At 36.5% G+C, this 144179-nt stretch overlaps 2 protein-coding genes and 1 pseudogene across 4 annotated transcripts; 1 reads left to right on the top strand and 2 right to left on the bottom strand.

Moving 5' to 3' along the window:
• The first annotated feature begins 917 nt into the window (after window positions 1-917).
• LOC100715892 (DEP domain-containing protein 1A-like) lies at window positions 918-10489 on the top strand (annotated as a pseudogene).
• A 41619-nt stretch (window positions 10490-52108) lies between these two features.
• Gprasp3 (G protein-coupled receptor associated sorting protein family member 3) lies at window positions 52109-95343 on the bottom strand. Of its 2 annotated transcripts, none has more exons than XM_063246216.1 (3): window positions 95284-95343; window positions 56820-56900; window positions 52109-56024 (listed from the first exon to the last, which is right to left on the bottom strand). In XM_063246216.1, the coding sequence occupies exon 3, from the start codon at window positions 55766-55768 to the stop codon at window positions 54128-54130; it is 1641 nt and encodes a 546-aa protein (XP_063102286.1). In that variant the 5' UTR covers window positions 55769-56024; window positions 56820-56900; window positions 95284-95343; the 3' UTR covers window positions 52109-54127. The 2 variants fall into 2 exon arrangements, with proteins under 2 accessions (XP_063102286.1, XP_003471075.1); XM_003471027.5 differs by lacking the exon at window positions 95284-95343 and adding an exon at window positions 58519-58690.
• On the bottom strand, window positions 90163-95455 carry Gprasp2 (G protein-coupled receptor associated sorting protein 2). 2 transcript variants are annotated; one of them, XM_005004148.3, is made up of 4 exons: window positions 95284-95455; window positions 94035-94105; window positions 93643-93719; window positions 90163-93370 (listed from the first exon to the last, which is right to left on the bottom strand). In XM_005004148.3, exon 4 carries the CDS (start codon window positions 93053-93055, stop codon window positions 90530-90532), a length of 2526 nt encoding a protein of 841 aa, XP_005004205.2. In that variant the 5' UTR covers window positions 93056-93370; window positions 93643-93719; window positions 94035-94105; window positions 95284-95455; the 3' UTR covers window positions 90163-90529. The 2 variants fall into 2 exon arrangements, with proteins under 2 accessions (XP_005004205.2, XP_063102285.1); XM_063246215.1 differs by lacking the exon at window positions 95284-95455 and adding an exon at window positions 94660-95022.
• Window positions 95456-144179: the final 48724 nt, after the last annotated feature.

Genomic DNA, 144179 nt, shown 5'->3' with positions numbered 1-144179 from the left:
GAAGAAAATCTATTCTTTGGGACACAAACTTGAATTGTTCTTCAAATCCCTTGCTTCTTTCTAAAGTTGCCAACATAAAGCAATGACCCAGAAATTCAAAAGAAATAATACTAAAGTTGAATTTGGAGCAAGTGCAATGTTAAATAAAGACTTATAAATCTTTTCCTCTGACAGGAACTGTATTGTACTTACGTTTTAAAGAAACTATGATTGAAAGCATTGAGAACTAACAAAAAAATCACAGTATAGATGCTTTTTACCTTGCAGGACAAAAGCAATGTATTTAGTGTGCGTTGAGGTGGATGTCAAAAGAGGCAAGTAAGAGCAAACAAAGCCCGTTGTGTATGGAAGGAAAGTAAGTCAAGGATTTTTTAATAACCATTGAAGTAAACAAAGAATGATGGTGTATGCTTCTAATCTCAGTACTCTTTGAGGCTAAGACAGAAAAATTTTAAGTTTGAGCCCACTTCAGGGATATGTAGCTAGACTCTATCTTGAAATAAAAAAAAAATTTAAAAGGGATTGAGGGAAGAGCCTGTCCTCCCATGGATAAGAGACCCACATGCTGTGGACCAAATGGACCCGTAAGTGGTCCCAACTAACTCTGAACCCATATTTTCATTGTCCTGGTCACAGCCATCTAGCAACTCTGAATCAGCTCTGTGTTTTGTTTCTTCTGGGCATGAGACATTAGAAGCACTGACCAACTAACTGACCCGATGATCATGGACAAAACCAATGTACAGAGAAAGAAGCTAAGTCAGGGGGTTCAGCAGATCAAGGGTATAGTTACAGACCTCACCATCAGTTCTAGCCCACACAAAAGCCCACAAATATTGTAAACTACAAAAACAGCATGAAATTTTACTCTGAAAGTGACTCTTTAATGGCAGCCTAAGAGTTGGAGAAGAAACCCGATGCAGCACCCAACATATTTCCAGAGAGTGTTTAATCAGACACCATTTCAGGAAGGTGGTTATTGTTTAAGACTGTCTACAGAGCAACCTGACTTGAGGTTTCCAAGGATACCCTCCCACAGTGACTGGGTGGGGAACAGACGTGACATAGCCACCAATCGATTTCAGGCTAGAAATAGACCTCTGAAAAGTTTAAATTCAGGATGGGAAGCTCTCCGCAGCTGGAGAAGCCAGGCCCACCTCATGTGGGTTTCAGAAGTGCCAGGATTGGAAAGTGTTGACATTAATCCAACAGTCTGCCTAAATCTCTGCTCCACTGCCTACACTGAGCAGAAACAAGTAGTTGGATTGATTTCCCCATCTATCAGTATGAACAAGGACACTCCTTGGTTTGGGTGGTTGCCGTGGTCTCGGGTTTGTGAACAGAGGGGACCCTGAAGCAGGGAGAATATCTCTTAAAAATACAGGTCATAAATCTAGGACAAAATTGTGACTTTCTGGATTTGAATACTGCAGATCCGGTAAAGAAATCATTCATTCAAAAATACACAGAAATTTTTTGAACTCAAATTCTTTTTTCTTCATTGGTTTTTGAGGATTTGGGAATTTACTTCTTTTATTCCTTTTTTTTCCTTTTAACAGTATGTTTTCTTTTTTCTTTACATTTTGCTCTGTATTTTTCCTTTTATTGTTCATTCTTTTCTGTTACTTTTCCATTTTACTGAATGGTACCTGAAATAATTTGGGTTTTTCTCCTCTTTGATCTTCCATTAATTAGCTTTTCAAATTTTACTTTTTTTTATTCTCCCATTCTATACCCTCTCTTTACTAGTATAATCATAAAATTAGATAGTTAACTTCATACTATTACTCTTGAGTATTTTTCTATTCTAAATGGAAGTATACTTGCTGTAGTAGTAGACATTTACTTTATGTCAATATTTGGAGGATGACAGTATGCAATATAGCAAATATGGGGGATTTCCTTCTATTTTGTCTTTGAAATACAATATTGTTCTCTTTGTTTTGCCTTATTCAAATATTCTGTTTTTATTGGTTTTATTCTGTTTTGTTTTTGGTTTGATTTTGCTATACCTGATGGAATAGACAACTATTGTGAAGATAACAAAATATACTATGGTAGCTATTTTTGTTTTCCTAGTATCTTGCTGTGAATTTCTGTACCAATTTTGCTGCTTTGTTTTGGTCGGTTTTATTCTGTTTTGTTTTGCTGGATTTTACTATCTTTAAAATAAAAAAAGAATAGACTAATAAACAGATTTCAGTTATATGCTATATCCAAGAAACCCATTTTAAGCAAAATGAAATTCATAGATTAAAATCAAATGACTGAAAACAATATTCCACACAATAGGAGCTGACAAACAAGCAACAACAACTGTTCTATTTTTAGACAAAGTGAACTGCAAGTCAAAACTGATCAAATGAAGCAAACAAGATCACTTCATATTGGCTAAGGAACTAATTCAACAGGAAGAGGTAACAATTATATACATACATGCACTAAACCCTGCACATAAAGATCAGATGAACATAAGCACAATTATAGTGGTGGACATCAATTCACTAATGCCACAATAAATCAAGTAGAAAAAAATGAATATAAGAGTAGAACCAACCTTGCAATGAGCAAATTTAAAAGTTATCTACAGTGTATTCCACCCAACTACATAGCACACATTCATCTCAACCACACATGGAACTTTCTTCAAATCACACCACATAGTAGCCAATAAAATGTTGAACTGAAAGCAACAAAATTGAAATAATCCCATATATATTATAATACTATAGCACAATGAAAGAAGAAATCTGTGGCAAAAGAAACCACAGAAATTATGCAAATGCATGTAAATTTACCAATATTGGCAGTGGAATTTAGGTGATTGAGCAAGAAAGCAGTTTGTCTTCCTTCCTGGTAAGTGCCCTTGGCTTAACTGAGGCAGAGAACCAGTCAGTTTTTCCCAAGAACTGGCTATGGTGGAACTTAGGTGGCTGAGCAAGAAAGCAATTCACCTTCCTTCCTGGTAAGCGACCTGGCGCAAGCCAGGAGGAGATCCAGTCAGCTTCTCTCAGCCTATTGCGCTCGGGCTGAGACTCTAACATGCCCCTGCCATTAGCAACTGGGGGTAGATGTCTGAGCATCTCTTGGGGGAATGACCATATGCAATATAGTAAATATGGGGGATTTCCTTCTATCTTCTGTGTGAAGGCAAGTGTTGTTTTCATTGTTTTGCTTTATTTGTTTCATTGTTTGCTTGATTTATTGTTTGATTGTTTTTCTCTACTCAATATTCTCTTTCTATTGGTTTTATGATGTTCTGTTTTTGGTTTGATTTCATTGTACCTGATTGAATTGACAACTATTGTGAAGATAACTAGATATACTATAGTACCTAGTACTGTTATTCCAGTATCTTGCTGTGAAGTTCTGTACCAATTTCACTGCATTGTCTCAATTAGCTTTGTTCTGTCTTGTTCTGTTGTATTTTACTATCTTCAAAATAAAATTTAAAAAAATATAACCAATATTATCTTGAATATTCAATGATGAATGAAGAAATCAAAGAAGAAATTAGATAATTCCTACAATCAAGTGATTATGCCAGTAAAATATGACAGAACATATGGCAAACAATGAAAACAGTTCTATATAGAAAGTTTATAGCTATGAATGCTCACATTAGAAAAACAGAATTAATTCAAATAAATAAACTAATGACCCATCTTATAGTCTTGAAGAGCAAGAATATTTCAAATACAAATCTTGTACAAGAAAATACATTGTAATAGGGTGAAAATTAATGAATTTGAGGCTACTTCTTTGAAAAAATAAACAAAATAGACAAATCCTTAGCCAATCTTACAAAAAAGGGTCACAAATGTCTCAAAACAATGCATTTAAAAATGAAAAATGTGTCAGGCTTGGTGGTGTACATCTGTAATTTCAGCACTCATGAAGCTGAGGCAGAATTGCTGTGAGTTTGAGGCCATCGTTGGTTACAAAGTGAGTTCAAGGACTGCATGGTGAAACCCTGTCTCAAAAAGGCAAAAAAAAATTCATCTATTAAAAATAAAATTAAAATTAAGGCCAGGGATTTAGCTTAGCAACACAAGAGCCTACCTGGCAAGTGCAAGGTCATAAGCTTGATTGCTGGTACCAAAAAATAAGAAAAATAAATAAAAAATAAAAATGTGAAATCACAACAGACACTCCTGAAACCCATATTATTAGCTACTGCATCAAAAACTTCTACTCCAGTGATTTGGAGTATTTAGAAGAAATGAACAAATTTGCTGATATGTATGAATTACAAAAACTGAACCAAGAAGATATAAACATTTGAATAATACAAAAACAGGCGATGGAATTGAACAGGAAAAAAAACACTTATCAACTAAGAAAAACCCAGGTCCCAATGGGTTCTCTAATGATTTCTACACAAATTTCACAGAGGATCTAATATTAGTACTTATCAAACTCCTTAAAGAAATTGAAAGAGAATGACTATTACCAAATTCATTTATGGAAGCTAGCATTACTATGAGTTTTATAACCAGACAAACATTCACCTAGAAGAGAGAACTACAATCTCTTTAATGAACACAAATACAAAAGTCTTTAACAAGACATGAGCAAACAGAATGCAACAGATAATCAAAAAGATCATATACCATGGCTATGCAGTCTTCATCTCAGGTTGCCAGGATACTTCAATATACACACATCAATAAATGTAGTATATCATATAAATAAAAAAAGGACAAAAATCATATTGTCACCTCAATACAGGTAGAAAAAGCCTTTGAAAAAATGTAACATATATTAAGGATAAAACCCAGAAAAATAGGTCTAGGAAAATTTTATCTAAATTTTAAAAAAAGAGATTTATGACAAACCTTCTGCCAACATCATCTTTTATGGAGAAAACTGAAAACATTTCCTTTAAATTTGGGAACAAGTCAAGTATGTACACTATCACCACTCCTGTTCAATATATGACGTGAAATGTTAGCGAGAGCCATCAAGCAAGAGAAAGAAATTAAAGTTCTTTATACAGAAAAGGAAGAAGTCAAATTATCATTATTTGCAAATGACATAACACTCTAAATAAAAGAGCTCCAAAAATCCACATAATGAATCCTAGAATCAACCTATTTATCCCCAAAATTGAAATTCTTGAAATTTTTGCATGAAGTTCATATTTGTTACTTACAAGCAATTTGAAGAGAACATATTTCATTGTTCCATTATTAATATTTTATTAATAATTTGGACATATCAAAGATGGATCACTAGGCACTTAAGGTCATTAACCAAATTCATGAATGTAGCAGAATACTAAATCAACACACAATAATTTAATATAGGTCCTATACATTAATAATGAACTTAATGGAAAGAAATTAGCAAATGTTACTTTTCACAATACCATGAATAATAATTACTTAAAAATTGACCTAAACAAGGAAGTGAAAAGCCTCTACAACTATAAATACAGTATACTGAAACAGGGGATTGAAGAGGATATAGAAAAATGGAAAATTACCTCCTATTTTTGGATTGGGAGAAATAACATAGTCAAAATGGCCATCTTCCTAAACTTTAAGAAAATCCCAATCAAAATGCCATCATCATCCCTCAAAGAACTGGAAAAAATAATCCTAAAATTCATATTGAGCCAAAAGGGACCAGAATAGCAAAAAAATTCCTGGGTAAGAAGTGAAAAGCAGGAGGAATAACAGTCTCAGTCTTCAAGTTATAAAAGCTACTGTGCTTTAAAAAAGCAGTAACAGTGGCACAAAAAATGTGGAACAATAGAACAGCATAGAGAATGCAGAATCAAGACAGTTACATTCAGCTATCTGGTTTTTGAAAGAAAAATGGTCAGATAACATATGTTGGAGGAAAGATATCGTCTACAAAAAGTGACAGTGTAAAAACTATCCAGATGCAAGAAATTTAACCTAGACCTATTTCTCTCAGTATGTACTAAACTAAAATTAAAATGTATCAAAGATTGAAACATTAAAACAGAAGTATTTAATCTGCTGATAAAGTAGGTAAAATGTGAAGACACCAGTGTCACTGGGAAGGACTTTCTGATCAAAACTCCAATTGCACAAGAAATAGCACCAAGAACCAACAAATGGGATCATATCAAATTAAAAATCTGCATAGAAAGGGAAACATCCACCAGAATGAAAAGACAGCCTATAAAATGGTAAAATTTTGCTATTAATTAAACAGAAGGAATAAAGGAATCTTGAATAAAGGAATCAAAAAATTAGATATTCCAAAACAAAATATTCACAGAAATACTGGGTAAGTGAAATGACTACATGATTCTCAGAAGAATAAGTACAAATGGCTAATAAATACATGAAAAAATATTCAACATCTCTGGCTATTAGAGATATGCTAATAAAAACAACACTAAATCATGTTACACCAGAATGAATAGCTATCACCTAGAAATCAAAAAATATGGGGCTGGGGATTTAGCTCAGCCGAATAAGTGCCTGCCTTGCAAGCAGGCAGTCGTGAGTTTGATCCCTGGTACCGATAAAAAGGAAAAAGACCAAAAAAAAAAAAAAAAAAAAAAAAAAGAACCAAAAAATAACAATTAGGGCTAAGGAAGAAAAGCAACCCTTTTTCATTGTAGGTGGGAATGTGAACTTGTGTAACTACTATGGAAATTCTTCCAAAAACTGAAACTCGAAATTATATTTGATCCAGCTGTTTCAGTTATAAGCACCTTCTCAAAAGGTGAAAGATATCACTTTATAGTGATATATGCATACCCATGTTTATTGCAGCACAATTCATAACAGCTGAATCTTGAACACAGCCCATATGCCCACCAACAAATGAATGGACATAAACATTTATTTATACACAGTGACATGCTATTCTGCAGTAAAGAGAAATCTGAGGCATTTCTTTGAGGAAAACGTCTGCATGTTGAGAGCATAATGTTAAGTCAAATAAATCAGATACGTAAGCTTAAATATCAAGTTACTTCCACGGAATAGAGTAGATCAGTGAGAGCAAGCAGATTGAGAATTTAAGTGTGAGACTGGTCCTGGTTTGTTGCTGGACAGAATTTCAAAGTTTAAAATGTCAGAATAAAAGTGATGAACTCTGGGATAGAAGGAAGGATTGGAGAATTGGAGAAAGATGAATGAGAGTGAACACACAGACCCAATGGTAATTGGTAAACCATTCTCTTTTTCATATTTTGACTTCCCTGAAGTCAATTAATGTTAATATTACCATGATTAATGTGATGCCTTGAGATAAAGAAGGAAGATGGTAAAGGAAATAATTCTTTATTAAAATAAGTGAACAAATATAAACTAATCACCTACCCAATATGATGGACAATTTACAGTTGCAGATAGGGATAGGGGAAGGTCAAGAAGTGGGTGCTTTAAAACTTGAGGAAACTGGGTAACCAATCCTGAAAGCAAGCTTTATCTATTATGACAGGTATGACCACTCTCTTTTTTTCTGTTTGCACGTTCAAATGTCTACTAGGCATGTTTCAATAAGAGAAAAAAGAGAAAAAAACTGTTTTGAATTTTAGCAGTTTGTTTTGTGCAGTGGTCTGTACTGGAACTCATAGAGGGTGGAGATAAAAGAGCTGAGACGGCTCCAGCAACACACCACACCCACACCCACTTACACACTCAGTGAGCAACATGCCCCCAACTTGCTTTTTGTTCAGTAGAAGGAAGGCTGATAGAATAGTTTTAAGGAGAAGCATACAATGAAATCTATCTATCTATCTATCTATCTATCTATCTATCTATCTATCTATCTATCTATCTGCACTTCAAATGCAAAGTGTAAGAACCTGGAGGAATAGAAGTATGAGTTAGAAGACAGAACTTGGCTCCCTTTTCTGTGATTTAGGGATGCAGTTAGTTGTTGGCATGGAGAGCATACATTCAATATTCCATTGCTTTTTTTTCTCCAGAAAAATAAGGAAAAAACCAACACAAAAATCCCCACCAAAAATTGAAGAAAGAGTTCAGAACACAGAATAAAAACTACCTTTGGGGCTGCGTCCCTAGTGGTCCCCAGAGCCTCCATGCACGCCGCTGTGTGCTGACAGCCCATAGAGAGTTGTGGGTGGCCTCCTGGACCCTACCGGACCACCAAGCTATGGAATGAAGTTACCACATCTTTCTGAGCAGGAATGCCCCTCAGAAAACACAGGCAACACTTAAAAAATATGGCAACTGCATCATAGCAGGGGAAGCTGTGGATTAGCTTTATAACCTAATAAGAAATAATAGCAACTTTGTTCCTGAAGTTACAAGGTGACAGACTATTCAACTACTGAGAAAATTTTGTAAAAATCCTGTAATTGAAGATATCAAAGGCAGATGGGGATCAGAAAATCTCGATGACAATAGTCAGCTATTCAGGTTTCCTGCAACTTCTCCAATTAGCACACTTCCATGAAGCCATCCAGAGTTCAGAAAAAAACAGCATTGACAGTTTTTCCAAAGACAAAGAGAATGTTTTTAAATTACAAAACTTGTCTTGTAGAACTGCCAAGAAGTATGGCTTATATTTCTTTCAGGAAAGTACAGCGAAAGTAAATCATGAGATCAGAGGAGATCAAGAAAACTCAGGAGATTATAGAGAAATAAGCCAGGAGGATGTCAAAGAAGTTTGGAGATATTATCCTAATTGACCTGCAAACCATTTTATGTGCACCATTCCTAGAAGATCTCATAAATACAAACCATGTAATTCCTCAATATATAATGTACAACATGGCCAACACAAGTAAGCATGGAGTAGTTATACTACAAGACAAATCAGAAGAACTTCCTCACTGGGTAATATCTGCCATGAAGTGCCTAGCAAATTGGCCAGGAGGTAATGATGTGAGTAATCCAATTTATGTTGGATTTGAGTGAGATGTATTCTGAACAGTTGCTGATTATTTTCTCTACTTACATGTGAATGTTATGAATTATTTGTGAACATTTTGGTTGTGTGTGGCTTTATCATAGTTTCAGATAGATCCAGTGGGATTCATAAAATCCAAGATGATCTGCATCCTTCAGAAACCCTTCACTTAACCAGTTCACATTCCTTCAAGTCCACTGAGTGTCTTCTTCTCAGTCTGCTCCATGGAGACAAAAGCAAAGAAGAATCAGATTCTCCAGAGAGACTCCAGGTAAGTGATCAAGAATTTCAAGAAGAATGCGCTAAGAAAATACAGCTAGTTAACTTAAGAAGCAGAAGAGTCAGAGCTAATGACATAATGGGAGAAAGTTGTCACAGTCTGATAAGCTTGAGTAGCTTGCATGTTCTGTCCTCTAACATCAAACCGAGGTGCTCTGCTTTGGAGGGAATTGTAGACACACCAGGCTATTCCTGTAAAAAGATGTGAAGTGCCTTCCATTGGTTTGTTCTGAATACAGAAAAACACAAGACTGAACAATGTTTAGAATCAAAGCCCTAACCGGAGTCCCTGTTGGATCTGCATTCAGAGGGAAGTGCTCACAAGCCACTCTGCAGTGGTGGCTTCAAGAGAACTTCTGCTTTGACTGTCAAAGACCAAGAAGAGTCTTGTCCTGGGGAGTGAAGGCCCAAACAGCTTTGCAGGTCCCAAAGTCTACTTTAAAGAATCAGTTCAAGACAGAATAGCTATGTCAATACACCAGTGGTGGAAGTTGTCATGAAACCAAACCCTGCACACAGCAGCACAAGTGTGCAAAGACTATGGAAAGTAAACTCAGGGAGGACTGCATCACAATCAATAAAAGACTGTGCAAAAGTACCATAGAACTCCCAGAAAACTCTTTACCTCCAGCTTCTATACTGACTGGCAAACAAAGCTTGCTTCAGCCCCACCTGGAGAGAGTTGCAGTCAGCACACTACAGTTATGCTGTTTGCTGCTTTCCCCACCAAACCGTAGAAAGATACAGCTTCTAATGTGCATGATTTCTTGAATGAGTGAAAATGTCCACATGCCCAAACTCCAGGACGCCATGGGTACAAGGGTGCTGATGATACACACTTTTTCTCGGTGTGTGCTGTGCTGTGCAGAAGAAGTGAACATGGATGAGTTGCTTGCTGCAAGATTAGTTTCTTTCCTAATGGATCATCAGCAGGAAATTCTTCAGGTGCCCTCTTACTTACAGGCCTCAGTGGACAAACAACTAGACTACTTACAAAAGGGCAACACTAAAAGTCCTGGGGATGGGCTCATTGTTCCTCTGCTGACTTTCTTTTACTGTAAACAGATCAGTGCTCAGGAGTTTGATAAGCAGAAGGTTTCTACCTCTGAAGCTACCATTGCAGAACTTCTGGAGAATATTGTTAAAAGCAAGAGTTTACCTCTGTAGCAAAAATGAAAAAAAGAAAAATAAAAACTAAAGCAGTTTCAGAAGGAGTATACCCTGATATATCAGAAGAGATTCCCCACTACAGAGTGAAGCAGCAGTTCTTGGGGACAAATCTACCATCAAGCAACCCATGCTGATTCTAAGAAAATCAAAATTTCATAGTCTAAGATACTAATTTAATTAAAAACTATCTGACACTTGTGAAACTCTAATACATGAAGCCATAACTCAGATTCCAGCTCCAGAAAGGAAGTCTGTTATTAACAAGTTCTCTTTAAATAAACATCCTGTGTGAAGAGATAGCAAACAGGGGACTGCTAAGAAGCTCCTGATCTCAACTGAGGATGTGACAGTAGGCGATGCCAAATATTTTAACCCACAACTATCTGGGAAAACTATCATAGTGGTACTGGAACTTTATTTACTTAAATGTCAAAAACTAAGCTGTGATCATCAAGAATAACCTAATTCTGTTCTGCTCATGTGCTTATGGCTACTAGCTGAAGAGCTAGTTGTTTAGGGTTTTTTTTTTTTTCATTTAAAGAAAAAAGAAAGAAAAACAAGACAAAACAAAAATGGATAGAAGTAATACAAAAATTTCAAAGGAAAATATTAACATTAAGAAATTACTAGTTGATAAGTTTTGTGTTCTCCTCTTAGAAATAGTTGTTCAGCTTACAAAATCAAAACATAAAGAGTAGACACTCAAACATTGACAGTCAAAAAAATTCTGTTCAGTGATCTAATGGAAACTTAGTAATATGATTATCTGTCTTACACACTACACATACATAAGTAGCCCTTTCCTTCTCTTTCCTTTTTACAATAGCTATTATGTATTTTGGATTGTATTACTCTTTCAATTTTTATTATTTTTTACACTAGAGATACAATATGATATTTACAAATGTGAAATTTATTTCACTTATGAGGATAGTCTCAAGCTACTTCCATTTACCTACAAAAGCCTCAAGATTATCTTTTTATATTCAATTGTATAAAAATACCACATCTTTTTCATTCATTCTGCAGTTGATGAGCGTTTTGGTTGTTTTCAAGATTTAGCTACTAAAAATTGTGCTTCTATAAACATGGGTATATATATATATATATATATATATATATATATATATCACTGTGGCATGATCTTTTCAATTTTGGGGGGGGGGAAACACCCAGAAGGGGAATAGTTGGCTTGAATGGAACTTCTAATCCTAGTTTGTTGAGGAATATTCTTATTGGTTTACACAGTGGCTGCACCAGTCTACATTCCCACCAAGAGTGGAGAAGCATTCCTTTCCCCTACAGCCTTATCAACATTTGTTATCAGTTGATTTCTTGATGGCAGCCATTATTTCTGGGGTGAGATGAAATCTCAATGCTGTTTTAATTTGCATTTCTCAAATGATCAGTAATGGTGAACATTTCTTCATGTATTTATTTGCCATTTTTATATCTTCGTCTATAAAATAGGTATTCATCTCAGATGCCCAAATTGAAAATGGTCTTTGAAGTTGGGGGACTTGATATTTTTCAATACTTTATATAAGTCCTTTGTCTGAGGGATTGTCAGCTATAATTCTTTCCCATTCTGTAGGTTTTCTTTTCACTTTGTTGGTGATTTCTTTTGAAGTGCAAAAAATCTATACTAAGATGTGATCCCACTTGTTGTTTCTTTAAAGTATTTCCGATATGGTTTGCATTTTTAAAAAATTTTATTTAAGGAGAAAAAGAAAAAAACAGAAAAAGGGTACAAGTAATACAGAATTTCAAAAAAATAAGCAATAGGAAATCTAGTTAATAGATTACATATTGTCATCTTAGAAATAGTTGTTCAAGTTACAAAATTAAAGCATATAAAGTGGACATTCAAGCCGTGAGACTGCAAACAGTTCTGTTCAATGATCCAACAAAAACTCAGTAATATGGTTATTTATCATATACGCTTAAATATACATGCGGTAATATTCTTTAGAGCACTTTCTTTTCCTTTCTTTTTTACAATGACAGTTACACATTTTGGATTTTATTACTCCCACAGTTCTTATTACTTCTTTTCTTGGAAGAGAATAAAACCAAATGTGACATACAGAACAGAGTCAGTCAAATCAAAAGGATATAATAGTACATGATGTAAAAACAGAATACACGGTGATCAACAATAGTTACCATAATGCCTCTTGCTATCTTAAAAAGAATTGCCTATATCATCAGGTATAATAAAATTGAACAAAACAGTAAAGAGCAAAACCAATAAAACCAAAACATTGGAGACATTACAGGACTTCAAAAGAAGATAATAGTCAAACTAGAATGGGCATCATAGTGAATCTTATTGTCTTCAAAGTTGTTGCCTATACTCTCAAACTTGGTACTAGAAAGCAAAACAAAATAGAGTAAAATCAGTCAAAACAAGATGGTGAGAGCAATACAGGTTTTCAAATCAAGTTAATAGGAAATCAAAGTGGGTTACTATAATGTATCCTGCTATTTTTTATTTATTTTTACCTTAATTAAAAAGATAAAAATAAAAAATAAATAATAAAAAGGAGATTGAGATAAAAGAGGACATAACAACAAAACAGCACTGATCAGAACATAATAATTTAAGCAACATAGTGTTTCACCACAAGATATCCTGACATAAAAGTAGTTACCATAGTGTCTCTTTCCTTGAAATATTTGAGTATAACTTCGTTTACAGTAACACCAAACATATCAAGACAATGTAAAGCCATTCAAGGGGATCAAAGTATTACAGGGTATTTAGAACCAATTAACAATTAAGTTTTTGTTTATATTACATTTTATTAATGAATTCTCTGCCTACCCCTATGTCTCCAAGTTTTTGACCTGTCTTGTCTTCCAATAGATTCAGTGTTTCTGTTTTAATATTTAGAGCTTTCATCCATTTTGACTTTAGTTTACTGCATGGAGATAAACATGAGTCTACTTTCTGTCTTCAGCCTGTAGAATGTCAATTTTTCCGATACCATTTATTAAAGAAGCTATCCTTTTTTCAGGAAACATATTTAGCCCCTTTTCCAAATATCAGGTGAATGAGTCTCTTTGTAGTTGTGTTTGCATCTTATAATCTGTTCCATTGATTTTCAGGTCTATTTCTTTGCCAGTACCATGCTAATTTTATCACTGTGGCTTTGTAGTATAATTTCAAGTCAAGAATTGAGATGCCTCCTACTTTGCCTTTGTTACCCAGAATTGCCCTTACTATTCTAGGTTTTTTCTGTTTCCAAATGTATTTTAGGAGTGTTTTCTGTAAGGTATTTTAATGGTATTTTAATTGGGATGACATTAAATCTGTATAACAGTTTTTGGAATACGGCCATTTTCACAATGTTGGCTCTCCTAACCATGAGCAAGGAATAGCCTTCCATTTTCTAGTATCTTCTTCAATCTCTTTTTTAAGAGTAGTATAATTTTCAGCATACAGATCTTTTACATATTTGATTAGGTTGATTTCTAAGTATTTCATTTTTTAGGTGCTATTGTGAAAGGCAACATTTCCATAATTTCTTTCTCAGTGAGTTTTTCGTCTGTGTACAGAAATGCTATTGATTTTTGAGTGTTGACTTTGTATCCAGCTACAATGCTGAATTTTTTTATTACCTCTTGTAGTCTTTTAATGGAGTTTTTGTGTCTTTATATAAAGTATCATGTTATCTACAAATAATGATAATTTTAGTTCTTCCTGTCTTATCTTTATCCCTCTGGCTAATAGTGTCAGAACTATATTGAAAATATGTGGTGATAATGGGCATCCTTGTCTTGTTCCTGATTTTAGAATAAAAGCTTTCATTTCTTGACCATTTAGTATAATGTTGGCTGTTGGTTTGTCATAGATGGCCTTCATAAGACTGAGGTAGACACCATGTAGTCTGAGTTTCTGCAGGGTTTTTATCATGAACATATGTTGGACTTTATCAAAAGCTTTTTCTGCATCTATTGAGATGACTATGTGGTTTTTGTTTTTGGCTCTGTTGATGTGGTGTAGTACATTTATTGATTTGCATATGTTAAAGCATCCCTGCATTCCTGGAATGAATCCCACTTGGTCATGATGTATAAACTTCTTGATGATTTGCTGCATTCTATTTGCCAGTATTTTATTGAGAATCTTTGCATCAATGTTCATTAGTGAGATTGGTCTATATTTGTCCTTTTTTGGCTGGGTCTTTCTCTGGTTTTGGTATCAGAGTAATACTTGCCTCCAGGAATGATTTAGGGAGGCTTGCTTCCTTTTCAGTTACATTGAAGATTTTTAGGAGTATTGGCATCAAATCCTCTCTAAAATTCTTGTAGAATTCAGCCGTGAATCCATCAGGACCTGGACTTTTCTGTGTTGGTAAATTTTTAATCACGTTTTCAATTTCAGTAGCTGATATAAGGTTATTCAAAATTGTTAAATCTTCTGGATTGAGCTTTGGTAGTGCATATGTTTCTAGAAATCTGTCCATTTCCTCTGTGTTTTCCTCCCTATAGGAGTAGAGATTTTCAAAGTAGGTATTCATGGTCTTTTGAATTTCCATGGGATCTGTAGTGATTCAGATATTATGCATGGGATAATTTCAATCCCTTTGCATTTACCTAAGAATTTTTATGGTCTAATTTTATGGAGTAATATATGGTCTATTTTGGAGAATGTTCCATGTGCAGCTGAGAAGAACGTATATTCTGATGTGGTTGGGTGGAATACTCTGTAAACATCTTCTAAGTACATTTGCTCATAGGTATGATTCAGTTCTATTTCTTTGCTGACTTTTTATCTAGTTGATCTAGCTCTCTGTGAAAGTGGGGCATTAAGGTCTCCTATTACATGTATGTTCTTGTGTGTTTGGTTTTTCATGTCCATTAATATTTGTCTTATAAAGTTTTGTGCTGCTGTGTTTGGTGCATATATATTTATAATTGTTCTTATCCTTGAAGTTTTCCACTAACAAGTATGTAGTGACTTTTCTTATTTATTTTAAATATTTCGGATTTAAAGTTGACATTGTATGCAAACAGAATAACTACTTCTGCTTTTTCCTGAATTCCTGTTTCATGGAGTACTGTTTTCCATCCTTTGGCTTTTATTCTATGAGTTTCCTTTTGAGTCGTATATTTCTTGTATACAGAATTATTTCTTGTGGGGTCCTTTTTTTGATCCATTCTGTACCTGTTTCTTTTGATAGGTGAATTCAGGCAATTTACATTGGTGGATATAACTGACATGTACTGGCTCAACTTTGTCATGTTATGCGCCTGTTGTTTGTTTTATGCTTTTCCCCATTGTTTAATAGCTTGCCCTGCTTGGTGATGTCTTTCTGTTGTTTTTCTGGAGATTGTGGTCATTTTTGTCTCTACCTAGTATGTCTTTCAATATTCTTTCTAGGGTTGGTTTGGTGAGCATGAATTTCTTCAGTTGTTCTTTGTTATTAAAGTATCTTGTTTCTACATTAAATTTGAAAGATGGGTTTTCTGGTACATCAGTCTGGGCTGAAAGTTGTTTTCTTTCAGGGCCTGGAATATTGCACTCCAGGCTTGTCTTAACTTCAGGGTTTGGTCTGAAAAGTCTGATATGATTCTGAAGCACTTGCCTTAAAAGGTGAGTTGTGTCTTTTCTCTAACACCTTTTAGTATTCTGTTTTTATTTTGTATGTCTGAGATTCTAATTATTATATGTCTGGGTATAGATTTATGTTGGCTGTGAATGTTTGGCATTCTATATGCTTCACTTATCTGTGTATCAGATTCCCCCAAATTTCCCATATTTGGGGAATTTTCTGCTATTACTTCTGTGAATGTTTGGGAAATTTTCTGCTATTACTTCTGTGAACAGTTTACCTATATCATTTGTATTGACTCCTGCATCTTCACTGATGCCTATTAGTATAATATTGTTTCTCTTGGCATCATCCTGAAGCTGCTGTATTGTCATTTCATACTGTTGTGTTGTTTTTTAAAAGTTCTACTCTTTCCTGATTGGTGCCTGTGATCCTGTCCTCAAGGTCCAAAATTCTATCCTCAGCTTCATTTAAATGGTTTTCCAGCTTTCAATAGAGTTTTTTCTTTCTTGATTATCTCTTTGAATTTGTTTTATAATTTCTGCTTGTTTTCTATATTGTTCGTTCAAGGTTTCAATCAATTTGCCATGTTGCTGTATTTTTTAAATCTATTTCTTCTCTGGCTTCTTTATTAAGGCTTTTATTTCTATCTTTATGTTGGAATCTATTTCTAATTTGATTTCCTCTACAGACTTTTATGACTGTGGAACAGTTCTAGATGCCCAGGATCCTGTTATCCCAATCAGTTCTCTGTATTAAGGCTGTTACATTGGCACTGGTGCTTCTTTTAGCTCTGGAGGGGATTTAGATACTTAGCCAGCTTTGAGACTCATTGCCCTGAGTACATTTTACAGTGTTTAAGAAATGCCAAGATGATGACACAAGGACTTTCATTTTTCATTGAAAAAACAGCCAAGTATAAATGTCTTTCCTAGATTCCCATGTGATTGATTTGGTACACTTATGAAATAAATTGGTCTTCTTTTTTGTATGTAAAGTATAAAGAAATACATATGTAATAGACTCTGCTTAATAACTATCTTGATTTTCAATATAATTTTATTTACTATTGACATACAGAGTGACAGTGTCCCATTTGATATTATTTTTATTCAAAATTTAGACAGCGAACAATGAATGGCAAATGTGCCTTTAAAAAAACTACTTTTGGAAGATGAAGGACAGTAAATCATAAGAAACAATAGGAACAAGCACCATGTAGCCAGGAAAGCAGAGATATCATGCATCACAGACCTGCCAGTAACAGTGAAGCTGGGGGAGGGGGAGAGGGGAGAAGAGGAGGAATAAATAATAGAAGATAGAAAAAAATTAATAAGTACATTTAGAATAATGTGTTGAAAGTAAAGAAACTCCAGGAAGTGAGTGGACTTATTTAGCTCTTTTTCTCTTTATTTTTTTTTATATTATGAGACTGATTTCTATTATTGATTTGATTTTCTAGTGGTATTTTTGTTCTTTTTCTTGTTTTTAATCTTTTGATAGTACCACTTTTATCTGTTCTTGTTGTCATTGATATGGCACTGGATTTTGTCTTGTGACTTCATATGCAAGTCTGAATATCCAGCAAGTGTAAAAGCGTTTGTGTGTGTGCATGCATGCGTGTGTGTGTATGTGTGTGTGCTACTATAGATTGAATTCAGGGCCTTCCAACTGAGCAACATCCACTCTTTTTAATTTTTATTTTATTATTTATATTCACTTATTTATTGTTTTATTTTATTAGTACATTTTTTCAGCACACATAGTTTGCAATCAACTTGAGGAATAGTAAGATGTGAATACTATATCTTGTTCTTTTTAAATCCCCTTTCTTTCCCTTGTGCCTCACTCATCCTACAGTTTCTCTACTTGAATTTTCATTCTTGTTGATATTATTCATCTTAGCTCCTGTTGTGATATACGTTTACTTTGAGATTATAGGTTCCTGTAAATGGCATATTTACATTTTTCTTATTTCCCCCTTATATTTTCATCACCCTTTACCCTTAATTCTTTGGTGCTCTGCTTTATTTCAAGAAATCCATCTTCCTGATCCCCTTTATCCATCTTTTATCAGTCTTTTTGTATTATGCCTCAATTAAGTGGGAGATATCAAGTAATATTTAACCTTATTAGACATAAGGTTATCTCACTCAACATTATACTTTCCAGATGCATCTATTTTTTAATGCATGTTCCAAATTAGTCATTTTTTTAGAGCTGAGTAGAATTCTATTATATACTGATACCATGTTTTCTTTATCCAGTCATTTGTTGATAAGTATACAGCCCACTTCCAGGATTTACTTACTATGAATTGTGCTGCTATAAATATTGGTATGCATGTATTTCTGCACTGTGGTGCCTTAAGCTCTCTGGGGAAGATACCTGGAAGGAGGATCACTGGGTCATAGGAAATTTCTAATTTCAGCTCTTTGAGAAATCTCCATGTTGATTTGCATAATGGTTATAATAGTTTACATGGATACCAAAAATGAAAGAGCATTCCTTTTTCATCACAGTCTTGCCAGTATTTGTTGATGTTTGATTTTTTAAGTGCTAGCTAAATACTCTTTCTGGAGTAAGATGAAACTACTCTTTCTGGAGTAAGATGAAACTAAGAGTTATTTTAATCTGCATTTCTGTAATGGCCAGGGGTGTTGAACTTTGTTTTATATATTTGTTCACCTGTTTGTATTTTATCCTCTAAAAATATCTTTCATAGCTCTTATCTATTTTTTGACAGAGTCTTTAATTTTAAATGATTTATTTTTTGAGTACTTTGTATATTCTAGATATTAGTAATCAAAGATACAGTTACAAAAACTTTTTCCCATTCTGTAGGTTGTCTGTTCACTTTATTGATTATTTTTTACTGTACAAAAGATTTTAGTCTAATATAATCCCATTTATTGATTATTGCTGTTGTTTCTTGTGCAACTGAGGTTCTGTTCAGAAAATCCTTTCCCACAGTTATGTCTACAGCAGTTTTACCTATTGTATCTTCCTCTATGTGTAATGTTTTTGCTTTCATGTTTAGATCTTTGATCCTTTGATTTTTAATTTATCGCATGATGAGAGATAAGAGTCCAGTTTCAACCTTCTGTAAACAAATAACCAGTTTTTCCAGCACCACCTACTCAATAGGCTATGTTTTTTGGACCATAAATTTTTAGCTCCTTTGTCAAAGATCAAAGAGCCAAATGTGTCTAGGATTTTTATATCCTCTATTCTGTTACCTTGATCCAAATATCTGTTTTTGTTTCAATATCATGCTGTTTTTACTACTATTTGTTTTGTCATATACCTTGAAGTCAAGTATTTGTATACCTCCAGTTTTGCTGTTCTTGCCCAACATTGCTTTTGCTATGCTGGGTCTCTTCTTGCTCTATATGAACTTTATAATTTGTTTCTTTAGTTCTGTAAAATATGCTGTCAATATTTTGATTGGGATCTCATTTAATCTGTTTAAAGGTTTTTGGAGTATGGCCATTTGACAGTGTTCGTCCTACAGACAAAGGAGCAGTGAGCATCTGTCCATTATGTGATGTTCTTTTCAATCTCCTTTTTAAGAGTACTTTAGTTTTCATTGTCGACAGCTCTTATTCTCTTGGACTATGTTAATTCCTAGGTATTTCATTTTTATTGAAACTATTGTGAATGGTATTGTTTTCTTAATTTCCGTCTCATTAAGCCTTCTTTAATTGGTATATATGGGGAGCAACTGAAGCTGAATATCAGTCACATGTGTGGGGCTACAGCAAGGCCAGCCCTGACACCATGGAGCCCCCTAGGTGAGCCAGGTGAACAAGTTACAGAAACAAGAATACGAGGCACCAAAGGCAAGCTAGGTGAACAAATTGTTAGGCAGAGTGGTTTCACCTGATATTAAACTGTTGAGTTTATGAATAAACATACCGTAGTCATTGGGTAGCTTTTTTTTCTCCACCAAGAGATAAGTTTCCACCTGACCTCATCTTTCTACATCTTCACTCTTGCCTTCATGATCCTTTCCTTTGGAGTTTTTGAGAGCTGTGCTGGACCTGGCATTTTGAGACCTGAACAGAGACCCAAGGTACAGGGAAACCCATCATAAGCAGGTAATAGAACATCTCTAGTTGTACACAAAATAATGAAGAAGAGAAGTGTATTGATATCATCAGTATTGATCCAAGTGTGTTGATATCATCTATGCTGGTCCCATTGATATCATAAATATTGATTCCATCAGCTAAGGTAAAACATGAGACAAACAGTTCTCCAGCATGACAACTATATATAGAAATGCTTCCTGTATTATTGAAAGTAAAAGATTGAGATGTAAAAATTTCTCAACTTGCAGAATTTCTCATCTGTGTACAAGAGACATGTCCCTGGTTCCCAGAACAAGGAACTGTGAACCCTCAGATATGGAGAGATGTAGGGCAATAATTTCATGCCCAACATACTGCTGAGGGGCCTGAGTGTATTTCCATATTGATCTTTTCTTTGTGGACCTTGATCAGGGAGTGTCTTGATGATCGATTGTATGCCTGTTGAGATGAGCACAGAGAATTTGGCTTACAACATCTTACTTAAAACTAAGCCCCAAGCAGAAAAAGGATAGAGAAATAATGTACCCATCCCATAGAGTTTGAATTCTCTAGCTTTGCTCAGATAATCAAGGAGGTGTAGAGGGTAAAGAAGACCTTTCCCCACTAGAGAAGTGCTTTGCTGCTACTTCCATTTCAGGGCTGCTCAAAGTAAAACTAGTAGTTGTGTGAGTTTCATAATTTCTGTCAGTATTAAGTATTTTCTCACGAGCTGGTTAAGCACACATTCATATATCTTTTCATTTATTTATTTATTTATTGGAACTGTGAATTGAACCCAGGATCTCATGGATAGTTATAGATGAGAAGAAAAGTTTAGTGTGGAATCTGATTCTATTGATGTACTTTCTGTTGAATTGATGGGCTAGTATTGAGAGTATTCAGAGCATGTATGTGTGGGCAAGAGCAAGATAAGGGAGAGGTTTCATTTTTGACCTAGGGAAGTTATGTGGTTCTCATAACCTGATGATATGGAGGATAATAAGCTACATAAGATGTGGATGAACCAAAGGCTTAGGATAGGGTGGATTGAAGGCTAATATTAAGGGAGATAGGAATGACTGTGAGAGAGTTAAGGAAAATTAGAAACTTGAAAGGAGGAGTTTATGTTATTGGAAAAAGAATAAGGTGAAGAAACTAAATAGGGCGCTGAGGTAAGGGAGAGAGCCTAGATGTCTATTAGATTAGAGCCAATGAAAGAAAAAATACAGAAATTAAAAATCTGATAAACACAGAAAACTGTAAAAGAACATAGCAAAATCTCACATTACTTATATATAAGAAACATACAAAAACTAAAATTTAAGATATCTGATGGTAACGCAGATTAAATATTCCATTGGACATTGCATATGTGGTTCTTAAGAGGCTTCTTTGCTAGGGTCTAAATGCTCACACCTCAATAACTCCTCTTATCCTTCCACTACAATTGTGAAATTAACTCAGACTCAAGACAATTTTCTGCCAGACTGCAGACATTTTTGCAGAGTTTGATTCAGTCCATGTTTTTGGATTAGCAATTCTTGCTCTTTCATTTTCTGGGTGTGATATTGGAATTGAAAAATTGATTAACCAGGATGAAATTGTCCACTGACTCAGTAGTATTATTATGAAATCAAATCACCTATAGTAGCAAAAAGCTAATCAATTACAGTGCTATGTCTCAAGAAAAGTTGAGAACTATACCATGAGACCTAATTTGGGCCCTGTCTTTAACCTAGAAAAAAAGTTCACAGTTATAGTGAAAGTGTCATAACAACACAAGTACTGACCCACAGTTAATATTCACTTCATGTGATAGCCATGTCTCTTCTAATGGTGAAAAACAGTATTCAACAGTAATTTTAATGAATCAATTATCTAAAAGCTCAGAGGTTTAAGGAAAGAAAAAATAGTTTTTTAAAAAAATTCTGTTATATGGAATGGGAAAGAGGATATAGGAGAGACACAAAGGAACTTAATGGTGGTAGAGGTATGTGATATATTTAGATGGGGATAATAGGAAAATTTGAGTTCAAAATTGGTAATGAAAAATGAGGATGAGAAAAAATTCAATGCCTAATATAGACATTAAATAAAAGTTAAAAGGGCTAAACAAAAGTGGAGAGAAGAAAGAGAAAAATATCAAAAGAATAAGAAAGCCAAAAAAGTCAGGCAAAAAGATATAAATAACAGTAGAAGGGGTTAAAAGGATGCAAAGTGAATTCCCTTACCCTCCATAAATCCTAATGGAATAAAAAGGCAAGAGAAGCGCACACACACACACACACACACACACACACACACATATACATAGTTATAAAAGAGAAAAGGAGCAAATGGTGGAATAAAAATGGGAGGGGGATGAATAGGAGGAAAATAAAAAATAAAATAAAAATGATAAAAGAAAATTTTGTTTTGTTTTGGCTGTGTAACTTTTCCGCAGCCTAGGATTAAGAAACAGAACTCAAGCCAGGAAATATTTTTGTTTATCCTGGGAGTTTAAACTGGTAGCCTGCCCCAAGAACAGTGCTGAATGCAGACATTTGCATACAGTGAGAAAAAGGTACCAATGTGCCTTTCTAGTCTGTATAAAACAGGCTAAATCTGGCCTCCAATTTTGGGGGCTGCTGTGGGACCCAGGCTCAAACACCGAGTGTTTCCTTACAATGGTGTTCTCCTTGCTCTCCTTCCATGAATGTGGTGGCCAGTGCTCTTCTGAGGTCACTCACCAATTGCTCACTGAAGAAGGCCATTCTGGACACAGTAACTAATATTTTCCTTGTGGTTCCAACTGCCACTGATTCTCCCAATCCTGACACTGTTCTTTGGTTTTTTCCATGAATGAAAGTTTTAGTTTCACAGTATCTGCCAGAGGGTGGCTGGCTAGGAACCATTTGGTGATGCAGTTTGCAGAGTATCACCTCTCTCTATTTCTACTGTATCATTTGAACCTTTTTCCCTGTCTTTTGTCAGCTTCTGCTTGGTTCCTGGATAACCTTGTCTCACTTTGATAACTCTCTATGTTACTGTTTACCAGTAACATAGACCTTTTATCCTGGAAATCCTTTATTCTGAGGAAGTTGAGTTGCTGGCACTCACTGCTCCACCATTTTTCTGCCATCCCTCATTACATTCATCCTCATTATATTTATAAGTGGTCCAAGAAATTTTATAAAAAACATTCAGTTAGGCATGGCCTCACATGTCTATAATCCTAGCCACTCAGGACGCTTAGTAAGAAGGAGCATAAGTTAGGGTGCAGCCATTTTGTGGCTTCCGGGTCTCCCAGAATGTTTCCTGTGCAGCTCATAGTTGGCAAAAGTCATGAATCAAGTTGGTCTAGCCAATTAGACACTAGTAAAGTGCTCAGGATTCAGACTTTAGTGTCATGACACAGAAAGATGATTTTTCTCATTTTTCTTACATTGAAACGTGGTCTTATTAAATAGATAAATTGCTAAGCTGGGATGGAACTAGCAAGTCTCCTCCCTCAGCCTCTCAGAATGCTGGGATTATATTGTGCATTATGATATCTGATCAAGTCTATATTTAATAGACAATTTCCTTAATTCATAGGGAAATACACACACAATGTAAAATAGGTATGTTTATGCATCATATATGCAGAGAAAAAAGTGAGAAGAAATGGACACAGAGAAAAAATGGCAAAATAGTAAGTGACAACACCTCAACCTCTCTGATATTTGGAACCCAGACTTTGGAAAGCAACAGCTTCAAGAAGAAACAAAGAGAAAAGTAGTACCCTAGGAGCTAGGAGGGATCTGACAAAATAATCATTAAATGATATAGAGAAATTGGGACAGGGAATATGGCTCAGAAGAAAATCACCTACCTGGCAAGACTGAGGCCATGAGTTCAATTCCTTGTACCAAAAGATATAAAATAAAATAAAATAGGTACAGAGGAATTGAAGAAACAAAACACAGTGCAGAAGACAAGAGGGACGGACTATCTGCCCTTTCTCTGTGGATGGCATGGCTGCCAGCAGCTTGTAGCAGCTTGTAAGACAAAGTGAAAGGAAAAGTTCTTTGGCAAGGAGAAACACTGGAGTGAAACAGACCAAACCATGAGTAGCTGTGATCTGCAAGGAAAGCAAGTCTCTGACCCCAGCATGTCTTTCTACAGGCAGAAACTGATGAGTGAATTGACTATAAATTCCCACCACATTCCTGGAGAGATTGTTAGGTTAGATGCCATTCCAGGGAAGAATCAATTGTGTAAACTTGGGACCCAGATCAATTGTGTAATCTTGGGACCCAGATTGGGAGCCACTTGGCTCCACTCCAGGGATCCCAACAGTTAAACAAAAGACAGCCAAAAGACTGCCATTGAATGAACCAGTACTCAGAGAGCAGCCTGGAATGTGGCGCCCTGAAGAGTTTGTGCTAAAAGATACCAGGTCCCTGCTTCCTGGACCAGAGGCCAGGTTAGGCTGAATTTTACTGGATTTGTAAACTGCAGCCTTGGTTACCTTGTTTTGTCTGCTAATGCTTGCATTCAGCATGGATATGGGGATATGACGGCCTTCTTTATCTACCAGTGTAAGCAGGGATGCACCTTGACTTGGGCACTGCTCAAAAATTATAGATTCTGGAATAAAATAATAAATAAATAACTATTGTCTGTCTTTTATTCCTTATTTGGTGTGTGTGTGTGTGTGTGTGTGTGTGTGTGCATTATGGTTCCTTTTTATTCTTCATTAATTTATAAAGTGTTGGAGGATTTTCTCTTGTCTTTTTAGTTCACTTTTTCTTTCTTTTATCTTCTTTTCTCATTTTTTCTGCCAGCTTTTCCACATTCAGAATGATGCTGGCTGTGGGCTTGTCCTATATGACCATTATTATATTGAACTGTAATCTATTAATTCCTAGTTTCTCTATGTCTTTTATTATGAAGGACATTGAATTATGACTTTATCTGCATCAATTGAGTGGATCACATGTTTATTGGCTTGCATATGTTGATCATTCCTAGTATATCTGGAGTGAAAACAAACTTGATCATAATGTATGATTTTAAAATGTGTTATAAACTTGAGTGTACATCTATGCTCATCAAATGAATTGGTATATATATCTTTGTTGTGTCATTTTCTGGGTTTGGTATCAGGGTTATATTGGCATCATAGAATGATTTTGGAGTGGTTTGAGGAGCACTAGTACTAGCTCTTAAAGTTATTGTAAGATTCAGCACTGAACTAGTTTACTCATAAGCTTTTCTTTGTTAGGATACCTTTGTTTCTGCTAAAATCTTATTGGTAATGCTGTGTGTAGGTTTTTATATGCTTATGTTTCAGTTTTGGTAGGTTAGATGTATCTAAAGATTTAGCCATTTTTTCCTAGCTTTTCCAATGATTTGGAATATAGGTTTCTCAAAGTAGTCCTTAATAGTTCTCTGAATTTTGGTGTTTTTTGTAAAACTTCCAATTAATCTCTAATTGTATTGCTTTTAATCTTCTCTCACTTTCTTTTGGTTACTTTAGCTAAGAGTTATCAATTTTGTTTATCTTTCCAAAGAACCAATTATTTCAATGACTCTGTGTGCATTATTCTTTTACTCTGTCTCATTAATTTTGCTCTGAGCTTTATTAATGATTTTTTATTGGATGTGGATTCTGTCTGCTCTTGTTTTTCTTTCTTTCTTTCTTTTCTTTTCTTTTCTTTTTTTTTTTTTTTGTCTTTTTCATTTTTACCGGTACCGGGGATTGAACTCACGACTGTCTGCTTATAAGGCAGGTGCTTACGTCGCTGAGCTAAATCCCCAGCCCCTTGCTCTTGTTTTTCTAAGACTTTGAAATGCGTTATTTGGTCCTTTATTTGGCAACTCTATGATATTCTTATATGTGCCCTCATAGCTACAAATATCTTTCTTAGAACTGCCTTTGCTCTGAGAGACTCTGATACGTTGTTTTCATTTCATTTAAATTTTCTCAGTGATTTCTTCAGCGACATACTGATAATTTGAAAATTAATTGTTCAATCTCCATGTGTTTGTGGTTTCTGTGGTTTCCCTTTCTGTGCAGTTGTAGTTTCGTTCCATTAAGATCTGATGAAATACAAAAAGTTTTTTTTTCCATGTTTTGTATATGTCAAAGCTTACCTTATTACCTAAAATATGATCTATTTGGAGAATGCTCCATGAGTTGTTAAGAAGAATGTGTACACTATGCTTGTTAGATCTAATGTTCTATAGTCATCTATTAATATATTTGGTCCATGGTGTAGTTTGGTGATAGTGGAACGTTGTTGTCTACCAGCTAAGGGACATTTTCAATTTCCAGACATCACTCACATTTCTTGGGTCTTGACCTTCTTTCTCTATTTTCAAAGCCAGAAGTCATTGAACATGTTCTACTCCAATTTTGAATCTCTCTTTTTTTCATCTAATCTCTCTATCTGGAAAATATTCTACATTTTTATAGATTAAACTGAGCCTATGTGAATAATCCAGGCAAATTACTTCTTAAGGTTCAAACTTTCAAGCAGATCAACACAAAAGTGCCTTTTCTATGTAGTTTAACATTAAAAAAAGATTCAGGGATTGCTTATAGATTTTTAGAAGATATTTTTAAAATTTTTTTATTTTAAAGAGATTAAGACAAAAGAGGACATAACAAAGCAGATCAGAACAGAACAATGTAAGCAACACAGTATTTCACCACAAGACAACCCAATATTAACAGTAACTACCATAATGTCTCTTTCTTTGAAATAGGTGAGCACACCTTCACATACAATAGTATCAAACATAACAAAATAGTATAAAACCATTCAAGAGAATGTAAATATTACAGGACATTCAGAACCAAATAACAGAAAAAGAACAATGGCTACTATATTATCTCATTGTCCATAAAAAATTTGTTTATGCTCTCACACATAATAAAATCCAATAAGGTACAATATGGTAGAACCAATGGAAACAGAAGAATAAATACATGATAGGACTTCAAAGCAAGATGATATTAAATCAGCATTGGCTATTCTAATGTCTTGTTTTCTTCAAAACAGCTGTTCATACCATCACAGATAATAAAATCAAACAAACCAGGATGAAACCATTCATTTCATTTCATGAATGCAAACAATATAAGTCTTTAATGCAATGTAATGGAGAATCATGATTACCATAAAATCTTATGTACTCTTACCATTTTGTACACTAGCGAGACTATAAGGTACATATCCATGCGAATTGGATTTATTTTGATTATGAGTAGGGTCTCAAGTGGCACCCATTTATTTATAAATATCTCAATGTGATGATTCTTTATAGGTGAGTAGTACTCCATTGTATAAAAATACCACAACTTTTTATCCATTCCTCAATTGATGGACACACGTTTTTTCCAGCGTCCGGCTATTTACAAATTGTGCTGCTATAAACATGGGTGCACAAGTATCACTGTGGTGTGACATTTTCAGTTCTTCTGGGAATATGCCTAGAAGTAGAACAGCTGGGTCAAATGGGACTGCCAATCCCAGCTTTTTGAGAAATCTCCAGACTGACCTCCACAGTGGTTGAACCAATCTACACTCCCACCAACAGTGCAGGAGAGTTCCTTGTTCCCCACAGCCTCTCCAGCATTTGTTGTTGGTTTTCTTCATCCTGGCCATTCTTTCTGGAGTGAGATGGAATCTCAGTGTTGTTTTAATTTGCATTCCTCTAAGTACTAATGATGATGAATACTTTTTTATGTATTTATTTCCCATTTGTATTTCTTCATCTGAGAACTGTGCATTCATCTCAGATGCCCATTTTTGGTTGGGTTTTTGAATTTTGAGGGTCTGATTTTTTTTAATTCTTTATATGTTTTAGACAGAAGCCCTTTGTCTGAGGGACACTAAGTTCACTAAGAATTTTTTCCCAGTTTCTGGGTTTTCTTTTCACTTTCCTGGAGATTTCTTCAGACATGAGGAAACTTTTTAGTAAGATGTGATCCCAGTTATTGATTCTGGGAAATATTTCCCATGTGGTTTGATTCCTGTTCATGAATTCTCTACCTACCCCTATGTCTTCAAGGTTTTCACCTAATTTGTCTCCCAACAGATTTAGTGTTTCTGTTTTAATATTCAGATCTTTGATCCATTTAGATTTTAGTTTAGTACATGGTGATAGGGTGATAGGCATGGGTCTAGTTTTAGTTTTCAGCATATGGAGAGCCAGTTTTTCCAGTACCATTTATTAAAGAGATTGTTGTTCTTCCAGTGAAAATGTTTGGCCCCTTTATCAAAGATAAGGTGTTTGAGTGTGTTGGTAGTTGTGGTTGTATCTTCTAATCTATTCCTTTGATCTTCAGATCTATTTTTATTCCAGTACCATGTTGATTTTATTGCAGTAGCTCTGTAGTATAACTTCAAGTCAGGGATTGGGATGTCTCCTGTCTCGGCTTTGCTGGTTAGATTGCCTTTGCTATTCTAGGTCTCTTCTGGTTCCAGATGAATTTTAGGAGTGATTTCTCTAGATTTATGAGGTATGTTGATGGTATTTTCATTCGGATTGTATTGAATCTGTACAACAATTTTAGGAGAAAGGACATTTTCACAATATTTTTTCTTCATAACCATGAACAAGGAGTGACTTTCCATTTTCTGAGATCCTGTTCAAATTATTCTTTCAAGGTATTATAATTTTCCCTGTATAGGTCTTTTACATCTTTTGTGAGATTAATTCCTAAGTATTTCATTTTTTTCTGGATGTTAGTGTGAAAGATGTGGCTTATCTTATTTCTCTCTCTCTCTCTCTCAAGATTTTGTTGTTAGTGTATAGGAATGCTATTGATTTTTGTGTATTTATTTTGTATTTAGCTACAGTGCTGAATTTATTATATTTAGGAGTCTTTTTTTTTTTTTTTTTTTTTGTCTTTCTTGGGACGGGATCTTGCTACGCAGTTCAGGCTGGCTTTGAGCTCACTTTGTAGACCAGGCTGGTCTTGAACTTGCAACAATCCACCTCAGCCTCCCGAGTGCTGGGATTACAGTCTTGAGTCATCATGCCCGGCTATATTTAGGAGTCATTCAATGGAGTTTTGGGTGTCTTCTATGTAGAGTATCATGTCATCAGCAAATGATAATTTAATTTCTTCTTTTCCTATCTTTACCCCTTTTATTTCTCTCTCTTGTCTAATTGCTCTGGCTACTATTTCCAGTGCTATGTTGAATAGGAGCAATGATAAAGGACATCCTTGTCTTGTGCCTGATTTTAAGGTAAAGGGCTTCACTTTTTGGCCATATGATGCTGGCTGTTGGTATGTCATAGATGGCCTTTATCATATTGAAGTAGAGACTATGTATTAAAAAAATTTTTTTTTGTCTTTTTCCTTTTTATCGGTACTGGGCATCGAACGCACTGACTGCCTGCTTGCAAGGCAGGCACTTATGCCACTGAGCTAAATCCCCAGCCCCGTATTAAAAATTTCTGAGATTTCCAGAAGAACATGATGGATAGATAGCAGCAGCTACAGAGGCTCTCTAGAATCCAGGAATGCTGCGTTAGGAGGAGTCCTAAGCAAGAGGATATACACCCTGCCTACCCAGGAATGAACTAAGCTAAGAGAAACCAACTGGAAATCCAATCCTGGTGCTATAACAGGAACAGATAAAATCTCAGTACAGAAGCTAGAACCCTCACCACTGGAAGCCGTGATGTGAATTTCCTGCTGCCACTGCTGCATCCAAATCTGCAGGGCAGGGAGAGAGATGGGCAAAAGCTCTGAGAGCAGGAATCTGTGAACAGAGTTGAGAGCAGGACTACCAGGGAGCTCTACATCGACTTGCGGTGAGTGAGCGAAACGGGGACCCTTTTATAGAGCAGGAGGCTCCAGCAAAGGACATACTGGGACTGGGCAGACTTGCTGGAACAGGGCGCTGCAGTGACTTCAGTCACATATTCCCCTCTCCAGAGGGATTCGTGGGGAGTGCCTGGCCTGTGTGACGCCACTGACTAAGACCCAGTAGGCTAGCCCAAACCAGGTCCTAGCACCCGGAGATGAACCCTAGCGGTGAAGCCTTCAGTAGGTTGACCTGGAGGGGTGGGTCCAGCAGAGGCTGCCCAGGTCTCTGTCTCCCTAGTACACTGCAGTGGGTGGGAACGCCTAGCCAGCTCAATTCAAACAAACTGTAACTGAAAAAAAGAAAAAAAAAAAAACTGGGCCTCCTACATTCTCCTGTATGGAAGGAACAAAAAGTATGGGAAGACGAAGAAACAAGAAAGGGTCTTTAATCCCCAATCCTGAGAACACTGATCCAGGAAAGGGAAATGCAAAGGAAGACAGAAAAAATGCAATATCAGACATGGCACCAATAGACATAAAGCGATATCTCCAGAGCCTCATAGATGAGTTTAAAATGAAGTATTTAATAAAATAAAGCAAGATATAAGTAGAATAGTTAGAGAAATGCTAAGCACAACCCAAGAAAAAATAGATGGTGGAATGGAAGAACAGAAAAAAAGGGGAGAATTGTTTGATGGAGAAAATAGAGAAAACATAGAATACATTAAGCAGGTTCAAAGAGATTACCAGGAAACTAAAAACTCTATTGAAAGCCAGCATAACAGCTTGAAAGAAACTAAGGATTGGTTTCCTTCTGAGGATTATTTGAATTGGAGGGCAGACTTGTAATATGGGAGCATGAAATGAAAAACTTAAAAACAACAAGAAAACAGAAATAATACAAAGGCTAGAAGATGATAAGAGGATCTATAACCTAAGAATTAAGAACATAAAAGAAGATGTAGGGACACAAACAAATGAACTACAAAAGCTATTCACAGAAATAATCCAAGAGAATTTCCCTAATTTAGCAAAAGGTAAAGATACTCAGATGTATGAGACATACAGGACCCCAGCCACCTACAACCCAAACCAAGCTACAGCCAGGCATATAATAATCAAAATTCCAGAAATCCAATATAAGAACAGAATACTAAAAGCCATCAGAGACAAGAAACAGATCACTTACAAGGGAACACCCATCAGAATTACAGCAGACTTCTCGGCAAAAACCATCAAATCATGAAGAGCATGAGGGGAAATAATTCAAGCTTTGAAAGATAACAACCCGCAGCCAAGATTGATATATCCTGCACAGCTGTCCCTAGAAATTGATGGAAAAACAAGGTGCTTCCAGGATAAAGAGGAACTAGGGGAATTTGCAACCACCAGTTCAATTCTACAGAGAATACTGCAGGATATTCTAAAAAAGGAAAATACCAAGACTTCAGAAACAGTGGCAGAGAGGCCACAATGAATGGAGCAGAAAGTGAAATTAAGAAGACAAACTGACAACAAATGACAGAAAAAGAGCTCAACAGAAATAAGGCAGAGAAGATTGGATGGTAGGAACAGCTGTTTTGGAGAAAACAAGACATCATTATAGCTAGTGCTGATTTGGTATCATCTTGCTTTGACGTCCCATCAAGCTTTTATTATTCTGTCTCCATCAATCTTAACAGGTTGTATCTTATTGGATTTTATTACATGTGATAATATAAACAAAAACTTTTTTATAGACAAGAAGATTATAGACAAACCATTGTACATTTTCTGATAGTTGGTTCTAAATACCCTGTAATGCTGTTGTTCTCTTGGGTGGTTTCACATTGTCTTGATATTTTTGGTGCTACAGTATATGAAGTTATACTCAAAGATTTCAAGGAAAGAGACATTATGGTAACTACTTTTGTGTCAGGATGTCTTGGTGTTGAAACACTATTTTGCTTAAATGGTTATGCTTTGACTTGGGCTGTTTTGTTGTTATGCCCTCTTTTATCTCAGTCTCTTTTTTTAATTATTTACATTTTTATTTTTCTTTTTAATTAAGGGAAAATAAAAAATAGCAGGATGCATTACAGTAATCCACTTTGATTTCCTATTAACTTGATTTGAAACCCTGTATAGCCCTCACCATCTTGCTTTGACTGATTTTCCTCTATTCTGCTTTGCTTGATAGTACCAAGTTTGAAAGTATAGGCAACAACTGTAAAGACAATAAGATTCATTATGATGCCCATTCTGGTTGACTATTATCTTCTTTTAAAGCCCTGTAATGTCTCCAATGTTTTGGTTTTATTCTTTACTGTTTTGTTCAATTTTATTATAATGGATGATATAGGCAATTCTTTTTAAGATAGCAAGAGGCAATATGGTAACCATTGTTGATCACCTAGTATTTTGTTTTTACATTATCTATTATGCTCATCCTTCTGATTTGACTGACTCTGTTCTGATATGTTGCATTTGGTTTTACTCTCTTCAAAAAAAGTAATAAGATCTGTGGGAGTAATAAAACCCAAAATGTGTAATTGTCATTGTACAAAAGAAAGGAAAAGAAAGTGCTCTAAAGAATGTAACCGCATATATATTTAAGTGTATAAGATAGATAACCATATTACTGAGTTTTGTTGGATCATTGAACAAAACTGTTTCCAGTCCCACTGTTTGAAAGTCCACTTTAAAGGCTTCAATTTTGTAACTTGAACAACTATTTCTAAGATAACAGTATGTAATCTATTAACTAGTAGTTTCCTATTGTTTATTTTTTCTGAAATTCTGTATAACTTGTACCCTGTTTCTGTTTTTTTTTTCTTTTTGTCCATAATTTAAAAAAAATTTCTGTAAGATTCTTATCATGTATGAATGTTGGACCTTTTCAAAAGCTTTTTCTGCATCTATAGAAATGATAATGTGATTCTTACTTCTGGCTCTATTGATATGGTGGACTATATTTATTGATTAATGTGTGTTGAACCATCCCTGCATGCATGGCATGAATCCCACTTAGTTGTGGTGTATAATCTTCTTGATGATTTGCTGCATCCTGTCTGCCAACATTTTATTGAGGATTTTGGCATCTGTGTTCATTATGGAGATTGGCCTGTGGTTCTCTTTTTTAGTTGGGTCTTTTTCAGGTTTTGGTACTAGAGTAATATTTGCTTCCAGGAATGACTTTGGAAGAATTGCTTCCCTTTCTCTTTCACTGAAGAGTTTTAGAACTGTTGCCATTAAGTCTTCTTTGTATTTCTTGTAGAATTCTGCAGTGAATCCTTCTGGGCCTGGGCCCTTCTTTGTAGGTAAGGACTTAATTACATTTTCAATTTCATTAATATAAATTGGGTTATTCAGCAGTTTTACATCTTCTTGACCCAGCTTTTGTACTTCATAGTTTCTAGGAATCAGTCCATTTCTTCTGTGTTATCAAACCTATGAGAGGAGAGGTTTTTGAAATAGGTGTTGATGCTCTTCTGCATTTCCACAGAGTCTGTAGTGATTTTGCCTTTTTCAATCCTTATTGCATGAATTTGAGTTTTTTTATCACTTTTTTAAAAATAAGGTTGGCTAGGGCTTATCAATTTTATTTATTCTTTCAAAGAACCAACTCTTTGATTTATTGATTCTTTGGATTGTTTACTTAATCACTCTTGCATTAATTTCTGCTCTGATTTTTATAATTTCCTCCCTTCTTTTGGCTTTGGGCTTGACTTGCTCTTCTTTTTCTAGATTTTTGAGGTGTAACATCAGGTTGTTTATTTGTATTCATTCGCTTTTCCTGATGTGGGAACTCAGTGCAATATATTTTCCTCTGAAGACTGCTTTCATTGAATTCCACAGATTCTGCTAAGTTGTATTTGTAGTTTTGTTTGCCTGCAAATATTGCTTAATTTCATCTTTAATTTCCTCAGTGAACCACTGATTGCTCAAGAGTGTGTTATTCAGTGTGTTTGTGGGGTTTTTGCAGTTTCTTTTGTCATTAATTTCTAGTTTCCTGGTGCTATGATCCGATAACATGCATGAAATAATTTCAATCCTTCTGCATTTACTTAAATTTGTTCCATGGGCTACTACATGATCTATTTCAGAGAATGTCTCATGTACTGCTGAGAAGAATGTGTCTTCTGATGTGTTAAAGTCTCCTGTTATAATTGCTTTATTGTTTATTTGATTTTTCATTTCTGTTAATGCTTGTTTTGTATAGCTGGGTGCTCTGGAATTTGGTGCATATATATTAAGATTGTTATCTCTTTCTCTTGAAGTTTTCCCCTAACTAGTATGTAGTTACCTTCTTTATCTCTTCAGTTCATTCTTGGTTTGAAGTTCACACAGTCTGCAAACATAATAGCTACCCTCGCTTTTTGGGGGGTTTCCTGTTGCATGAAGTATTGTTTTCCATCCTTTCACTTTCAGTCTATTAGTTTCCTTTTGGGTTAGGTGGGTTTCTTGTGGACAGCATATGGTTGAATGTTGTTTCTTGATCCATTCTGCCAGTCTATTTCTTTCAATTGGTGAATTGAAACCATTTACATTAATGGTTTTAATTTTTATATATTGGTTTATTGTTGATATGTTACCTTTCTGCTGTTGTATCTTTATCTTTCCATTCTGTTTAGTTGTCTGCCTTGTTTAGTGTTTTTTCCCTATGTATCTAGAATATCTTTCAGTATTCTTTGCAGGTTGGTTTGGTGATCATAAAGTTCTTCAGCTGTTCTTTGTCATGGAAATATCTTCTTTCTCCATCCATTTTGAAGCACAGTTTTGTAGAGTTCACCAGTCTGGGTTGGAAGTCATTTTCCTTTAGGATCTGAAATACTTCACTCCATGTTCTTCTTGACTTCACTGTTTGTGTTGAGAAGTCTGCTGTGTTCTGACAGGTTTTCCTTTATAGGTGGTCTGTCTTTTCTCTGTAATGGCTTTAGTACTCTGTTCTTATGTTGGGTTTCTGGGATGGTGATTATTGTATGTCTGGGTGTAGTTTTATTTTGGTTATGGCTATTTGTAATTCTACATGCTACACTAATCTGTATGTCAATTTCCAATTTCATGTTTGGGAAATTTTCAGCTACTACTTCTGTAAATAGCCTCCTGATATCATTTGTGTTGTCCCCTTCTTTTTCATTTATCCCTATCAATCTTCTTTTGTTTTTCTTTGCATCATCTGCAGCTGTTGAATTGTTATTTCCTGATTCCTTGTTATTTTTAAAAGATCTTTCCTTTCCTGTTCACTAGCTGCAATCTTGTCTTTGAGGTCTGAAATTCTATCTTCCCTTTCATTGAGGCAGTTTTGGCAACTTTCAATGGAATTTTTGATTTCTTGTATATTTCTTTGGATCTGCTTCATGTATTCTGTTTGTTTCTTATATATTGTTCATCCAGGGATTCTATCTTTTCATTTTGTTCCTCTAATTTTTTAACTGTGTCTTCTTTAGATGTGTTCAGCATCTCTTTCATTACCTTTATCATTTCTTCTTTTACCTGGGTGATTATTTCTAATTTGAATTCCTTTAAATCTTCCCAGAGTTGCTTCTTTTTTTCAGTGGCTATTTTTTCAGGAATTTTAAGTGTATGGCATATATTTTCTTCTATGTATATGACTCTTAGGCTTTCTTGGGATGGGCTGGAGGTTTGAGATTGAATTTTGTTCTTTTGTCTTGTCATTTTCCTATATTTCTGTGTTTCAAATGATGTTCCAAAGCTTCCTGTGCATGTTGGAAATCATCTCCTATGCCCTCAGCCCCTGGGACTTAATAGAGGTTGCTGAGAGTGGTCCAGTCATGCCTACAGGACCTCCCATGCCACCTACGGTGTTCCAGGAAGCTGGGTGGGCTCCTAACCACTGCAGATGATGGTACAACGCCCTCCTTGGGTAAACACCGATTTGCTGGAATTCACTTCACGTGCCCCCAGTTCCCCTGATTGAAGAAGGTCACTGGGCATGGTCAGAATGTTTTCATTACCTCAGAAAGAAACTCTATACCGTTTATACATTATTGCTATACTCAGTGACTTGCTACCACTAATCTTTTCTCTTGATAGATAGATTTACCTGCACTGGCCATTCCAGATACATAGAATTCTATAAAATGTGGAGTTTGTTTTTCTTTTTGCCAGGCTTCTCTCATTTTACATAATATTTTCAAGTTTGACCTAAATTGTAGTTTATATTAGTACTCCATTCCTTTTATTACTGAATAATTCATTATATGGTACATCACATTTTATTTACTGGTTTGTCAGTTGAATCAGTTTGGGCTGTGTGAGAATTTTGGCTATTATAACAAATACTATCATGAATACTTGTACAAATATTTTGTGGATATGATGCTTTAAATTCTCTTGGTATTTTCAATTTGCATGGTAGTTCCAGAATAGCTTTTTTTTTTTTTTTATTTAAAGAAAAGGAAACGAAAAAAAAAATACATGGAGATTAAAAAAAAAGGGTAGAAATAATTCTAAATTACAGACAAACAAAAGGTAAGAAATTGCCAGTTGATAAGTTACAAATTGTCATCTTCGAAATGGCTGTTCAGGTTATAGAATTAAAGTATATAGAATGACATTCAAAAAAAAATGACCCTACAAACCATTCTGCTCTATGGCCGAACAAAAGCTCCGTAATATGATTATCAGTCCCAGTGGACTTGCTTTGAAATCTGTATTTCTTTAAATTGTTTTTTATTTTTTTTAAATGTTCTGTTCTGTTTTGATATGGTTAATCCAGAATAGCTTTTTAAAAGACTGACATTTTTCTACAGTAAGTGCATGATTAAAAATTCCACCAGCAATGTATAGGGTTACAATATCTTCACATCTTCATCAATACTTGTTATCATTTGCTTCTTTATGAATAAACTTGTGGGGGTGAAGTCTCTAAAGTGCCCATTGACATCAGTTATGCTCTTGTTTGACTTTTCTGCAGAAATTGGTCATTCTGATTAATTTAGGCCAGTATAAGATTCTGATGTATTTTGAAAGTTAGGTTAATGCATAATGGCAATTTACATTTTATGCTGTTCTCCAAAAGCAAAGGAAGAGGAACCCTTATCCATGTAAAATAATGTCCTATGTTCACTTCCAAGTGCGGTTCCTGGGACCAGACATTCTTCTTAGATCTCCTTTGGAAAAGGATTTAGACATTCTTCTCAGATATCCTTATGAAAAAGGACTTAGAGAAGAATTCACGCGAAGCTATATCTGACTAATTGTGATTAATGTGGAAAACTTCCAAAAATGAACTTGATAGTTCATAGACCAAAAGTAGGCCTAAAATTTAAAACTCTTATAAGAAAACATAACAGAAAATCTTTGTAACCTTAGATTAGAAAGTACATTTTATAGAATGTGTTTATAACAAAACATGAACTAAACTGACAGAAAAATTATATATATATATATATATATATATATATGTACACTAATATCTCATTTCATAAATGCTTCCCTTCAAACAATTTGATTCATAAAGAAAAGTGTTTGGCAAAATTTTCTTCCATTTGCAAACTGTACATTAAATGATAAACATGATTATGGTCATCTTCCACATATAAACAAAAATGCCGCCATCTTCCCCAAAATCATAAAACAAGTAAGTTCATCTCCTATAATTATTGAGTCACAATGCTTGTTATCATATTTGTGACTACACCCACCTGTGGGGGTAAGAAATGAACACATACATAAATACATACAAGTCAAAAAACTTGAATATGGAATTTATAAAAAATACTTGAATGTGGAATTTATATATATTTAACATATATATCAGTCAAAAAGTTGAATATATATATATATATATATATATATATATATCACTGTAAAATCTATATTACTGCATTGGATATCTAATTGTTAACTCAAGCAAGTATGTGAAGACCTTTGTAATCAACCCATAAATTCTGAAAGTAAACCCATAAATTCTGAAAGACAGGGAAATAAAATATAAAGTAAATACTACAATTTAGTAATGTGCCTGTACATGATGACATGAAGGGTTAGGGTCTTGGGGTCTGAGATCCACCTATTACAGCTCATGGAACTAACTGAGTTATGGAAAGTTTAAGGCAGGGAAAAGTATCCTGGCACTCAATAAAAGAATTTGGGAACAAAGGGCACACAGTTCCTCCATGTTTCTGGAGCTCACTACAATTATTTACTAGGGTAAGTGGCTATTCACTTTTTCTACTTTTCAATAAAGCCTCCAATAAGATGTCTACCTTTTCTTAAACTATGTACAGTGGTACCTCGCTTCATGAACTTCATTCATTCCGCAGTTCTGGGGAAGATTGCAGTGTTTGGGTTAATTTAAGGAAGACAGCTGTGGTAATGTTTGTTGCCAGATGCAGAGTTTGCGAATGGAAGTAAAATTTTGACAACCACTTCACTTTATGAATCGAATTGTTCACAAACAGAAGCATTCATGAACAGAACAATCACTGTATCTTTTAGGTTTACAATCTAGGTGAGATTCCCAGACAGCAGAGCAGTGGAGCTGCAGTGTGCTACATACTCCCCTAGATGGAACAAGTGCAATGTATGAAGCTAGCTAAACAAAAATTAAAAAGAGTACATTCTCTTTGATTCCATTCAAATGAAAATACTATGAACACATCTTCTAATATCATTATCTAAAAGTTTGGATTTCAGCATGTTAGTTTTTGTGAGGGAGAACATAAATTCAGTCCATAGCACTGGCTTTCTGTAGGAAAAGCTCCATTTTGTGTGTTTGAAGACAGTAATATAGTCTGTTCTAAAAGATGACTCTCTCCTTTTAAATTACTAACCTTATATCTCAACCCTTTCGCTAAAATCTATACAAGTATGCACCTTATTTTCAAGAAACTAAAAATCTGCAAACATAAATGGCCATTCATATTTTTTTTATTTTGAAGAGTATAAAATAAACATAACAAAACAGAACAAAGCAGATCAGAAGAAAACAATGTAAGTGACACAGATTTCAAAGCAACAGGAGATCTACAGTGGCTACTGTAATGTCTCTTGTTTTCTTATAAATAATTGTCCATATTTTCACACACAATGAATTCAAATGAAACAAAATAGTATTAAACTGATCAGAACAGACTGATGAAGGCATTATAGGCCTTCAAAAGCAGACAGCAGGACAATCAACAAGGGCTGCCGTGTCTCCTCTTCAAAATAGCTCTCCATACCTTCATGTATATTGAAATTAAATGACACAAAACAGACTAAAACCACTCTGAACAAAGAATGAAAGCATAACTAGATTTCACAGTATAACAATACAGAATCAGTAATGGATACCATAGTGTCTCTTTTTCTTCAAAATAGCTGTTCATTTCCTCATGCATAATGTAATCAATTCTTGTAAACTGTTTAGGAGAGGTTCTATGCATGTATAAGCCTCTACATGTATAACTATCCTTTTTGTATTAGCAGAAAAAACAAAACAGATTACTGAAAAACACAAACAAAAATACAAATACATAACAATAGTAAAGAGCCCAAAACAATGACGATATAGGCCTTCAAAACAAGGTGGGAGGAGCATAACTAAGTTGTTATTTTACATAATGCTCTTCAAGAGTTCCTCAGATCACCATACAATAGCATGTACAATTGTTTCAACTCTAAGAATGTTAACTATTTTGTTCCAAGACCTTATAGAATTTGTAGCACAATCATTTTAGCTATCCTAAGTGTGCTTATATAATTTTAGATATTTTTTCTTTTCCTTTCCTTTTTCTTTTTCCTCCTTTTCTCTGAGATACTATTTTTCTCCTTTGAGAAGATTTTTATACTTTCACTGTATTTAATGAGGATTTTGTATCTTATGTACTCTTACCATTTCTTATACTAGGAAGACAATATGGTATTTACATATGTGAGTTTGATTTATTTCACTTTGATTATGATCTCAAGTTGCATCCATTTACTTATAAATATCTCAAAGTGATCATTCTTTATAGCTAATTAGTATACCATTGCATAAAAATATCACATTCTTTTTTATCCCTTCCTCAGCTGATGGACACTTAGGTTGTTTCCAAGATCTGGCTATTACAAGTTGTGCTACTATAAACATGGATACACATATATCACTGTGATATGATGTTTTTAGTTCTTCTGGAAATATGCCCAGAAGTGGAATAGCTGGGTCAAATGAGACTTCCAATTCCAGCTTTTTGAGGAATCTCCAGACTGACCTCCACATTGCTTGCACTGACCTGCACTCCCACTAACAGTGCAGAACAGTTTCTTTTACAACAAAGCCTCTCCAGCATTGGTTATTGGTGGTTTTCTAGAACCTGGCCATTGTTTCTGGAGTGAAATGGAATCTCAGTGTGGTTTTCTGGTGTTCTTTTTTTTAATATATAAGGTTTTTGGTGTTTTTTTTTTTGTTGTTTTTTTTATTTTTTTTTTTTTTTTTTTGTGGTGCTGGGGATCGAACTCATGACCTCACGCTTGCCAGGCAGGCGCTTATGCCAATGAGCTAAATCCCCAGCTCCTTCAGTGTGGTTTTAATTTGCATTTCTCTAATAACTAATGATGATGAACATTTTTTCATGTATTGATTTGTCATTTGTATTTCTTTATCTGAGAACTGTGCATTCATCTCAGATGACCATTGTTGGATTGGGTCTTTGAATTTCTGGGATCTGATTTTTAAAAATTCTTTATATGTTCTAGACAGAAGTCCTTTTTCTGAGAGACAGCTGACTAATATTTTTTCCAATTTTTGAGTTTTCTTTTCATTATGCTGGAGATTTTTTTAAAAATCGATACCAGGGATCAAACTCACGGCTGCACGTTTGCAAGGCAGATGCTTATGCTGCTGAGCTAAAGCCCCAGCCCAATGCTGGAGATTTCTTTTGACAAGCAAAAAAAAATTTTTTTTAATAAGACATGGTCCCAGTTATTGATTCTGGGAAGTATTTCCCACGCTGTTTGATATTTGTTCATGAATTCTCTACTAACCACTATGTCTCCAAGATTTCTACCTACTTTGTCTTCAAGCAGATTTAGTGTTGTTGTTTTAATATTTAGATTTTTGATCGATTTTGACTTTAATTTAGTACATGGTGATAGGCATGGGTCTAGTTATATTTTTGGGACCTTTATCACAGGTAAAGTGGCTGAGTGTGTTTGTAATTGTGGTTGTATGCTCTAATCTATTCCATTGATTTTGGGTCTCTTTTTATTCCAGTACCATATTGATTTTATTACAGTAGCTTTGTAGTATAACTTCAAGTCAGGGATTGTGATACCTCCTGCCTTGTCTTTGTTGCTCAGAATTGCTTTTACTATTCTAGGTAATTTCTGGTTCCAGATGAATTTTTAGGAATGATTTATCCAGATGTGTTAGGTATGCTAATGTGATTTTCATTGGAATTGCCTTACATCTGTATAACAATTTTGGAAGAATGGTCATTTCCACAATATTTATTCTTCCTCTCCATGAACAAGAGATGTCTTTCCACTCTCTGAGGTTCTCTTCAATTACTTTTTCAGGGTAATATAATTTTCCCTGAATAGATCTTTTACTTTTTTTTAGATTGATTCCTAAATATTTCAGGTTTTTTGGATGTTAGTGTGGAGGGTGTGGCTTATCTTACTTCTCTCTCAGTGATTTTGTTGTTTATGTATAAGAATGCTACTGATTTCTGAGCATTGACTTTGTATCCAGCTACATTGCTGAATTTATTTATTATACCTAGGAGTTTTTCATTGGTTTTGGGGATCTTCTCCATAAAGTATCATGTCATCTGCAAATAATGATAATTGAACTTCCTCTTTTTCTATCCTTACTCCTTTTATTTCTCTCTCTTGTTTAATTGTTCTGGCTAGTATTTCCAGCACTATATTTAATAGGAGTGGTGAAAATGGACATGCTTGTTTTGTTTCTGATTTTGGGGTAAAGGACTTCAGTTTTTAGCCATTCAATGTGATGCTGGCTGCTGGTTTGTCATAGAGGGCTTTTATCATATTCAGGTAAAGAACACCTATTCCAATTTTCTGTAAGGTTCTTATCATGAATAAATATTGGATCTTATCAAAAGCTTTTTCTGCATCTATAGAAATGTTTATGTGATTCTTATTTTTGACTCTATTGATATGGTGGATTACATGTATTGCTTTGTACATGTTGAACCACCCCTGCATTCCTGGCATGAATCCTAGTTGGCTGTCATGTATCATCTTCTTGATGATTTGCTTCATTCTTTTTGCCAATATTTTATTGAAAATTTTTTCATTTATGTTCGTTAGGGAGATTGGCCTGTAGTTCTCTTTTTAGTTGGTTCTTTCTCTGGTTTTGGTATTAGAGTAATATTTGCTTCCAAGAATGAGTTAGGGAGAGTTGCTTCCCTTTCAATTTCATTGGAGAGTTTGAGGAGTGTTGGTATTAAATCTTTGAATCTCTTGTAGAATTCTGCAGTTAATCCATCTGGACCTGGGCTTTTCCTTGTTGGTAAGTATTTAATTACATTTTCGATTTCATTAATTGAGATTGGGTTATTCAGAAGTTTTACATCTCCTAGGTTCAGCTTTGGTAGTTCATGTGTTTCTAGAAATCTGTCCATTCCTTCTGTGTTGTCAAGCCTATGAGTAGAAGTTTTGAAATAGATACTGATGATCTGTATTTAACAAAGAAAAAATATCTGACTCTTGAGATAATAAGTAAGATTCCACGCTCATTGTATATTATCCACAACAGCTAAGTTATGGATTCATCCTAAGTGTCCAGAATTATATAAATAAAATGTCATATATATATATATATATATATATATATATATATTCCATATGAACGATAGTAAGCCTTTACAAAAAAATCCATTCACAAAAACAAAGACAAACATGAAGGAATTTATAGGAACTGGAATAAATCAGACAAATGGAGACAGATAATATATGATCTTACTTATACATACAATATAATACTCAACTTCATACAAACAGAAGACTACAATGGTGCTTCCTAAGGATGAGAGAGGGTAAGATAAACTGGTATATGCTGATCAAAGGGTACAATGTTTCCATTATCCATGATTTAGTAGTGTTGGAGTTCTAATGTACTAGTATACTGACTATAGTTAACCATAATGTATTATTAAAATTTTCTAAGACAGTAGAGCCTTTTGTTCTCATCACAATAAAGGGTATCAATACTTAAATGTGCAACTTGAGAATCTAAAACTTTTAAAGCAGAGTAAGAGTGCTCTTGCTCTATCTTAGGGCCCTTGGATTAGACAAAGATTTCCTAAGAATGATACCAAAAGCACAATCCATAAGGAAATACTGATAGAATGGACTTTGTCAAACAAAACTTTTCTCTGTGAAAGTCACTGTTAACAAAATGAAAAAACAATCTGAATAACAATCATCAAGTATGTGTGATATAGGACTTTTATCCAGAATATTTAAATAACTCTCAAAACTTGATAGAAAAAGCACCTATTACCAAAAAATGGTTTAAATATTTGAACAAACACTTCACCATGAAGATATACAAATGGCAAAGCAGAAAAACACAGGGAAATATATTCAACACACTTTTCATTACAGAAATGAAAATTAAAGCCATAATGAGACACTAGTGTATGTGTATCTATTAGAATAACCAAAATAAATACTGACCATACAAAGTGTTAATAAAAATATTGAGAAAGCAGCACCCTCATACACTGTTTGTGGAAATGTAAAATGATGCAACCATTTTGGAAAAATATTTTAGTTTCTTTAAAAGTTAAATGTACATGTATTGTAAAATCCAGTCATTCTAATCTGAGGTAGTTACACAATAGAAGTAAAAGTTATGTTGATAAAACTTTTGTACGTGAGTACTTCTAGTAACTTTATTGTAATAGGCCTAAATTATTTGGTTGTTTCTAAAACAAACAACCCAAATATCTATCATCTGCTGAATGAATAAACTGTGGTGAAATCATTTAACAGACTATTACTTGCCAATTAAAAAAAAGAAGTTATAGAGATCTTGGAGTTATATCCACAGGACAACTGACTAAAGAACTCAAAGGCCTCAATCATCCATGAAAACATTTTAAATAACAAGTAGAGGCTGGCTAAAATAACTTTAAAGCAGCTCTGGAAATAAATGAAGGTCTACATCAGTCAAGTAAATGTGCAATAAAGAAAACTTCACATTCAAAATGATAGGAAATTGCATGGTATTTTTACCCATCCTTGTTCCACCTCCATTCCAGCACAATGGAGCATAGTCTCGATAGATATACACCAATTCTCAGTTTCTTCATTTGAACTGGAGGAAACAGAGCAAACTTCACTTGTGACATTCTAATGAGTTTGGAGGCTGCCTGAGGGTCGGTTTCACAAAGCTCTGGTCTTGAATGAAAGAAAGCAGGATAGCTCAGATCTCAGGGTGGGAACAATGATAACAAGCAGTGGACTTAAGACTCCTGCAGAGGGACTGTTATTTTTTTTTTTTTTTTGTCTTTTTCCTTTTTATCGGTACCGGGGATCGAACTCACGACTGCCTGCTTCCAAGGCAGGCGCTTATGCCGCTGAGCTAAACCTCCAGCCCCTAGAGGGACTGTTATCCAGAAAAATCTCAGCACCAGATTAAGGATAGAGAAATCAATAAAACAACCAAGGCCCCAAGAAGAAGGTGTGATGAGATTCTTGGAAATTAAGAAGAGTTATTGTAAAATTAAATGCATTTATAACTGGCACATAAAAACATAAGTTATATATATTAGTGGGAAGAAACTAAGACATTTACAAGCAATCATGTACATGGGGAATCTGAAACAAAGCACAAACATGGTGCCAGGCAATATGAGTGCCCTGAAACAAATTGAAATGACCTGAGGTCTTCACTAGAGCTGAATGCAAGCTTCAGAATATGTCTGCTAATTAGTGAAGGCCATTTTGGCATGCAACCAGTTTGCACAGCCTAGGGGTAGGTGACTGTTTTCTGAAATGCCAGTTTTCAGAAAAAAAAAAAATCATGCAATGTAATAGGAAAACATTACTAACGATAGGGCACTGGGTGAGTCAATACCCTTCTACAGACATCAACTGATTACAAAAAAAAAACCTAGGAAATCCTCCCACTATTTTGAAGTCTCATGGGATCATAAAAGCTTGACAAATGCTCTGGGTTGTCAGCCCTGAAGAAATGAAGGATCTGTGTTAAAGCCAAAAATCTTAGTTTTATTATGAATGAAAAGTTTTGAAAGTGAAAATTTTGTTCTATTGTTTACTCATTTGTTGATGAAAGAGACAGGGAGGGGGAGAGGGAGAGCAAGAGGTGCTCTGTTGAGTGTAAGGTACACTATTGTTTCTGACGTTAATGTTATTTATCAGTGTCCATTGATACAAATAAATAAAATGGACTATGGTCCATTTTCTTCTAAAACAATGAGGAAATCACCAGTATCCAGTGCTTGCTGCATAACTTCTGCTTGTATAATAGTGTAGATGATCATCAGAAGGGAGTTGTATTCTACCATTTTAATTCTTAGAGGAAATATGGTTTATTAATCTTTTTCTTTGCTCCTGGTTATTTTCATTTTTTCAATGAATTTATTGATAACACTTGCCTGAGGCAATTGTAAGAGTGGCATTTGCCATTTTGTGATTTTTCAATTTCCAGAATTCTTTTTACATTTTATTTATTTTTATTGCTACACATTTGTAGTACATACAATTACACTCAGTGATACTTGCATATCCATGTTTATAGCAGCACAACTCATAATTGTCCCAGGTTAATTTTAATCACTGTCCTTGGAGAAGTTCTTTTGGAGTCAGAAGGGAAAGTTAATATGAGTGTAAGAAGCAAAAATTCTTCCATTTGGATTTTTGTGCCTACTTTAGATAGCATTGCAGGAGAAAAAACTGAGCCTATTTTGAAAAGTAGCATATAGCTTCTAGCCAACTCTTTGTGCTCACCAAATGATTTCCACATCGTCCACTGATGTCTAAGTTACTTTCTCATCACTGAATATAATACCTGGCACTCATGGTTTAAAGGTAGAGGGGTTAAGTTTGGCTCATGATTTTCTTGCAAAGTTACCTGCCCATAGGAGGACAGCTGTTCACTGCAAGGCAGCCAAAAACCAAAGAGAGAAAGGAGGAACTGTGGACAAGAATACATCTTTCCAGGTCATGTCTTTGATGACTTGCTTTTTTTGACCAGGTCCCATCTTTCAAATACATGAGACTTCTGAGGAACATGTTAGACCTAAACCATAAGAACTAATTGACCAGTAGATATTTAATTGAGCACTCACCAGTGAGATAACGATGGATAAAGATAACATGACAACTGTAACACAAAATGTTTTAAAGGCATGATCTTATCTCTCAAACAGTTTTCTTTAGGGACTGCAGATGAAAACTGGGAAAAGAGATTTATATAAATTCTTAGCACAATGCCTGGCACATGGAAGATATTAGACAAAAATTCATGCACTCCTTTCATTCTTGGATTTTTTCTCTTATCATTACACACTTGATGCTTGGGGAACATAAATTTTTCCCCAGATCCAGTACTGTGGTGAAAAGAATAAGCACATTAATTGGTATTAATACTTTTCATTGATGCTGTGAAAAAATCTATATGTTAATGACACAGCATTGGCACAACATCAGTTAAACTTTAAACCAGTTAGCACCTGGGTCTCAGAAAATTGTCATGTATAAGGGAAAATTCTTTAAATGTTGAGAACATGGCCAAAACCAATACAAAAATTAAGCCCAGAATCAATGCTTACTATAATGAAAGTGACATTTTCAAATCAGTGGATAAAGGAACCTTTAGTTACTTATATTACACACTAAATAAAGCTGTTTTCCATGCTCATAGTATGTTATATAGGACATGTAAAATGATGAAAGTATCATTTAAATTTTCATATCTATATGATATTTAATAGCAAATGCTAAAAACCTTCCATGTGACTATATACACACATTTGAAAAGAAGCTCATATGTACAGTTTGCATTGGTTCATTCGAATTCTGAGATTTTTATAAAAAAGTCAGTAGTAGTAAAGGTACCTGACTATAGAAGGAATTAGTGTCTAGTTTCCAAGTTTGTTTTTAAAGATGTGGAACTGTTTTTATTTGTACATACAACCTCATTCATATAGTTAAAAACCCTTAGTAGTGACTAAGATAGTAGATGGAAGTGAGTCTTATGGTGACTACCAATCAGCTATATCCTTTAATCAGATATACTCAAGCTTATATACAATCATATTGCCTAACCAAAGGAGATACAAAATGTCCATTCTAGAGAAAGAGATCTCTTCCTTAGATACTCATTGTTCCAGTCATATATTATGCCACAGGATAATCCTAGATAGCCATAGACCATTTAGCAACAAATTGCTTCTGTGACTGGTTCATGATAAAAACATAATTATTTTGAAAAAAATTGATAGTTATTAAAGAAAGTTCATTATCTGAATGTAAATTTTTGTGCCTTGCCAGTAATATATTCAGTGGTCATCTGTGATCACCTACTTCCTTTACTAGTTCCTTCAAGTAACATAACAGCTTTCCTCTCCCATTATATACCTTCAGGGTTAATGGCTGTCAGATTTTGGACCCTGATTATGAAGTACACCTTTTCTTCTCAGTTTTCTGGGAGATTACCCTCCTTAACCATCTTGATGAGGCAAGGTGGTGAATTGTTCAAACATCTGCTTTACATAGGCAATTACTGTTAAGTTTTAGATCATATTTACTGCTTCCGTTTAAGATATATTTTTATAATTCCAGTGCTACCTTGGTTCACAACTTTTTGTAATACAAGGTCTCCCTATGTAGTGCACACTGGCCTTGCTTATGTAGCCCAGGTTGGCCTGGAACTTTTGGTGACCCTCCTGCCTCAACCTCCTAAGTGCTGTAATTATAGGTGTGCACCACTACATCCAGCTTGGTTCATGAATTTAATTTTTTCCACAGTTCTGGTCACAAACCGAATTGGATGAGAACCAAATTGAATTATCTCATAAGGTCAACATCAAACCTAAGCACTGAGTTTGATTCATCCGATTCAGTTTGTGACCCAAATCACAGAAAATATTAAGTTCATCAACTGAGGTACTGCTATATCAGATTAATATGGATGCTTGAAATTAAATTTGGTATCTTCTGTAATTCACCCTTGGAAAAGGCCTTCTCACATTTTCCTTATGAGTATGCCCATCTTTTTCTATGACAAATATTTTTTATCAGATATACTCAAGCTTATATTTTATATTTAATTATCTAGGTAGCATGTTTACCAAATACAAATGATACAAGCAAAAACATATTATTAAAGCACTACAGTTCTTAATACAAGCTATAAAGTTTTTTCTAGGTTATTACAGTTTTTCTGTTTTCATATTACTTTTCCAAAAGACCACACTTTAGTAGGCATAGATCTCTTTGATTTAACAAATCTTTTATTTGTGGGTATTTGAATATTTCTGGATTTTCTTATATAGACAATACTGCAATGAACATATTTATATACCTTTCATAATTTTCATGCATTTTCTGTAGGATTAATTTAGTCCTCATTCAAAAGCATGAACGCCAGGGCTGGGAGTGTAGCTTAGTGGCACAGTGCTTTCCTGGATGCGCAAAGTCCTGGGTTTTATCTCCAACTTGGCAAAGAAGAAAAGTATAAACCAAAGTATCAACATTTACCTTTATGTATAATAGATATTGGGAAATGGGAAAAATGGTCAAATAAGAAAGGGAACGAGGAGAGGAAAGAAAAGATAAGGGAAAAAAGAAATAAAACTGGAAGCAATGATTTTATAAATAAAAGAAGGGAAGAGGGGCTGAAGGGAGGAAAGGGGAATGGGAAAAAATAAGCAAGACATACCATGTACAGAACAAATTCCTTATTATGAATATTATCACTATGTCTATCTAAAATGTACCAATAAAATAAAAAGAAAAAATTTACATTTAAATAGCTATTGACAAATGACAGTGAAAATGGATTGTATGAAATTATCTTCTTCTACCTCCAATAGTTTTTAAGATTACCTATAATTTCAAGATTTGACTACACATTAGAACAACCCAGGAAGCTTTGTAAAAATTACCAAGGTTCAAGTTCCTCTCCAGACCAATTAAACCAGCATCTGTTAAAACAGAAGCTTGGGAATTAGCATCTTCCAAAATCTCTCCAAGTGATCCCAATTTGACCAGTGAACCATTATTCCACACCTTCACCAACAATGAAACTTGTTTTAGTAAAGTGTATTTCCAGATTTTTTTCAAGAGACACACTTGCACAAATGACCATTGTATAGTGTAGGAATATGATTTTGGCCAAAAACAAACAGAAAAGGCAAAAGAGTTGAGAATCTCGTCATTGAAATTACAGAGAAAGTATTTGGGATTGGTAGTTGACTACTATTTATTTTGGCCTGTAATGTATGCCATATTTCATCAAAAATAGAATTTACATAAGTTCTCAAGCCATATAATAGAAAGTATTAGATAAAGTCTCCAGTCTTCAGTAAATTATGTGAAATCTTTTGGGTAATGTGAATAGATTTCTCAACTGAAAAAATCTTGGTAGACAATAATATTGTTAGGAATACGTAGAAAGGGAATTCAATCATTAGATACCAGATAATTTTGAAAGACGAATATATATCACACTAATTTTTAATTGAGGAAAACTGTTTCTGAACACAGTCTTAACGTAACCCCAAAGCTAAGCTGCTTTTATTGAAGGTGGTACACAGGACCAATTCAGTCTCCCCTTGAACTTTAGTGTATGGCTTTCCATGGGAATCAGTTTTCACGTGCATTTTTCTTTTGATATGTGTTAAGGAATGCAGTCAATCTCATATTACAGGGCCATATTTTTGGATATACAAAGATTAATTCTTTGCGTTACTAAATGAAAATAGAGCAATACATGAAAGCCACATAATGAAGCATGGGTACCACAGCCCACTCTTTCCAATGCAATTTTACATTACAGTGGTATCCCATTATGAGTAAACAGAATATTGCTTTCATAGTTTGAAGCCAAGCAAATGGAAACACATTATAATTTCCTATATAACTTCCATTCACTTACTGGTAACATTTTGTTCATTTCTGACACATTTTAGAGCTTTCACAAAGGACCTAATTGAGTAAGGAGGAATAGTGGGTGTTTCCCCACCCCACATGGAAGATTAACAATGAGATTAAAAAAAAATTCTACCTATATCTTTTATAATTTGTTTTATTTTGGGTGGCATAACCTGAAAACACCCAAGCTTAGTTTGCTAAAGTTGCGTTCAACATATACAATAAGGAACTGTTTCATTCTGCAAGTTTTTGGAATTCTTTCTTTCAGCAAAACATTGACAATTACTATTTAAAGGGACACAGTGCCTTTAGAAGAGAGGTAGTCAAGAACTGCTTTGAGATCTCCTAACAGTAGACAATATATTGTTTAGCCTAAAAGTAGTCATGTGGAGGATAAGATGATCCCAAACCTCTTACAGAAAAATTTGCATACCACTGAAGTCTTTTATGATTATACTTCTTCAAAGATTATAAAATGGCAAATAACTTTTACCAAAAGAACTTGAAATATATTTTCATAAAAATGTAACTGAAAAACTGCTATTCAATGAAAAGTTTGTTTTATTGCTAACCTCCATTCTGTTTGAGCTGTATTTGTATGTATCTATCACTTGCTAATTTACTGACAGGTTACTTAAGTATGCATCAGTAACACAGTTCAGGAACACCCCTCTGAAATGCAGTGTCAGCATAGCTAAACTTCATTTTTGTTTTTTAAATTTAAGTCACAAATCGCTGTGTCACAACTTTCCTTGTTGTCAGTTGATATAAATTTCCATAAAATATGTATGCAACTTAAAGTGTTGTTATAGATTTTTTTCCCATAAGAGTTGCAAAGATTTAAAATATTGTACTAAATAATGGCAAATATATGAATAGACATTCATGTTCCACAGATTGTGTGGAGATTTATCTTGAAGGTCAGTTCAGCAATATAAATAGAAATTTATAAATACCCATAAGCAAACCAATCCCTGAAATCCAAGAGCTGCCTGAATACTCATAGTTATGCTATGGACTTGTCTGATATAATTTCACAAATTATGAAATAAATAACTCATACACAGCTGTAGAAATGTAAAAGTTGTACAACCACTTTGGAAAAACGTACATAGCATATGATCCAGCTACTTCACTGTTTATCTAGAATAAAAATATACATCCATAGAAAATCTTGTGAATTTAGTGACTTTGCTTGTAATAATCAAATTTTTAACATAAATGTCTATCCAACAGTTGAATGGATAAACTATTAGAAAGTCATATAGTTGACTACCACTTGGCAATAAAAATTACTTGGACTATTGAGATACGATGTGGATTAAACTCGATTACCCTGAAATAAACTAGAGTCCACTCTTCCAAGAGTATATGCTGCATGATTCTTTAATTACAGAAAGTGAAAATGTCCCAGGTCATCAGAAAGCAGAGCAGTAAGTTGCCTGGGGATGGGCATACAGAGAAAAGTGAGAGGGTTTATGACGGGGCATTAAGAAGCTCTCGGGGGTGATACATATGGCCACTATTTTGATTGTGCTTATGGTTTAATACACCTCATAACTTATCAAACTATACTTTATTCGGTTTAAGGTATGCCAGTTGTATTTCCATAAAGCTATTAAGTAGAAAGCACTGAGTCTGGTGTGGTGGTACATCCCTGTGATCCCAGCATGCTGGGAGGTTGAAGTAGATGTGTTATTTGAAATCAGCCCAGACAACTTAGTAACTTAGCGAGACTCTGCCTCAAAAATAGAAACATAAAAAATGGCTGGGAATGTAGCTCAATCCTGAGGTCCTGGGCTCAACCATCAGTACCTCCTCCCCCCAAAAACCTGTAAAATAGCATTTGGATGACATCTGACTCTGTAGATAACAGAATGAGTTTTCTCTGTGGCAATTGTGTAGGACTTTGCACTTACTCATCATGCTAATCTGGGGAAAGTAACCAATAGCTGATTCAGTCTGGGAGATGGTACAACCTTTTTCTTTGAATGAACAAATAATGACACCTTCAATTCAAATCAATATATGATCATTTTACTAATAATTTCAATAAGCTATATTTGTAAGAAAAATTCAAAACAAAATTCAACTTTAAATTACTCTGAATTGTTAACTCATATAGTGGATACAAAATGTGCAAAACAAAATATTATTAAAAACAAAGAATGTGGTAATTTGTGTCATACTAAATTGGAAAGACAACTTGAGAGTTTCTATTTCTACAAAAGAAAAGCTTTATACATACTGCCTTAGTTACTTTTTTGTTGCTAAGACACAATACTCAACACTCACAGCTGTAAGGTGGAAAAATTTATTTTGGCTCAGTTTGTAGAGGTTTCAATCCATAGTCAGCTTGCTTAAAGGCAGGGAAGCACAACAGAGGAGAAATAGTTTACGGCATGGGTGGCAAGAAGCAAGGAAGGAGGGAGATACACCCTTTTAGGCGACACACCCAAGGACCCACCTCCTCAGACCAGACTTCACTTCTCAACATACATTTAGCTATAAACTCATCAACAATATAATCTATTGTAAGTACAGTATCATGCCCCTACAATCTAATCATCTCCCAAAAGCTTTACTTATGAGCATATGAGGCTTTGGAGGTACATTTAGTAAACCATAACATTTACTATATATTTTAAGAGAATATGCAATGAAAGATTACAACATTATATAACAGGAAGAGACGTATTAAGTGTTTCACAACTATTTCACAGAACCATATTTATGACATGGAAAGTTGTTCATGGTATACAAATAGTGTGTAGGGGACAAGTTACAAGTATTTATAGTATAATCATTTTAACTTAATTGAAAATCTCAAAGCATACACTTGATGGTTCCATATATAAAAGACATTTTTCACAGCTCAGATCAGGGATGGTAATTCCTACTGAATCTCAGAACCTCACATATCACACCAAATCCCTAAAATGTTTCCAGGGCTGTAAAGACTTTTCAGGAATCATTATTTTGTATTTTTAGACAGTAGCTTCTCTCCTTGCTTTCCTATTCTATATTAGTGGACCTTCAATTATGGATCCAAATTTCTCCAATTAAGTTTAGTCTGTTTTAGCTAGTACAAATGCAAACTGGGCTTGCCTACTAGTAAAAGATGGAGTTCTTTGGACTTTCATGTGACTCACAAAATAAATCTTAAGGGTCAAAAAAAGTATGATTTTATGAGAAAAAATCAATTACCTTTTAAATTCAGGGTATGAAACAGTATTTAGAACAATTTCAGTTCTTTAAAATAAAAATGATGGATAGAAAAAGGAAGGATATATAATGTTTTACTTCCTTACATGATCCACATCTACATCTTATTTGTTCAACAAAATTTTGGTTACCTAGTATTTCCCAGGTACTGCCAGGAAAAATACATACATCCATGTCAGACTTTTCTCTTGACTTTATCAACTATAGCTAAATGTTTAATGGACAAGTCTATTTGGAGGAAGTTAAGAATTGGAACACTTTGCAGAGACATCATCAACCACAAAATTAAACCATTAGTGCCAACACAGTGTCTCACAAAGAGCACTTAATAAATGTCTTCTCCCTATGCTACCTCCTTTTTCTTCTATAAAATAACTGACACAATGAAGCTGCCTAACAATTTAAGGGTTGAAAATGTAATAAAAATTAAAAAGTAAACAAACATCACATTTTGTCTGAGATTCAGTTATTTCTGTTTTGAATCAGTTCTGATTTATTTGGAACAGAGGAAAAATAGAAATCCCTTACAATAAGCTTTGCTTCCTAAAATGTATTGATAGGGTACACATACACACACGTGCACCACAAGTATAACTATAGGTACTATTATTTTTGTGTTCATATACCTTATTTCTGTAACTAGATTATAAATGCAACGTTTTTTTTTTGCCATTTGAAGTCACAGATATATCTAAGTAGATACTAACAGTAAAGCTAAGCTTACCTATAAACAACTGGTTTACTTTCTTTTTTTCTGACTTTTTTAACTTTTTATCGGTACCAGGGATCGAACTCATGATCGCCTGCTTGCAAGGCAGGTGCTTATGCCACTGAGCTAAATCCCCAGCCCCTAGAATTGGTTTACTTTCTTAAGTAAAATTTTAAATATGCCAGTTTAGACAACATGAAAACCAACGAATACTTTCAGATGTTAATACTGATTTGATATACACAAAAAATGTTCTAGCTCAGAGCTACAGCCTTACAGGTACACTGTTGAAGATATGATTTTTAATGTGTACACTGTAATAAAAGTTAGGCAATGATCTTTGGAAATGTACAGCCTTTCAGAATCTCTTCATTCTTGGCTTGTTTTACATTGTTTCAATAATCCCTTTAACTTCACGGAAAATGGCAGTAAGTGTATTATAACTCAAGTGATCAACAACTACAATTGAGCCCTTTCTTATATGCTCTTTTATGTTAATAAATATGGCCACAGCACTAACAAGATTGGCTTTTGCCTCTTTCTGATTGAAGATGAGTTTTAATGCTGACAATGCCTTCATATTGATCAAATCTCTGGCTGCAGCTGGATTTTCAGACATATTCACAAGTACTTTCAAAACAAGATTTCTGGTTTTACGATTCCCCTCAGACAGCAAATTTAAAAGTTCTGAAAAGTAACTAGCAACAATATAGTGATGGACAGAATCAGTAGTCAACTGCCCAAGTATCTTTAATCCAGTCTGCTGTCCAGGTGAGTTTAAGGGGAAAGACACTGTTTCCTTACACATATGCTTAACATGTAACTCAATCTTGCGTTGTCTTTCATCCACAGAAAGAGGATTCAGAGTAATTACAGTCTTTTTCCTCCTTTCAGGGGAAGGAAAACTGAGCAAGCTTTCAATAAGTGTCACTACACCCACTTCGTTAATGAATTCTTGGGCAAATGGATGAACATTATGGATACCCATTGCAATCTGCGCTATTTTATGAATGAGAGGATCAGTGGTTGACTTAAGTATGCTAACAAGTTTTTCAAATTCCTCAGAATCCAAGTAACATTCCATTTTGCAAGGGCAAGCAAATGGCTTAATACCATTCATTTCCCTGATCCTAATTTGCTGTCTAATTTCATCTATGGTCTGGACGCAAAGGTCAGAACCAAATGGGGACTCAGGAATAGGCTGTGAGCTTGAGCAAGTATTCCTAGAAGGGGAAGCTGCTGCTGCAGAAAAAGAATGGGTACTTCCTTCAGCTGAGGAAACAACAATAAACGAAGAGGGCTTTGTCTCAGCTGGGACCTGGGATCTAAATCCTAACACAGCTGGTGTTACAGCAGGGGCTTTGGGCCAGATAGTGACCTCAGACCAGTCCTTAGGTCTATTTTTTTGATTAATTTCATTCACAGGCAGAGGTCTAACTATCCTGTATACAGGTTTGGGCTCAGGGTCAAAACTAGTCTCATCTCCTTCCCAAAACCAATTCCCTATAACATTGTCTTCCTCTTCATCAACCCCTGACATAGATTTACAACTGGCCCCAGCCTCAGATTTCAACTCCTCAGCACAGACGTGGGCACCAGTATCAGCTTTATTTTCATCTTTAGCACTGGAATGATTACCAGCCGCTTCTCCCTTCCAGAACCAGGAACTGATACTGGCCTCTTCCCCACCCCAGAACCAGGTATCAATACCAGCCTTATCTTTACATGTGGAGCTGGTAACCCCATTCTCAGCCTTGGAACTGAAATCATCTATTGCTTTCACTGGAGCCTTAGGCTCTGGCAGCGCTGCTTCCTTCATCTCATCAAGGACCCTGTTTTTAGATACTACCTTTGTCTCTGCCACTACATCTGTTTTATACCCTGTTTTGGCTTTTGTTTTAGATTGGGTCTTGGCTACTGGTTTGACTGCACTTGTAACTTCCTTCTCTGCTCCAACTTTAGCCTGTACTTTTGCCTTTTTCTCAGTTTTGGCCTGGCCCCTAGCCTTATTCCTTCTCCCAGTCATGGTTAAAGCCCAGTTATATAATCTTGTTCAATCTCGGCCTTGGTTTTCACTGTGTACCAGGTCAGTGTCTTTACTTTTCCAGTGGGTCAGAGATGAGCTCGTTAGTGAGAGTCACTTGTCAGCTGAGCAAGTCACACAGTCCCCTTTCTAATAAAACCTTTCGCAAGGGTATGGCCAGAGTAGAGGCTCACGCAGGCTGCAGGAAGATGATGGCTTCTGGCAATCCAAGATCAGCACAGCTACTATGAAGATAGACCTGAGATGGAAGAAAGAAATGAGTCTCCTCCAACTTCATTTCTTAATGCAGACAGCCACATAGAAGAACATATTAATAGACATCGCTTGTACATTAGAAGTCAATTAGTAGAAAACTCAATTATCTCATTTTATCCCTTGCACATTTTCAACATACCCTCCAATACTACCATTCAGTTCTCTGTATCAAACAGAACAGGCACAGTAGGTAATCTTACTAGAATGGAAGGGTAAGGAGAACCCAGTCCATTTGGGTACACACCACTAGCCACAACAAATCTATCCAGACAAGCTTCATATCCACCTTCACTTATCTGATAGAATTTTATCCTTCTTCCTCACTTCAACTGTTACTAAAACCTACAGCTGACCTACAAGCTGACCTATGGACAAAAATATTGGCAGAATTAGAATTTTCAGTGACAAACTGTTTTGTAATACTTCCCCTAACAAATCAAGTTTTATAATACTTCCCCTAACAAATCAAGTTTTGTAATACTTCCCCTAACAAATCAAGTTTTGTAATACTTCCCCTAACAAATCAAGATTTTGGTTAAATACTTCTCTGATCTCCTTAAGTGTTCCTCATAGTTTTTTTTTTTGTATCTTTTGCCTTGTATCTATGAATTACCTACCAAGCTCACTCCCACCCCATTTAACAATACACAAATGAGAAGGCAAAGGTGTCTGGAAAACTGGAAGATAATGGCTCCAAGATATTATCTTATCTCGCCCACTGGCCAACAGTTATGCCACCCCTAATTAATAGAAGCGCTCATGATTACATCATACCAACCTTGAATCCAAATGAATAGATTTCGTTGTTTCTCAACTAACTTCCAAGTGAACAGCTATCTATAAAAATTTTTCTGGGAACCTAGAGCAGACAAGAGAAGCAGAGAAAAAAAAACAAGAGGCTGAGATGACATAACAGGCTTGATGAGGGTTATACAATGTTAAATGTTTCTCACCTGTCTGATGCTCCCCAATATTTCCCCAGTCACTCCCCTTAAGATCTACAGTGTATATGATTAGACCTCCTCCCAATTCTGAAGTCATTCATTCTCCCATTAGACTTTTACCTCTTTACCTGGACAAATACAAAGTACAGGAATAGGGAATACGAAACTACATTTAGCACGGGGGAAAGTTAACAGGTACTATTATTTCAATATCAATTTTACATGCTCTCCTTCCCCATGCATATCCAGATCACACCTTCTTTACTGCTAATGCCAAACTGCTCACAAGGCACAGGTTCTCAAGCAATGCAATCCTTCCAAACAAAGATTTCTGTGATTGGAGAAAAGCAGTAATCTAGAGAAAAAAATTCAGCAGAAAATCAAGAAAATAGGTTGACAATGGTAAAAAATATCAGGATAATGGATAGATTTCCCAGAATCAAAGTTCAAAATTTTTTGTGAGGGTCTGAAACAATAAAAATTAAGTCCAGGTTCTCTCAAGGCTTCTCCAATAACTGTCAGACACAGAAATTTTCTGGAGGGACTGCTTCGTCATAAAGATGTGAGGATCTCTTAAAACATACAGATTTTCAGAAAAAGAAACTAAAGCAGATTGGCTTCAAATGTTCGAAAATGACAAGAGACTTACTCTCTACTTCAAGGCCCATTTTCACACATCAAAATAAAAAATAAAATTTACTATACTACCAAGAAAGTAGATCGTGAATAAAACAGATTAATATCATGCTATTTGTATAGAAAACCACTGATATGAAAATACTCATCTACGCCATTTGCTTGAACCAGAAAAGGTGTAGAGACTCAAATATATAATACAACAAAACAGTTATGTACTAAAAGCAGTTGACTATTTCATTTTGGTATCCACATAGTCCAAGCTTTACTGTTCATATTTACAACAATTCACCGGACCTGCCGCGCAGATAGGAGAATCTGCCACCAACAGGAGCCTGTGGGGAGGGAGAGTACGCAGGACATAGGGTCCAACTGGCCCCGTTCAGGAATCGGGGCCTGAGTAGCAAAGGTGAGCCACCTTCCACCAGCTGGGCTGGACACGGAGTCTGCACGCCAGTGCCCCCCCCCCCGTTGTTCCCTGGCGGCCTACCCAGATACGCCCCGCCCCCACTGCCGCGCCGCCGTTTCTCCAGCAGTAGGCCCCCACCTGTGCCTGAGCCTCTCCGAGCAGACACTGTGGAGATCGGGACGCGGGGGTCAGAAAAGCCGGCCAGCGGGTAAGCGGTCGCAGCGGCTGGCCCCCACAGGATCCCACAGAGCCTCTCGGCCTCCTCTGGGCTAGGGCCAAACCTGCACCAACACCAACCTCCTCACCACCAGGGGTCCACAGATTCTACGCACCTCTTTGCCGGGCTGGCTACGCCCAGCTCGCCTCCTTCCTGCTCGGATCTGGGGGCCCGCTGTCAGTCTGTCCACAGAGGAAGGCCGCCCCGCATCCCCCGCAATCCCTTTACTCTAAGGGTGCAGAGTGCAGGATTTCTGCCTACCCCTCCTCACCTGTTCGCCACACTCCACTGGCAGCCACACACACGGGTTCCCGCCGCTTTCCTGGTTCCTGCGCCACCAGAATGGCAAAGAACCGTCCGCCTCCCGCGCCTCTGCACCAAACACGGAAGGAGCTGCGCAGGACGCGACGCAGCCAGAACCGCTGGCCGCAAAGGTGTCGGGAAGGGGGGCGGAGGGATACGGCAGGAACCGCTCAACGCCCCTTCTCAGGCCCACCGTAGTTCCGACGAGGTGGGCGGGGCCTGGGCTAGCCTCGGTCTGAGGGGCGGCTCGGTACCCGCCCGCCTCAGTAGTCCCCAGCGCACCCTGACGTGCAGACCACCACTCTGTCTCCCACGCTACGCCACTATACCCTGTGGGGTTGGCGGGCGGCTGTGGGCTGCGAGGATGCGCGAGGAGGGGGCAGCAACATGGGGAGGTTGGCGGCAGCGGATGGATACCAAGCCGCCCCTCTGTGAGGCTGCAACGCCGTCTGCGGTGCGCCGCCCCCTCGTCTCCACTCCCCCTCCTTTCTAGAAGCTGGGGGGGGGGGCGTGTCAAGAGCTGTGGCTTGGCTTGGCTTGGCTTGGCTTGGCGTGGGGTGGGGTGGGGTGGGGGGGTGGCTGCGCAACAGGCAGCCATGGAGGCTCCTCAATGTTTGTCTGTCCCTGCTTTTCCCACCAGGATGGTGAGGAAGGTACTTCTGCTCTTGAAGAAACTGAGATGGGCGCCCCTCAAGGCTGCTTCTCTTTCAGAGGAAGACCTCAGCCCTCGGAAACCAATCACTGGTCTGGGTCCTGGGCTGAGAGTCATTTTTTCTGCCATGCAGACTGTTTCTCAATCCCATGTGGGAACTCATTTGATTACTGTGCTGTCCCCACAGTTGCCCAAGAAAGAAGTCCTTCTCCTTTCAGGACATGCAGGGTGTCAGTCATGTAGTTCTCTTTCTCTGCTGTCCAAGGGCCAAGAGTCAGGCACCAGCTGAGATCTTAGTCATGGCTTCCAACCCAGTCTTTTTTCAGGAAAGGTAACCACATATACTTCTCATGGCGACTCTGAGCTGGTTCTCTATATTCTCCCTATAAGCTTTGCATATTGCTTAATGAATGCATATTCTCCTTTCCCCTAAATGTGTGTAAGGGTTTGCTAGAGTGGGGTAATTTTGATTACACTCTATGTCTCATGAAGGAAGTATTCTTTTTTAGGTCTTTTCCACCACTGTATCCTGTAGGGCGGGAGACAAAGTTGTCAGTAGTTAAAGCAAGGTTGGGGCATTTGGGTAATGAGAGTTCGATAGATAGCATCCTTTAGGAGTTGTATCCCAGTGCTAACCTTGTAGCTTTGATACTTTTAACTCCAGAACTTAGCCCAGATTTACCCACAAAATAAATAAATGGTCTCTGCATGGCTTTTCAATGGAGAAAAGGAGTAAAAGGAGACTGCAGACATTGTGAACTATACCTGAAGTACACTTATGTTAGAAATAGTACTCATATTTCCATGTTAAATTACAGGGCACAATACTGGCACAAACCCAAAGAGTAATGGGTCAGAATACAGGATGCAGAAACAACCCAAAGCACATCCAAGTATTTTGCTTCCACAAAGGGGCCAAAGCATTTACAGGAAGGATATACCCCTTGATAAATGGTGCTGGGAAAATTGGCTATCCACATGCAGACCATGGGATCTAGACTCATATTTATCTCATCATGCACTCAACTAAATTAAAAATGGATCAAATAACTAAATGTTAAAACTAAAACAGTTAACCTGCTGGAAGATAAAATAGATAAACCTCTTAAAGTCAGACTTACGAAAGGACTTTCTGAATAGAACCCTAATTCCATAAGAAATAGTGCCTAGAATTAATAAATAGGATTATATTAAAAAGCATCTGCACAGCAAGGGAGACAACAAACAGAGTGAAGAGACAACCTTACCAAATGAGAAAAAAATTTTGCCACGTATTCCTCAGAATAAGGGCTAATATCTAGAATATTTAAAGAATTCAAAAAATTAGAATTCCCAAAATAAAAGATTCAGTCCAAACATAAGCAAGTGAAATGAAGAAACACTTTCCAAAAGTATAAATGGCATATATATATATATACATATATATATATTCAAATGTTCAATGTTGCTTGCTGTTAGAGAAATGCAAATTTAAACAACATTGTGATTCTATCTTAACCAAGAAAAAATAGTCATCTTCAATAAGTTTAATAAGAGTTGTTAATGAGGCCTGTGGAAAAAGCAAACCTCCGTCATTAATGGGAGTGTAAATTGGTACAACCAGTATGGAGAGTCCTCAAAAAACTAAAAACAGAAATTCCATTTGGCCCAGCTGTTCCACTTCTAAATATTTTCCCAAATGGTTTAAATATATGCTATTGCAATGATACATGCACGCCCATGTTTATAACAGCATAATTCACAATAGTTAAATGCTGAAGCAGCCTGTATATCCATCAATAGGTGAAGAGGTAAAGAAAATATGATATGTTACATAAATTGGAGTACTTTGCAAGAAAAAAAAAAACCTTAAGTCATATGTAGGAAAATAGATGCACCTTGAAATCATACTATTAAGTGAAATAAATCAGACAACCTTAAATATTGCATAATTTCTCTTACATGAAAAACCCAAATATGAAGAGCAAAATAAAAGACAGAGAAGAGAAGGTGATAGATCTTTCCTAAATGGGGAGGGAGTGAAGATGTAGAAGGAGAGGGAGGAATGGGTGGGGAAGGGGTTATAAAAAATAAATTAAGATGTGCTATGTACATGTAGCAACTATCAAAAAGGAATTTGTGGTATATGTTGCAAACATGCACTACTAAAAAAGTATGGAAAACAAAAAGAAAAAAATGATCTCTTTACCTGGTTGTTTGTATTTTGGGGGAAGGTATCTCAATCTGACACACCCATATGTGATTTAGAATATCTGAAACTTGTAAATTGAGCATTCCTTATCCAAAATGCTTGGGACCAGAAATTTTTATGAGGTGTAAAGTATGTAGTGATTATTTAAATAAAAGTATTATTTCCACAAAATATGCATTTCCCCTGATCTCCCTCAAAATATCCCTCTGAGTTTGAATACATTTATCCCATCATTCTTGATATGTTTTTGAAGCAGCTCTGGAGGTCTTTTGTGACTCATATAGAAGATTTGATCTTATGATGAATGATGCGTTGCCTATCATCCAAAAGAAAGGCAGGTCATAAAAGCAGTTACACTATGTCTTCGTGCACATTCTTCACCATGTCTGGCAGAGTACAAACTCTGGTTCTTCTTGGGGTCCTGTCCAATATTGTCTCCCCACATTAATGAATCAATTTGCAATTGATTCACGACATCATAGCAGCCATAAGAATACAACTAAAGACATTCACAGAGGTGGACTTCTAGAAGTACTTCACAAAGTGGCAAGAATGATATAATAATTATTTCCAAAGAAAGGGCAAGTATTATGAGAGGAATCAATGGCAATGTGTCTTTCAGGGTAATGTATTTATAAAGTTTAATTATTCAGTATATTCACAAGTCATACCTTGTCCTGGCTGAGCATGCCTAATTCAAAATACTGAAATTATCCAAACTGAAGCTTACATTTCAAGCATTTCAAACATAAATTTGGATTATTTCATATTAAGGATGTTGAACTGTCAGTCTCTATAAATATTGAAAAATCTGAAAATTTGTAAAATCTGAAACACTTTTGGTCCCAAGCATTTCAGATAAGATACTAATCTATCTGTACAAGGATATTTATTAAAGATAGTATTTATTATAATAGCAATTATAAATAATCTAGATGCCATCAGTAGGGGATTAATTGAAGTGTGGTACATTTATTTTATAAAGTACTGTACTATCCTACCCTACTTTGATATGAGTGAATTAACTTTCCATAAACCAGAATGGAAATACCTTGAGAAACAAATTGAAGATTAAATGCAAATTTTAAATATATATGATGCATTATATAAATACATATAAATATATATATACACATATATAAAATAATTTGTGTTTATATATCCCCCCAAAGCTTCATGTGGTTATGAGGTGGGGCTTTTTGTATGCACCTCAATCTAGAGTTTGTGACTGGTTCATTGTCTAGTGCTTGGATTGGGGATGTGAGTGCTATACCTGCCCTAGGGTGCATAGCCTACATAAAACATAAGGTCGGAAAAAAGGATTTCTCTTTTGCACTTGTTTTAGCTGTCTCCTGCCATCATGAACTGTTGTCCCTCTGCCACACCACCCTGTCTTACAGTCAGCTGATTATGGACTGAAACCTCTACAAATTGTGAGCTCTGTCTTTAACTTTGGGTGTTGGGTATTTTATCCTAGCAATAACTAGGATAATATATATATGTGTGTGTGTGTGTGTGTGTGTGTGTGTGTGTGTGTGTGTGTGTGTGTGTGTATGGGTACATGAGTATATATCTATGTGCCATGTTCAGCACTGCTCTCAAAGTTCCTGGGGAGAAGGACAGTGAGAGGATAGAGAAATAAAGATAGGAGACAATATACAGAAAGCTGAGATCAGGTGGAGCACCCTCTCCAGATGGGAGGAAAGGAACTGCTCAAGCATTACAGAGTGTTTATTTATACATTTGGCAGGATGATGTCATGTGATGCCCCCTTTGTCTATCAAACCCATTGCTTGGGGTGCCTCGTGACTTAGTTTTCTGTGAACTGAAGCAGTTTGTGCACATGGCTTGGCTCAGGCACTCTTTGTTCTCAGAAGGGGTTTGCACTGCCCCTACACATGTGATCAATTTCTAGTTTCAGCCAGTCCCCACATCTCCCCCTTTTCTGCTTTGCAGTTGCAAGTGATTGGTGGTCAGCTGAAATTGGAGAAGTTGTGTTAGTAGGACTCTGCAGATGGTTTTCTTATGTAGTTATAATTTTCTGTTGGATATTCAAGATTAAGTTAAATGAGACCTGTATTAAAATAAAATTCATTGCTTGTTATCCATCAAGGTCAGTCAAGTCTGCTCAGGAATTTCTTTGGAACCAAGAACAGCACCTATCAGTTTTTCTGTCAGTGTCAGCCACTTGAATGAGTTACAGTCATTGCTTGATCAAGTTGCTTTCTATGAAATCTTAGGAGATTTTTCTCTGCTGGTGACTCTTCTTAAGCACTCTACATATTATTGATCACTTTCCTGTGTGGTCCTGCAAACTCCTTGGTCAGAAGACCAGGGATTCACCAAGTTATATGATGTTGCAGCAGAGATTCTCTTATGTCCTGGGTCCTCATTGATATTGGATGGCTAGGGCAAAAATACTGGCTGTCCTTTTAGCCTATATATTTTTATAAATTTTGGTCTTGAATCCTCAGTTATTGGACATCCAGAAGAAAATATTGATAACATCACAATATAATAGAGGCAGTAAATTTAACATTACTACCTTCTATCTACTATCTGAATATCAATCACTTTAGAACACAAAATGGAACCATCATTTTTTAACAGTCATGAATGTTCAAGTATTAAATTCCTATAGAATGTTAGCAAACAGTTACATATTTTACACAGAACATTAGACATCAAACTATGCATAATATCATAGCATGACAATCATGATGACATTTTTGTAAGATACCTGAATTTACATTCAGGCATAAAATACCCCTTTTAGTCAATCATCCCTATCTAATACATAAGAAGCTTTTACCTAATTTGTTGACCTACAGCAAGATGTATAATTCATAAGTTTTTGTTAAAGGCAAATGTATGAATCTGAAAGAAAAGTCTATTACCATAACAATCCTGTTTTGCACTTTGGAATACCCACACATCTGAAGGCATAAGTGTATTTAGTACATTGGAAAAATAATAACAATCAATTGTCATAACTACATGAAAATCTTTGTACTAGAGCATCTTTAAATAAAAAGTCATATTGTGTTGAAAACTGAATATATTTTTGGAACTAAAAATTGAACTCATGACCTTGCACTTGCCAGGCAGGCACTGTGCTGCTGAGCTGGCCTGAAAATGTAATCTTTTCATAATGACCAATGTAAACATACTACAATTTTTTATATATATATATATATATATATATATATATATATATTTAATGATAATATTGGAGTATCTCCTATAAGGCTATTGAGATCTTCGGAGGTTTTCCCATTAATGAACAAGAACTGATTAATATCCCAGGCAGCGAATTTCTTATTCATCAATTGGGGTCCTGTCCAATATTGTCTCCTCACATTAATGAATTTTTGTTTAAATATCTTACTAATTTTGATGATTTATGAAAACCCAATCACAACATTTAACACTACTTTAAAAAGTGAAAGACACTTAAGTCATAATAACAATATATATTACATTTACACAATGAATTATAGCATCATTTTGACCAGCTGGCAACAGGGGTGAAATCTATAATCCAATCCATCTTTTTAAATCTATAACCCAAGTTATATTATGAAAAAATGATCAGAAAATGCAAAGGAAAAAGGAAAAGAGACCAAGAAGCAAGACCTCCCTGCAAATCAGCACCAAGAGCAGGCCACTGAGAGGACAGCCAAACCCCAGCCTTTTCCTGTGAGTCAGTTCCACTAACCAACAGTGGGGAAAGAGAATAAGAAACCACCAAGAAGCAAGCCCTCCATATGAATCAGTGCCATGCACAGGCCACTGGTGGGACAGCCAGACCCTAATCCCTTCCAGTGCATTGGCTAGGAAGTAAGAAGTGCCAACACCCCTCCCCACATAAGAGACCAGCTGATCCAGAGAAACACAGGCTGTGATGATAGCTGTTGAGGTGAAATGCAATTTGATGCTTGTGGCGTTTGGTGTCTCACTGACTTTGTAGGTCTAGGGCCAGTAATTTGATCATCAATTCAGAGGATAACAGTATGCAGTGTGGCATGTATGAGTGATCTCCTTCTGAAGGTGGTAACCATTATTAATTCCCTATTATCTTGTTTTGAAGTCCTGTATCATTTTCATTGTTTTGTCGAGTTGGGTTTATTTTGTTTCGTTTTGTTGGATTCTGTTATATTCAATGGCATGGGAAGCTATTTCAAAGATAGCAAGATATACTTTGATAGCCATTTTGGATTTACTATTGTTTTGTTTTGAATTCCTTTATCACATTCATTGTGTTGTTTTTATTGGTTCTATTATATTCTGTTTTGTTTGAATTTTACTGTGTCTGAAGATATCTATAGCTACTTTGAAAACAAGAGGCATTATGATACCCATTGTTGATTTCATATTGATTGAAGTCCTATGTCACTTACACTGGTTTGTTTTGGTTGGCTTTATTCTATTTTATTTTGCTTGATTTTATTCTCTTTAAAATAAAAATAATAAAAGAAAAAAGGAAAAGAGAAAAACTGTTGAACTCAAACAGAAAACAGTTGTTCACAGATACGACAAACAGACAAAGACTTAAGTACACTGCTTAAAAAACTGGACAAACATCTTATAAAGTCAAAGTGCTCTTAAATATATTGTTGACCAAATTAAATTATAAATTTTTACAATTTTAAAAGTTTGCAAATATAAATAGACTAATCATATTTTGTTGTAGGTCAATTAGCAGAGATCCCTTAAGAATTTGGAAGGAATATAATCTTATACCTATAATTAATATATATTTTTGCATTTTACTTTGCCTTAAGAAAACTAGTCACTTTCATGTCCCTTTCTTTCACATAGCTTTCAGCTCAGTTCTCTCTGTACACTCAGCCAGGTACTCAGACTTTTGATTTCTGTTTTGAGTTACCATCTTCTGGGCATCCTGGGCCAGTTAATTTCAGTGGCCTCAGTTTGTTTTAGTCTCATCCTTGCCCTCTGATGCATTACTGTCAAAGGACTAAGCATCAATTTCTTGAGAAGTGGAATAAACTCCTTCTTCAAGTCGGGGTCCATGATACAACTGGACAACACACTCTGCTGCCTCATAGGTCATTCAGCATTCTCTGTAAAAACACAAGCAAGCGTACCCTCTACTCCAAGTGAGTAGTGGGCTAAGATTGCTCCTAGCTTCTTTTAGTTTATCTGATTGAATTGTCTTTTTTCTGTTGTAGTTCCATCCTTAGTAGGATTTAAAAAGTTGATAGTATATACTGCCAAGTGAAGTCTCTTATGAGATATAAATTTTGTGGGAAATTCTCCCTTGCTTTTGTAACTGAATTTTGAATGTTGGTGAGCATGTTTAACAATTTTTAGACCTTGAGTATTATAAGGAATTTCTGTGGTAAGGGAAATATTAAAAGCTTCATAAAATGAAAGGCATCACTCCTATAGGCTGAGCCTTTGTCAGTCTTAAGTGTAGAAAAAGAAAAAAAAGGCTGTATGACATATATACATGCTTAGGGCTCCCAAAGAACACTTTTGCTTCTGGCTAAAGCTCATGCTTTGGGGCTATGGGTGATCAACCCTCCTGGCAGTGGCTCATCAGCCTGAGGGGAGAACTTTTTACCCTTGGCCTCACCCTTTGGCACCAAGGCTTTGGTAGCAGTAACTGTGAGAGTCAGTGCTCACCTCATTGACAGGGATGGCTCCAACTTCAGTGAACACCTTTAGCAGTAGCATTGCCACTTCTGTAGCCTTGGCTGCCTTGTTGTTTTGTGTTTTGTTTTGTTTTAGGCTGTGGATAAATAACCAGAATGATAGTTGCTGCCAAGGCAGCCGCCTGTACATATGAAGTGCCAATATCTGTACAAACCTGAAACATCTCAGACAGTGTAGTGTGTTTCTTGTGGGCTCATAAAGCCTCTTTACATCATTTATTTACATTTTCAAAAGCCTGCTATTGAACTATTAACATAATGACTCTATTTTATGAAATGTGGAAATCTCAGCCTATGATATAGCAAAAGTTCCCTAAATTGAGATGGTGGTAACTGCCACTTGTGGATAAATTAAGGTTATCAGGATGGCCATTGTTCCACCATCCCGCAGATCAGGACTTGATCTTAAATAGTGCTTGGAGCCAATTCCTTTGTGGTTGTCCTAAGGAGCTTACAACCATGAAGATACTCTCTAATCAAAACCCACAAAAAGAAAGTAAACACAAAAAAATCAATAATACAAAACAGTTTCATATACATTTCCAGTTCTTAAAATTCTGCTTTCTTCATGTCTAACACCTGATAAAAGCAATACATCTCTCTGCCTTTTTATCTCATGAGCTGGTTTTTTTCTTTGGATCTAGTGAGCCTGTTTCTCTCTTTGGCCCCAGTGAGCCCATTTTGCTCAAGAGAGCCTTTTGTCTCTTGCCCCAAGTTTGCACCTGTTTATATCAAAATCAGTACACCTCTGTGTTTAATATTGATGCTGCTAATGCACTTCTCCCCCTTTTTCACGCACAATGAGAAGTGTCCTCTCACCCACTATTCTTACCTCATCCTTGTTCAGGAACCATATGCCACATCCATTGTAGTACCCAAATTCCCCAGGGGGAAGGAGAGTGAGGATGGAAAAATAAATATAAGAAACAATATACAGAAAGCTTATATCAGGTGGAGCTCTCTCTCCAAATGAGAGGAAAGGAAGTGTTCAACCACTGCAGCAAATTTATTTATACATTTGGCAGATTGCTGTCATGTGATGCCCTCTTAGCCTAGCAACCCATTGCTTGGACTGCCTTGGGGCTTGGTGCTGTCTTTGCTGAAGCAGCTTTTTCACATGGCTTGACTCAGGTGCTGTTTGTTCCAATAAGTGGCATGCCTTCTCCCTACCCATGTGATCAATTTCCAGCTTCAACTACACCCCACATGTATGTATATATATTAATGGACGGAATGTGTCTACATCAAAAGGTTAAGCAAGCATCTATGGGGATGAGGGTAGACATTGCAGTAAAGAAATATTTTCTCCTTTGTTCTGTAATCTGTATTATTTATTTTCCAATGTGAGTATATTTATATATGATTAGGACAGTTTTTAGCAGTTTTGATTTGCATGTATGTGGGGTGTTTTCTGAAGAATTCTAATTACCATTATGATAATAAATTTTGCACATGCTGGGAAGCATGGTTTGCTTAGGAGAACAGAAAACAAAATAATGTACTCAAAAACATTTCATTTTTAAGAATCTCATATACATATATTGACTATATCTAAAATAATGTTTTTTTTAAAAAAAAGGTAAAGATTCCCTCTTCCTGGTTTGGTTAAATTGTACTGGAATATAACATATTAAATTGATTTTTAACATACTGAGGTGGACAACAGTGTTGGCCACACCAGTAAGCTTGTATTTATTTATTCTCCCACTGTTGCATTCAGGGTACAAGCACCACTGCTCCAAGAGGTGAGTGCCATCGCTCCACTGCTCACCAACCAGGATTCATAAACTTATCATTAAAGATATAAAGTTCAAGGAAAGGAAGACACACTATTGAACAATTTATTGAAAAGGTAGAAAAAAGAGGAGATAGATTACCCTGGTAAATCAGGGTAGGGGTCTCCAGAAAGATGGAGAACCTTGGGGGCCCCTTGTTCTTTGATGTTTTTATTTGGTGTCAAACAAAACAAATTAAAACCTTTCTGACTAATGAATGAAAACATTATGAGGCTTCAAAGCAATGTAATGGGGAATCATGATTAGCACTAAATCTTATATATTCTTACGATTTCTTACACTAGGGAGACTATACAGTATTTATACATGTGAGTTTGATTGATTTAGCTTATGAGTATAGTCTCACGTTGCATAAATTTATTTATAAGTATCTTAATATGATCATTCTTTATAGCTGAGTAGTACTCCACTGTATGAAAATACCACAACTTTTTTATCCATTCCTCAGCTGATGGGCACTTAGGTTGTGTCCAAGATCTGGCTATTACAAATTGTGCTGCTATAAACATGAGTGCACATATATCACTGTGGTATGATGCTTTCAGTTCTTTTGGGAACATGCCAAGAAGTGGAATAGCTGTGTCAAATGAGATTTCTAATCCCAACTCCGAAGAAACTCCAGACTGACCTCCACAATGGTTATACCAGTCTACATTCCCACCAATAGTGCAGAAGAGTTCCTTTTCCCCCATCGCCTCTCCAGCATCTGTTGTTGACAAAAAACTAGCAAAGAAATATCAAACTGAATCTAATCTGTAAAAAAATGTACTTAATAAATGTTTGCACAATGTTCTACTGAACATCACCAGAATACACATTCTTCTCAGCTACATATGGGACATTCTGTAAAATAGATTATAAACCAGCTAAAAATATGCTTAAATAAATGCAGATGAATGGAAATTATCCCATGCACAGTATATCATCCAGTGCAATGAAACAGGAATTTAATGAAAAAAGAAACTGCAAAATCTACATAAACATATACAAATTAAATAACATCCCCCTAAACAACCAATGAAATTGTTTTACAGATGAAATAAGTGGGAGGAAAAAAGACAATGCTCCATATTATGGAGACAAAGAAAAAAGCAGGGATAGCTTGCCCATCAAGTACAGAATGAATAAGAAAGACAGGGTATTTTCATACAGTGAAAAGCACTCAGCTATAAAGAAAGATAATCTCAAGGCTCTTGTAGGTAAATGCATGCAATTTGGGATCATGCTTATGAGTGAAATGGTTTGGACTCACAGGGTGAACATCATGCTGTCCCCTAAGAATAAAATACTGAAGGATTTAGTGGGATCTCAAATGTACAAAAGATATTGTGAAAGTGAAAGAGGAGGAAATGTCTAAAAAGAGAAGTTGGTACCTTATGTTAATTTCCTAATATCTTGTATTCAGATTCTGAATTACTTTCATTGTTTCGGTTTCTTTGGCTTGATTTTACTGTTTTGTTTGATTTTATTATGTCTGATGGTATGAGAAGCTATTTTGAAGATAATAACAGGCATTATGGTAACCATTATTGATTTCCTATTATATTGTTTTGAAGCTCTGTATCACTTGTACTGTTTTGTTTCAATTAGATTTAGTCTATTACATTTTGGTTGGTTTTTATTCACTTTAAAATAAAAAAATATGTACAACATCATTGTTCATTGGAGATGCAAATTAGAACAAAACTTAAATTCCATCTCATCCAGAAAGAATGACTATCATAAAAAAATCAACCATTAACAAATGCTGGCAGGGCTGTGTTGGGAAACAAACACTTTTCCACCGATTATTGGAGTGTAGATTGGTGCAGCCTCTTTAGAAATCAGTGTGGAGATTCCTTAAAAAATTAGAACTAGAGGTCTCATTCAACCCAGCTATTCCCCTTCTTGATATTTTCCCAGAAGGATGAAAAGCATCGTATTACAGCAATACATGTGAATCCATGTTTAGAGCAGTTTTTAATATACTGGAATACTACTCAGGTATAAAGAAGGATAACTTGAGAGACATTTATAGGTAAATGGATGTAACTTCAAATAAAACACAAGTCAAATAAATCAGACTTCTGTAGAAACATCATATTGTCTCCTTAGTGTAAGGAGCTGAAAGAGTGAGATCTAAAATCTACAATACATATTGAGAAATGGGACAAAACTGCTAAAAAATAAAGAGAAACTGGGATGAGGGAAAAGAAAAGGTAAGGAAAATGAAAAATGAATATATATATATATATATATATATATATATACACAAGATAATTATGATATTTATTCTACTCATTTCTATTATTTCATTGAAAAGAAAGGTTTGTGCTTATATTTGATCAGTTTTTCACATCTGTATCTTGTTACTTGAGCAACTAATTTGAAGACAACAATCTGCAATGTATGAACCATTGTTACTCTCCTACTATCTTGCTTTGAAGTTTTGTATCATTGTATTTTCTCTTTTAAAATAAATTGCATCAATTACATGAAATACAAAAGAAAAAAGGATAAACTTGAGACACATTGTTTCAAGGTCCATCTATTTAGGTATAAATGACTCAAGTTTATTCTTCATTATGGCTGACTACTACTCTATTGCATAAAAAATTCCCACCACATTTTTTATATCCACAAATCAGTTGATGGGCATTTGGGTTGTTTCTAAGATTTACCTATTACAAACTTTGCTGCTATAAATATCAGTGCACATATACCACTGTAACCACATTATTTCAGTTTTTGGAATACTTCCTCAATGGTAGTCTTACTTCTCCCACAGACAGGAGACTCACAGGCAATCTTGTGGGCTGGATAATTGCTATATAAAGTCCTATGCCTGTTTTCTTTGATCTCTAGGTCTCTTATTTCAGATTGGTTTTGGCATCAAGTTGTATGTCATTCCTTTTCTTCTAGTTACTTGTGTTTTTAGTTGATTTTCTCTGAGTAGCTCTAATTTGGCTCTTCTATTTGTTAATGTTGAAACTCTATTGCTAAGGAATATTAATAGGGTTATATATTTGTGTTTGCTAGGTTTTCCTAATGTGAGAACTGATTTGAACAAATTTTCCTCTTGGAAGCTTTTGAAGGGTCCCAGAATTCGCATGCAGGTGTATGATCATTTTCATTAAGTCCCAGAATGTTTTTCTTTCTTCTTTTATTTCTTCTTTGATCCACTGTTTATTTAGGAGAATGCTGCTAATTTTCCTAGAGCTTTCAACTTTTAAAAATATTCTTCTGTCATTGATTACTATTTTCATCGAGCAGTAGACAAATACAATGCATTGGGTAATTTCAACTTTTTTATTCACTTAAGCATGTTTTGTGGAGTAGTATGCTATCTACTTTGGAAAAAGTATCATGTGCTGCTGAATATAATGTATACTCGTTGTGGAGGGGTGGAATATTCTGTATATATGTATTAAGTGTATATGTTGAAGGGTGTGGTTAGGCTCTGAAATTATTTATTAGGTTATTTTTGTTTGCTTTGTCTCTTTGTGAAAGCTGGGTATTAAAATTCCCAACTATGATTGAGCTAGTATTTGTTTGACTTTTAGTTTCGCTGATAATGTTACTTGAAGATAGGTGCTTAAGTGTTCTGTGCATAGATTTTTTTAAATTTAACCTTGAGTATTTCTTTGTCACATCTTCTTGAGGGATTCCATATCTTTGTTGAATAGGTCTTTCAAAATTTGAACTGTTTTGGTTAGCTGTGTTAGTTTTTTACTTGTTTCCCCAAAATTTACCATGGGTATTTTGTGGGTCATTGCTGTAAATTTTGATTTTTTTTTTGTTTCGACTTTTCTATTTGCTTCATCCCTTCAAAGAACTTTTCATAAATTTCTGCTACCTAGGATTTGTTTTCTTCTGCCTTTGTGGCCCCTTGCTCTGTCTAGAAATTGTTGAGATTCAGAGATATTTTGTTTTCATGTTGTCACATTTTCCTTCTTGTATTAATTATATGTGTCCCTCTCTTTTCTTGTCTTCCCATTTTTTGTCAGGGAATTAATGTAGAATGTAGGTTGAGGGCTAGAGAAGTGAGGAGAGTAAATGGTTATATGGAGCTCTTTAGTAGAATAATGTCATTCTATGAATAGTTTTCAGCTTTTTGTTTTTAATTTTGTCACTTAAGTGGTGTTAAGTCTGTCCCTATGTTTTCCCACAACAATTGTTTAATTTTATAACAGTATCCACACTTTCAATTTTACGTTTCTTGCAATTACTTTTATCTGCTTTGTCTATTCTCTCCATGAGAAAGATAACCTAGGCAACTATTAAATCAGAGCCAAAGAAACAACGAATGTGACAAACTAATACACTTATGAAGCTATAAAGAACATAACCCCATGTTGCTAAATAAATCAAGATAAATAAAAACTCAAACCAATTTCTGATGGGAATGTCAATCAGACATTCCAATAAGCCATTGCAAATGTGATTCCCAAGTACTTTCTTGGACTAGTCCCAATCTTCTAAATGAGTAGACATGACTTAAACGAGACAAGTGATATAATTTTAGGAATTTAGGACGGTCAAAACCCTCTAACACAATTCATGATTCCTTGGAAGTTGAAACAAAGCCTGTATTTATTTGGTTTTCAAACAAAGGAAGGGGATCCTGAAGCAAATGTGGAAACTGACCAGGACTTTGGGAGTCAGTTCAAAGAGTTCTCCAAGTACTAAAATTTTACCAATTAAGATGACTGTCTTCTCTCTAAGGTTGGAAGTATTATTGCTCTGGAATAGGAGTGTCAGCAGCCTAGGTCTTTTGTTGTCTCAGACTTCTGAGCACTATGCATATGTTCTATTCCAACACAGCCACAGGTCCCTGTATACAGCAACTTAACTCTGTACATCCCAGTCTCCAACACCTGATGCTCATGAAGTGTCTGCTTTTCTCAAAAGCCTTTTCTGTATTTGTTGAAAACACCACATCGTTTTTGACCTTGACCTTTATTAAGTGATGCATTCCATTTAATGACATCTATCTTGAACCATCCTTGCATCTCTGGGATGAAACCTATATGATGTAACAATATGATAATATGCTGCATTCTATTTGCTAGTATGTTGAGGATATTTGCATCTATGTTCATTAAATAGATTATTATTGTATTTTTTCCTCTGATTTGTGGGCAAGATTGAGACTTCCATCTATAAATAAATTTTGGAGTACTCAACATCTTTCCCTTTCTTTGAAAAGCTTGAGGAGTATTGATGATAAAGCATTTTTAAAATTTTGTACAATTCAGCAGGGAATTCATGAGATCCTGAACATTTTTACTTTGTAAATTCTTTATTTCTCATTCTTTTTCATTGCTTCCATTGGGTTGTTAAGCACATATATGTTTTCGTGGGTTAATTTGGGAGTGTGTACATGTCTAGGAATTTCTCCATTTCATAAACATAGGCTAACGACATAATTTTTTGAAGTAGTTACTGTCTTGTGGATTTCAACAGTGTCCATTGTGTCCACCTTTTTCAGTTATAGTTGCAATGATGTGAGTCTTTTCTCTCTTTTGGCAAGTGTTGGTAAAGGCTTATCAATTTTATTGTCCTTTGGAGCTCTTCAATTCACTGATTTTTAAAGTTATTATTAGTAGTACATTTTAGTATACACAGGGATCACATTCATCCTAGGGAATTTGTACCTGTGCAAAATATACCTTGATTCTTCTTTATTCCCAATCCCCTCCCTTCTCTTCATCCCCTCTTTTCATCCCTATTTACAAAAGCTTTGTTTCAATTTTTCTCCATTTTCCCCTCCTCAATATTCCCTTTCCCATTTGAACATTTTCTCCCTATTTACCAATATCCACCAACCACTTTAGTCCTTATTCTTCCTGTTTCTCACACAAGAGGAATAGTGTGACACTTAAACATGGTTGTCTAATTTATTTCATTTAAACATAAGGTCTCATGGTCTATCCATTTGTGTGGAAACGTTTCAAATTTATCTTTCTCTATAGTAGAATAGTACTCCATTGTATCAACCCTCTCATCTTCTTTATTGCTTCATAGGTGGGGCTGTTTTTGAGCTGTTAAAATTTGTGCTGATATAAACGTGTGTGCATATATTTCTGTGGTATGATGCTTTTTTAATTCTTTTGGAAAGAGCAAAAAGGGGAAAACTGGGACAAATGGAACCTCCAGGTTTAGTTTTTTAAAGAATCTCCACACTGATTCAAACAGTTTATACTTCACCAACAATAGGGAAGGTTCTTTAGCATTTCATAGTGGTTAAACTCTTAATGTCAGCCATTCTTTCTGGAATGAGATGAAGTTTCAGTGTTGTTTTAATTTGTCATTCTGGAATGACTAGTGATATTGAAAATTATTTCATAGATTTATTTGCCATTTATAGCTCTTCATATGAGAAGTGTCTATTCACTTCAGATGCCCATTTTTGGGTTGGGTCTTTAGATTTGGAGAGTCTGTTTTTTTAGTTCCTTATGTATTCTAGGTATTAGTCCTTTGTCTGGGGAAAACCTGGTAAAATTTTTTCCCACTCTGTGGGTAGTCTTTTTGCTCTGTTGGTTGTTTATTTTGCTGTGCAAACTCTTTTATAAAATGAGATCTCATTTGTTGATTCTTTGTCATATTTCCTGAGCAATTGGAATTTTCTTCATGAAGTGTTTGCCTACAGTTATGGATTAAAAACTGATGGTCAATTTAACACCAGCTGAATTTAATCAGCATGGTGCTGAGTGTAAATGTTCCATCTGAGGAAATTTGCCAGCATAAATAGAGATGTGGAGAAGGTGAGTGAGGCATTGTAGGTTTCTCTGTCAGTTTTGACTCGTTGGTTCTCCTGGAGGAGCTCATCACGACTAGTTTCCACAGTGTGAGTTTGACCATTGTCATGGGTGGAGCTTGGGACCTTGTTGGTGAGAGTCTCTGTGGTTCATTTTGTGGGAGCACTGGTCCTTACATCAAGCATTGCTTCCTGGCTCCAGAGGGGAAGACATGTGTCATTTAATCTCCAGGAGAAACTTGTCATGCTGGCTTTCTTGCATATAGTTGACTGTTCTTATCCTCAGAGGCGCTTGGGACCTCTATGTCACTGAGGATGGCTATGGTGCTTTTCAGGACAACCCTGGTCCTTGTTTTGAGTGTGACTTCTTGGCTCCAGTGTAGAACCTTCAACCTACCAGCACAGTCCTTCACCCCACTGGCATAGACTTGCTGGTTTCCACCACTGACCTTTGTGCCTTCCCAGCACAGACCCTTAAAAGAGACTGGTGTGAGTCCTTCTTGTGGGCTCCAGACCGTCAGTTGGACTTGTGGGAGGCATTGTCACAGACTGTAGGCTTTCATCTGGACTCATATAGGACATTGCTGGAGGATCCAGGCCCTTGGCTGAATTCTTGGTCTTTAGTGTTATGGGCAATTTTTCTGACTTTCTTGTCTTTTAACTCTGGAAGAGTATCATAAAGTAATATTATAAATTCTGTGTCCTGATTCTAATTGTTCACCTCACAACCCCTGATTACAACGCATACAAATAAATAGGTTATTACATGCTGTACCTATTCTTTTATCCAGCAGATTTAGTGTTTATGTTCCAATATTTAGATCTTTGATCCATTTTGACCTTATTTTAGGGCATGATGAGAGATATATGTCTAGGCTTAATGTTTGGTATATGCAAAGAGGCTTTCTTCCAGTGAAAGTTTTGTCCCTTTGTCAAAGGTAAGGTGGCTGACCTGTGTTTGGAGTTGTTTCTGCATCTTCTAATATATTGCTTTGATCTTTGGGTCTGTTTAATTGCCAGTAACATGCTTTTTTTTATCATGGTATCTTTTCAAGTCAGGGACTGTGATGCTCTCTGCCATACCTTTGTTGCTTAGAGTTGCTTTTGGTTTTCTAAGATTCTTCTGCTTCCAAATTAATTTTAGAACTTTTTTTTCTCAGTTTTGTGAGGTATGTTAATGGTATTTTGATTGATATTGCATTCAATCTGTACAATAATTTGAGGACTGTGGCCATTTTCACTGTATTAGTTTTTCCTACCCAAGAAAAAGGGATATCCTTGCATTTTCTAACATCTTCTTCAATCTCCTTTGTAAAAGTTTTGTAGTTTTCCATGTAACATTCTATTTCATTAGATTGATTTCTAAGTATTTCACATTTTAGATGCAATTGTGAAAGGGGGTTTCCTCAATTTTGTCTCTGATTTGTTATTTGTGCACAGTAATATGATTGATTTTTGAGTGCTGCCTCTGTTTCTATGCTCCCAATTTTGTTATTAAATTCAGAATTCTTTAGATGGAATTTTTGGAGTCATTTATGAAGAGTATAGTGTTAAACATAAATGATTTCACTTTTTTCCCTATCCTTATCCCTTTTCTTTCCATTTTCTAATTACTGTGACTAATATTTCCAGAACTATATTAAATAGGAATTGTGATAGTGAACAGCTTTTTTTCCTAGAATTTAGAAAGAAAATTTTCATTTTTTTGACCTTTTAGTATGATGGTTGTTGAACTTTTAGTATGATGGCTGTGGTATGTTATAAATGGCTTTTATCATGTTGAAATAAAGACCATCTATTTCAATTTTCTATAGAGTTTTTTAGTTTTAATAATGAACAGGCATTGGACTTTGTCAAATACTTTTTCTGCATCTATTGAGATGACCATGTATCTTTTGTCACTTGTTCCATTTATATAGTTTATTACATTTACTGATATTCATATGTTGAAACACCCTGCATTCCTGGGATGTATCCGATTTTGTCATGCTGTATAGTCTTGATGATTTGCTGCATTTTGTTTGCTAGTATCTTACGGAGGAATTTTACATCTATTTTCATTAGGGAAATTGGCCTGTAATTCTCTTTTGCTTGTATCATTCCCTGGTTTTGATATCAGGGCAATTTTTTTCTTTTTTGCAGTACTGGGGATTGAACTCATGACCTCATGCTTGCCAGGCAGGCACTTACACCACTGAGCTAAATCCCCAGCCCTCAATTCTTGCTTTTAGGAATTACTTTGGAAGTATTCTTTCACTTTCAATTTAATTAACCAATTTCAGGTAGTGCCAATAGATTTTTTCAAATTTTTGTACAATTTAGCACTGAATCCATCAGGACCCCACTTTTCATTCTTGGTGTTTTTAAAAATTACCTCTTCTATTTCATTGACTAATATTGGGTTAGAATAAAAGTTTTACATCTTTGATTCAGCTCTAGTAAATAATACGTATCTATGAAGCTGCCCATTTACTCTGTGTTTTCTATCTTATTTTAATACAGGCTTTTGAAGTAGGTATTGATCTGGATTTCTGCAGGATGGGGGCTGGAGGTTTAACTCAGCGGCATAAGCACCTGCCTTGCAAGCAGGCGGTCATGAGTTCGATCCCCGGTACCGATAAAAAGGAAAAAGACAAAAAAAGAAAGCAGTGGATTTCTGCAGGATGTATTGTGACTTCACTGTTTTCATTCTTAATGGCATGAATTTAAGTGTTTTGTTTTACTTTTTTGTAAGGATGGTTGTCTTGTAGATTTTAATTTTTCGAAGAACCAACTCTAATCATTGTCTTATTTTTTTGAAATTTAATTAAATTAATTTATTCTCTGATCTTTAATTTCTTCCCTTATAAGAGCTTGGGACTTGCCTTGCTTTCTTTTTTGATATGCATGAGGTTCAATATTAGGTTTACTTGACCTCACTCTTTTGTTACTTAGAAATTCACCACTGTAAATTTCCCTCATAGGGTTACTTTCATTATATCCCAAGAGTTTTGGTATGCTGTATTGCATTATCATTTAATTGTATAAAATGCTTAATTTCTTCTTTAATTTAATCTGTGACCCATTGTTTGTTCAGGAGGAATTTCCACCTGCTTATATGGTTTCTGTGGTTTCTTTTTCCATTCATTTTGGAATTCATCACAATTTTGTTAATGCTTATTTGATTTTTCATATCCATTGATATTTGTTTTGTAAGGCTGGCTGCAATGATATTTGTTACATATATATTTATGATTGCTATCTCTTCTTCTATGAGTGTTCCCTTAACAAGTGTATAGTGACTTTCATTTTTCTCTTGAGCAGTCTTGGCTTGAAACTCACTCTTTTTTAAAATACAGTAGCTACTGCTGCTATTTTCCAGTTCCTTTTGTATTGAGTACTGTTTTTTTTACTCTTTTTACTATCAGTCTGTCAATTTATTTTTCAGGCAAATATGTTTCTTGTATGCAAGCACACTGATGCATCTTTTGCCTTGATACATTTTGCCATCATGTTTCTTTTGATGAAATGAGATTCAACATTTACTTCAGTGGCTATGACTGATATGTTTTCACTTACTATTGTCATATAATTTTGCTATTGTTGGTTCCCTTTCTTTCCCCTCTGTTTAATAACATGCCTAGCCTGGTAAATTCTTTCTAATTGTGTTCTTAGAAATTTTGTCTTTGTTATCACTTTCTAGAATATCCTACAGAACACTTTGGAGTGATGGTGCAGTCATGAATATGTTCAAGTATTATCAGGAAAGTTTCTCATTCTTGCCATCACTTTTGAAGGAAAGTTTTCTGGGATACATCAATCTTGGTTGGAAGTTATTTTCTTTTAGGATTTGAAAATACTTCATTCCAACCTCTCCTTGACTAAAATATTTGTGTTAAGAGGTCTGCTGTGATTTCATTGTTCTTTGCTTTATAGTTGATTTGTTTCTTTTCTCTAAAAGCGTTTAATATTCTGTTCTTGTGTTAAATTTCTGGCATCTTGACAATTATATGCCTTTGTGAAGATTCTTATGGTCATGGCTAATTTGGGTTCTATATGCAACACTTACCTATATGTTAAATTCTTTTTTGCATTCTTAGGAAAAAAGAGTTTTTCTGACAATTTTTGCCATTTTTTTCTCCTGCTTTTTCAATTGTCTGTTATTCTTCTTTGCATTATCTAGTAGCTGTTGGAATGATTTTCATGGTTTCTTGCTATTTTTAAGAAATCTTTCTTCTCTTGAGTGCTAACCACAAACCTGATTGCTGGATCTGATATTGTCTCTTTACATTGGTTCATTCTGCTGTGCATACTTTCAATACAGTTTTTTTTTTTAACTTTTTGGACATGTAATTGAGTCTATTTCATAGATGCCATTTCTTTCCTATGTTGGCATTCATGGTTACCATCATTTACCTAAACATCTCTATTTTTAACTGTATCTATTCTAGATTCACTAACCAACTCCTTCATTATAGTTATTATCTCTTTACTTGAGAAATTATTTCAGATCTAGCTTTTTCTATAGCCCCATCACCTGATTTGTTACTTGTAGTGCTACCTTTTCAGAAGATTAGTGTGGTTAGCTTCTGATTTCTTTCACCTTCTTCCCTACTGGACTTGCCCTGAGTGGGCTGGAAGTCTAGGGTTGCATCTTGCTTCTGTGTCCTCTCATTTTATAATGAATTTTTTTCTGTGTTGATGTTTATAAGTTACTTATGGTAGGTAGCTGTATCACTAGTATCTAGACATCTCTAGGAAATCAGTACTTCTCAGAGATATCTTCTAGATGTACCTGCATCTTGGCCTTTGAGTCTGTCCCAAATTCCTACTTTCCCAATTTATTTGGGATGAGAAGTTACTAAGTTGCCCTGTACTCAGTACTATGGTACTGGACTGTATTAATGTTTATGACCCCAGACAGTCTCCATGCTGGCAAAAAAGAACAATGAATCAGAAGAGGTGTGACATCCTGGATAGGGCAGTGCAATTAGCAATATCCATAGCATCAAGAACATCCTAGAAACTGACAAACTTTGGAAGCTATTAATTTGTTACCTTTAACCATAGTAACAAGATCTATAGTTATATAGCAAAATCCAACACAAAACTGGACTTTGCATACAGGGAGTTTCCATTGGTGGAGTGATTTTACCCTGAGGGCTGGATTTAAGTGGAATAAGGGAAAAATAGAGACAAAATAAAAATAAAGATATTACAAACAAGGTTGAAGGACAAAAGAAAATCACCCCAGCTTTGGGAAAATTAAGACAGGAGAGAAAAAAAGAGAAAGCAACAGAATATCAAAGTAAACCAGGAAAACTAAAACTAACATTCACTCTCATGAAAAAAATCACAAAACATAAGAGAAAAAAAAAACAAACAAGCAAACAACAACAAAAATTAAAACCAAAACATCCAAAACATTCTCTGACCACAAACCTAAAGCAACACTCCAGTGTCCACAGTCCTGTGGTACTGTCTAAGTCAGAGGAGCCCTTATCTGTTCTGAGTAACTGCACAAGTCTGCAGTAGGATTAAGGCAGGGTGTGGCACTATTCCAGCAAGCCTATATTAGGGACATGGTGGGGAACCAGTTCTACTCTTTCAGCTCTACAGACTTGTATGTTGACCATGTCTTTCAGCTGTGGGAGCTAGGATCTGAGTCTTCAACCAAAAATACTCTGGATTTCCTTTGCAAAGGAAAAGCCCACCCATGGTTCCTTACTCTGAATGCCTCTACAGCCATCAGTCACCTAGTTGCTCTGGAATTTCAACACTGCAAGCCCTGGGACAAAGACACTCCATGTCTACTCCAAGTCTCACTTCAGTTAGCCCCTTCTGGTTCTTGCAAGCCTCCTCTGTTCCATTCCACTGACACATGCTTTCTCCTTTCTTGTGAAGTTGGGGGAAGGGGGCTTCCTCTTCTCTGCACATTAGTCTATCTCACTTTTGTTGGAATCCTCCTTCCTATCTCTGAGGTTCCAATTAGCTGCTGCATTGTACAGCATTTACCACTCTTTCACTGGCATGTTTTCTCCTTGGAAGCCTCTGAGGTCACTCAGTCTCAACATGTCTTTGCTCCTTCCTATTCGATTTTTTTCACTTTTTTAAAAAAAGTCTCAATGTCACTGATTTCTGCTCTCATCTCTCATCTTTATAATTTTCTCCTTACATTTGATTTGTGGCTAGTTTGTTCTTGTTTCTCAAATGTCTTAAGTTTTCCCACAAAGTTATTTATTTGGGCTCAGTCTGTTTTCCTAACGTGAGCACTGATTTAAATGAAGTTTTCTTTTAGGATTGTTACTATTCTTTCCCAGAAGTTTTCTTGAGTTGTACAGTCATTGTTACTAATTCCCAGAAAATTTTCAATTTTTCTTTGATTTCTTCTGTGACCCATTGGTTGTTCATGAGTATGTTATTAATTTTACAGGAGCTTTTGCCTTTTCAAAACTTTCTTGTCATTGATTTCTCTTTTAATTGCAGTGGTCAGATAGTATGCATGGGGTGATTTCAATTTGTAGACAAGTATGCAATCTATTTTGGAAAAAATTACTACCTGTTACTGAAAACAATGTATACTTTGTTGTAGAGGGGTTCAATACTTTGTATATATCTAGTATATCTACAAGGTGTAGGGTATGGTACAGACTTTAAATTTCTTTTTTGTTTTAGTTGATCTATATCCTTGCAAAAACATGATGCTTAAGTACCCTATGATTGTATTAATGTTTATTTCATCTTTTAATTTCAGCAGCATTTGTTTTATGAAGATATGTACCCCAGAATTTAGTGCATATATGTTCACCAGTGTTATCTTTTCTTATTGGATTAGTGCCTTAGCTAGAATGTAGTGATCTTCTCTGTCTCTTCTCGTATATTTTAACATGAAGTTTACCATGTATGATATTGGAATTGCAATCCATGTTTGTTTTCACATTCCTGGTGCATGAAATGTTACTTTTCATCCTTTAATTTTTAGACTATGAATATCTTTTTGGATTAATTTTCTTGAATAGATTTCTGGGTTTGCTTTTTGAACCATTCTGCCAGTCTGTAGTTTTTGATTGGACAGTTGAGGCTGTTAACATTGAGATATTACTGAGACATGTTGGATTTTTACTCTTATTGCCTCCCTTATCTATTGACATATTTTATTTTTCCAAATATTTTTATTACTGTTTATCTATTGACCTCAATAACTTCCTGTCTTTAGTTGTGTCTAATTCATTGTTGTGTCAAGAATAATCTTATGTGTTTTCTCTTTAGCAAACATAGATCTTTTGAGCTGATCATTTTCATGGAAATACCTTATTGGTCCATATATTTTCAAGGATAGCTTTGCTTGGTATGTTAACCTGAGTGGGAAGTTATTTACTGTTAGGGGTTGAAATACTTCATTCCAAACTCCTATGGCCTACAGAGTTTGTGCTGAGAAGTCTGCTGATTTTAATGTTTGCCTTTATATGTGAATTTATCTCTGCCTTTAAAATTCTGTTCTTTTGCTGGACATATGTGAGTTTAATAAGGATATACCTTGGTGAACTTCTTGCTTTATTGGTCTTTTAGTTGACATCTAGTAGCTGATGAATAGTTTTCTCTTTTTGTTTGATTCTTTTTGGCTTGAGAGCTTAACACAGTTCAGTATTTTTTCCTTAATATAAGAGATTGTGTCTTCATTAGTCATTTGTCCAAAGTATGAATTCAATAATACTATTTTTAATTTCAATTATGTCTGTGTGATATCTTTTTGAGGGTTCCATGTGTTTGTTGAGTCTGTGCTTCAAATTTTGAAATGTTTTGGTTAGCTGCTCCAGGTTTTTATGTATTTTCCCAAAATTTACCATGGCCATATTGAATATAAGTACTGTGAACTTTTGGTTCATTTCATGTTTGAACTCATCTGTTTTCTTCATCCCTTCTAAGAATTTTTGTAATACATTTCTGCTACCTGGTATTTGTTATCTTCTCACTTTGTGAACACTTGCTTTCCCTTTGGAGATTTAGGGAGTCTTGGAGATCTTCTATTTCTGTTTCCAAATTCTCCTATTTATATCTGTATTTATACCTATATAATTTTTCAAATTCTATATGATCCTCTCTTTTTTCTCATTTTGGGGAAGTTACTGCAGGTTGGAGACTAAAGACATGATGAATATTTGTGGTTTATCTGGAGATTTTTAGTATGATCCTGCCTCTTCATGAATAATGTTCAACTTTGTAAGTTAGGTGTGAAGATTTATTTCTTCTATTATTCACTTTAAGTGATATCAAGTCTATCCTTATTGTTCATGAAAATAATTGTTTCTATTTATAATAGCATTCAGATTCAATCTTACAGCATCTCTATATGATAATCTTTGCAGTTATTCTTCCCCCTTTTTCTATCGCTTTGAATGCTGCAATATTATTTGTGGTTGTTCTGCAGTAAGGTAGGTGAGATGTGGCCAGGAGAGAATGGCACTAAGTGTTAGGCACTATGGGGGGAGTTTGAAAGGAAGAATTATGGCCGATGAGAAGAAAATATTGATATGGGTTCTTATTTTATTGGAGTACTTTTAGTTGACTTGAAGGTTTACTATTGAGGGTTTTCAGAGGATATGCTGTGGTGGTAAGGACAAGATATGGGAGAACAGGGTTCATTTTGTGGTTAAGGAAAGGTATGTGGTTATCTGAAGTTGCTGACAGAGAGGACAGTAGGATAGTTAAGATGTGGAAAAGCCACAGGCTTAGGTTGCAAAGGATCAAGGAATTACACTAGGGCAGATAAGCATGTCTGTGAGCAAGATAAGTATGGTGAATTTAAGAACTTGGGAAGAGGAGTTTCTGTGTTTGGAAAAAATAAAGAAACATTTAAATAATATTTTCTCAGGGCTTTGAACAGAGGAAACTATATAAAAAGCTGAGAGGAGATGAAAAAATCAGACATCTATTAAATCATACCCAAGTGACAAATAAACATAAGACTATCAATATACTAAACACATGAAATTATAAAATAACATAGCACCATGTTAGTAAATAAAAGAAATACGAAAAAAATTTAAACCCATGAGATCAATGAGATTAGATATTCCCATGAGACATTACATATATGATTCCTGAGTAGTTTCTTTACCAAACTGTGCTTACACCCCAGTAATTCCTCTGATCCTTCCACTGCAACACTAAAGTTAAATCAGACGCAGGACCTCTTTCTGCCAGGGTGCATGCATTCTTGCAGTCCAATCAAGTCTGAGCCCTTGGGTTTGGTATTCTTGGCTCTCCTTCTTCCCTGGATGTGATGGTGGTTTTGGCAGACAAATTCACTGGCATTCAATTATTCATTGAGTCAGGATTATTCCAATGAAATCAATACAACTACAGCAGTAACAGGCTAATCCACTGCAGTGGAATCTATCAGGTAGTTGAGAAACAGCACACCAAAGGACCCTCTTTTGGATCTCCCTTTAACCCACAGAAGATATTCACAGCTATTATGTAAGCATTATAACAACCCAAGGCTTGCCCCACAGTTAATGGTTCTAAAAATGATGGCTGTGTCTCCCCTGCTGGTGAGAAACAGTATTAAAAGTAGTTTCATAGAATCAGTTATCTAAACACCAAGAGGGTGGGGAACTGGGTAATTCTAGAGAGAAGAGAAAAAGAAAAAGAAAGGAAGAATAATTAAGTCCTCTGCTCTGTGGTATGGGAAGAAGGAAAAAGGAATGGATCAAAGGGACCTATTGATGTTAAGGATACGTGGTATGTATCTAAAAAGGGGTAATGGAATATTATACAAACTTTGTAGTGGGAAATGGGAATGGGTGATTCTATAATTGACATATATTAGACAAAAAAGTTTAAGGGAGACAATTGAAAAGGTGCAGGGGAAAAAAGTAAAACTGACAATGAACAAAACACAGGAGAAAGAGGTCAGGTGAAGAGATATGGGTAAAAGAAGGAAGGAGAGAATTCACCCACTGTCTATTAACAATTGGAAAGAAAAAAAGGTAAGAGTATGCAAAGAACACATACATATTCTCATAAAAGAAAACAAATTTAAAATGGATAAATATGTGGGGAAACATGAACAGAAGGAAAATATTGAAGATTTTAAAAATAAATAAAATAAAAATAACACAATCAAATAAAGAATAAGAAAGAAGACAAATTTATATTATTTTGGACACACGGATTTTTTTCCTCAGACTTGAATTAAGGAGCAGTGCTCAGTCTTAATTCATGCCGGAAACTTAAGGTGGCAATTTGATACAACATGATAAAACCAATGGAGATAGAAGAACAAAAGCTTGATGGGGCTTCAAAACAAGCTGATATTAAATCAGCACTAGCTATTATAGTGTCTTGTTTTCTTCAGAATAACTGTTCATACATGTGTTACGTCCTTTCATCTTAATCTCCCCCCTTTTATATATATATATATTTTTTTAATAAAAAATGTTAAAAAAATTTTTTAAAAGGTGGCAATCTGAGCCCAAAATTGTGCTGTGTATATAGATCTGCTTGTAGTGGGAATAATGTGAGCTATTACCCTGGTAATTCAGGCCATACTTGCTCCTGACTACAGGACTGGAGTCTGTGATCACCAGCCCCTAACTCTCAGTGGAAATCCTCCTGAGAACTTGGCTATGTGAAGCAGCTGTGAAACTGTTCGGGGACTTAGGCTCAAATACCCAACTCTTTCCTGCAATGGCATTCTCCACCTTTTGCTCCATCCTATTGTGTCCTTGGACACTTGTACTAGTCATTCACCAGCTGTTGACTATGCAGAGCCTCTCAGGAAGCAGTGTCTCCCATGATTCCTGTTCTCTCCAACTGCGTAAGATTCACCTGATCCTGTTGCAGGTTTCTGTTTCCCTGTGGGCAGAAAAGTTGCTATTTTCACTTTGGCTCCCAGCTGGCAGCTATTTAGCCACTGTCCTCAGTGCCACTTGGTCTCCCCTCTGCAGCAGTGGTCTATTTCTTCAGGATCACTTACTTTCTTTTCCTCTGTCAGTTCCCTCATGGTTCCTGGGTACCCTACACTCACTTCAATTCTCTCCAAACTATTATTTCCCAGAATCTAGACACTTTGCCCTGGAGAAGTTGTTTTCCTCTCCCCATTTGAAATAGTAAAAAGTTTAGGCTTGGAAGGCAAATTGAGCTGAATCACACTTCCAGAATCCAAGCTTTTTTCTCTATGCTACCTGCCCCTTAACACTAGCTACTAGTTTTTAAGAAGATTTCAATACATGATGTAAAGAAACATGCCAAAAGGAAGGGGCTAAAGATGCTCAGTGATAAACTGCTTCTGTGGCATGTGTGAGGCCCTGAGTTTGATCCTGGGCACAAGGGAAAGAGAAGGAAAGGGGATTGCTAAAATAGTAAAGTAAGGATAAATAAAATAATGGGAAGCACTAGATGCAGGAACTGCTTCCAATAAGGGGCAAGGTTTAAGAATAAGGGTATCAGGAACACCCTCCTTTCTGGCACACAACAGCAGGGATAAGTAATTTCACATCATTAAGCAACTCTGTGTTCCTAAATGTAAGGGAGCTTCTGCAATGAACTGAAATCCAAGAATCCTCTTAAGGTTTGAGAAGGTCAGAATATTGCAATGAACAATCCTATGTGAAAATCTTGAAGTATCTAGGCTCTTTCCCCTTGTATCTATCTCTTTTTTCCCTCCCTAGATCTGCACAAGTTGAGATTAACTATTTGCATCCTTCACCAGGAGGAAACCTAAAGCATATGTGGTTCCTTCAGACTTGAGCCAGTCTCAGCCATCTCTACTGCCTGCATACTATCATTAAGGAAGACAGAAAATAGAGAGTGCCTATAGGATGAGAGAGAATTTTTACCTTCACTCCTGTCTTTCCAGATCCACAGCCATAGGTGTTCACAATCTGTCACTTCACCATTTCCCCTCTCTGGGGTCCTGATGCCAACTCCACTCATATACTCTCTCCAACATAGAGATTGAGAGGTGAATGGGAAACTTAGCAATACAGGGTGAGACGGTTTATTTATTTATTTTTTTGTCTTTTTCCTTTTTATCGGTACCAGGGATCGAACTCACGACTGCCTGCTTTCAAGGCAGGCGCTTATGCTGCTGAGCTAAATCCCCAGCCCCGTGAGACGGTTTATAAGGCAAGAGGGAGTGTAAGTGCTGGAGGCATTGCAAGCACCAGCATCTAATCTCAGCAGCCATCTCCTAGGGATGGCACTGCCTCATACTTACCTCCTTCAATAGCTACCACTGGTTCTCTGCACAAATGTTTCCCTCAGGATAGCTGCCCAATTCTCAAGCTCCTATACAAAAGAGAGACCTGGCTAAGACATTTGGAATTGTCTGAGATTGCATTCTCTTCTACCAAAGAAGGCTAAAATTCTAGTCACCTAAGAAATTGGTTTTCAAGCAAATGTAGCATGTAGGGATATCTACTCACCTGAACATCCTGTCACTCTACCCACCTGTCTCAATTGTCAGGTATGTCTCTCGTCCCTTCTTCCTAGAAAGTAAATGTCTTTCTGCAACCCAAGCAGGTACCTAGTCACATCACCCACCATCAGATTCAGTCTCATATGATGACACAGTGAGCTAGGCTGTAGCAGCAGACTCTTCATGAATGCGATCTGTTGTGAAAAGTATCAATAAATAAAACATTCAAATTAAATTTCTTCCACCAAGATGATCACTGATAAAACTAGTGATCTAAACTTCCACTTTGCCCTACTTCGTCTAAACTTCATAGACTCAGAAGTAAATCACATTGTACCATAGGAAAATGATAAAGTATTTGGAGAAAGTCAACATAAATTACTGGGTATTTCAGGGCAGTGCTGGGGATTACCTTCTACTGATTTATTTTCCATCTGGGTAGTGGCTGATTTTAACTTGTAGATAATTTGTTCAAAAGACTCAGAAATTGTTTGTCCAGTGGTATATATAACATTAAATCTTACAATGTATTCCCCTATAAGATATTCCAGTTTTATATTTAACTCTGCAGGGTTATTCTAACATTTAATTGCCTAAGAATGAAATTTGATATGTTTTTATATTTTCTATTTTGTATGCTGTATAGACATCTCCAACTATTTTCTTTTTGTGTGTATTTTCTTTTTGCATATAATTTTCTTTATTTAAAGAGAAAAAAGGAAATAAAAAAAAGCAGTAAAAGGGTACAAGTAATACAGAATTTCAAGAAAAAAATATACAATAAGAAATCACTAGTTAATAGGTTACATATTGTCTTCTTAGAAACATCCAACTATTTTCTTGATGTTTGTGTTGATAAACTCTTTAACATTCACTTTTAATTTACATGAGTCAGAATTATTCCATTTTCAAAACTTACCGAATCCTAAGATTTAAAAAGATGTAACATTTTTCTTAGGTCTAAAAAGAATCAAATATTTGTATTTCTCAGAAGTTTGGAATCCCTCTTTAACTTTATCCCTGACTTTTGCAATTCTTGAGTGTATGGTATTTTTATTGTGATAAAATACACTGAGCATAAAACTTATAATTTTGTACAATTCAGTGACATTAAGTGACATTTTAAATGTTGTACAATTATTATCCCTATTTCCAGAACTTTGCCATCTAAAAAGGAAATGTTATTTGAATGTAATAATCATGGGAAGATTTGCCATTATAGCATCAACAGACTAATAGAAACTTGTTAATATTTTGAATTTAAAAAGCTGGTTTCTAAAATCTCACTCAATTACAAATTTTCATTTGAAAATTTGATGATTTCATTTCTAAATTATTTTATAATATTTAGTTTATTTATTTATTAACTAGCCTTTCCAGCATGCCCATCCAGAACTTGAGATACATATATGAATATTAAATTTTTATTTCCTCAATGTCCACTTCAAAAAACTTTACTATGCCATGTAAATTTTATTACAAACTGCAGAATATACGAAATTACTCAGACATACTGAAGTTGCATAAAAATTGTAGTTACACACATTTTAAAAATAGGGTCTAATGTTTCATAGATGCCATCTTCTTGATTCACTAAATGTAATACTGCCCATGTTTTCATCTCAATACATAAATCTATATATACATGATTATTTCAATGGCTGCATGATATTTCCATAACTAGGATCATAAAGGAAATCCCATCCCTGAGTCCATTTAATGGGACTCTTTCTTTAACCCTTTATGTGGCACTGGTGAAACACCTATACTTCAAAATATAAAATAGAATTGGCTTGTTCAGCTCCCTTAAACTGATTTCATTCCAACTTTACAAATGTGTCTCCCACTAAACTCCTCCCACCTATTTCAAGCAGAGTGGGTAGCTGTAATATACTGTCTAATTCCATACTTTTCTTCATACCAACACGGCCCACTTCCAAGCAAGACTTGTCTCATCCCACGCTTTGGTGACAAACTTAAGTGGATCCCTCTTCTCTGAAGCATTCCTGAAGTACTACAGTCTACAGTAATGTATCCCTTAAGATCTAAGAATGAGATTTTCTAATGAGAATATGTGTTCATCACACCGATTCCTTGTGGCTCTAAGTGTGCACAATGTATCTACACCTCATTTTTAAAGTGAAGAAGGGTCATTTATGCCTATTTTAGCATTGAACTTTATTGAAAACACAAACTCAAGTAGAGAACAACATGTTTAAACAGTGAATAACAGCATAGCTTATTCAGATGACTCAATTCACTGGAAGCTCAACACTAAAAAAATTCACAATCTGCACAGCAAGACAAACATCAACAAATGTTTTCAGTTCTAATATTCATTTGGCATCCATGAAATGATCCATCTTAAAACAAGAGTTTAACTCTTAAAACAAGAGTTTAACAAGTTAACAGCAGCATTAAAAATGTAAGTTACAACATAAAACCAGACTGTCAACATTAAAGGACTATTCAGGGCTCTTTGGGAACGTAAGGCTGATCAGCAGCAGGTGGTTAACCATATTAACTCTGTTGTCCCACCTCAGGATCATTCTGACTGTCTATTTGGACTTGCAGTTGCTTAGCCAACTCCTCAAACTCATGAAATGCAGAAATAAGTGGCTCAAGACTGAAATCATCATCAATGAAGGCCATTGCCCCACTTCTTATAATATTACTGATATTTTTAAACATTTTAATAACAATCTGAATGTTATCATTTGTCTCTTCTATGTTAAAAAGACCCACGAATATTGACAGAGCTTTGGCACTGAATAGTTTTTTTGCCACCTTAAAATTTTCAGACAAGTTCAACAGCATTTTCAGAACATGAAACTTTGTTCTTGCATTGCCTTTGGTTAACAGGGAAAGAAATCCAGACATATAATTGGCAATCAGTGTGTGATAGTCAGCAGTCATAGTGAGATGTCTAAGCATCATTATTCCAGTCAGCTGCTCAAGGGAATCCACATCATGAGCAAGGGTTTCTTCACAAACTTGGCATATGAATGTCTCAATCATATTTAGATTTGGATATGGTGGAGCCATGTGAACCATGTTTTCCAAGAAACTTGTCCTAACACGGGAGGATGGATAATTCAGCAGTGTTTCAATGAGAGAGACAACGCCTGAATCTCGAATGAAATCTCGGGTAAATTGAGAAGCACTTCTCATACCCATTGCAATTTTAGAGATTTCTTGAATAAAAGGATCCTGAATTTTGTCCATTAATAGAAGGAGTTCTTCGAACTCTCCAGCCCTAATTTTAAGCTCACACTGAATGCAGCTACAGTACCAATTCTCAGGTTCTGCATTCTCCCTGATCCTAAGATGTTCACGAATTTCTTGGACTGACCGGTAGGAAGGATCATATTGAAATGGAAACACAGATGCAAGCTGATCAGGTTCAAACAAAAGTTCTTCCTCTTCCCTTTCTGGGCTAAGTTCCATGTTCTTGTGCTTTGCCTCAACTGCTTCATAAGACCTTTCAGAAATTCTAAAAGAGGTTAGGGGTGGGAAGCCAATCACACGACAAGGACGTTTAAATTGAACAGTGACCTCATCCCAGGACTTGGGCCTGGATGATACATTAGGCTCCTCCTCCACTGAATCTCCAAACCTGCAATTGACCCTGTACACAGGACTAGGATTTAGGTCAAAGCAGGCCTCGTCTCTATCCCAAAACCAGGATCCAAATATTGCCTCTTCTTCAGATTCAGGCCTGGCCTCTTCTCTGGCCAAAGCCCCCAAATTGGACTTTTCTTCAGTCCAGAACAATGATCCACCAATGGCCCCCTCCTCAGGCCCTGACTCAGAATCACAAATTGCTGAAGCTCCAGCCTCCAAACTGGCCTCTTTTTCTGTCCAGAACCAGGACCCAAAAATGACTTCCTCCTCATACCGGGACTCTTGTTCAGCTCTATCACTGTTTTTAACATCTTTCTGGGCCCTGTGTTTCAAGATGCCATTAGGTTCTTCATTGTCTCTGTGCCTGAATCTATTATTGGCCTCTTCTCCAGTCAAAAACCAGGACTCGTTATAGAACTCATCTTCAGACTCGGATTCAAAACTCTCCTCTCTCTTTGTTTTCAGTTTGGACCTGGTATTTTTTTCTTCTCTCACTCTCAGACTGATCAAGTTACTGGTATTTTCACCAGTCCAAAAGCAGAATGGGTTGCCAGCCTCATCCTCAGACCCAGACCAAGAATCCAAATAGGCCTCTTGCTTGGATCTGGGCCTGGACCTGGGGTTAGTCTGATGTTTAGCCCTGTGCCTGGACCTGGTATAGGCTTCTTCCCTGGGCCAGGATCTGATACTAGACTCTTCTCCTGCCCACAGAGAAGACACAGCAGAAGTCTCATCTGCTGACCAAAATCCCGATTCATTAGAGGTTTCCTCTCTGGTTCTGGGCCTGGGATAGCACCAAGAACCTCCGTTAGCCTCCTCCCCTTGTCCAAACCAGTGTTGGATTACTGTCTGGCCGTGAGTGCCAGAAAATGATTCAGTGTCCACACTGACCAGTTCTGTATCCATAGACAAGCCTCTGGATTTAGTAACTGACCCAGAATCAGCACTGACCAGTGGCCAGGTGACAGCATTCAACTGTGATGCTCCATCTAACTGCGACATTTCCTCAGCCCCAAACTCAGTCTGGGACCATGCTAGAGCATCATTCTTAAGCCTTACCCCAGGGATTGCTCTGGCCTCAGTCTTAGGACGTGCACCACCTACTGCCCTCCCATCAGTTTTGGGCCTTGCCCCAGCTACTACTGGGGACTCAATTTTGGGCCTTACTCCAGCTATTGCTGAGACCTCTGTATCTGGTCTTGCCCCAGCCACTACTGGTAACTCAGTTTTGGACCTTGCTCCAGGTGTAGACTTGGACTCAGTTTTGGGCTTTGCTCCAGGAGATAGCTGGACCGGGGGTCTAATCTTGGGTCTGACCACCAAAGGGACTTCATTCTCTCGCTCAACCCCTCCCATACCCAATTCCCCAGCCTTTTTTTCAGGCTTGGCCTGGACACCAGACTCAACTTCTGCCCCAGTCATGGTAAAAGTTAACAGAAGACTCAATTAAGTAGCTGTATAACAATTTCAGTCCTTACAACAGATCAGTCACAGATCTGTACCTTGACACTGTTTTGATGATGCAGGAGATAAAGTGGAGAACACAACTTAAAATCAACCTAGCAGTCACTCAGGCTCCTACTTAAGCACAATCTTAGTCAATAATATATAGATAAAGTGCAGAAGAGGCACAACCAGGCTGGGGAGAGCTGAATGCTTCCTGGCTGGGTGCAGAACTGTTGAGGGTGATGGCCAGCAGCAACTTCTGCACCACCAGAGCTGTCACTGGAAGTGGATCTAGAAAGAACAAAATGGGGAACTCAATTTCTCATCCAGTTGTGTTCCCTCATGCAGAAACTCTCACAGAGAAAATGGTATCAGATGCTAGGTAGAAAAAAACTAAACTATGATAAAGTCACTTTGTCCCTCTTGCATGCTACAAAATAGGTATAGGGACAGTGGAGAAGCTTGTTGACAACAGAGAAGCACAGAAGCTCCAGGACAGGACCCTAATCACCAAAGTGGGTCTCCAGTAATCCACCCAAAAGTGAACTCACACCCATACAAACCTGGACTGGTATGGTGCAATTTTCCACTCCTTTCTTTGTTCAAGTGGTATTAAGCTCCACATTCAACCACAGGGGTCCTACAGATAAACATACAAGAGAGAATCTTGTCTGAAGAGAGAGGCATGCACCCTGGCCCGAGGCAAATCTCTCTCTCAGTTTTAGGGTCAAATCTCTCTAAAGGTTCCTTTCTTCTGCTGTCAGGTCTTCTCCTTTCATGTCCCAACCCACACCTACCTCAAGATTTGTAAAATATCTACAGAAAATGGACAAAGAATGTGGTGGCAATGTGCAAATCTAGCAAAAAGTACAAGTATATGGGGTCCTACACTCACTTAGATCAAAGCCACCTGTTGCTCTTTAGGAGCTGTCCCCTCTGGGCCCCCCCTTCTCACCAGCCTCCAGAGATTTGAGCCCAATCTCTCCTCTTCTTTTGTTTTCTTGAAGAACTGACCAGCCTCAAAGCCTAAGGGCAAACAGATGAAAATGTTTAAGCCAAGTCAGGAAACAGTTATAGCAGCTAAGCCTGGTGGACACAGCAACATCAAAGCAAACAATCTCCCCGTTATCTCCTTCAAAATTTGGGACCTGGTGGCTTAATATTCTCATTTTAAACGGTCCCTGTTGCAGTGTTCCAGAGGGTAAGAAGCCTTTTCTAGACTTCCTCACACTTCCCATTACATCCAGCTCCAATTCTGATGATCCACCACAAGGTGTACCACACACTCACTCCTACCTTGCGCAGCAGCATTGAACAGGGGAAGAGCATAGCATATTCTAGAAAGTATGCTGTAAGATCTTACTCAGCAGTCCTTCATTGCCCACTCCATGAGCCCACCTTTTTAGGTCTCCAATTTGGGGCTCACGAGGTGTTGGGGGGATATGGTAAATACCAGGATCAGCTTCAGAAAGGATAAGATTAGCAGGCACCACTGGAAGCCCCTCTGCTCTGGTCACAGTCACCCCACCTTATGTGTATGTCTATTCAGTGCCTGTTGCCCACCCCCCAACCCTACACACCTCCAAAAATCCAGGCCATTTTCCTGCTCCTTTTTTTTTTCAAGCCTCTCATCTACAGATGCGCACTGTGGCCTGTCAGAATTTACCAGACCTGCCTCGCAGACAGGAGACTCTGCCACCAACAGGAGCCTGTGGGGAGGGAGGAAGAGTACGCAGAACACGGGGTCTAACAGGCCCCATTCGGGAATTGGGAGCTGGCTAGCAAGGGTGAGCCACCTTCAACCAGCTGGGCTGTACACGGTGTCCTCAAGCCAGCTAGCATCTTCCTGGCGGCCTACCTGAATGCCCCAGCACCGACTGCCACACTCCAATTTCTCCCACAGCAGGCCCCCATCTGCTCCAGAGCCTGTCTGAGCAGACACCGTGGAGGGCGGGGCACGGGCGTCCAGAAAGCCGGCAAGCGGGGAAGCAGTCTCAGCCTGGCCCCCACAGAATCCCAGAGCCTCAGAAACTGCGCACCTCTTTCTGGGACCACCTAGGACCCGCTCGCCTCCTGCATGCTCGGCAAACAGGATCTGGGGGGCCCGCTGTCAGTCTGTCCACAGAGGAAGGCCGCCCCGCATCCCCCGCAATCCCTTTACTTTAAGGGCGCAGAGTGCAGGACATCGGGCTACCCCTCCTCACCTGTTCGCCACTCTCCACTGGCAGCCACACACACGGGTTCCCGCCGCTTTCCTGGTTCCTACGCCACCAGAATGGCAAAGAACCGTCCGCCTCCCGCGCCTCTGCACCAAACACGGCAGGAGCTGCGCAGGACGCGACGCAACCAGAACCGCTGGCCGCAAAGGTGTCGGGAAGGGGGGCGGAGGGATACGGCAGGAACCTCTCAACGCCCCCTCTCAGGCCCACCGTAGTTCCGACGAGGTGGGCGGGGCCTGGGCTAGCCTCCGTCTGAGGGGCGGCTCGGTACCCGCCCGCCTCAGTAGTCCCCAGCGCACCCTGACGTGCAGACCACCACTCTGTCTCCCACGCTACGCCACTATACCCTGTGGGGCTGGCGGGCGGCTGTGGGCTGCGAGGATGCGCGAGGAGGGGGCAGCAACATGGGGAGGTTGGCGGCAGCGGATGGATACCAAGCCGCCCCTCTGTGAGGCCGCAACGCAGTCTGCGGTGCGCCGCCCCCTCGTCTCCACTCCCCCTCCTTTCTCGACGCTTGGGGGGGGGCGTGTCAAGAGCTGTGGCTTGGGGGGAGGGTGGGGGGTGGCTGCGCAACAGGCAGCCAAGGAGGCTCCCCAATGTTTGTCTGTCCCTGCTTTTCCCACCAGGATGGTGAGGAAGGTACTTCTGCTCTTGAAGAAACTGAGATGGGCGCCCCTCAAGGCTGCTTCTCTTTCAGAGGAAGACCTCAGCCCTCGGAAACCAATCACTGGTCTGGGTCCTGGGCTGAGAGTCATTTTTTCTGCCATGCAGACTGTTTCTCAATCCCATGTGGGAACTCATTTGATTACTGTGCTGTCCCCACAGTTGCCCAAGAAAGAAGGCCTTCTCTTTTCAGGACATGCAGGGTGTCAGTCATGTAGTCCTCTTTCTCTGCTGTCCAAGGGCCAAGAGTCAGGCACCAGCTGGGATCTTAGTCTTGGCTCCCAATCCACTGTTTTTTGATGTTTCCACTTGCCCTTCTGTGCAGGCTCTCATGATGTTTGGCAGTGTGGAAATGTGAGCGGGACCGGAAGCAGCTTGGATCTCAGCCATGGCCACCTGCCTAGGTTCCGCAGTCAAATTCCCAGGCGAAGGGCTCACAGTACACCCACTTTCTCAAGTCAGAGTTCTGGTTGTTGTTGGCGCAGGCACTCAACACACCCCGCCCGGACGATAAGACCATGTCAGCTTCCGCAATGCTTTACGTCCCTCTCTAAACTAGCCACCCCGTGCGCACCTCGTGCTCACTCCGTATTCACCCGGTGCTGACTCTGTTGCAACCCCTGATTGGCCACAGCTGGATATACTAGCCAGAGCCTGTGTCCCATTCCCGCCCTGCTTCCTCGTGGCAGCCTGTGATTGGTCACGGCCGAATATATAAACCAGAGCCCGCTACCACCTGAAGCGTCTCCTGTCTCATTGGGGGGGCTGTGCCGGTCAATATTTCTCATCTTTTGTTAATATTTTTCATCTTTTGGAAATAACCCTAGACTGTAGAACCTCTGCTTCAGAGGGAGACCAAAAATATAGTGTCCCAGTGAAGCAGCCTGAGGAAATCTAGACAGCCCATTTTGGCTTTAAAAATAGAAATGTAGGAGTCAAATAAGTTGGCAAAGTCAAAGTGTTGCCCAGAAACCTTAGAGGAAAAACAGCTCTGCTCACCCTTCCAGGACTGTAAAGTAGTAAATTTCTGTCATTTTACAACATTTGCAACATATTTGGTCTTCAATATCCACAGTTTGTGGGTCTGTTGATACAACCGAACCTTAATGATAAATATTTGAATTAAAAAGAATATTTAACTTGTATAAACTTTTTTCTGATCTTTATTCCTAAAATTATACAACATAGCAATTATCTACATGGCAGTCTTTCATTAGTTTTTATATGTAATTCAGACTAAATTCTATGCAATTCTGTGTACATATTATGTGCTAGTACTATGCACCTTTTAATAAAGGAGTTAAGCTTCTGCTCATTTTGGTGTCTCAAGGAATTCTTTAAACAGTCTCACATGGATACCATGAGAGGATTTCAATTCATCATAGCAGTAGTAGGCAATCTATGTGTTCACCATCTTTATGCATTTTGTTTTATTGATGTTACTTCATTTCTGTGAAGATCTAGTTTAGTTTGGGATAATCTCTCGCCATTTTAATCATCCTATGTACCATCCCTTCTTTTTTTTGCCAAAAACTAGGGATTTTATATGTTTTCCCATGAGATACATGTTGAACCATGTTACTTTTGCTGAACACTACTGATATTTCCCTGGGTGAAAAGGGAATCAAAAAAGGGGGGAAAGAAAGGAAAGAAAGAAAGAAAGAAAGAAAGAAAGAAAGAAAGAAAGAAAGAAAGAAAGAAAAAAAGAAAGAAAATGGAATCCTCTTCTATATGGATTTTTATATATTTCCACATCATCTTTTATTCAATATCAGATATTTATTATAATATTTAGATGATATAAAGGAAACATTTGGATAGTTCTATACTTTATCTGCACACAAATGGGTATCACCTATCACAGGAAAATGATTTCAACTCTGCTGTTTAAATAGACTTAACAAAAATGATGGATTGTTTTCTTTTTTATTCCACTCTATAATCTCTTGGGTGAATTCCAAGCCTTAGATATGGGAGTCTGGATTCTGATGGTATTTGTGGGGATATGTGGTATGTGTGTAATCTTTTTCCTTTCTCTTATTTTCTCCGCTTTCTTAAAGTCATTACTGTCTTTCATTTGTTTCAAAAAGTTTATATTGAGCATTTACCATGTCCTAAGTAATAGGGACACAGTAGAAACTAAGCAGAAAGACATGCTCATTTTTATGGAGTTTACATCAACTTGTGGTTTCTTCTTTATTCAAACCTGTATCCTAAAAGTTTATAGATATTTGAAAATTATGCCAGCACAAGTTTCTCTGGCAATTTTGAATTTGCTGAATTCTTGAGTTCATGATATTTATTTATACAGAAATGACTACCAAAAGCTGATAGGATTTGCAGTAAGACTGAAATATATGTTGGGTAATTTGTTGTCAATTAATTTAGAAAACATAAGATATACCTGATGAACATTTATTTATGAGAGAAAGACCCTGTCCTAAATATTTTGTGCTCATTAGCTCACAGCAATACTACAAATTATAAATTATTACCAGAATATACCACTACTCCCTCTACATATCAATGAGGAAAAGAGCTCATATAAAGTTAAATGTTGTCTTTAATTTCAGGGACTAATTAAAAGATTGGCATGAGGTACTAATCTATGTCAGAGACAAAGAGGGTACAATAGCCATGATTTCACACCCCACCACCTGCACTAGCAGTTTTGTAACCCTGAATTGCTTCTGAAAACTAACAAACAACCTGTCTTAGTTACTTTTCTCTCATTGCTGAGACAAAATACCCAACATCCAAAGTTAAGAAAGGAAGGGTTTATTTAGCTCACCGTTTGTGAAAATTTCCATAATCTACTGGCTCCAAAGCAGGGTGACACATTACAGAGGGGCAGTATTTCACAGAGGCAGAAGACAGCAAATGCAACAAGTGAGAGTCAAGCCTCTTTCTGTCCCTTATATTTTATTCAGTCTATGGGATTAAGCCAGTGCCAATCCAATCGGTGGACTGATCCAGCAATCATCCACTCTTTTAAACAATTTTTTTGTTTTTTTTCATGTTTATTAAAATGCAACTGTACTTCTACTTCATGGTGATAAGCAGAACCAAAACACATTTACAAGACTATTAAAATATGAAATAGTGATAAATATCACCACAAAATTTACAAGACTCGTATACATAAAGCTAGAAAATATTACAGAGAAATTAAAGTTTTGAAGAATCATTTTTAAGTGGAAACACTTGAAGATAACAATTTTCCAAAAACTGATCTAATAATTTAATTCTAATGAAAATTCCAATTTTTCATTTTTTATTTGACAGGTTTTTCTAAAATTAATGTCAAAATCCAAAAGACTTAGAATCATTAAAATAATTTTGAAAAGGAAGATAAACCTTGGAAGGCTAATATGACTATTTCCAGAATTAATATACAGTTACAATCTTATTTACTTTTTTCAGCTTCTCACCCTGAGACAATACAATGCTTATCCATATGAGTCTGTTTCATTTCACTTATGAATATGAACTTGAAGTGCATCCATCCACTTACTTATAAGTCTCCAGTTTACCTTTTATGGCTAAGTAATACTCCATTGTATAAAAAGACATCTTTTTTATCCATTCTTGGTATTGACATTTGGATTGTTTCCAGTATTTTTCTACTACAAATTGTGCTGCTATAAACATGGCTGTACATATAATCACCCATTCTTAATGCCAGTACCCTTAATGGTAACATTGCACTATGAGTCAATCATACACTCTAGGTTTAGCCACCTCTGAAAAACCTCCATGAGTGCATAAGGCTTGTGGAGAGCATCTAGACACAAACCATAGCACAACTCACAGCATAAAGCTTTTGCATAAAAGTAGTTTTAGGGGCTAATCATTATTAAAGTTTTGCCTCCAAACCCACTGTACCTCCTATACATTTGTGAATTTGCACATTAGCATATCCCTTCTTGTGTGGTTTATGTGATCAATTCTTATTCCTCTTAGTCATTATGGATATGTGTCTCTTTTTGTCTATTTAGCTTAAGTTAGCTTTCTAATGTTTTAATTTGTAATTTCCTGATGTCATATGATATTTAACTTCTAATAAATATGTTCACTTTCTATTTGTATATCTATTATGAGCAGATATCTATTGAAATTATTTGGCCATTTTTAAATTGAATTGGTTTTGTTTTTGTTTTTATATTTTAAGAGTTCATTTTATATTTTGGATACCAGTCTTCTAACATATTTGTATTTTGTAAAGACATATTCTGTTATTAACTGATCTTTTTATTTTTTTAATTGGGTATTTTACAAAGCAGATTTATCTTACATGAAACACAATTTGTCAGTTTTTTCTCTGATGAATCATGTTTTTGGTGTCATATCTAAAAAGATCTCACAAACACAAAGTTACTTAGATCTACTATGTTCTAGGGATTTCATGGTTTTTACCTTTTACATTTTGAGAAAATATTTGTGAGTAAGGTCTATGTGTAAGTTCCTTTTTGTTTTCTGCATGAGATACCCAGTTGTTTAGCTCCATTTGTTAAACAGACTACCCTTTCTCTATTGAAATACAATTGCTTTGTCAAATATCAGTTGACTGTCTGTGGATCCATTTCTGGGCTCTTTCCTGTTGCACTGAGTGCCTGCTGTTCACCAATATCAAACTGTTAATCATGGTAGTTTTATGGTAAGTCTTGATGTCATGTAGTGTCAGTCTTCTGACTTTGTTCTCCTTGAACATGATTTTGGCTTTGAGAAGTCCTTTGCTTCTCTGTGTAAATTTTAAAATTAGTTTACCAATAGCTACAAAATAACTTCAGGTTGTTTGAAGTGAAGTGCGTAGAATCCAGATCAAGTATGAAAGAACAGGTCTCTTTATAACATTGTATTATTGGCCAGGAGCACATAATATCTGTACATTTATTTAGAGTTTTGATTCCTTTCATTGTTTTTTAGTTTTTCTGATACACATCTTGTAGATATTTCATTATTTGTCTAAATAGTTCATATGTTGTTGCTAATATAAATAGAACTGTATTTTTCATTTTAAATTCTTATTTCTCATTGCTAGTATACAATAAAAATTGACTTTTTCATTTTTACTTTTTACCCTGGAGGACTGGTGTACATGTTTATTGCTGCAGAGTTATTTGTTGTTGCTGTTGTTGTTGATTCATTGGGGTTTTCTTTCTTTTTTCCCTATTATCAAACTCAGAAAATTTATTCTTTACCCACATGATACAGTTTCTTATTGATACGGTATTATCATTGAATTTATAAAATGTTTACATTCTACCAAATGGCCCTGAAATATCCTATATGGATATCCTGAAATATCCTATATGGTAATTTTTCTACTGTCCCAGGATCAAAACCTGAGAGACACACTGGATTTAGTGTTTGTACCGCTTTACTATGTTTTAATTTGCAATAATTTTTGACCTTTCTTGACTGCACCCCCTCCATTCTAATATATTTTGTGTATCTTCTCCTAGAAACCTTTGTCTATACTTATACTCAGGAAGGAATTTTTTTCATTTGCTTCTAATAGCTTTATGGTTTAAATTTTATAGTTAGGTCTATGGTTAGTCTCAAATTTTTTTGTGTGTGTTTGTGTATGTGTTTGTACTGTGAGGCAGGAGACAAAGTTCATTTTCCTTTCTCTTAGTTATTCGTTTTTTGTCTCTTTTGAGGCAGGGTTTCACTATATGGTTCAGGCTGGCCTTGAATTCACTTTGTAGCTTAGTCTGGTCCCAAACTCACTATGATGCTCCTGCCTGAGCCACAGGGGTGTGCCACTATTGCAGCTGAAGTTCACCTTCTTTCACATGTATATCTAATAATACAAGCATCATTTTCTGAAAAGACTGAGCAATGTATGGCTTTGATTCCTTCATACAAAATTTTAAAGATTTTACAACTGAGGGTTCATTCTGTTTTTGTTTTGAGACAGGATCTCATTATGTAATTCAGACTGGCCCTGAACTCACTGCATAGCCCAGGGTGCCCTTGAACTTGTGGTGATCCTCCTACCTCAGCCTTCCTAGCAGGTCTATTCTTGTGCTGTTCCACTGATCTATTTGTTGAGCTTTAGGCCAGTATTATACATTCTGAAGTACTACAGCTTCTTGATAAATATTACAGTTAGGTAAATACGCCATTCAAGGGGCTGGGGATTTAGCTCAGCGGCATAAGCACCTGCCTTGGAAGCAGGCAGTCGTGAGTTCGATCCCTGGTACCGATAAAAAGGAAAAAGACAAAAAAAAAAAAAAAAAAAAATACGCCATTCAACATGCTATTATTTTTTTAGTATTAACTGAGGACATTCTCCCCTTCCTTGTTTTTCTTTCCCCCTGGTGGTTCATGTTGTAATCCAGATAAGGCATCACTATTCTGTTCTGTAAAGCATCATTACCCTGACCATTGTTCCAATTTCTGTTTCCTGTGAATTATCCATTTTCTGACCACTGATTGTAAAACACATGGCTCTGAACCGGCTGACCCTTGGTTATAAAACATTTCACAATTATTAATTATTATGCCTGTTTGCATAAGCTCCCTCCCTTTTCTTTGTGGTTTTCCCTTTTGTAAACCCCCCCTGTAGCCTGACATGGTTGCACAGCTCTGCAAATTCCAACGTGGTACCAGCTTAAATAAAACACTTCTTTTCCTTTTTAAAGAAGTCTCACCCCGTTTTTGAAGTACAATATTTTGGGGTGTAACATTTGGGAGCTTGTCCAGGATATCTTGGGACCCCTCTTTAAATTCTTTTTTTCACCGGGAGATCTCAAACTATTAGTACATTTGCTTTGGGTGTGCACATTTGTAACAGCAGATGAGGCCAGTGCTCCTTCTGCTCCAGAGTGGGATGCCCTCCATTTGTAATCTGGGGAAAATTCACCCATTTGGTTTCCTAGGATTTTGATTTGGGGCTTTTTGACAATTTATACTTTGGAGCTTTTTGCCCATTTGCAGTTTGCCTTTTGGGAGCTCCTTTGCCTATTTGACTTTATGTTCAGTGTTTCTGTGTTTTGAGGCAGTCTGCTCATTTGAATCTGTTATTATCTTTGAGGTTTTTATCCATTTGAACTTGTTGAATTTGTTACTAACTTAGGGGCTCATTGCCCATTTGAACTTGTCTGTTACAGGTTCCATGTGGTGTATTGGACTCAAGGGTTATAATAAAAATTGTTTCCCTTTAGGTCACCAGACTGTGGACAGAAAAGCCTTCATGTGTGTGTTCATTGTTTACCTTGTCTTTTGTGGTGCCTTGTCTTGTGTTTTTGTTTTTTAAATTTTATTTAAAGAAAAACTAAACAAAACAGAAAATAGGTAGAAATAATACATACATTCAGAGAAAAAAATAAACAGTTAGAAATCACTAGTTGATGTTTACATAGTGTCATTTTACAAATAGTTATTCAAGATACAAAAATGGAATATGTAAAGTGGGAATTCAAACAGTGAGACTGCAAACAGTTCTGTTCAACTGTCCAACAAAAACTTAGTAACTTGGTTGTCAATCCTATGCACTTAAACATACATGCAGTTATCCATATCTTCGTTTATGTTTAGATTAAACAAACTAAAGCAGGTTAAAATCATTCTGAACAAAGAATAATAGTATTGCTGGATTTCACATCATGACACTCCATGATCAACACTGGGTACTGTAGTGTCTTTTTTAAAAATTTAATTTAAAGAAAGACTGAACAAAACAGAAAATGGGTATAAATAATACATAATTTCAAAGAAAAAAAAATAAGGAATCACTAGTTGATGATTATAGATTATCTTCTTACAAACAGTTATTCAGGATGCAAAAGTGGAGCTTATAAAGTGGGGATGCAAACAGTGAGATTGCAACCAGTTTTGTTCAACTATCCAACAAAAACTTAGAAATATGGTTATCAATCTTATGCACTTAAACATATATGCAGTTATCCATCTCTTCAATTATGTTGAGACTGAATAAACTCAAGCAGGCTAATATCACTCTGAACAAAGAATAATACTATTGCTGGGTTTCACATTATGACACTCCAGGATCAGCACTGAGTATTTTAGTGTCTCTTTTTCTTCAAAGGATCTGTTCGTTTCATCATGTGTCATATGATCAGTTCTCATAAACTATTTATAGATTCTACACATGCATGAGTCTTAACAGGTATTTCTATCCTTTTTATATTAGAGGGAGAAACAAAACAAAGCAAGGCAAAACAAAACATATTCCTATAAACACATGAAACAAAATAAACATATAACACCATTGTACAAATCATTCTACCATAGTTCCTGTGTTGTCTCTTGCTATCTCCAATAGAATTGGCTATATCATCAGACATAGCATAATTGAATATATCAGTACATAACATTAACAAAAACATAACTTTGTATATAGTATAGAACTTCAAAAACCGGCAGTTATCAAACCAGAATCTGTATCATTGAATCTTGCCATCTTCAGTGTAGTTGCCTATACTCTCAGACTTGATACTATTAATCATATCAGTGTTGAATAAAATCTTCTGTGCCTCATTTCTATTATGCTCTTTTTTGCCATCAGTTGTCTGCTTATCTTCTTCATTCTGTTTTCTGCTCTATTCATTGAGGCCTCTCTGCCACTGTTCCTGGAATCCTAGTACTGTGTCTCTCTCTCTAGAATGCCCTGGAGTATTTTCTATAGAGCTAGATTGGTGGTTGCAAATTTCCCAAGTTCCTCTTTGTCTTAGAAGCATCTTGTTTCTCCATTATTTTCTAGAGACAGATTTTTAAGGGTATATCAATCTGGGATGGAGGTTATTTTCTTTCAAGACTTGGAATATTTTGCTCCAGGCTCTTCTTGACTTGATGGTTTGTGTTGAGAAGTCTGCCATTATTCTGGTGGGCCTTCCTCTGTAGGTTACTTGTTTCTTGTCTCTAACAGCTTTTAATATTCTGTTCTTATTTTGAATTTCTTGGATCTTGATTATTATATGCCTGGGTGTAGCTCTGTTTTGGTTGTGGGCGGCTGGAGTTCTGTGTGCCTCATATATCAGAATATTATTTCCTTTTTCTATGTTTGGGACATTTTCCTTGATTATTTCTGTGAATAATCTTTGTAGTTCCTCTGTTTGTATCCCAGCTTCTTCATTTACATTCTTTATTCTCATGTTATAGATCCTTTTGTCAACTTCTAACATTTGTAGTTACTGCTTGTTTCCTTGTTAGTTTTAAAAAGTTTTTCCTTTCATAATCCCACATTGCAAAATTGTCCTCCAGTTTGGATAATCTATCCTTAGTTTCTTTCAAGCTGATTTGCCATCTTTCCATAGAGCTTTTAATTTCCTGGTGATCTCTTTGAATCTGCTTCATGTATTCTATATGTTTTTATATTCTTCACCAAAGGGTTTTCTCCTGTGTTTGAGTTCCTCCCTTCTTCCCTCTGTGTCTGCTTGAGGGGTGCTTAGTATATCTTTTATTAATCTTCTTATATCTTGCTTTATTTGGCTAAATATTTCACTTTTCAACTCATCTATGAGGTCCCGAATATATCTCTTTATGTCCACTGGCACTGTGTCTGATATTGCATGTTTGCTGTTCTCGTACTCCTTTGTATTTACCTGTCCTGGGTCAATGTTCTCAGGGTTGGGACCTGGCGACTTTTTGTTGCTTCCTCTTCCCATCTTTTTTGCTTCTTCCAGGAGGCCCCAGTTTCTTTCTTTGTTGGTTACAATTCTTCTGAAGCACGCTGGCTAGATGACCCTTCACACTGCAGTATGCTAGTGAGTTGCAGACAGGCACAGGGTATGCCGGCCCCTCCCCTCCAGATCAGTCAAGCTGCTGTGGCCTGCACTACTGTATTACTTTGTGCCATCTCCCCCTCCAGACCAGCCAAACCTCTGAGATCCCACCAGGCCAGTGTGGTTAGTGTGCACCACTGCTGCACATGCACATTGACCTCAGATAACCTCTTGGGTCTCAGCTGGGTCATGTGACCCAGTCCTAGCTGACCCCACCAGTCCCATTTGGGAAGGGAACAATTGACTGAAGTCACTGCTGCTCCTTGTACTTGCCAGTCCTGCCCAGTCCCAGAATGTCATCTGCAGGATTCCCCCTATTTATGGAATGGCTCCACTCCCATCACTCACTGCAGGTCGATGTAGGCTCCCCACCAATTCAGCTCTCTGTTTGGGTTGCTGACCCTCAAACTCAATGTAACTGTGCCTCCAGTGAGTCGAAGCGGTGGGACCTTGGACAGCTTGGCAAGTCATGGTGGGACCCTGACAAGTCATGGCAGAACCCCAGCAAGTCACAGCATTAGCCAGTTGCCGTGGGACCTCGGATGGTCAGCAAGTCACCTTAATTTCTTCTTGGGATGAGAGAATTCATCTCCCTCTGTTTGGGCCTCCCCACTTTGTATTATGTTGAATTCTAAGTTGACTAACTCAGGGAGCTTCTGTAGCCAGTTGTTATTTATCTGCCATTTTGCTCCTTCTCCCTGTTTTTGTTTTTGACTGGTTACTAACAACTGTGGGCCAGGTACTGTCATCAGTGTCTTTGTTTCCTTTGACCTTGGACCTTAATCATTTTGGAAACTTCAAGGATCAAGCCTGGGGATACAGAGAACCGGTACATCCTGGGAGACTCTGTATCTTCTGTGATCTTGAATGGCTCACTGGGGTTCCTAACTGGCCCCAGTGGGTAGTTTTGATTCATCCATAGCTCAAGCCATCTGATAATATGTCTTCAGACCCCTGAGTCACCTGAATCATGTCGCATATATTGAGGTTTGGATTAACCTCATTCATGACCCCCCCCCCCTTCTGGTTTAAATGTTTCTTAAGACTCCCAAGTACCAACTTGGCACTATCAAAACCAAAACACCAAAACCTGCACTGAGTCAGGTCCTGTCTGTCAAGAAAAAAAAAAACATGCCCCCGAAAAGACTGGAGAGAAGAGAGGAAAAAAGAGGGTGAGTCTTCCTGCTGTGAAAAGCCATTTTATCTGGGAGTAAAATATGGGGCAAAAGGTTTCAGCTGAGGAGCAAAGGTATTTACAACTGCTCCAAAGCCTGCTTAAATGCTCAGGGGCTTGTGTGCCAAAGAAAGACTTAACAACAATGTTAAAAGAGGTAAACCAAATATAACCCATGGTTTCCTCAAACAGGCACTATAGAGATTGACATTTGCGAAAGAGTTGAGAAAAAAATATTAAAAAGGGCCCATAATGTAAGACAAATCATTTCCCCTGAGATGTTTTCAACTTGGAATCTGGTCAGTTTTAAGTCCCTTAAAGAGCTCACTGTCTGCAGACTCTGATTCAGACACAGAAGGAAGGGAGCTCCCTGCTGAGGTGTCTTCCACCAAAACAAAATCCCTAGAGGGATTATCTCAGCAGGAGCCAGAGCCTTTACAAAAAATATCTCATACAGCTCTATCCAGAAACTTACAGGTAGTATAGGAAGAGGCAGCCTCAAAGGGAACAAATAATACCCTCCCTGATTGCTTCCCAGTTGGAATTTTAACAGATGCTACTGATCAGAAGTATTTTATTCAGAAGCCTTTTAAAATACAACTGTTACAAATCTTAAACTAAATGCAGGATTAGACCTTCTTGCCACTTACAGAGTCACTATTATTGGAGGTGACAAGACCACCCCCAACTCCCACAGGTATTTGGGGACTTGCCCACTTGAAAGAACAGTTGGTCTTGTGCTGGAAATGGCTGACCTAAATTTAAAAGGAATAACTATTGTCCCTAGTGTGATTGATGGTGATTGTAGAGATGAAATACAAGTTCTTGCATGTACTATGGACATCTGGGTTTTTGAACAGGGAGACTATGTGGTGCAGTTGATTTTGTTACCTATAGAGAAGACTTCTTTTGTTATGTATAGACAGCTCAGGAGAGAACAAGACCCTCGGAGCAAAACTACAAAAAAAAGAAATTTATTTTACACAGGGAGTGACTAAAACAGGCCTAAGTGTTTTATAAAAATGAATGTGTAATACCTTGAGGGTCTGATAGATACTGGTGCAGATGTGTCTGTAATTGCATTAGAACAATGGCCTGCCATGTGGTGGAAACAAAGGTCCCCTACATCCCTTATTGGACTGGGGACCCCTAAGGATGTTTTACAGAGTGCCTAACCTTTTCCTTATGAGAGACCAGACCCACAAAGCGGTTTCTTTTTGGCTTATGTGGCACCTATTCCAGTTAACTTGTGGGGAAGAAGTTTATTACAAAAGTGGAAATTAGTGCTGACTAGCAATTCTGATTTTAAAGCTGAACAAACAAGTTCCAATTTGGAAACTGAACCAATAGATCCTAATCCTAAGAAAATGATGATTACAATGGGATATCAAAAAGACAAAGGACTGGGAAAAAACTTACAGGGAATCAAAGAGCCTGTTAGGATTACACCTAAAGATTAAGGGCAAGGTATTGGATATCAGCAGATTTTTTGGGGCTATTGATGCTTCTCCCTGCAAAACAGCTCTGCCTTTATAATGTAAAACAAAGGAGCCTGTTTGGGTAGATCAATGGCCCTTTAAAAAGGAGAAGCTAACTCAATTACACAAATTAGTTAACTAGCAATTACAACAAGGCCATCTAGAAAGCTCAGTTAGCCCTTGGAATAATTCTGTCTTTGTTATTCCAAATAAGTAGGGCAAATGGAGGTTGTTACAGGATTTAAGAGCTGTAAATGCCTGCTTACTTCCTATAGGAGCTCTACAGCCAAGACTGCCATATCCAACTTTAAGTATTAGAGTCTGGCCTCTCATCATGATTGATTTAAAGGACAGTTTTTTAAAACATTCTTATTTTTCCCACAGATAGACCAAGTTTTGCCTTTTCCAGGCTTAATTTAAACTTTAAAAGATCAATATAGCTAATAATGTGGAAGCAAGGTTATGCTTGTGTCTTAACAGGTGAAAGATCCACAAGATATACACAGCATTGGTGGGAGACACAACCAATACTGAGGACAGCCTTAGGTGATAGCTCCACCAACCTGGGCCCAGGGAGAACTGCCAGAAAATTGGTTTTCATACTGTTTATCATGGAGGAGAGGAAGTGCATTCGCACCTTGGGATGAAAAGCTGTGCACGATCCAGATGAAAATCCATCCTCCGATCCCGAATGCCTGAACCATGCTTTCCCTTTATCCTGCCCTGATTGGAATCTTAACATGACTGGAGGTAAGGAGGCTCTCAAGTGGTATTCCTAGTTGTTTTTGGAAGCCCTTAAGGGTGCTGCCAGAAAACCAATTTGTCCAAGGTTTCAGAGGTAAGACAATTGGCTAATGAGTCTCCCCTGGAGTTTCTGGAAAAATTGCAAGAGGCCTATTGCATTAATACACCCATAGATCTGGTAGCACCTGAAAATGCAAGGGCCATTAATATTGCCCCAGTCAGCCCCTGATATTGAGTGAAAATTGCAGAAGCTTGAGGGATTTGAGGGAACGTCCCTTTAGCCAGTTATTAGAGATTGCTCAAAGGGTATTTGACAGCCATGAGGATCAGAAAGATCAAAAGATGACCAAGGTGTTAGACGTGCTAACTGAAAAGGTTACCAAGCCAGATACAAAGTCTCACTTGCCCCTAGATAAAAATCAATGTGCTTATTGCAAAGAGAAGGGACATTGGCAAAAGGACTGTCCCAAGCTCTTCTGTGGGCCTTAGATGAACTGGGCTATAAAGTCTCTGCTAAAAAGGCCCAACTATGCCAAAAACATGTGACCTACTTAGGTTGCCAAGTCCTTGAAGGAAAGTGGGCTCTTTCCTCCCAGTGGGTGCAAGCCATCCAACAGATTCCAGTCCCTGTGACTAAAAAGCAGGTGTGAGAATTTCTAGGAACCATGTGATATTTTAGGCTTTGGATTATTAATTTTGCTGAGATAGCTCAGCCTCTTTATGACTCATTAATGGGAGCCACTCAGGACCCCTTGGACAGATTCTCAGGACCAGGCTTTTAAACAGCTGAAACTAGCCTAAACTAAGGCTCCTGCCTTGGTGCTGCCAGACCGGCAAAAACCTTTTTCCCTCTATGTTGATAAGAGTTGAGGGATAGCAAAAGGAGTATGGACTCAGAGTTTGGGGCCCTTGCAGAGGTCTGTTGCCCATCTTTCAAAGAGGCTTGATAATATACCAGCCGAATGGTCACCTTGTCTATGGGTGAGTGCCTTGGTGACCCTCCTGGTAAAGGAGGCTCAAAAATTGAGTTTTCGACAAAACTCTAATTGTCTCCTCCTATTCACTGGAGACCTTCATCAAAGCTCCGCCAGGCTGGTGGCTGTCCAACTACTGAGTCCATGCACTATCAGGCACTACTTCTGTATCCAACTATCATCAGTTTCAAAGAAACAGCAGCTTTAAATCCTGCTACTCTCCTGCCTAGTTACGACCCCTCCTTGACTCTCCATGACTGTATCTATCATACTTCTCTGATGGAAGCTGTTACATCTATTAAGGTAAGCGGGTCATGGGGACTGTCATTACTATAGACTCTCAGATTTTATGGGAACAAACCTTGGAGCCAGGAACATTGGCCCAATAGGCTGAACTCATTGCCCTCACTGAGACCTTTAAGTTGTCAGAAGGTAAAGAGATAAGTATCTATCCTGATAACTGATACACATTTGCTACTGCCCATGTTCATGGGGCCATTTATCAAGAACGGGGTTTATTGACTTCTGGGGGCTTAAAGATCAAAAATGCTCCCCAAATTTTAGATTTATTGGCTGTCATTTGGATGCTGGGGAAAGTGGATGCCACCATTTGGATGCCAGCTATCATCCACTGTAAAGCCCACGAAGTGGGAGATGATCCTGTTTATACCAGGAAACAATCTGGCAGATGCCACCACCTGAAAAGTGGCCATAAAATCAGTGGGGATTGAGACACCCCTGACATTACTGCTGATCCCACCCACTCTGTCAGAGCCCATTTACACTCAAAAAGGCTTGTATATGGCAGCTCAACTTTAAACAAAGCCTAATATCCCTGGGGGCTGGTACCAACTGCCTGATAAGTGAGTCCTCCTCCCTGAGGCCTTGGGATGAGCGCATCCAACAAGCCCATGGGTCCACTTAACTGGGAGGATCAAAGCTTGCTGCCCTTTTTCCGAGATCATTTCTTTATTCCTCAATTATCAAAGCTTACCCAGTCTGTGAGCCTCAGATGCCCTCAATGTCAACTGGTGAACCCAAAGTGACAACAACAAATAGAAACCGCTCATTACCATGGCACCATGCCTGGAGAGCATTCTGAAGTAGATTTTACACAGATGGGAAAGCCTGGACTTCAAGGGTATAAGTTGTAATTGTTGATAATTTCATTGGAGGGGTTGAAGCCCTTCCTGCTAAGTCTGAGTCAGCCCTGATAATAGTTAAAAAGCTCTCATATGTGATTATTCTCCAATTTGGCCTCCCATTATCCATGGGGTCTGAAAATGGCCTGGCTTTTGTAGCCCAGATAACTCAAAAAATGACCCAAGCCTTGCAGATTGATTGGAAACTCCATTGTGCTCACCAACCTCAAAGTTCAGGACAAGTAGAAAGGATGAACCAGACTTTAAAAATGGTAATAACTAAGATGACCTTGGAAACCTGGTGAGAACTGGGTGAGTCTCCTTCCTTTTGTCCTCTTGCGTGTGCGATGTACCTGCTATGTTGCTAGTATATCTCCTTTCAAGGCTCTATATGGGAGACCCCTTCCACTCATCCCTAAGATTTCTGAAGAAAAACTAGCTGATATAGCTAACCAAGAGCTTATTAAGTTCCTCCAGGCCTTTCAGCCAATTCTGACTTCCATCTACCAGTTATTTAGACAACAACATCCTCTGCCTGCAACCCATTCCAAGGACAAATGCCCTGCAGTGGAACCTGGGACACTAGTCCTCATTAGGAGACATCACCAAGAATCTCTCAAACCATGGTGGGAGGGCCCCAACACTGTGGTCCTCAGCACTACAGCCGCTATCAAAGTTGCTGGGTAAAACCTGCCTGGATCCATCATTCTCACTTTAAGTTGGTCCCAGCCTCCAACTACAATTGACCTGCACATAAGCGGACTGTTATCCCCTCCAGGGACTCCTTAAAGCTTAAGATTGCCAAATGTACCTAATAGTTTTGTTCCTATGGGTACTCCCTTATGGAGACCTCAGAGTCATGTCTCATAATCCTCAATTTGGAACTTGGAAGATAACTAATTTACAATACTGGTGAGATGTTGGCAACCAATGCCACTGTCCATGAGACAATTAAACTAGATTTATGTGCTCTGTTAAATAAGATCCCAGTAACAATTAGACAAAAGAGGGTAGAAATAGGACAGTATGCTATACATCATGTCCAGCAGATTAAAGGAAGACAAACTGGGCCTTGAAAAGACCTAAATAGTCAAAATAAATTACAGTCTATTGGCTGGTATCTCTGCCCTCAGATACAACAACCAGCTACTGACCTTACCCATATTGGAGTATCTAGAGATTATCATACCTGGAGGTGTTCACAGTCCTTAGAGACAGAATACTTTTGTAGATGTTGGGGTGGCAGGATCAATGGGTTTAGAAGTGTCCAGCCTAGTAATTGGAGACCAAAATTATAGGCATCTAAGTGCACTTATAGACCAAGATTTAGCCACTCTCAGTGACTCTGTCTCCAAACTAAAAGATTCCTTGAGTTCCCTGACTGAGATGGTTTTACAAAACTGGCGGGGATTAGACCTCCTGTTTCTAAAAGAGGGAGGTCTTTGTTTGGCTTGAGGAGAAAACTGCTGCCTGTACACCAACCATTCCGGGGTCATCAGACAGAACATGGCAAGCCTTAAAAAGTGATTGCACAATGAGAACAAGCCAGGTAGGCTGAACAAAACTGGTTTGAATGTTGGTTCGCTTTTTCCCCTTGGTTAACAACTTAAATAACAGCAGTCCCAGGGCCTTTGTTAATTCTCCTCATCTGTGTAACTATTGGACCTTGCATTATAAATAAATTGGTAAACTATGTCAAAGACCAAGTTCAAACTGTTAAATTAATGATCCTAAGGACACAAGGCTATGAACAGATACCCCTAACTGAAGCCCCTTTCATGAGTCAATGATTTGACTCACAGATAAAAATCAGTGGGGAATGTTGTAACCTAGGTAAGGTGCCACTATCCTGTTCTATAAAGCATCATTACCCTGACCTTTGTTCCAATTTCTGTTTCCTGTGAATTACCCATTGCTGACCACTGATTGTAAAACACATGGCTCCAAACTGGCTGACACTTGGTTGTAAAACATTTCACAATTATTAACTGCCTGTTTGCATAAGCTCCCTCCCTCTTCTTTGCAGTTTTCCCTTTTTTAAACCCCCCTGTAGCCTGACCTGGTTGCATAGCTCTGCAATTCCAACGTGGGTGTGCCTCTGGTAGCAGCTTAAATAAAGCACTTCTTTTCTTTTTTTAAAGATGTCTCATCCCATTTTTAAAGTACAGCATTTTAGAGTATAACAGTTCAGGTTTTTCATTATGAGTGATTGTCAAAATACCTAAAAAAATTTGTAACTATTAAAACAATCATACAAGTTTTCTTGTTCATTCTGCTAATATGATGAATTACCTTGATTTTCAATCCTTGGCTGAATGTCATATTTCATAATCTTTGTTTATATATCTGTATTATATATTTAGATAAATTAGTTAATAGCTACTTGATGGCCATGGTGGTCATGAGTACTATTCTGAACAACAAAAATACAGAATATGTTATCAAAAATGGACAACAACAAATATCTACAGTGAATGTTTTTTAAAAGAAAATGAACCATGTTACTTCCCATATATGCAAACCTTTTCATGAGTTATCTATAGCTATAGGACATATACATTCTTGTCTATCTTCAGTGTGCTTCTTCATGTTCCTTTCTTATGTCCCTATACCTCTTATCTTCTCTTTTGAATTTATTTTTTCAGTGCTGATGTTTAAACCCAGAGCCCTGTGCATGCTAGGCACATACTTTCCAATTGAGCTACATCTATGTTCATAGCCCTGCAGTGTTTAAATACCCTTGGCTTCATTTTACTGTCTTTCAGGTTAATTTTTTTTAATGCTGTACCACTTTCTTCTACACAACTCATTTTTGTATCTATAAATTTTATTCTAGTCTTTTCTGGTTGTCTTCTAGGTCTCTTTTCCTTTTACCTATTGGGTAAGGAGTTAGCAGAAGTCTTGCCATGAAAACACATACATACACACACATGCATGCATCTCCTAAGTAGAAGTCTTATTAAGCAAGTGTAGTTTGACAATACAGAGTGCAGCTCATCTTTAGCCATGAGAAAGCCAAAACCTGTAGCAAACTTCAATTCTGGATCTGCAAAAGGTGGCTCAAGAGCAATGTAAAATTCCAGAGTATATTTGTCCCCGATAGAGTTGTGTTCAGCTGCTTGGAGATCAGACTATCAGAAACAGGTACTGTCTTCATCTTGACTTCTAACACATTGGAGATCTTTTTCACACTGAGGTTCAACAGGCTTTGCAGCAATTTACTTTCTTTTTCCTTGTATGACTTAGAAGTTCACTGCAACCACATAAAGCAGTTGTGGAAATTTTCTATATAGATTATAATGTAAAGTGAGTTCAAACATTTTATTTCTTCCTTCCCCACATGTGTACCTTTTATTTTCTCATCCTAGTACATTAGTTAGGACTTCACATATAATGTTAAATAGGACTGATGAGAGGGGACATCTGTACCTTGTTCCTGATTTTAGCAGGAAATATCTAACTTCTCAGCCTTATGATGTTAGCTGAAGGAGTCTTTGGCTAGATTTTTTATTTAAATTTTAAAAGCTACCTCTGTCTTAGTCAATTGAGATTGCCATTACAAAATACTGTATACTGGGTGACTGGAATAATAGGTATTTATTCATCATAGCTATAGAAACTGAAAAGTTCACAGATCAAGGTGTTGGCAAGTGTGATTCTGATGAAGTCCTGTCTTATGGTGTGTATATAACCCGATTCTCACACAGCCTTTCCCCAATGTGTGCATATAGGAAAAAGAGGAAGGGGAAGGGGAGAGGGAGATAACTGGTGTGTCTTTTTATGAGGACAGTTTTTATCACACCATAAATATTCCATCCTCTTGACCTCATCTGAACCTAGTTTCTTGTAAAAGATCCCGCTTCCAAATACCATCATTCTGCCACTCACAGATTCAACATGTGAATTTTTATGAGGCACATACTTTCAGACAGTCACACACTATTCTTAGTTTCTGAAATGTTTTTAAATGGGTGTTGAATATTGTCAAATGATTTTTCTGCCTTCATTGATTGGAGCATAACATTTTTCTTCTTTATTCTTTTGCTGTGATGATTATATTAATTGATTTTGGAATGTTGAATCAATCTTGTGCATCTGTAATTCTAGAATGTGTAGTATACAATTACTTTTATTTTTATACTTGATCTGAACAACTAATAATTTATTGACAATTTTTTAAAAATCAATAATTATTTTATTTTATAAGTATATGTTTGTGGTACACAATGAACACATTCATTGTGGTAATTTATACATGTACATGACACATCTTTTTTTAAAATTTTATTTAAGGAGAAAAAAAAGCAGAGAAAGTGTACAAGTTATACAGATTTACAGAAAAAAATAAACAGTAGGAAATCACTAGTTAATGGATTACATATTGTCATGTTAGAAATAATTGTTCAAGTCACAAAATTAAAGCTTGTAAAGTGGACATTTCAACAATGATACTGCAAACAGTTCTGTTCAATGATCCAATAAAACTCAGTGATATCATTTTCTATCTTATACACTTAAATATACATGCAGTTATATCATTTAGAGCACTTTCTTTTCCTCTCTTTTGTACAATGACTATTACACATTTTGGGTTTTATTGCTCCCACGGTTCTTATTACTTTTTTGGAAGAGAGTAAAACCAAATGTGACATAACAGAACAGAGTCAGTCAAATCAAAAGGGTGGACATAATAGATAATATAAAAACATAATACAAGGTGATCAACAATGGTTACCATAATGCCTCCCGCTATTTCTAATAGAATTGCCTATATCATCAGTTATAATAAAATTGAACAAAACAGTAAAGAACAAAACCGACAAAACCAAAACATTGGAGACATTGTAAGTCTTCAAAAGTAGATAAAAGTCATCGAGAATGGGTGTCATAATGAATCTCACTATCTTCACAGCTGTTGCCTAAACTTTCGAACCTGGTACTATCCAGCAAAACAGAATAGGGGGACATCAGTCAAAAACAGATGGTGAGAGTAATACAGGGCTTTAAATCAAGATAATGGAAAGTCAAAGTGGGTTACTATAATATATCCTGCTATTTTTATTTATTTTTCCCTTAATTAAAAGGATAAAAATAAAAAAGTAAATAATGGAGTGGAGATTGAGATAAAAGAGAGCATAACAGCAAAACAGCACAGATCAAAACATAACCATTTAAGCAGAATAGTGTTTCACCACAAGATAATCCTGACATAAAAGTAGTTACCATATTGTCTCTTTCCTTGAAATCCTTGAGTGCAACTTCGTATACTGTAGCATTAAATATATCAAAACAATGTAAAACCATTTAAGAGAATGACAGCATTACAGGGTATTTAGAATCAACTAACAGAAATGAGCAATGGTTTCTGTATAATCTCCTTGTCTTCAAAAATTTTTGCTTATACTATCGTACATAATAAAATCCAATAAGATACAACCTGTTTAGACCAATGGAGACAGAAGAACAAAAGCTTGATGAGACTTCAAAACAAGATGATACTAAATCAGTATTACCTATTAAGACGTCATTTTCTCCAAAATAGCTGTTCCTATCATCCAATCTTCTCTGCCTCATTTCTGTTGAGCTCTTTTTCTGTCATTAGCTGTCAGTTTGTCTTCTTCATTTTGTTCTCTGCTCCATTCATTGTGGCCTCCCCCCCACTATTTCTGGATTCTTTGTATTTTTCTTTTTTTAGGATATCGCAATACTCTCTGTAGAGTTGAATTGGTGGTTGCAAATTCCCCCAGTTCCTCTTTATCCTGGAAGCTCCTTGTTTTTCCATCAATTTCCAGGGACAGTTGTGCAGGATATCTCAGTCTTGGCTGGAGGTTATTATCTTTCAAAGCTTGAATTATTTCCCCCCACGCTCTTTGTGATTTGATGGTTTGTGCAGAGAAATCTGCTGTAATTCTGATGGGTGTTCCCTTGGAAGTGGTCTGTTTCTTGTCTCTGACAGCTTTTAATATTCTGTTCTTGTATTGAATTTCTGGAATTTTTATTATTATATGCCTGGGTATTGTTCTGTTTGGGTTGTAGATGGCTGGGGTCCTGTATGCCTCATACATCTGAGTATCTTTACCTTTTGCTAAATTAGGAAAATTCTCCTGGATTATTTCTGTGAGTAGCTTTTGTAGTTCATTTGTTTGTGTTCCTACTTCTTCTTTTATGTTCTTAATTCTTAAGTTATGGATCCTCTTATCATCTTCTTGTCTTTGTATTATTGCTGTTTGTTTCTTTGTTATTTTTAAGAAGTTTTTCATTTCATTCTCCCATATTACAAATCTGCCCTCCAGTTCAGATAGTCTGTCCTTAGTTTCTTTCAAGCTGTTATGCCAGTTTTTGATAGAGTTTTTAGTTTCCTGGTAGTCCCTTTGAACCTGCTTCACATATTCTATGCTTTCTCTATTTTCTCCATCAAACAATTCTCCCCTCTTTTTCTGTTCTTCCATTCCACCATCCGTTTTTTCTTGGGTGGTGCTTAGCATTTCTCTAACTAGTCTGCTTACTTCTAGCTTCAGGTCATTAATAACTTCATTCCTGAACTGATCTATGAGGCTCTCTAGATGGCGCTTTATGTCTATTGATGCAGTGTCTGCTATTACCTGTGTCTCAGGATTAGGGGCCGAGGAGCCTTTCTTGCTGCTGCCTCTTCCCATATTCTTTGTTCCTTATACATGCAAGCTTATATAGGAGGCCCAGCTTCCCTCCCTATCAGCCACAGCCTGATCGAGTTGCGCCGGTTAGGTGTTCCTGCCCACTGCAGCACACCAGGAAGTTCCAGACCAGGCAGTCTATGCGGGGCCTGCCCCTCCAGGCCACCCTCAGGCTCTGGGATCTGGGTTGGGCTAGCCTACTGGGTCTGCCAGCAGCATCACGTAGGCTACGCACTTCTCACCAATCCCACCTGAGAGGGGGATATGTGGCTGAAGTCGCCACAGCGCCCTGCTCCTGCAAGTCTGCCCAGTCCCAGAATGTCCTCCGGTGGAGTCAAACTGTGGTAGAGTGTCAGTTTCTCTCACTCACCTCACCACAAGTCAGTGCACGCCTCCCTGCCTGTCCTGTTTTCGACTCCGTTCGCAGATTCCCATTCTCAGAGCTTCTGTGTATCTCTCTCCCTGCCAAGCCGATGTAGACGCAGCCGCCGCGTGGCGGGAAACCCAAATCATGGCTTCCAATGGTGCGGGCTCCAGCCTCCACACTGAGACTTTTCTGTTCCTGTTCTAGCACCAGGACTGCATTCCAAGTTGGTTTCTCTGAGCCCAGTTCGTTCCTGGGTCAGCAGAGCATATCTCCACCGGCTTATGTCTCCTTACTCCGCACATTCCTGACTTCTGAGCTGAGTCTTTCAGAGAGCCTCCGTAGCTGCTGTTATATGTCCGCCATGTTCTCCCAGAAGTCACATGACACATCTTAATTCTTTTTATGTCTCATTTTCCTTTCTCTCCTTTTCTTTCACCCTCCTTCCACTTCTTAGTCCCCATCTCCATTTGAAAAAGATCGTCTGATTTCCTATTATCTATCTTTTATTTTCCTCTTTAATTTTTATACTTGATATTTGTCATTTAAGAGAAACCATACAAGGTTATGTGTCTGATTTATTTCACATAATATTATGGTCTCAATGTACATTCATTTTCCTAAAAATGACTCAAATTTATCCTTCTTTCTAGCACATTAGTGCTCCATCAGGTATAAATACCATGTTTTCTTTATCCATTCATGTTGATGAGCATACATGCCACCTCTAAGATTTAGGTAGTATGAATTGTGCTGCTATACACATGCGTATGCATATATTACTGTAATATATCTTTATTTTGTGAAAACATCTAGTTAGGAAAGTAGCCAAGTCAAATGAAACTTATATTTTAATTTTTTTGAGTTTTTCAATTTCTCTGAATTTCTAAGTAGTTGTGTGAGTTTACATTCCCACCAGCAATGTGGAAAGGTTCCTTCTTAACCCTACAGCCTCACCAGCACTTGTAATTATTTGATTCCCTTTTCTACTGACACTCATCAGTAGAAGACATGTATTTTAACCCTTCAACTCTTGAGGAACCTATACTTTGTGAACAGACCTGGGAATTCAGTATATGATTTGGGTTGAACTCTTCATTGATTCTTTATTTTGTAATTATTTATTTATTTTAATGTAATATGAGTCGATATCATTAAAGAAAATATTAAATGCATTCTTGATAATCATTCTTCCTAGAGCAAGATGGAATCTCAGTTTTGTTTTAATTTGCAGTTTTTATTAGCCAGGAATATTGAACATTTTCTCCTGTGTATATTGGCTATTTGTACTTCTGAGAAGTGACTATTCATTTCAGTTAACCATTTTTTAGCTGGGTCTTTTATTTTGGGAGATATAAATTTTTTTTGTGTTTTTCATATATTCTATATACTAATCCTGTGTGCAATTTTTCCCATTCTTTAAGTTGTTGCTTCACTCTGTTGACTGCTTCATTGCTGTGCAGATGCTTTTTATATGATATAATCCCATTTGTTGATTCCTGATGTTATTTCTTCTATAGCTATAGTTCTGTTCAAGAAGTCCTTCTTTATACCTATGATTTTGAGAGTTTCTATTTGTCTTTCAGCAGATTGTTTCTGGTTTAATATTTTGTTATTTGATTTTAGTTTAGTACAAAATGAGGTATATTGACCTAGTTTCAATCTTCTGCATGTGGATAGCCATTTTTTTCAGCACCATTTGCTGAAGAGCCTGTCTTTCCTCCTAGATATGTTTTTGACAATTTCATCAAAGATAAGATTGCTGAATATATCTGGAGTTGTTTGTATGTCCTCTATTCTGTGCCATTGTGTTCATGTGTCTGTTTTTGTGCCAGTACCATGCTGCATGTATCACTGTGGCATTGTAATATAACTTAAAATAGGGGTGATTTGCCTCCCACTTTGCCATTGTTACCCTTGTTTGCTTTTGTTATTCTGGGTCTCTTATTATTCCATGTGAATTTTAATAATTCTTTCTCTAGTTCTTTGAGTAATGCTGTAGGTATATTTAGTACCCTTTCCCCATAAATGACTAGAAATTTTACTAGTGAATACACCTGGCCTATTGCTCTCTCTTTGGAATGATATTAAGCACTACTGCAATTTAATAGTTCCAGGCTTGTATAGATTTCTCCTTGTGCTCATTTTTGTTGATTGTGTCTTTCAAGTAGTTGGCCCACTTTTGTAATTCCAACACTCAGGAGGTTGAGGCAGGAGTATCACCGCAAGTTCAAGACTCTCCTGTACTACAAAGTTAGCCCAAGGTCAACCTGAACTGTGTGCTTATACCCTGTCTCAAAAAGACAAAATAATTGCAATACAAAGATTCAGCTTTTTTGCATTGAGTTTCTCTATTGATGTCTTATTCTCAATGTCATTGAATTTTGCCTTAACTCTTTATTATTTATTTTCTTTTGCTTACTTTGAATTTAATTTTTGTTCTTTGTCTAGTTTCCTAAATATAATCTTGGATTACTGTTTCTAGGTCACCCTTCCTTTCTAATATATTCATTAAGTTCTATAAATTTCTTTTAAAGAACTGTGTTATTGCATGGCGCAATTTTAATGAATTGTATTTGCATATAATTTTCACCTACTTAAACCTTTTCTTGAGAAAACTACTTTATAACAGAGTATGTGCAACTCTTCTCTCATTTCTCCTATAACTTTGTTACCATTCATTTAACATATCTATAAGGCATTATCACCACATATGTCATTGCCAAGTTTATTTTTAATAAACTGTTCATATTTAATTAATGAAAAGTAAAGGACAAAATTTAGTTTTTCTTCAATTATTTCTTGTCTAATATTCTTCCTCTAGGCACACTTAAGTATCAGCCTATACAATTTTTCTTCTCTTTGAAGGATAGCTATTAACATTTTCAGGGCAAGTCTACTGGGAACAAATTCTCTGTTTCTGTTTGTCTAGAAAATATATTTCTCCTTCACTTTGTTTTGTGACAGTGTCTCATTATGTAATGCAGGCTGTCATTGAACTTGCTTATGAAACCCAAGCTAACCTCAAACTGATGGCAATCCTCCCGCCTCAGCCTTCCAAATTCTGGGATTGAAGGCATGTGCCACTACACCCCACTGTTCTTTACTTTAAAAGAGCAATTTCACTGGATACTGAATTCTCCATTGTTGCTTTTTTCTTTGGCATCTAAAACATTCATCCACTTTCTTGTTTGCATGATTTTTGAAGATAAATCTCACTGTACTTCTTATCCCCCCTCCTCTGCAGGTAATGCATTTCTTTTCTCTGGTTTCTTTCAATATTTTATGTCTTTGATATTTTTGAAGTTTGAGTATACTGTGTCTAGATGTAGATGTTTTTCCTTATTCATGTTCTATGTTCCCTAGACCTCAAATTTGGTTACATCATTAATTTGGGAATATAGTCAGGTATTATTATTGCAATTGTTTCTTCATTTTCTGTCTCCTTTATGGTATTTTCATTACATGTATGTGTTTGAACTCTTTGCTATTTTGTTTTACTTGTTTTACATGTTTGTTGTTTTGGAAATTTCTATGGATATTTCTTCAGTATTACTTGATCAGTCTTTTGACAATGTTCACTTTTGTTGTAGTTTATTTTTTAATTTCTGGAATTTTCTTCTGCTCATTTCTTAGAGTTTCCCATTTCTGTGCTTTCATTACTCACCTATTCTTGCATATTGTTCTATTTTTCCATTAGGGACCTTACTATATTAATCATAGTTGTTTTAAACTTCCAGTCTGATAATTTAAAAATCTCAGCAATGTATAAACCTATTTGTGACCTCTGCTCTCTTTATACAGTTTTCTTTGTCTCTTAGTACCCTTTGTATTTTGTTGTTGTTGCGGTTTAAAAACCAGTATGGTGTACTAAGTAAAGGAAAAGAGAGAAATGGGCCTTTTGATTTACTGGTATTTAGGCTGTGTTATGCAATGTAGTGAAATTTTCTTTTGATGTCATTTTTTCTACAATGTTGTCTTTGGTTTTCCTAGAAACTTCTTAAATGAGTCTTCTGATATTTTCAACTTTTCAATTTTAAAATCCCGCTGAGATACAGAAGCTTTATTGATGGGTACAATTATAGATGGAAGGGTGTCATTTTCTAGTCCTATTATTAAGTCTCAGTGAAGTTTTATCTCTGGTTTGTATCATTCATAAGTATTTCTTAATTGTTTTTAATTTTTTTTTTTACCACAGGACATTTAGAGATGCCTAGAGTTGGATACTTCCCTCTAGTATGTGCCTTTACAATATTTCCTAACTTTTTTCCTCCCAGATTGAGCTGGGAATCCTGGGTGTAGCTGGAATTTAAAAATTGTCATTCTTGAGATGGAATAAGACTCTGGAATTTTGTCTTTCTTAAGAATAGTCAGATGTTATAGATCATAATCTGGATATATTGAAATATGGTATATTTTTCTTTCCCTTTGCCAGATCTCAAAGAGGATATTTTGGCTTTTTACCATGAGAACTGAGTGATCAAAAGCACTTTTAAGAAGTTACCTGAATTCCAAATTCTTTTTCTGTTCTACACTGAGCCCCAATTGACTCATCAAAATTAATGTTTAAGTGTTCCTACCAATTTATGGTTCCATTGGATTCTATTCTTGGTAAACTTCTCAAATTTGCCTCTGCATTGAACAATTTAATCAGAATTTATAGTAGTAGTTTGCCTTGCAATGTTAGTTCTCTGATCAGTCATTTATTTTCAGTTTGTTTTTTGTCTTACAGTAAGTTTGAGAATTTCAAATTCTAACATCTTTATATATCACAACTGAAACTAAACTTCAGATCTTTTTATCTATGCTATTTGAAGATTTTTGACAGCTATTGATCTAAGTCCTCTGAAGGCCTATTAACTATTTATTCCTCTTGACATAATTGAATTGGTAAGTGATTCTGTGCCAACATGAAGTGCCAGAAGGTGAGTAGATTTTTTTTTACAACTAATAGTTAATAAAGATTGTTTGAACCATGAATTCGACTTCTAGAAGTTTTCCCTAAGGAAATAGCTAAAAATGTGCAAACCAATTCAGCTATTCTTTCATCTATGAACTGACTTTAGAGGACACTATTGAAACTGTCTGAAGTACATTGAAATTGTAAACGGAAAAGGAAAAACAGATAAGTGATACAGGCAGCAGTATACAATAATACTACTAATCCCCAGAGACTTCAAGATCTGCTATCAGTGTTCTGGAATTCACCTAGGTGTTCATGTCAGGTGAGGATAAAAACCCCTAAGTGGACTGATACAAATAAGAATATATAAGTGAAATATATCACTTAGTAACAGAAATTTGTTACAAGTATATTCATCACAAAACTGATTATAATTAGAAAAACAAATATATAACATAAATATGTAAGGATAGGGATTTACCAATTTATATCAAACTTGTAATATGGGATGGATATGTTATTTAGTTGGATTTAGACATTTTCCAATGTGCACAGATATAAAAAATCATGTAAATTGTATGTATACATAGTTTGTATTTCTCAGTTAAAAAAGAATACAGCAGCCCTGACCATGCCCCGGTTAATACCAGAGCACAGGGAAACCTTGAAATTTCACTCCCAGGTAGTAAGACCACACCCTGCATCTGAAATCAACCTAAGACCCACAGGTCCTGGGGGCCTAACTGGGCCATGCCCAGTGAACTCCAAGCAGCAAGTAGGGCCCAGAATCCAGTCCAGGGCCCTAACTGTGCGTGAGTTGAATCCCAGTGCATGGGGAAACCTTATAACTTTGCTCCCAGGCAGTAAGACCACGCTCTGTATCTGAAATTATCAGAGGACATACAGAGTCCTAGCGGGCCTAATTGGTCCACATCTATCGAGCTCCAAGTCGCAAGCAGTTGCCAGCAGTCTTCCCTGGGAGCCAAAAGTGGGTCAGGTGATTCCCAGTGTACAGAGGAAGCTTTGAAACATCACTCAAAACCCAGAAATAGGTGCTTAGCTCCAGCCAGCACTGAGGAATGCCACACTGCCCTGGGACCTTGGCCCTCACTGCCACATGCTTCTTGTGCAACTCCTGCCAGCCCTGGGGAACATGTGCTGTCCTCAGACCTTGGCTCGTGCAGCTTCCTGCACGACTACAAACAGCACTGAGGAATGCATGCTGCCCTGAAACCGTGGCCCATGCCCAGCAGATACCTGGGCCCAGACATCTGCTGACCCCTCAGAGACATACCCTATCACCTGGACCTAATACTGCTGATGACCTTCAGCTCCCACTCTTTCTCCCAGAACCTTGAACTACAGCAGATTAACTGTGTTAGCTTGAAGGGAGATTCAGTAACTGCCTCACCCAAACATAAGATCTCAGCAGGCTCCAGTCAGTGTGGTGAACATGCCCCTAAAATATAGGTGTACAATGGATAAATAAGGCCAGCAGTAAAGCTCCCTCCAACTAACTGTAAGACCTTGGTGAGTCTGACAAGAGTGTGGGTGACTCCTTCCTGCACACAGAAAACATCAGGCAGGGGGAACAGTGTGCCAGTAAGGACTCCCCCAACTTGGAGAAAATCAAAAGGGCTTATGAGACACACAATCACACAATAGGGACACAGTAGTGTTTCAGCTAACACAAACACTATAGACAGGGAGATTTGGTGACCTGGAATAACCTGAAGATAAAGTAATAGCAGGAACTAAAAGCTGACCTATATCAATACTACTAGGCTTGTCATCTCAGGAAGAATATAGTACTCATCAAACAGGCCCTGCAGTGGGAAGCCCACCTATTCATTGTGGGACCCAGCAATTAGGACAAACAAATCAACCTTATAGTAGGACCCCAAGATACACACTGTCAACAGCTGACACTCAAAAGGGGAAAATGGGAAAATGAAAAAGAAAAATGCATCCTAAAATATCTAGTTCACCAGGAACAAGTATAGGAGACATTAAAATAGAGGACTTCAACAGTAACACACCAGAAATCTTTGAAAAGATAGCAAGTGAAATAATAATAAAAAAAACTCCATGAGGCTGTAGAGGAAATCAAATTAGATCTACTCTCCCATGTAAAGCTAGAAATAACAACCTTAGTAAAGGAGTTGCTGAGTACAGCTAAAGAAGAAATAGAGAAAAAAGTACAGGAGCATGAAAAACTGATTTAAATTTTTAATGAACAATATAGAAAACAAGCAAAATTCATGAAACAAATTCAAAGAGACAACCAAGAAACAAAAATTCTGTTGAAAGCTGGTAAAACCGTTCAAATGAAGCTGAGGGTAGGATTTCAGACCTTGAGTACAGGATCACAATTAGTGACCATGAAAGGATAGAACTTTTAAAAATAACACAACAGCGTGAAATGAAAATCTAGCAACTTCAAGATGATGCCAAGAGAAACAATATGAGATTAATAAGCATCAGTAAAGAGGGAGTCAATGCAAATGACATAACTAAAATATTCACAGAATAGCCGAAAATTTCCCAAACATGGGAAAAATATGATATGCAGATAAATGAGGCGTATAGAATGCCAAACAGTCACAACTAACATAAATCTACACCTAGACATATAATAACTAAGATCTCAGACATAAGGTGTAAAAACAGAATACTAAAAGCTGTTAGAGAAAAGACACAACTCACCTATCAAGGAAAACACTTTAGAATAACATCAGACTTTTCAGCACAAACCCTCAAGTCAAGATGAGCTTGGAGTGAGGTATTTCAAGACCTAAAAGAAAGCAAATTTCAATCCAGATGGATGTACCCAGCAAAACTTTCATTCAAATTTAATGGAGAAACAAGATACTTCCATGACAAAGAACAACTGAAGTAATTCACATCCACTAAACCAACACTAAAAAAAGGATTGAATCACATATTAGACAGAGATAAAAATGACCAAAATTCCCAGAAAAACAACTGAAATAAACCACCAGGTAGGACAAGCAATTAAACAAGGAGAGAAAGTAGAAAGCAAACAACTGGAACATAGCAAAGTTGAGCCAGTACATATCAATGTTATCCATAAATGTAAATGGCCTCAATTCACCTATCAAAAGAAACAGGTTGATAGAATGGATCAAGAAATGAGATCCTACAATATGCTATATACAAGAAATACATCTGACCCATAGATTTAAAGTCAAAGAATGGAAAACAGTATTCCATGCAACAGGAAACCAGAAAAAAGCAGAGATACTTATTCTATTTGCAGACAACATGAACTATAAAACCTAAAATGATTAAAAGAGATAAAGAAGATCACTATATACTTGTTAGTTGAAAAATTCAAGAGGAAGAACTAAGAAGTATGAATATAAATGCACCAAATAAAAGGTCATCTATGACAAAAAAACATCCAGCATTATATTAAATGGACAAAAACTGAAAGCTTTCACTTGAAATCAGAAAAAAGACAGAGATGCACAGTACCACCACTCTTATTAAATATAGTTCTAGAAACACTAGCCAGGGCAATTAGACAAGAGAGAAATAAAAGAAATAAAGATAGGAAAGGAAGAAGTTAAATTATCACTATTTGCAAATGACAAGATACTCTATGTAGATAATCCCAAAATGTCATTAAAAGACTGCTAGAAGTAAAAAAAAAAAAGTTCAGCAGTGTAGCTGGATACAAAGTCAATGGTCAAAAATCAATAGCATTCTTGTACACAAAGAAAAAAACTCACAGAGAGAGAAATTATGAAAATATCATCCTTCACAATAGCATCTAAAAAATGAAATACTTAGGAATGAACCTAAGAATGCAGAAGATCTATAAGTGGAAAAGGAGATTGCTAAAAAAAGGAGATTGAAGAGGGTATTAGAAAATGGAAGGATATTCCTTGCTCTTGGTTAGGAAGAACCAACATTGTGAAAATGGCCGTATTCCCAAAACTGTTACAGAGATTTAACACAATCCCAATCAAAATACCATTAATATACCTCACAGATCTAGAGAAAACACTCTTAAAAATTCATTTGGAAACAGAAGAAACCTGGAAAAGCAAAGGCAATTATGGGCAACAAAGGCAAGGCAGCAGGCAGTTCAATTCCTGTCTTGAAACTATATACAAAGCCACAGTAATAAAGTCAGCATGGTACTGGCAAAGAAATAGACCTGAGGATCAATGGAACAGATTAGAAGATGCAAACACAACTGCAAAGACACTCAGCCACCATGATAGTTGACAAAGGATCTAAACATGTTCACTGGAAAAAGGATAGCCTCTTTAATAAATGGTGTTGGAAAAATTGGCTCTCCACATGCCAAAGACTGAAACTAGATCCATGCCTATCACCATGCACAAAACTAAAGTCTAAATGGATCAAAGGCCTCAATATTAAAACAGAAACATTAAGTCTACCAGAGGACAAGTTAGGTAGAAGTCTTGGAGACATAGATGTAGGCAGAGAATTTATGAACAAAATGCCAACTGCACAGGAAGCACTTCAAAGAATCAACAACTGAAATCTCAAATTATTGAAAGTTTCTGCACTTCAAAACAAGTCACCAACAGAGTGAAAAGAAAACCCACGGAATGAGAACGAATTTTATCCAACAATTCATCAGACAAAAGATTTATATCCAGATCGTATAAAAAATTGAAAAACATCAAGCCCCCAAAATTCAAAGACTCTGTCCAAAATGTGCATCTGAGATGAACACACAGTTCTCAGATGAAGATATACAAATGGCAAATAAATGCATGAAGAATTTTTACCATCACTGAGTATTCAAGAAATGTAAATTAAAACAGCACTGAGATTTCATCTCACTCTGGGAAGAATTGCTGGCATCAAGAAATCAACTGATAACAAGTGTTGGCGAGGCTGTGGGGAAAAAGGAACATTGTTTGTGGGAGTACAGACTGGTGTAAACACTATGGAAATCAGTATAGAGAATTCTCAAAAGTCTAGGATTGAAAGTTCCATTCAACCCAGCTATTCCCTCCTGGGTATTTTCCCAGAAAAACTGAAAAGGTCATATCCCAGTGATATTTGTGCACCCATGTTCATAGCAGCACAATTTGTAATAGCTAAACCTTGGAAACAACCAAGATGCCCATCAACTGGAGAGTGGATGAAAAAGATGTAGTTTTTTATACAATGGAATATTACTCAGCTATAAAAAGGATGATCTTGAGGCTTTCATACACAAATGGAGACAAATTGAGGCTATCCTCATTAGTGAAGTAAATAAGAATCATATTTATAAATATCACATTGTGTGTCTAGGGTAAAAAGTAGTAAGGCCTCTACAAGTAATAAAACCCCAAATGTGTAATTGCTATTGTAAAAAAGATAGGAAAAGAAAGTGCTCTAAAGGACAGAACTGCATGTATGTGTAAGTGAGTAGGATTGATCACCATATTACTGTTTGTTGTTAGTTCAACAGAAGTGTTTGCAGTCTCACTATTTAAATGACAACTTTGTATACTTTACTTTTGTAACTTGAACAACTCTAAGAGAACAATATGTAATATCAACTAGTGATTTCTTACTGCTTATTTTTTTGAAATTATATATTATTTCTACCCTTTTCTGTTTTGTTTATTCTTTAAATTAAAAAAAGATGAAAAAGAATACAGCATATATCAAAAGAGTTTCTGAGATATCTTGTTATCATGGAAAATTACAGAACTCAAATTTTTGTCACTATGACATATAAAACTTGTTTCTATTCATTCTCAGAATTAGTGATGTTATAAATCATTGTAGGCTACATTACACTGCTATAACAAATTATCACAAAGTCTTAGTAGTTTAAAGTGCTAAACATATATTTCTTGTCCACATTACATCTCTAATACATGCTTATTGGGAACTTTAGTCATTAACATTAAGGTGCTACAACAGTCACTATCTGGAAGTTTGTTTGTTAGAATGTACTGAGATAAAAAATCTTGACAAATTTTATGGTTACTTTTAAAGTTTTCTTCCCAGAACTGACAAAAATAAGTGGTTCAGTTTATCATTCCATTGGATTATGTATTCCATTGATTTAAACTATTTATAAATCACTGTATGTTTTATACTAATATTTCTGTATATTGTTTTTTATTTATCGTGTTTTAAATATTTTTATTAAAACATAATTCACCTGTCTATATGTATGATTTATGTATGATTCTTTGGCTTGCAACGTATTTGTACAGTTTTACATTTATCACTCAGGTCAATTTTAAAACATTTTTATTAGTCCAAGATACTACATGTCCATTAGCTTTCAGAGTACACTGCCTCACCTCCAAACAAGGGCAAGAACCATCTACTTTCAGTCTCATAAATTGTCCTATCCTGGACATTTCATGTAAATGGAATTATATGATGTGAAGATGATATTATTTTTATTTATTTTTTCTAACTTGCTCTTGACATCTCTCTCTGGAAACTGACCATATATTCTACCTGTGCCCTGACATAATTAGGCATAGATTGTCATGGAGATTTATACTTTGTCTTTTACAATACACTTCTTTATCCTGGTAGACATTCTGATGCATAAATGTCCAAATTGTGAACAGATGTCAGCCTCACAAAAACTTGCTTAGAGTAGCAGATCTCCTGTTGTTCTTGTTTGACCCATGCATAGTTTATTTTTACCAAGATAGCTCCTTTTAGGGCCAGTGTTGACCAGAAGAAGATTCAGATTTGAATATGATGGTCAGGTGATAGAGAAGGCATCCCAACAGAACACATGAAATAAAAGCATTTTGTTACTCAGATCCACAAGAGAAAAAATGTGCATAAGACGGCCAATGGAATGTCTAAACATAACAGAATGCTAAAATCAAAGCTGTGAAATGAGAAAGACATGTACTTGTGAGCTAAGGTTATTATTGGAATCAAGAGAATTATGCAAACATTTTGCCCATTGGAAATTCTAATTGATGAGTTTAAAGTAAGTAGGGGTTGCCATCAATTAAAGAATGATCATTGTGAATTAACTGCAAAGTTTCTATGGGGTATAGAGGACATGGGGGCAGGTCAAAGAGGCTATTTCTGTCTGTCTCAGAAGGTAGTAGTTATCAGGAAGTGGTTGTGTAAGGCAAATATCTTGCTTGACTACATGGAAGACCTGGAAGAACGCAGAGAAATTGGCAACTGAGGCCTGATTTCTTGAATGAGAAAGTTAATTCTGTATCTAAAATAGATTCCAGTGCAACAAAATTATAGGAATTTGCTATAATGTTCCTTTATGACTTTCTTCCTTTGCTTAGTATAATGTTTTTAAGGTTCTTCTATGTGGTAGCATTTAATATTATTTCATTGTGGAAAATTATTCTATTGTATGAATGTAGCCAGTTTTCATTTATCCACTTAATATTAGATAGACACTTGGATTGTTTATATTCATTGTCTATTATGAATGGAGCTGCTATGAGCATGTGTATACAATATTTTGGGGAAGCATATGTTTTCATTTCTCCTAGATATATGCCTAGACCTGGAATGGTTGAAACATATGGTTACATTTTTAGGCACTACCCAAATTCCTAAAACAGCAGCACAATTTTACATTCCCAGCAGCAGTGTATAAAGATTATAATATCTGCATGTCTTGCCAACACATTTTATTATGTGTTTTTTTTTTTGGTACCAGGGATTGAAATCACAACCTCACGCTTTCCAGGCTGGGCGCTTATGCCGCTAAGCTAAATCCCTGGCCCCATCTTATGTCTTTTTTATTACATTTATTCTAGTAGTTGTGAATAAATATCTAATTGTGACTTTTTTCATTTGCTTCCTATCTAATTATGTTGAGCATTTTTTCATGTGTTTTTAAAGATAATTTTTACATTTTCTATTAACAAATATCTACCCAGATTTTTACACTATGCTATGGTTTGGATCAAAAATTTCTTCCCAAAGGCTTATGTGTCTAAATGTGGGTTTTCTGGAAGATGGTAAGATTATATAGTATTTACCTTATCAATGGAAGAATCCATTGAGTTCATAGCTGACTGTGCTGTTAAGAAGTAGGGCCTGGTTGGAGAAAATAGGTCATTGTGGTTGTGGTGTGGAAGTACATCTTTCCTTGCATTGCTTTGCTCACTCTGCTTCCTGGCTTTGATGGATTGAGCAACTTTCCTCCACTATGTTCTTCTGGGATGATATTTGTGCCTTAAAGCCATCCAATCATGAATTGGAAACCTGTGAAACTGATATAGGGGAATTAAGCTCCCAACCTTACAAAATCGTGTCCTCTGAAACTGGAGAATGAATTTTAGGAACAACAGAGGTAAACAGCAGAATATATTTATTGAGAGAATGAAAGCTTCTGTCTGAGAGAGAGCCAGAAGGGGTCCCCAGTGCCAAGGATCCTGCCTTCTCCAGTAATTTTTATAGATCAAAACCATGAGGTGAGGTATATCCATTATGAGGAAAAATGGGAGCCTGCAAGGTGGGCATGAGGTGGGAAAGAACTATAGTCAACCAATAAGATTAATTGTTCAGGTAAAATTGACCAAATCAGGGACAAATGGGGAAGTCAGTCATGTAGCAAGTGGGCATGACTGATACTTACCAGGAATATCAGTCCCTGATGTTTATACTTGTGGTTGCATTTGTTGTGACTCTTGTCTTGAAGTCTGGCCCACAGCAGGAGATATCTGTCTCCTCCAAGATTACAAGGTATTTGGTCTTCTGTGATATTTCCTTTGAGGGCACATCCCTGTTTGAGTGCTTATAATATTTCTAACTCAGCTGCCTGTAACAAAGCTATTAAACAAAGCTAAGTAGAAATATTAGTCAGAAATATTAGTCAGACAAGGCTAGACACTTGAAGTCAGTGCAAATACATGACAGCTATGGGTGAAGGTGCATTCCTTAAAAGCCAGACCTCAAGACAAAAGATGGAATGATTACATCTATATATTTCCCTAAGAATAAACAATTATTATTATTCTAAATAGACATCAATTGCCTGGGTGGGAGACCAGGGAGTCCCTAATCCTTACTTTTAGGAAAGGTCCTTGTTCTTCCCATATACACTTGTTATATGACTTGCTTTCCCATTGGATAAATATTACCTAAGGGCCTATACTTGTAATCTTATTGGTTGCCCATAGTTTTGTCCCACATTATACTTGTGATTTCATATCCACCTTGGTAAAATTGGCTCTATAAAACTTTTTTGTGAAGTGGGCTCATGGACAATCAGCTTTCCGTTCTCCCTTCTTTCTCTTGTAGACAAAAGCTTTGTTTCCTTCAATAAATATTTCCTGCTTTTAATCTCTGTAGTTCCTTAGAATTCACTGTTTAATTCTGGGGAACAGGAGTTTGCAGTATTGGACATCTAGCAGAGTTATAATATGTCCTTTATATTATTTCAGTTATTTGGAGGTCCTGTATCATTCCTGTATCAAACTATGATCATAAGTAAATTCTTTTAAATTGCGTCATACATTTTTTCCAGCACAATAAAGTTGACTAATATATGTTGTACCCCAAAAATTAGCCCCCAAAATGGTGTCCAAAAATGGGCAAGACATGTTTTTTAAAGAAAAAGGAGCACTTTTATTTATCCTGGACCAGCAACACAGTGCAGCTGGAGTTTATTAAGGTTGTGTAACTTGCTTAAAAATTTTACAGACTTTTATAGAAAGGACAATTACAAAGTAAAAGATTTATGGGTGTGGATCAGGAATGAGGAAATCCTTTGTTTCCCTTTGCTTGAGGACAGAGAAGATTCCCAGGAATTTACAGTCCTTTGTCAGCTAATTTCAGCACTTAATTTTAGATAACATCTGTCTTTTGCAGAGGGGAACAATGGTTAACATATCAATCAGGTCACCCAGGAAGATAGCGCATACAGAACAGTATAAAGGCACTATAGTTATTTTACAACAATGTGGTTGGTGCCCCTGGGTGTCCAGTTATAGAAAATAGTTGCACTGCAAAGGGAATTAACAGGTAATTTGGTCATATTACTTGGGCATTGGCAAACATAACACAGGGTGATGAAGCTCTTTTTGCTAGTGTACAGCAATATAGACCCTTCCATAGGTAGTTAATTTGTCTTTTATGCACTTTAGATCCAATACTTTATCAAATGAATCATTTTGAAAAAATTTTCTACTATTCTCTGGGTTGGCTTTTCACTTACTTGTCTCCTTTGAAATAAAAGCATTTTTAATTTTGATGATTTTCAATTGGTCTATTATTTCCATTGTTGTTTATTGTCATATATGAGTCTGTTGCCTAGTTCAAGAATATTAGCCACTTTGTTGTTGTAGGATCATAAAGTTACAGGCAACTAAGCTAGTTAGAATTATTATAGGCAGTCTCACAAAAATAAGTCAAGGGAGCCATCACAGAGGACCAAATGCCTTGTGACTTTAAAGGAGACTTACACCTCTTCCTGTGGGCCAGATCTCAAGACAGAAGGCAAAACAAATGCAACAACACACTAAGTATAAACATTAGGAAATAGGTATGAATTACTTTGAGAAGTGAGGAGTCACCATTTCAACCCCCATAGGACCAGTCACCATAAGAATGCTCACTTGCTATGTGACTCACTTCACCATTTGTCCTTAATTTGGTCAATCCTACATGAACAATTAATCTGATTCATTGGTCATAGTTCTGTCCCACCTCATGCCCATCTGCTTTGTGAGTGTCCAGATTTCCCCAATAAATACTTGCCTTACGTAATGGTTTTACTCCATAAAAATCACTAGAAAAGACAGAATGTTTAGCAACCCCCTCAGGAACACTTCTGTCTCTCTGTAAGACAGAAGCTTTCTTTCTCTCAATAAATATTTTTGCTCTTAACCTCCACTGTTCCTAAAATTCATTCTTTGATTTTAGAGAACATGAACTCATACCAGACATATAGTAGTAGGTGAGGATTTTCATTCCCCTATATCAATAATACAGCACTTGAACTCCATAATTTTGGAAGGGAAAGTTTATTTAGGCTCAGAGATAAAAATTTCAGTTGGCTGGCTAGCTCAAATACAGATACAGTATTTTAGAGGGAACTAACATAGAAAAAATTTGCCCTCATGATAGCAGCTGGGAAGAAGAGAGAGAAAGAAAGAAAAATATTCCCTTCGAGTCATAGTCTCACTGACCTTGTTCTAACTAGGCCCAATCATCCAACAGTACACACTGCTTCTAAACTCAGCCGTTGCTGACTCTTCCAATAAATACAATGCCCTCATGACCCAACACCCCCAAAAGCCTTATTTCTGTGCATATGAGAATCTGTCAGGAATACTCCAGGTCCAAATAACATTCCTCTCCTACCTTTCAAAGGTCTCTTGTAAATCTCTTTATGCAAAATGCATTTAGTCCATTTCTAAGAGTCAACAAAGTTTAAACAGTTTCTGAAAGGTTTTTGCCAAAGTATAAATTACTGTACAATTATGGTGGTGGTCTAACATGGCAGAAGGCCAAAGCGGGAATGCTTACCAATTCCTCCTTCTTCAGCCCTAATTGCAACTCCCTTTCCTGCTTGCATTCAAAGAGAATTCCAATCAGTTCCTCACACATCATCAATATCTGCCCCATGCTTCACTTTGGATCAGAGGTCATGTAACCCTCTGCCTCTCTCTGTATCCGGTCGAAGGAGGCAGCCCAACTGCCATGTGTTGTGTGCTCCTTTCCATATCCTCAATAAATCTGTTCTTTTCTTTTTGTACATTTTGCTTCTCTATTGTACTCTGTTTCAGTATTGTTGAAAAGTCCAAGTCTGAAGTCTCTTCTGAGACACAAAGCAAATACTTTGCAGTTAGCCTGTATAAAAATAAAAAAGAAAAGAAAACTGACAAAATACAATGGCACAAGATAAGCATTCTTATTCCCAAATAAAAGAAATAGGGTGGCAGAAAAGAGCAGGCCAAAGGTAATACGAAAGCTCAACAGACAATCCATTAAATTCTGGACTTCCATGTCCAGCAGTTAGGACAATTTGAAGTAAGACAAGAGCCACACAGGGCTCTGGCAACCCAACTCTTATGGCATTGCCAAGTGATGTCTTCATGGCTTATCTCCTGGCCTGGCTCTGCTCACTGCCCCTGGCCTCCCTTACAACATATTCCATATTACTGGCTACTTAAACTTCCTGGAGTCTTCACTTCACTCTCAGCTTTACTCTCCTAACTTCATGCACTGCTCTCCCAGGGTCACGCTGTTTGACCTTTAGACATTATTCTGAAATTGGGATAGAAGTCCCCCTGTTCTCAACTCTCTCATTGCACACACCTGTAAAGCCAGTCCCATGTGCATGATTTCTCAGTCTGCTGTCAGATCAACTAACCAGTCCCAGACCATGACTGCTGAGGCATTTGAGTGCCTGAGTGACTAATCACTGTGAACCAAATCCCAGCAGGATACAATTCACTAAGCAACCCTTGCTGAACAGAGTGTCTTGGGGCTCCCTTCTCAAGGCAAAGTCTTTCAACTTTGCATACATGAGCCTGCAAAGGGCAGAGTCTTGCTGATTCATAAGGTGCCATCAAGCCATCTTTCTTATTCTCAAATGCAAAGTGGTTGACTTATTTGTAATGCTAATCATTTTAGCAACCATAGCCTCCTTTGCTCAAGTATTATAGGCCTAAACTTTACAGATTTTTTTCCTTCTCAGCTTCATCAAGTTTTGCAAAATATGTTGCTCTGCATTTTGCTGCTGATTCTCATGTAAATATGACTAAAAGAAGCCATCATTACCCATGCCATAGCCTAAATATTGGACTCTCTTTAAATTTTCTCCTCTGGATTGATTTGCTATACTTAATCTCAGTCTCCTACAGTCTCTCAGGACATGATAAACATGAGGAAAATTTTCTTCTATAACGTAACACATAGATTCTCAAATTCAACTGTCAATGGAGTCTTTGCTCCCAGTCAATATCTCTTGAGCACAGACTTTACTGCCTATATTTTTATCAAGTTTCTGACTGTTATCGGCAGCTGAGTTATATAGAAATATAGGCAATAGGGGCTGGGGATTTAACTCAGCGGCATAAGCGCCTGCCTTGCAAGCAGACAGTCGTGAGTTCGATCCCGGTACCCATAAAAAGGAAAAAGACAAAAAAAAAAAAAAAAAAAAAAGAGAAATACTGGCAATCAGACAGGGTTAAACCCTTGAAGGAGCTGAGACAAAGGACCAGATGTCTTATGGTCTTGGAGGAGACAAACATCTCCTGCTGTGGATCAGATCTCAAGACAAAAGGCAAAACAAATGCAACTACATCCTAAGTATAAACATCAGGGATTGATATTCTAAATAGGTCTGGATCAGCTTGACAGAAGCCAGGAGCCACTGTCCCAACCCCTTAAGGAAGAGTCACTACTACCTGACTCCCTTCCCTATTTGTTCCTGATTTGGTTAACTTTACCTGAACAATTAATCTTACTGGTTGATCATTGTTCTGTTCTGCCTCATGCCCATCTGCCTTGTGAGTTCCCATTATCCCTCATCTTGGACCCATCTCACCTCATGGTTTTACTTTATAAAAGTCCCTAGAAAAGACAGTCTTTGGTGATCCACTTGAGACCCCTTCTGTCTTTCTCCAAGACAGAAGCTTTCTTTCTTTCAATAAATATTGACTACTCTTGACTTCCATTGTTACTAAAATTCATTCTTCAATTTAAGAGAACATGAACTCCTATGGGACATCTAGTAGGTTGGAAGTTTCACTCCCCTATATCATGATCTTCTGAGTTCTCACTAGAATCTCCATCAAACTTGGCTTAGAGCACTGCAGAGCATCTGTAGCCAGTATATCCAAATCTCTTTAAAGTTGTCCCACAAACAAGCTCCAAACTTTCCTGAATGCCATGGTCAAGCAGTCATAGTAATGATCTCATTCTTCGTACAAAAATTACAGTCATTTTCTCATTGCTTGGATATAATATCTGAAAGGGTTTTGGCCCAGACAGGACACTGTAGCTGGTGAAGCCTTGAAGGCAGAACCAAGGAGCTCCTATCTCCCCCACCCCTAGGAATTTACCTGTGACTCCATCTTCCCCACCCCCTTAGGAATTTACCTATGGCGCCAAACCTAGACCAATGGGCTACCCGTGCAGCCCTGATGCCCCCTTTAGGTTCCACCCCAAACCGAGGCTACTTACATAAGCCTGAAGCCATGTGTCCACCAGAGAGAAGGCCGGACTCCAGCGGTTGGGGTTTTGGTTTTCTCTTTCTGTGTTCTCAGAATAAAGGCCTGTTTTGTTTTATACTTCTCATCTTTTGGATATAATCTTATCAATATCCAATAATGAAAACTTAAGGGGTGAGAAGCTTATTCTGACTCAGATTTACAGAAGTTTTTTGTCCCTAGTTGGCAGGCTGAAATTAAGAAGTGGAATGTGCAAGGGCCTGCCACAAAGGAAAACTTGATGTCAGGGCAGTCAAGAAGCAGAGAGATGGGAGGAACATATGCCTGCCCTGGTTACACCCTAGTGACCCATTTGTTCCAACCAAGCTCCACCTCCCAACAGCACCTCTAGCCACTGAACTTGCCAGTGGATGAATCCACTGATGAGTATAGAGCCCTTGTGATTCAAACATCTTTCAAAAGTCTCACTTCTGAGTGTGGGAGAATTTGGGGGGATATTCCAGAGTCACACATCGAAGTCACAAGACTTATAATAGTTTTACAAATTTAGCTCTTCCATTTAGGTTTTTGATCAGTTTCAAGTTAATTTATATATATATGATATAAAATAAAGATTCAAAATCATTCTTTTGCTTGTGCCTGTACAATTGTCCCAACACTTTTATTAAAAAGACAATTCTTATTACACTATATAACTTTCTTCTCTTTTCAAAATGTAATGTATTTAGCATTTTATTATTCTTGTACTTACAATTGTATTTCCTTTATATCTAGGTCTCCCCTTATCCCAATGCCACATCATCTGGATTACTGAAACTTCATAATACCAGCCAGTATTCAAATTGGTTAAAGCGAGCCTTCCAAATTTTACTTCTTTATTAACTTTGGATGTTGAAGGCAGTTTGTATTTTCATATAAATTTCAAGAGCATCTTGTAAATTTTTGCAAAAAATCCCAAAACTTTGCAATAATTATATCAAATCTCTGTATTTATTTAGTGGAACTAATATCTTTTTTTTTTTTTTTATCGGTACTAGGGATCGAACTCGTGAACGCCTGCTTGCAAGGCAGGTGCTTATGCCGCTGACCTAAATCCCCAGCCTGTGGAACTAATATCTTAATAATCATTGTCATCCAAACTGCAAACAAAGGATATCTTTTCTACATATTTAAATATCTTTCAACATTATTTTGTAGTTTCTTATGTACAAATATTACATATTTGGTAAAAGTCACTCTTCAGTTATAAAATTCTTCTTGATGCTACATAATTACATTTAAAGTTCATTAGTTTTGCTTTTATATTTATCATAATCTGTTCTAAATTATTAAAGTTTATTTATTTATTTATTTATATTGGTGGCTTGTTGCTTTATTTTTCCTTCTTTGTACAAAGTAACAATTATAGTTCATTGCAACAAATGTTAGTTTAAAACTGATTTTTGTGTAATATTTTGTTATATAACTACTTAATTGGTTTTAAAGTATTTTTTAGTAAGTTTTACACTTAAGATTAAAATGTTCAAATGTTTATGATATTAATAAACATATTAACATTATCAATTGTGACCACTTACTGCAATATGCCTACTTTACTGAATGAAAAAGTCCTCTTTAGATTAGCACTTCTAGATGTGTCTGTGGAGTGTTTTCAGTGATGCCTGGCATGTAGCCGTCAAACTGAGGAGCAACATCATTCTCCACTTGTTGGTGACACCATCCCATTGGTTTACAGCTTGAATGAAATAAAAGAGAAAGAAGTAAGAAGTTGTCATGTGATTTAAAAGCTTCATTCTGCTCAATCAGGTACATCTTTTGCTGTTATCCCTTATGAACATATACATTCAGTCTTCCAATGCAGACTCATACCCTTGACTGCCCAGTTAGCTTCTAGGACTTTGGTACTAGAATGGTACTACATCATTTATCTCTCTTGTTCTATGTGTTCCAGGATCTTATATTGATTGAGCAACTGTTGGACATTCCAGAACTCCAGTGCACAGGTGAACATTGTGGACTCTCTTGCCTCTGATCTGGTAAACTTACCTAATGAATTTGAATTTCCTTGAATTTTGTCACACACACATATATCTATATATCTATATCTATATCTATCTATCTATCTATATATATATTCCACTCCTCTAGAGAACCCTAAACACTAAACAATAAAACATTTGATACCAGAAGTAGAGTCTATAGAGATACCCATTCTAGGGTATCTGTTGCAAGTGGTCCCACCTACAACAAAGAGGAGCAATGCCTACTGGGTCTACTCAGATAATGGAAGAAACACATTTATCGTATGGGTACACCTACTGGGCCTTCTTACATTATGGAAGCAACATGTTCATGACATTTTTCTAGTTCATTTATTGAGTGATACAGAAAGCTGCTAGTATTCAGTGACCAAAACTGAAACAAAAGAAGGCATTGGAACTGGTCTGGGCTTCTGTGTAGGCTGCTATGACACTTAGATCATACAGTCCAGCAGAGGTATTAGTTGAAGACGGGGATCCTGTTGGAGCTCTGGTGGGACCCCATATAAGTAAATCACAAAAGATGCCCTTAGAATTAGACAGCTAATTTCCCTTTGAGAAACACCTCATGAAGTGCCATGAGGCCTTAGTGGAAACTAAACACTTGATCATGGGCTACAAGCCTACTGTGTGACATGAACTTTCATGTCATGGTTCTCATTCCTAGTATAATTGTCTGTCCCTCAGTGTGCACCTATGGACTCTCTTGGTGAAGAAATAGGAGAATAGAGCCTGGATTATAGATGGTTCTGCATTTTATGCTGGTACGACCCAACAGTAAACAGATGCGGCTTTACAACTCCTTTCTAGCACATCTTCAAAGGATAGTGGGGAAAGGAAAGACGGGCATAATAACAGGCATAATTTTAGTCAGCATACCTGGTTGCATATTTTACTTGGAAAAAAGAAATGCCAGATATATGCATACACAAATCCATGTTCTGTGGTTCATAGTCTGGATGAATGATTGTTACAGTTTAGATCTAAAATAGCCTCCAAGGCCTCATGTGTTTGGAAAGTGATTGTACTTTTGAGACAGTATTTTTTGCTTGAGTGAAAGGAGGAGCTGGTGAGTCAGATAAACCCTTCACTCATTCTTCTTCTTAACACCATGAAGTGAGACCATGCCTTCTTTTATTGGAGTTAGCCAAATATGGACTGAAACATGAGCAAAAATAAACCTACAATGAAAACACAAACAAAACTCTACTATAGAAATAACCTTTGCTTCAACTATCACACCTAAGGCAGTCTTCACACATGAGAACAAATGTTACAGGCACAAGTCTCATTTACAACAACAGCATATGTGCTTAGCATTCCTTTCCCATTTGGCTGCCCACACTTGTTATGTTTCTGCTTACTTCCTTTGTCAGGAGCCTCCTATTATACAATGTGCATTTGGCAGAAAAATTAAATATCAATAAAAGAAAATATCAAATATTTACTGAGTATTTAGAATAAGCATCAATGTTTTCCATATCAACTGTTTGCTTATTAAATATAGAAAAAACAGAAATAAATTCCTATCTGAACTACAATGAAAATACAAATAAAACTACCACAAAAACTCTACTTCAATTATCACAACAAAAGCAGTTTTCACAAATGAAAATAGTATGTTTCATGCACAAGTATCACTTAAGCTGGTAGCACATGCATTTTGTTTTCCTATCTTTTTTGGTACAGTATACTTGACATCTTGCTGGTCTTCCTGATTTCTTGTGAAGGGATCTTGTAATGATTCACCTGTTTTCTCCAAAATTCTTTGCAGAGCTTTTGGGCAGATACATACCTTTCTTCCTCTGTTGTAATTGATCATTTTTCAATTTCAGTCATAGTTCTCTAAGAAAAGTTCTCCATATTTTGTGCTTGTTATTTTCTTTGTAAACTATAAACTTATTTATGTCTGATGTGATTTGGATGAAGTAAAACACATCACTGGTTTCTAGAGACATCATATTTGCTGCACAATTCAATATCATATACTCCATCTTTTGATTTGTGGTAAAGTGTGACCCTTTCTGGCTTCATTTTTGTTGAGGATTCATCAATCAATTTTTCTGATGGCCTGATTGTTTTGAGACTGGGTCTTGCTATGCAGTCCAGGCTAGCCTGAAACTCATTGTGTAGCACAGATTGAACTCACAGGATCATACTGCCTTAGCCTCCTGAGTGCTGGGATTACGGGTGTGCACTATTACACCCAGCTTGACTACTATTTATCTTACCATCATGGTATAATGTTGACTGTATCAGTATTACTTTGCTAATGTCAGTTCTTTCTGATATCCAAAGTTCATACTAATATTTCTCTATCACAAAGTTACAACATTTTTTCCTGAAATCTCTCTTTTGTTCTTGTGAATAATTCCTGTGCTGATCAACAAGTGCTCTTTTAGCAAATATAACATCATGGGCAAGTAGTGAACCAATTGTCAAATGTGATATTTGAGTTACTTTTTGAAATAGGTGCAACAGTCAGTTCTGTTTATAATTTCATAATTTATTACTACATAAACAAAGACCTAGCAGCTGAGTTCCAGGATAAATTTCTAAATTCAAGTTATAAAATGTTTTTTCATCTACCACAGCATATATTTTTATACCGTATTTAGAAGATTTACTTGGCATGTGTTGATGAAACCATCAACAACTGTGAAATGATGCAAGCTGTGGGTCAGTTGTCATATATTCAGATACTGCACAAATTGTTTGAAAATTCAAAATTAAGCTTTCTAAAAAGGAGTGAATAACAGTCAAATTGTTGATTTTTTTCATTTCTTAATGGATCTTTTTGTAGTCAAAACACAGGGAATTTTAAAGGAAAATTATCTCTTTATTGTCAGTATCGTTATAAAAGTCTCAACATCATATTACTCACTTCTCCCCAAATCCTATATATTCTGATGATTAGAATGGTAAAGTTCTGTGATGAAGGTTTTGAGTTCAGATACTGAGATAGCATGATAAATATATTATTCAGTGTAACTATTGATGCATATAGAAGGTTTTACTTGTATTTTCTTATTAGTGTACTTCAAAACATCTTGTAGCATATCATATATTAACAATTTCCAACATTAAATGCCAGTGTTGGCATTATATCCAAATTTTTCACCCCTGGCAAAATCTAATAACTTTTTCCAACCTGGTTTTAATGTTGGCTCATTCAGGCATACATGATCATTTTGTAGCATTTTGTCTAGTCAAATATTTACTTACATATTTGTTTTCTTTCTCATGTGGATCAAGGTCTTCATTCTGTACTTTTCTATTTTATCTTGCTAGCTTCATTGGCTTATATGATCCAAATCACAATCAGTAACTGGGTCATCTGATAACTCATTTTCAAACTCCTCCCAAAGTTGCAAAAGCATATTATTATGTGGTATTACACTGAACTGAGCTAACTTTACACGAAATGCCAAAATAAATCATTTAACAAAACAAATTGCAAAAACATAGAAATGTGCCAAGGCACATAATGTGGGAAAATAACACCCATTTACACTTTAATGTATATGCATACACATTTTTATTTGTTGTACCAAGTGAGTGAACACAAAGGTTGCTTCCTTTATTTCCCCAGCAGAGCTACTGAGATGCACAGTGGCTACTATTATGCTAAAGTACATATTTGCATTAGAAAATTATGGTGTTGGCATTTCAGACCCTGAGTGAGGAACTGTTGGATGCTGATTTCATAGCATGAGTTAGGAAATGTTCATCTCTTCATTTTGTAGAAGACTGTTAGAATTAATGTTAATTTTTAAAATACCAAATAGAATTTATAACCAAAACTGTCTGACCCAGGCCTTTCTGATTTTAGGTAGTTGTTGGTTACTAACCTAAACTCTGTATGTATTGTTGGAATGTTAAAAAATTCTTAATTATTACTGTAGTGATGAAAAAGCCAGCACAGAAAATTTAACATCTCAATCATTTAGAAATATGCAGTTCAATAGTGTTAACAATATTCATAGTTTGTGAAGCACATCTCAAGAAAGTTTCACTTGGCAAATTTTAAATTCTGTATTCATGAAATGACATTCGCTCCACATCCCCAAGCTTTAGACAACTTACATTTTATGTTCAGCTTCTACAAACTGACTACTTTCGCAATTTCATATATTTGGAATCATACACTAGTATTTGATTTTATGTGACTTATATCTGTCACTCAGTATCATCAAGATTACTTTCATGTGGAAAAAGGAGGTAAAGGATTTCCTTCACATTTAAACTGAATAATATTTCCATGTATGTATATACTACTCTTTCCTTTTCTATTCATACATCAATGGCCATTGCATTTACATCTGTGCCATGAATATTGATTATATAACCGTAAATATACAAATATTTGAAGATCTTGCTTTCAATTCTTTTAGATATATTGCCAAAAGAAGAATTGCTGGATTACATGATGATTTTACTTACAAATTTTGAAGACAATTTAACATTGATTTCCATATTCACTGAACTATTTTACAATCCTATAGACAGTGAAAAAGGGTTCCAATTTTTATACATCCTTGGCAAAATTCATTATTTTATGAGATATTTCTGTTAATACTTTATTTTTAATTTTTTTTATTTTAAAGAGATTAAGACAAAAGAATATAACAAAGAAGATCAAAACAGAACAATGTGAGCAACACAGTATTTCACCACAAGGCAACCTGTAATTAGCAGTAACTACCATAATGTGTCTTTGAAATACTTGAGCATAATTTCATGTACAAAATATCAATCATGACAAAATAGAATAAAACCATTCAAGAGAATGAAAGTATTACAGGGCATTCAGAAACAAATAACAGAGAATAAACAATGGCTACTATATTATCT

This window comes from Cavia porcellus, unplaced genomic scaffold (assembly GCF_034190915.1).
Source record: "Cavia porcellus strain 051 isolate PalLab524CR breed Dunkin Hartley unplaced genomic scaffold, mCavPor4.1 scaffold_3, whole genome shotgun sequence".
Taxonomy (NCBI): domain Eukaryota; kingdom Metazoa; phylum Chordata; class Mammalia; order Rodentia; family Caviidae; genus Cavia; species Cavia porcellus.
Note: the sequence above shows the minus strand (reverse complement) of the source record. Positions and strands in the feature narration are given on the sequence as shown.

Coding starts and splice junctions, on each gene's coding strand:
- Gprasp3 (XM_063246216.1), bottom strand. CDS start 55,768: ATGACTGGGAGAAGGAATAAGGCTAGGGGCCAGGCCAAAACTGAGAAA.
- Gprasp2 (XM_005004148.3), bottom strand. CDS start 93,055: ATGACTGGGGCAGAAGTTGAGTCTGGTGTCCAGGCCAAGCCTGAAAAA.